Source organism: Toxotes jaculatrix, chromosome 7 (genome assembly GCF_017976425.1).
Source record: "Toxotes jaculatrix isolate fToxJac2 chromosome 7, fToxJac2.pri, whole genome shotgun sequence".
In the NCBI taxonomy this organism is placed as follows: domain Eukaryota; kingdom Metazoa; phylum Chordata; class Actinopteri; family Toxotidae; genus Toxotes; species Toxotes jaculatrix.
Genome location: NC_054400.1, coordinates 9,207,567 through 9,351,399, shown reverse-complemented (window position 1 = coordinate 9,351,399; position 143,833 = coordinate 9,207,567). Strand labels below are relative to the sequence as shown.

Here is a 143,833-nt window from a genome sequence, read left to right as displayed (position 1 = left end):
TATTGCATGCATGTAAAGAGGTGGCCATGCACGTGAAGAAGATAATCATGAGGTTAAAAAAAGGAAAAATCTATCAGAGAGATATCAAAGGTAGCTGGTTTGCCAAAATCAACAGCTGGGGACATTCTAAAAAAGCAGGTGAGCACAGGAAAAATAGAAAATGGCAAACAACCTGGTAGAGCCGAGGAACAGAAGTGTTGTGGATGAGCAGAAAATGATTTGCATGGTGAAAAAAAAAGTCACCTTTATGACTGACTGAGCAGCAAGTCAAGAATGCACTCCAGGATGTAGGCGGACATGTTTCCTTGTCAACGATTAAGAGAAGACTTCATAACCATAACCTCAGAGTATTCACCACAAGCCTCAAAAACAGAAAGGCCAGGATGCAGTTCACAAAAACATATAAAAATAAACCTGTAGAGATTTGGTAAAAAGTTCTATGGACTGACGAAATAAAAATTAACCTCTATCAAAATGATGGAAAGAGGAAAGCGTGGAGAAAAAAGAAGTAAAATCATCATGACCCAAAGCCACCACCTCATCTGTCAAACATGACAGTGGTTCTGTTATGGCTTGGTCATGTATGGCTGCCAAAAGGAAATGGCATAGAATGGTGACAGGATGAATGCAGAGGTGTACAGGAGCGTTCTGTGAAATCAGATTCAGCCACATGCACCAAAACTCAGAGGAGAACATTTCATCACCATCATTCAGCACAACAACGATCCTAAACATAAGGCCAAAGAAGCCAGAGGAGAGCTTTTCAGGGGAGGAGGAATATCCTTGTGGTGGATGGTTTTGTAATTATGAACCCACGAACAAAGCATGTCTTTCTGAGTTTTATTGTGACACTTGTAAGTGGGTTCAAACAGCCATCAAAAAACTTTCTGGCTGAGTGAGCAACTACTTCTTCTCTCAGTGTGTTTTTATAGATGCTCTAGTGAGACAAGAGTAACTGTGACTCGTCATCCTTGACACACAAAGGCATAAAGCATGCCGATACATTTTAAGACATCCTGCCATACGTGCTTAATAAGAATACTGTGGCTATTATTAGTTTACATCAGGCTGCACTTCATTAAGTACATTATCATTAACACTGTGTTTTGCTTTCGATCACAGTGTGAAGATGGTCTTGCGGGTGGTCTTGAGGTAAAACTCATAGTTCTTCTTTTATCCTTTGTACAACATCTCAAACATTCTCCTTAAACTTCTACAGACACATATCCTGTTGTCTGAACACATGTAGACAGGAGGGAGTTTTCAGCCCCCTCTCCAGGCTAGACTCCTTTATAACGAGTTTCTCTGTATTTAGTTTCCCAAACAATTTAATGGCCGAGTCAATCACACAATCTCAATCCGATTGATCACCATTCCACCTGTTGAAGACCAGGCTAAGAGCGGAGAGACCCCACATCAAGGAAACTGACACTTTTGTCCAAAGTGATGTTCAAATGAGGTACAGTCCAAACCACAGTAGATCAAGCAGATCAAGAAAAAGTTGTCATTATTCCAATGATACACTCCAGACTCCACAGTTTCACTGTCAGACTGTCGTAAAATAAATGAGCTCTACAGTCATGTGTATTGCTTTTGTATTTTTCCACAGACTTAAAAACACAGATTTAACCAACTTAACAGTTGTCCCTCTTCTGATAAGCTGCTAACTCTGTTTCACATGTGTCAGAAGATGACCTCCAGCCTGCCATTTCTGCTGCTATAGCATTTAGGAGATAACTGTCACTTTATTTTCTCAGGCTCTGTTTGTCCTCCAGCCCTCTGCAGTTAAGATAGTGCCTGTATGACCATTCCCAGTGTCACAGGGCTGCAGGAGATTTGAGAATTACTTTTAAATATTAGAAGTTTGACTGGGCACACTAAAAAGCCATGTTTCCTGTTGGCTAATGAACAACATTGTTAAGCTTTAAAAACTGCCTGTTGCTTTGGGATATGAACCCTAAGGAGATTTCACAGGTCCAGTCTGACAGTAAATGAAATGACTCACTGAATTTATTTGGGGAAAGACACTCTGGCAGCTTCACATCTCTGTTCCCAGTCCTTTTATTGTATAGCTAAAAACACCTGCAGCTTGCCCCTGCACCTTGTGGATCTCAAAATATCTCTCCGCCTAGCTGCTCTGTTATTGACTATAAACCCAATGCTGTTAAAGCAGATTGGGGTGTAGTCAAAGATATGATATTTTTGGTGTCTGTTTATGGCACCTTTGTGGTTTTGCACTCTTGTACATTCCAAGTACTTCTGTATACACCCCCACTTTGTGGCAATATTAGAAGAAGCAGAAAGGATCAGCAAACCTCACACTGATTTCAAGGCATTTCAGAAAACTTTATATAATTGCTTCATATAATTACAGGAGGACTCCTTACAGAGAAGAATCGAGACAGGCATAGATTTTTGCACCGTAATGTTAAAAATACCACAAACTTCCTGACACACAGGATTTAGCAAGAGCTTGTCTGAGTGGGATAATAGGAAACATGCTCCCAACAGAGAATGGCATTCATCACTCAGTATTCATCTGATGAATCACTTGGTCTATAAATGAATTCACAATCACACTCCTACCCGAGACTACCTTCAGCATGTTAATGGGGCCGAAGAAAAGTGACTCACTATGATTCATAGGCAAGTGCTTTAAAAGAAACAGGAAGGATCCGAGCTTTTCTGAAAGAGCTGACGGTCAATTTAGTGGTGAGCTCAGGCCAAACAAAACATCCAGGATTACAGAAATGTGCCTGACCTCATCACCACCACTTGGGTTTTTAGAAATCCAAAAATAAATACTGAGATGAGTTCTGGTTTTATGCTTAATGGATGCTTTTGTTAATACTTGATACTAATTAACTCAACATTTTTGCAAGGTTTTCTTCTCTCTAGGCAGTAACTACACTACAAAAATGTCACAAATATAAAAACTTACTCTAAATTGATGTCTGATTTAGGTTAGAGGTTTGCCTGAGAGATGAAACACAGGGATTCCCTGTATCTTAAATGACATCTGAGCAAATGCTATCTGCTGCAGAAGACGATCATGTGATACAACTGAAAGCTCCAGAACAGCTGCTGAATGGACCTTGAGGTGAGACTTTTTAGTCAGTTCCTTCCTTCCTTTATTCCTTTATTCCTTTACATCATCACCTTTTAAGTGGATATGGTGAACATGTTTAAAAATATTTATTTAAATATCTACACGTCCAGGAGATAGGGAGAAACATTAGAATTAATTTGGAGCCATGTCTATGGCCATCCAGTGAATATATATCTTATATTCATTCCCCTTCTAGCTCTGTTTTGGTCTCCACCTATTCCTGAGGATAATTATCAGGTTCTGTAGCTGCAAAATCCTACTTTATGATCACCAGCAAGTCTCCAAGTGTGTCTGTCTCCTGTTTGGTTTTAATTGTTATTATAAAATACTCATTATGGCCACATGAAATATATTAATAGTAAAAATAAAAAATAAAAACCCCAAAATACCCCAAAATGTTAGTTTTATATGTAGAACGAAATGATTGAAAGGCCCACAACAGCTCTAAACAGACCTTGTGCTAAGTTTTTTTTTTTCAGCTGGTGTTTTGAGGTCAAGAGTGAACTTTAAACCTCAGTGTTTTATGTTTTAACTGCAGCTAAAAGTTGATTAGATTGATGGCACTGTCAACTATTTCACTTGGTGCAGTTGCTAGGATTCAGTTATATCCAATTATAGAAACAGAATGAGCTGCACAGAAGGAAAATGTACAAAACTGAGCCAAAAGTGCCACATACTGAATACCAGCTACCACTGTTACCGAAAGGCATTTGTATTCTGATATTTCCATTTGTGTTTTGCTATGTTTTCCAGACAGCATGCTGTCTATGTATGTCTCCAGCCGACAGACGCGTCTTTTTTAATTGTTTGACATTTTGATATCACAGCTGATTTGGAGAGCAACTCAAAATCATATCGCATGCCAAAAATAGCTCATCACATCAGGAGATGTCAGGTAATTTACCAAATACAGATGCTTAATTATCCAGGAAGCTCAGATTAAAGAAAAACCAAACCCTACTGCAGGTGTTGATGTTTCCTGATGAGGTTTTGTACACCACAGACGTTCACGTGTGATGAGTTTGTGTACTCCCACTGTGTGCTATTCAGGCCGTGTTTATTCTGAGCACAGTGTCTCTGCAGTTTTCCTTGCTGCTGTCCTCACACATTGTGACAGGCTGCTTCCTGTTGCCTCATATCCCGTCCTTCAGACACAAACGTCCCCTCAACTCATCAGGGAGTTCACAGCCAGCAGCAGGAGAGGTCACCCTGTTCCTTTATTTTTTTCATACCTCCGTCCCTCCCTCACTGTGTTTCTGGTCTGCACACACAATCTCCCTACTGTGGAAGTTTATAAGGACAACAATGTCTGTTTGTCAGTCACTCCACCAGTCCAGTCCAGACTAAAATATCTCGACTCACTCACACTAAATGGTCACAGTAGCCAGATGCACCTTCATACTGGGAAGTGGATGAGCAAAGGCAACAGTTTCAGGCAGCTAGTTGGAGAATGAATCATGGTTTGACTTGAACTAACAAAGAAGAACCTTGCCTTCTTGATATTTGGGCAGATAGGACCTTCATCTTTACTATGTTTACTTTCTGGCTCCTGCTTTTCTTGTTTTTCTCTCCACATATTTCTTGCTTTTAATCACAAATTTCTGTTGCCCCTCACCTGATGAAGTAGCAGCAGAAGATGAGGCTCAAGATGAAGACAAATATGCCTGTTCCAAAGATGACCATGTAGATGTTCAGAGGCAGGTCCTGGAAGGTAATGGGTGGCATGGTGCACGACTTATTGGCGTAAACCAGTCCCAGACCACAGAAGCACCCTAAACAAAGACAGAGGAAACATTTAAAAACACATTTGCAGGAAGAACATAGTCAGGGGTGGAGACAAATGCAAAACACAAGTCAATGCAACTGTACATGGGCAGCTGAGGGTCAGACCTGCAGCTGTGTCCGCCTCCAATGCAAGCTTTGCTTGAAGCTTTAAACACAGACACAAAGGTTGAGGGAAAAGAGGTAGAGAAAGACAGGCACTGCACTTTCCTGTGATGGAAAATTAGTCTTTTCCAATGTTGTACTTAAACATGTTAAAACAGTTAATATGGTATCTAAGCAGCGTTTTATCTCTTAACATGACAGATCCACATGTCTTTGTCTGATTAGAGGTCAGTGTAGTTTAACAGCATTAAAGTAGACAGACGAGAAGGTAACAGTTAACCATAGTGGAGCCATGTCTATGGCCTCTTTAGTGAAATTAAAATGAAATATTTTCTGAGCACAGATGAAGTTTAGTTCCTCAGTGTTAAGACTTGCATAGCACTGACACTGAGGATCAGTGAGTGCAATTTGATTAAAATGGCAGCATTAAATCCCAACCACCAAACCAAAATCTTTTTAAATTAATCCATCTGTATCTTCTATGAGGAGGTGATTCATCCATGTACACTGCCAGTACATCACAGCTGCAGCAACCTAATGTTTTCATGTGCTGAAGTGAGTGTTTTTAGGAGAACTTTGCAGTGTGCTCCAATCCAAACAGATGGTTTTCCCATTAAAGGTGCCCTCCTTTGTCCCATCGCTTTTGCTTTGACACCACACTTCTGTGTGTGTTTGTTTTACCAAGAAAATAGCACTGCCCTCCGCTGAAGGTTTAAGAACAAATGTGGCATGACATCAGACAGAATGCAGTATGTGTGTGCGGTTTACAGTATTTAATGCGTTTGTGTTTATTATGTTATTTATCATGTATAAATACAGGAACAGAGAGAGGAACCACATATTTCCAGATCTCAAGAACCAAGGGAAAGACTGGTGCATAGAAACAGCTGTAGATTAGATGGACAGAGACAAAGAGATACAGAAAGCACACTTATGTTTTGTGTGTCTGTATGAGTAATGAGAGGTCAGTATCTGCATGTGAGAGGGCGCTTTGTGAGATCAGGGTCACGCTAACCCAGTGAGCGATAGTGAATCAGCGCTAACACAGGACCAATCGGCGTCTGTTGATACGAACCTCTCAGGAGGCCGTGTGCCACAGAGGGCCGAGAGAGTCTGCAGGTTTTCATTTTGATCAAACACTACGCCAGCCGATTTCACTTTTTAGCACACCTTCACCCAGAGACAAACTGCTAATCAGTGAAATCAGCTGGTGCATTGTTTAATCATAGTTAAGAGCTCCAAACTCTTGGCCTTCCAAACCACACAACAGCAACTTATCTTACTGCAGGAACTAACTCTACAGTATGAAACTGTACAGCTAGAATTTTAGAGGATAAATAGATGGACGAGTAGATGGATAGATAGAAAGACAGAGGAGAGGACAGATGGTTGGATAAAGGACAGATAGAAGGATGGATGATGATAAATGGATAAATGAACAGAAAGAAATGGACAAACAGGTGGATGGATGGATGGACAGGTGGAAGGAAGGATGAACAGATGAAAGGATGGATCGATGGATGACAGATAGACAGACTGGTGGATGAACAGATGGACGGACAGACTGGTGGATGGATGGATGGATGGAGAGGAGGATAGAAAGAAAGAAAGATGAATCGACACATGGACAGACAGATGAACAGACAAAGGGATGGACTGACAGACTGGTGGATGAATGGATGGATGGATGAACAGACAGATGAAAAGATGGGTAAATGGACAGACGGACAAAGAGATGTATAGATGACAAACAGCCAGATGGAAAAAACAGATGAATTGATGAACAGACAAACGATGGTGGAACACGTAGAAGGATGGATGGTTGAATGGACAAAAGGATGGATGAGGGGATGAATGCATGGATGGATGGAGACCTTTACCAATTTCATTTCCCTGTGATGGGTATTGTTTTCTTGGGGCACAGTTTTTGGATCGATCCTGGTATTTCTAGTCACTCCTGCAGCCAAAGTAACACGTTGACATTTCTATTTGACATTTCTCCCACCTCACGGTGGAAATTGCAGTATGAGACGATCAATACTTCCCACCTCTTAGTTCCACTCTCTCCGAATGACCAGTGATGCTCCATTAATCGAGGATCTTCATTGATAGCTGTACGTTCCACTGTTAAAAGAGACTGCACTCAGCACGAGGCGATCATTAACAAAGATGCTGACGTTTGCATGAGCCTCAATCAACACCGTCAACATGAGAGTGTGAATTAAATACAATAAAACTGATCGAAGAACGTGGAGAGCTGTAGCCAGGATTTTACATATATCCAGGTCATGGGTCAAAATTCCTACCCCCTTAAGAAATTTTTGGCTAGTCGCCAACCAAAAAAATTTCAGTGTCTTAAATAGAAACTTAATTTTGCATTAAAACAGTCTGAAGAGGTCAAAACTCCAGCAACACTTTTACTATAAAGACCTGTGGTAGAAAGTAACTAAGTGCATTCACTCAAGTACTGTACTTGAGTACAATTTTCAGGTACACATATTCACTTGAGTATTTCCATAAATTTTAGATTTATAGATATATATCACACAGATATATTTTACATAAAAATATATATAATAAGCTTATAAAACAGTTACAACAACAACAGTTACAAATTTAATAATATCACATAATGGTCTTTTACTTTCACAATTAAGTTGTTTTTTACACTACATATGTTGCTGGAGTTTTTGGGATCTCCAGACAGTTTCCCTTCCCCATACACAGTCAAATGTCATAAAATGGAAACTCCTTTTCATGAGATCAGATCTTCCATAATACTAGAAAATCAGTGTCCACAATGGTAGCTAGACACGTGAAGTTAGGTGTGTAGACATAATTTTCTCTATTATGTTTACATTTGTCAGACAATCGGCTTCACGACGATCATCAGCAGACAAAGAAACACACACAGTGAGGGGGGGGGGGGGGGGGAGTACATGTCTCTGTTCCTGTATTCATGTCACTGCACATGCACAAATCACCTGTGAAGCTGCTGCAGATTCACAGTCCAAATCTGGGTCATTTGTATTCAAGTCTTCATGTGTGCATTCATCATGTCACGACTCTCTGTACAGATGGGCACTCGTGTCTTCCTCCTCCACCTTTGTATGTATGGAGACCAGACAGCTATATAGGATATTTTGCTTTGGGTGGAGCCCCACATGGCCACTGACCTATATATTGGCACACTCAGGAAGCACCCCGTTGCCATGGCACCGAGAGTCGCAGATGCAGAAAAAGGATGAAGGCTAGCTAGCGAAAGTTCTGATTTTGAGGACAGAGAGAATCTGAGTCAGTCATATTGAGTTTCAGCTGTGACAGACTCTTGTGTTGTTGTTCAGAAAGGCAGGAAAGTCCCTCTGTGATTTGCTAGAGCTGTAAAATACCTCGAATATGGCAGCTTCCCTGACAGCTCCTATGAGATGCCTGGTGGGGTTTTGTCCTATATACGCTGCACACACACAAAGCTGCATCGTCTTCCTCAGCTGCTGCTGCTGCTTGCACTAAAGACAGAACTTCCCATCAAATATTCAGCAGTTCACATGGGGGGAAACACTCAAGCCTGCCTGCATGGCTGCTGCTGGTTTTCAGGAAGAAAGTAGGTTGGACCTAAAACTCCCCATCACATGCATGACATGCATGACATGTGTTACACATAAACACTGGAACAAATAGGCATGATTACAGATACACTGATACACAAAGCAGACACTGAGCTGTGGCTGCCTGATACTGCTTCATATTTCAGCAGAATGTCACTCTTTGATACTGTGTTACTGTGTGTGTGTGTGTGTGTTTGTACTATTTCCCCTATGAATAGCAGGGGAGTTGGGCAGTACAAAGGGAGTAATTGTTCTCGTCTGAACACCGCCAACAGTCCATCGAGGAGGAGGCTGTGGCTGCTGCACTTATACAGGCGAAGTCAGAGGAAAAAGACCACTAATCCATCATCCTCGCCAGGTCTCACCGTGACAATGAGAAGCACTGACGCACCATTTCCCTGCAATGAAAGGTCTCATTTCCTCTAAGCACAACTGATGCGCCTCTGCACCCAAAAAACAGCCGTTTCCAACAAGACAGAGAAGTTGTTCAGACTTTTGAAGATAATTGGTCGAGGCCAAGAAGAGTGTAAGTGAGAGACTGCCGATAGAGTCTGTCAATGTAAACAAGATTATCCAGACAGGTAAATGTTATACAGACAGAACAATAACTGGCCTTGTGTAGCTCTCAATTGGAATTAATTTAGATGGAAATAAAGGATTCTATTGATCAAGCAGTCTCTTATTCCTACCAATCAATTCGGAAATTAAACTTTCAGATAATCAGTGTTTTAAGATATTCTTCAAAGCAAAGGTATAGGTCCTTTGAAGAAAAATAATAGATATAATGTAGGTAAGTTAAAGTATAGTCAATAAGCATGTGACTTTAAGTACTATTTAGCATTCATAAGCAGTACACTAAACATTTAATGAATGGTTTACAACACATTATAATGTAAACCTGCCATTTATCTTCTCAGTTTCTCTATTGTTGTTATTATTTCCCTCAGCCCAAGAGATGTATTCAAATGCCTTAAGTCCAAAATAACAGTGATTCAGTTTACAACATTAAGATGATTCAAATCCTCTCATCTGAGAGGCTGGAACCAGGGACTGAGGTGATAAAAATACAGTGTTACAGGGCAATTCACTATTAAGCATCACACAAGTCTTAATAGGAGTGCTTTTGTTTTTCTTTAGTATAGACAAATGGTCTTTTCTCACACTGGAAATGTCTAAATTTAGATGACACTGGAGTGAACCACAGACTAAACAGTCTCTTTCTGTAATCTGCCCTGAGAGATTCACTCCCCTGAAATAACACTGTACTGCACTTTTTTTTTTTTAAATAGCACAGGCCTGGAACAAACACAGCTCTCACAATATAAAATGACTGCTCACCGTTACACCACTGAAACGGGTGCATCAATGCGCCAGAGGGAGTCCTTGCCGGCGGGATCCGAGTCGTGTTTACCAACAAGCTGCAGCCGCCTGTGCAGATGGATGACCGCAACAAAGTGCCCAAGCAGAGCCAGTGCCCGTGTGTGCCAGCAGTGTGAAAGGTGAGCGAGACAATATCACCTGTTCAAAAAAAAAAAGGTGGTAAAAGACGAATAAAAAGGATGGATAAAAAGCGAAAGTTGAAGCGTTTTTATGTCATATTATTTAGGCGCTGGTTCATCGCTACAGATTAAAAAATGAGAACTGTTGATGTGGATTTCCCCCCTCCCGCTTCTCCTCGCTGTGGCTGTTTTGACTCTGTTATTAATAGACGGCATATAACACTGACCCAGCAGCAGCAGCATCTGTGCGAGAGGGGAAAACTAGAGCACTGGCTCGATTTTCCTACTCCCGCCCCTCCGCACACGCGACTGACGCGCGGCGAGACCAATCCCCGGCCTACCTGGGTCTGCGTGTGTCGCGACGGCCCTGCTGGACTGACTGCGTGTGTTTTCTGCCAGTAATCATCATCATCGTCACCACCATCATCAGCATTTACTTATGCGTGAGTGTTTTACAAGAAAATTAATTAAGGGACAAAAAGCAGTGGCAAGACCTAAAAAACACTGAGGTTATGAGTCTACATCTTCTTTCTTACAGGGCTCGATTAACCCTCTAAGAGGTTCTGGGGCAAAATCAGCTGTGGGCCCCCAGTGGCCCACTTTATTTCTCCCACACTTTATATTCCATAATCTATCAATCCACCCAACGTAATCAGCAACTATGCTGATGATTGATAAAGTCATAAATGCCGAAGATGACCTGTTTTCTTTACTGTAAAACATCATACAGGAATTCAGTGGAATCAGCTGATGTTTCTCATTCACTTGACATAAATATATAATTTAATTCAATACCTAAAGTACAGATTTGTTTTTTTCTCAGTTCAGTGAACTTAGCTCAGTTGGTTTTACATTTTTAAAAGGCCTAAGATGACTTTGCACTAATTATTTAACCTATGTTAAGTTAACTCTCGTTTTAAAGGCAGCTGCTGAACCAGCTTTAAATGATTTACAGTGAGTTTCTTTAACAATTTACTGATTTTCTTCATCTTATATAACAGTAAACCAAATATTATAATCTAATATGATAATATAAATAATCATTAGTTGCAAACCCTTAATTATTAAATGATTGTGGGTCATTTGATTAAGCCCAAATGTATATGGCTGTATGCAACTAAACTGATAAAGGCTTGTAGTTTGACAAAAAGTTAACTCTCTACTTCTTCTGGAACTTTCGGCTGCATTGATACCACTGAAGACTTTGAGATGCAGTTGAAATGCCCTAAAAAAGTTTTTTTTTTCTCTGTTTACTGTTTCCAATGTCACATTATTAGGACATTTATGCTCAAACTGAAATCTAATTTTTCAAATTTTAACTCAAATTCAGCTTTGGGCCCAATGAATTAATGAAGCCTTTATTTGAGACTGACGGTTCAATCTTGACCTTGGAAATACTGAATGGACACTGTTCTCAGATTTTGAGACCACAATGTCCTTTCAGAAAAATCTATGATTCCACAACAACTAGAGAAACTCATTCTGCTGAGAAAAATTGTGTGATATAATCGTCCGTAATGTCTGTTAAATAAGCAGTGAGGTGAGACTGTTATGTCAGATTATTCATTTCTTTATTCAGATAAAGGTCATCAGATTTATATAAACTAAGTGTAAAAAGAAACACTGGAGCAGAAACGTCTCCTCAGTGTGATAGAAATGCACTCTGGAATCAACCTTCCCTTTTGAGGCCTATTTGTGATTAAAACCAGTAGATTTTGTGTTGCACAATAAACTATATATAAAGTGTTGTTTTGTGCATGCACGGATGGACGCACAAAATCACCCACTGGAGGATCTCAGAAGAAATAGACCTGCTCATAGCCTGTGAAGTTTCCAGCGTAGATAGGTGTGTAGCTGTAAATCAGTGATGAGATCTCTTCTTCAGGATCGCCAAACTGATGTAAACTTCTCCTTCCTAAACAAAGCAGAAGTGAGATGCATGTAAATAAAACAAAAAATAACAGATCTCCATGGGGAAATTTGGTAGAACAGGTTTTAGTGTTAAAATGAATTATAATGGAGTTTCCCCAACAACATCTTTTATTTGTTGGTCAGCTTTTCTTAACCCAATATTCTATTAAGGTGAATCTCTATACCTTGTGATGTTGTAGATATTCTGGAAAATTGACTGAGGAACTGTTTATACATCAGACAGCACCTATCAGAGTTCATTAACCATAAAATGTTTGCAGATTTCTTTTCAACACCAATGTGGATAAGATCTTCAGTTGTGTAAACTTTATTGCAATAAAATGTAGATTTTGTAAATGTAGTTAGTAAACTTTCTGGAAATTCTATTGAGAAATTGCTTACAAACAAAATAAATAGGTGTGAATGCCCATATGTGGCTCTTCTTGTGGAATAAATATTGGAAAAAAAAATCAAGGTACCTGCTCACATGCCTACAATGGATTAATACAACCAGATATAGAAGGGGGAAGCAGCTGTGGTAATAATAGTATGACAAAATCTCTGACAGCTGACAAATAGATATCGTCCCACAGTATATACAGATACAGATACAGATATCACAAAATCATAGTTAATGATAGTATGATACTGATTAATATCGATATTGTGTGTTTGTCATCTCACCTTCATTGACAAAAAACTCAGCCAGCAGAGACGATAACTGAACAGCGTGTGGGGAGTGAGGAAAGTTCAGTTTTCTGTCCCACTGAAAACGATTCACCTCTGGGTGCCACTGTACCCCATAGAAGGGATATTTCTTACCTGGCATGAAGGAAGAAACAAAATAATATGCATATTGCTGTTATTACAACTCTGTTACAGAGCAATAATAAAGTTTGTCGTATGAATGTAAAAATAATCTTGTAACCTTCTATGGTTGAGACAAAGTGGGCTCCGTTTTCGGCAACGTTTGTAGACAAGACGGAGAAGAAATTCTTTAGCTTCTCATTTTCCTGGAAGGTCTATAAGAAAATTTGTCTTATTACTTTTGGTAGTTATTATTCATGTATTCATGTATACTGTTTTTATGTTTCATATTGTATATAATATTCTATATTGTTAAGATTACTTATCTATAAAAAGCATGTGTTCTTATGATTTCTTTTGATGCTGTGACATTTTGTTTTCTTCTGCGTGGGATCTTATCCTTTTCATCTTAAGTACATGAACAGATTAGTGTGCTGGGAGCCCCGGGCCAAAAATTCTCATCCCGTTTCTCTATCTTTCTGTGTACAGTCTTCCTGTGCTGGAATATTGAATGGTCTCCGATTTGCTGTGTGGTAATTTGATTAAACACAAATTAATGTAGGAATAAGAATCACATAAGCTTAACATAAGCCGAAGTTTAAAGGACTTTTCTAATCAAATTACCACAAACCAATTGCCACACTATGAACCTGGGTTTCTAGGGCCCTGGGGAAGTAACTCAGTTTGTATTAACCATATAATTTGCAGTAATGTTGAATGAATACTGTATCTCTAGATTGTTCGTGGATACATTTATATCTGTACTGTGAATGGAGTCCTGTGTGGCAAAAACCCCAGATAATACTTTTCTGATGCGTAAATGACTTGACTGAGTGTCTCTGATTTCATTTCTCAGCACAATAACAAGGTGAAATCCCAATAGAGGTAGTGAAACACACTGTACAGTGACACCAGAGGGATTTACTGTACCTCTACTGTAAGTCCATAGTGGTGAAAATTGCCAGTCAGAGGCTCTTGGGTCAAAATCTTCATTAGCTCATCTGGGAAACCCTCAAACATCCTACTGGAGTGGGCCTCTGTAAGGGGAAAAGGGAGGGGTACTGAAGTAAGTCAGCAGATTTCACATATACATATACATATATATATAAACAAAATATAGATACAGGGTTTCATCATGCATGAATACATAGACATAAGTGACTTGGTGGGAGTAGCAGAGAGTCTGATTAGTAACTTGACTCTACTGACACTAAGTGGTATGATTTAGTACACACAGTTTATCAGAAAATGTTGCCAAACAATTAAACAATCCACCTTAAGTCTATTTAAAACATGTTCCCTTAGTTCAAAATGGAAATCAATGTTGTACTTAAAAAAAAAAAAAAAAAAAAGCAAAACAAAAAGAAAATACAGACATACATATAGACACCACAAACAATGCAGTAAGCTATGACCTGAAGTTAGGTTGAGGGGTAAGGCTATGTTCTCAGCTGTGGTGTTTGTCAGTAGATTTTCACCAGCCACCAGTACAGTCAGTAGCTGCATGCCCATACATGTGCCCCAGATGGGGAAGAAGTCCCCAGCATCGTTGGCCTGGAACACACAAAGAGTATGCGTTTGAAACAATTGCAACACCGAAACTTAACGATCTTAGGAAATAATCTTGTTGAGTTTATGGCAGAAAACCAATTCTCTGTTAACAGCAAACATTGTTAATACATTATATTACAGGCCCAGTTTTGCATAATAATTTTAGAGGAAATTTCCTATAAATTATGCACCTGTAAAATAAAGTGCTACCTAGTTGTCCTGCATTCAGGTTGAAGTACCATGATATTAACAATAAACTGCACTTTTATATGAAAAGTCCTCAGTGCAAATACTGATTTCTTCCAGAGTATTAAATTACTCATGAATTGATGATGGCAAAAAGTATGTGAAGTTAAAAAATTAAAACAAGATTGGTGCGGGAACATTTCTGTTGACTTAAATGACTCAAAGGACACATAATGATAACAAAATAATTTAAAAAGACATAGATATTTAAACAGGGCAGTACAAACCGTCAGAGCGAGTCTATAAAAAATCTTTGCCACCCTGGCAAAGTCTGATGTCTCCAAATCTACAGCTCCACCGATGAAAAGCAGGCTAAAGACACATGACACAGTCAGAGCAGAGAACCGAAGAACAAATGTGGTTTTTATTCAAGAATTAAATGTAATTTCCCTCTGAAACTGAAACTTCCAACACATTTATAATCACATACTGTGTCTCACCCGTTTATCTTCTTGAAGATATTTTCATATTCAGGAGTAGTGAGAGTCAATCTGCAGGGGTAAACAAAACAGACAATGGTCAATAATTGTAGTATTTCACATTGTTTTGATGGCACGAATGTACGGGTCACAGGAAACCAGGTGACAGAAAATCAGCTTCTTCTTTTTGCGCTAAAGCAGCCAACAGTGACAGAGACAATACACATGGGCTGACAACATCTAAGTAATGTGATTTTTGGCTGTGTGCAGACGTGCTGCATTAATGCTTTTTCTTAGAATAAGCCATCCTTAAATAAAATAATATAATAAATAAATAAGAAATATAATAATATTTGACTAATGTTACTTTCTAGCTTGCATAAATTTTTATTTTTTTATAATAAATTATAAAGCCACATTAATGGTAAGGTCCTCTATTTATTGCTGTAAACACCACAACAGGCAAAAACTGGAGGACTCAACCCACTTGATAGGCATCACTCTGCTGCCCCCAGACTCAATATATTTCACATAGGAGGCAGGTATGTAGGTCCTCCCGAATGGCTTCATGACATCATCTGAAACTATCTGAGTCAAAATACCTGTGGGACAAAAACACATCAGCTGTGAATATGCACTGGAAAAGATTCAACAGTGAAAAAGCTACAAAGAAAGTGTAACTGTGTCACATAAACTTCTTTATCTCTCTCTCTGCATTCAGTCCTTATTGTATGTTTCACTTACCAATCACAGGTCTGTCATTCACAGCCTCCTGGCTGATTGTTGTCGGCATAGCTCTGCTGCAACAGACGCAGCAGACAAAAAATAAACCCACGAATGATGAAAATCCAATGGTGGACATGCTTTAAGCTCAATTGCGTCTCACCAGTCAAGGTTTAAATCTGTCCTAAGAGGCTGTTAGAGAGCAGTGACTTAGTAAAAAAGCTGCAGACTTATATATGTTGTGGTAGAAGAGGATATAGTCAGTACAGGGAAGTAAGGAATGCCCAGAGTTTACATGTGACAGCTCCTGTAATGCACAAGCCGGTCAGGCAAGTTTGCTGCTGAGGCAAACATAAATATTCTGCTGACAGCACGGACTTTTTGGTAAAATTTTGAACATTTAGTGTGCAGGAAACAATGCAGCTTTTTGGATGAGAGTCAGGTTTTGCAATAAAGGCGAAATAAATGACATGAGAGCATTTGAGAGGGCAGCTCCTGGTTCACACGGCACACTGGGATTCAAAGCGCTGTTCAACAGGTTTCAGTGTAAAAATGAAAGTAGAGTTTCTATTTATAGTATTCTGAAGGGAGCTTACTAGAGAGCCTGCACAGATTGAGAGGAATCAGAGGACAATCAGAGGACTCCTGTCTGTTCTCCTGACTCATATAACATTATTATGACAGAAAGCCTTGGGTTATCACTCAACTGCATCTCAAAAACAAGTTTAACTGAATAAATGAGTAAAACAGTTAGACCTTTGCCCAATAATGCTGTGTAGACATGTTTGAAAATCTGCTTTTTTTGTTGGACAGCATCATGTGTGAATCCTTCAAGGGAAGCAACTCATATCTGACTGATGCAATACTTTATAAAAAAAAAAGAAATGCTGAAAGCAGTGGAATTACTGTAATAGTAAAATTTCTACATAGATTGGTTTCATAACAGCTGAGCAAAGTGAGATGACCTTGAGATGAGATGTTATATAAATCGAATTATTAAATACAATTATTTTTGTTAAATGTGTCTGACGGGGAGGGCACAATTATTCATTCATTGACTTAAATTATCCATCTGATCATCAAAGAAAGAAAGAAAGAAAGAAAGAAACCACTAAAACAGTGGTGTCCAAACTGTTCCACAAAGGGCCATGTGGCTGCAGGTTTTTGTTCCAACCAATGAAGAGCACACGGTTTGACCAATCAACTGTCTGAAGTCTGAGATCAGTTGATTAAATGAGTCAAGTCTGGTGTGCTGCTGCTTGGTTTGAACAAAAACCCGCAGCCACACGGCCCTTTGTGGAACAGTTTGGACACCTCTGCACTAAAACAATAAGTGCATGGAAGTGGATACACACAGGACCAAAATCCCGCACTAATGGCTTAATTCAAGATTATGCTGACAGCAAACAAGTCAAACATAAATTTGCTAAAATAGCCAAGACAAATAAAATATGATCTTTTGGAAACAATAACTTGACAATATGACTAACCTTTATAATTTTATTGAATGTATTTAACTTAGTGTAATTTAATTTAGTACATTTGATCTAATTTAACTGTGCAAATTTAACTCAATTAGAGGATACATGCTAGTCCAGTAGTTAGGGAGCAGACCATCAGGCATAAATTTTAGGCGATAGGATGAGGAATATGTAGAGTTTGCTGGATGTGGGGGATCAACTGGAGCTTTGTGGCATGACCACACTTGGCATGGTTTTTTGTTGTTGAATTTTCTTGAATTCTCAGGAACACACTCTTAGACTGGACACTCAAATTGTACACGTTTTAATTCGAATTAGTTTCATGACAATAAATGAAAAAAGACTGTTTCAATCTTAGTGTTAAAATGTGTAAGAGGGCACTTGCGTACTAAACAGTAAAGTTGGTCATTCATCTGTCTCCAGTCTATCAGATTCAGCCAGCAGGTGGAGACAGCTGACATCAATGATACCTAGATGTCAGTCAACAGTTCTCTGTTGATGTTGGCGACCAGCAGCTGCTTTAGTGGAAGTTTTTGACAAATCAAGTAAAACAAAAAACAAAAAATTGATAAAACTAAAAAATATGCATTAAAAAAGACAACAAAACATCATAAGATATCACATCGGTCCACTATATATCCCGTATTCAGCACCGATCTCATAAAGTCACAAAAAATACTTCATATACTTTTTTCCCCGAGTGTATCCTAACTTTATAATACTGATCATGAATGGCAATGACATCAAGTTCACTGTGATTCTCGCGGCTTCTGTCCAGTGTCCAGCTGGACGACTTCATGTGCCACAACATCAATTAATTCTCAGCCACTGTTTTCTTTTACTCTTTTCAGAAATATTAATTATTGCAGATATAACGCAGACACTAGCATATTCACACAAGACACATTTGGTTAGTTTCCTTTCAGTCACACATCAGTCCTAAAGAAGAACTTTCCTGACATTTATGGCAGCAGCAGTCTCAACTAGTTCACTCAAAGTCTGCAAGAAATACACAAAATGAAATTAGTCTTTTTTTTTGTCATTTTAAATAGTTCATATGAGACAGTATGTTAAGTCAACTTTGACTGTCTCAAAGAAAACCATAATTATCTATTCAAGCAACACAGCAGCTATATCTGATTTCAATACTACATTAATAATGGTAAGGTTTTAAGTATGTAGTATACTCACACTGCAAAGTCCCAGCTTTACTGCAACTTACCCCTGAGTCTTTCTATTTCCTGACAAACATCTTTACACACAGCATTCAGCAGCTCTTCTTTCGGCTTCAGTCCATCCAGAAATACTAAAAAAAAAAAAAAAGACAGATACTGAACATATAAATGTCATTTATTTTATTATTTAATAGTAGTACAACTGTTATACTGGTAATAGTTTTATTATTTACCATAATTTCCCATCAACACATTTGATAAGATTCTTTGATTGGACACTCACCGATTCCAGACACCATGCTCTCCATCTCCTGGCGGTTTTTTAGGTACATTGGCCACACGTGTCCATCAAAGTACCCAGGAGGATCAGGAGGCGTGTACACCCTTGAACTGTCAATCAAAGACATCAACAGAGGTAAAAACATGAAGAGGTCAATATGATCTCTTACCTTTTGTTTAATGCTGCTCAGTGGAAACAAAAGCCACTAAAAAGGTACATAAAAGACAGTATACAATGCCAGAAAAACCAAGAGTGGGAAATTAAACTTTTTTTTATTATAAAATGTGACACCTTCGTCTCCTTTTGCAGACATCATAAGGTATTTCCATGAAGTATCTTTTGTCAAATAACTCATTCAGAGGCCTGGAAAAGTAAAACACACACACACACACACACACAAAAAGCATAAAGCAAAAGCAAAATGTGTCAACAAACAAATAAATGAATGAGTAATAAATATTTACAGGGGGTTTAAAAATAAACTTTTTCTATTATTATTATTATTGTTAATTTTGGAATCAAACCATTAACATTGTCTATGCTGAGCTTAGATGTGAAATAAACTTTTACCAAATCCTCCATCATGTACCTGTAGTTGAAAATGAGGAATCCTTCCACTATCAGCACAAACACCTCCGTATCATCTGTCGCTGTTGCATGCTGTGGGTTCAGGCCTCGCTGCCGCAGGAACGACTGAGGATCTCTTCTCCAGGACTCAACCTCGCTCATCATGGTGTCCATGTGGAGAGCATCGAGCACTTAAACAGAATGTGGTGACAATACATGGATGAACACAAACTCACACTAACACGTTCTCAGAGACATTTATATGGACTCATTCATTAATGTGATGTTTCATCTTGAGAATAAAAGTAAAGTCTTATGAGAAAGAACATTGTTGCTACTTGTATTGGTTTCAAGAGATTTATGAAATAAAAAGCGCTGACTACAACTGATGTTTACTTAGGATTATATTTTTTTCGTAAGGATTACACATGCAGATTTAAATGGAAAAAAAAACTTTATATTTTTAACATTTTTTTTGTTCATTTTCAATGTTTATGTTTTGGACACTTTGGTATTTTGTTAAGGCCTCTTATTTCACATTGTGGCACTTTAATTGCGGGAATTACATCTTACAGTTAATTTACTGAACCGCTTCAGGAGATGTATGAAAAGTTATCTTGTGGTCAGAATTGCCATAATTTATAAAATGTGGTTACACAAGGTCACAGTGAAGACTGACATGAATGATTCAAGACTAACTTACTTCTAACTGACACATTTCTAAAAAGAGTTTTTTTCGTGATATAATCAGTTGAAATCCTGTCTAAACCTCTATGACTTCATGTTGATGAACAAATAATTAAATAAAGTGTTCTTACTGTCATATTGCTTAAACCCGTTGCTGTCCACTGGTACCACAGCATCATCCTGAGGGAGAAAGCATCCACTCTGATCACTCAAATTTCCAGCATGTGTAAAAGCAGTGATATGACTTAAAGAACAATCTACCTTAAAATATGAATCCTGTGCAATGATGCAGCTGTTGGGTATCTGCTGGTGTAGACCCTTGGAAAGAGTAGATTTTCCTCCATTGGTCATCCTGAAAGAAAAACAGGATGGTGATTGGTGGAGAGCATTCCCCGCCTCTCATGCCCAAATGTTTAGACTTTATTCTTAACTTTTGGTGGCTCTATCTTCAAAACTCTGTGAGATGTTTTTGAGCGGCCGATACCCTATTGTTTGTGGTCAGAGGTGAAGCCAAGGCAACGTTCAGCTTAACCCAACCACACCCATCCTTGACGCCTGGCATCAAGGATGGGTGTTAACACACTTTAAACGAGAAAAGCCAGTGAAATACCACTTTCAGCCTGGTAAGTTATTTTTTGAACTAGAGCTACAAACATTTAGAGCATTTACAAACTATGAATGCAAAGAAAACAATTATAATTTATGTATGCCCGTTTTCTTTGGAACATCCTAAGTAATGCTTTATTCTCACAACGCTTACCAACATGTCTGTACAGTGAATTAGTGTCAGAGAAAAAGTTGGACAAGACTCTTGTTACAGTGACCTTTTGACTAAAAAGTAACCAACTCTTATCAGTCTTTGCTGTCACATGGATGTCACATGCTCTATAGTGTCCCTGCTGCCACCACTGCATGTATGTTAATACAATATTAACATGTAATTTAATAACATTAGGTTAATACATTTTCTGGTGCCTTTCCACACAGGGAGACAAGACTACAGGTGTTTCCCCACTTACACAATAAACAACCAAGAAGCATTTCACAATCTCAAACTGACTACATCAACGTTAAATGTAATTATAAATAAAACAAAGCTACTTGTGTTGTATATAATAATATCTCTTGTGGTGTTAAAAGCCATGAGCATGCAAGTGGTATCTGAAGTCCAGGCTATCTGGAGGTAGAATGACCCGAGGAGAACAATAAAAGCATGTTTTGAATGGAGGTCAACATAGCAATGTTTACAATCCTTCCGACTTACTCACCCGCCTACCCCTACAAACAGTGTCTTCATCTCAGCTTGCTTTGCTGCTCACTGCCGAGTTTCTGATATAGGCTATAAAACTGGCAATAACAAATTAATAAACAGTTTGTGTGCAGACTTAACTAGTAGTAATGGTGGTGGTTTGTGCTGCAACTCCTCTGGTCCATCGTCCCCCTCTTTTTTCCGCTATGGAACACTCGTGATTTGCTAATGGAGCTTCTACGTCACTCAGGGCCTGCCCATTGAGAAAAAAAAAAAACTAAAACTAGTAAATGATATAGTTCCTTGTGGTTACAACAGAGTTCTATTTGATTTTTTTTAAAGTAAAATACTGAATGAACAAATGATAAATAAATAAAAGTTCAGGTATTACGACAACATTATTAAGACGTTTTAAAAAGTTTTGTAAAGTAAATCACGTAAAGAAAATTACAGCATCAATAATAAAGTAAAAGTAATAGGAATCAATGAATAAAAATAAAACAATGTAAAAAAAAAAAAATTAAATTTAAGAAAAACACGCTGCAGTCTACTTACATAAACATCACACGTGTATCTATAGGTATACAATCATGTATATGTAGGTGTGCGTGGTTTGTTTATGTAAACATAAAGATAGAACAGCCGTTAAAGGTAAGGTTTACGCATGCGCACCCTAACTTTTCCGCCGCCTATCTGAACTTCCTCATTGGGAGTGATAGCACAGTCCAGCGACATTTCTGTCTGAAGTAGTACATTGAGCGTTTCGTTTCATTTTACCTCCGATCCTCGCAAATGTCGAAGCCTCCTCCCAAGCCGGCCAAGCCAGGTAAGACTAACGTTATGAAGACTGTTCTTTAAATTTAGCCCATACTTGTTCTCTGTGCTCTACGAGGTCAACACACTTGCGATTTGAGCTTCGTGGGCGGGCGGTGAGCACTGCAGTCAGTGAAATGGGCTGATTTCTGTTATTTGCCTGTGAAACTTTCATCACCCAGTGCAAATAAAGCCCGCAAACTCTGATTAATAACAGTTTCAAATATTACTGAGTGGACCAGCACTGCAATGGAGCTGTTAAAAGTGCCTTCACTGCTGATTGACAGGGGGATTCAGCTCTCAGCAGCAGGCCTCTGTGACTTCCCTATTTCCATCACTCATGCACGGGGAGTGCTGTCAGCCAGTGGCCTTAGGTCCTGGGTCAATAGGTGATGATGAATCTGTGTGTTCGTTGACATCAGCCGTAACTTCCTGCAAGCTCAGCCTTGGCTGCTATTCTGGTAACCCATGCAGTCAAATTAGGAAACGTGCCTATTGCTCACAATGTAGCATTGTAGCTATAGTTTGTATTAAACTCATTTGAATTGGATAAAAAAAAGAAAAATAAGTAAAAAAGTGAAAAAAAGACAACAATGTTCCACAAGTAAAGTATAGCAGTGAAAGATACAAAGGAACTGAACTCAGTCTGAAGATGAAATTAATTTTGCACAGGGGAAAAAAAATGAAACAAATGCTAAACCCAGCGTTGATAAAGTAAATGTCTTTTTCCACCTCCCACCCAAAGGTAATGTCTTCAAATGCCACCTTGGTGTGTGGGAAATTTTAACATGCCTTAAAAAGATGCAGCTGTTTTAATTTTCCTGCTATAAGGACTGAGTCGTTGTTAATTCTTAGAATGTGTTATCACTCACAGTCCATTCATCTCAGAGATGCTCGAAAGAAACGGGAGGCGCCTGAGCTACATTTCAAATGTGAAAGCAAACTCATAACATCCTCTTGTCAGTCTTTCCATTACACACATTTCATAATATATTTAGCCATTCTTCAATTTTTGGTACAGTACCTCTAGGTGCTTGCTATCAGTAAGACATCATCAGATATTTATCTCAAGTTACTGTAAGATTATGTATTATAAAATCTAAAATATAAAAAGCAATGATGGTTTTAAATGTTGTCTCCAAGCATTTTAGGATTTCATGTCATCTTTGTGCATGGTTTTTCAAATGTCAATGAATAACTCATAAATAAATATCCTCATATGAAATGTGTCAGTGCAACAGGTGTTGTCACAAGTAATAATAGGTGTTAAAAAAAAAAAAATCATACATGGGAAGCAACAAAAACGTGGGAACCATCTTCATGTTGATAGTAAAGGCTACTTGCCAGTTGCCAGTTTGTTAGCTGCTTACTTGTGTGTGAAATACACGTGGCTCCAGAGGACTTGTAACTATGGCTGCAACTAACAATTATTTGCATTATTTTTGTTTTTAATTAATCGGTGAATCATTTATTCTACAAAACAAAACCAAAGAAAAGTGCGTTTCACAATTTCACACAGCCAAAGTTGACGTCTTGAAATGTCTGACCACGTTTCCAAAACATGTTTTTTTTTTATATTCAGTTTACTATGATAAATGACAAAGAGAAGCAGCAAATCATCTCGTTTGAGAAGCTGGAAGTGTTTCTGTCACTGACTGCTTAAAAAATGATTAATCCTTTATGAGAATAGTTGTTAATTATTTTTCTGTTGACTAGTTGATTAATCAGATAATTGTTTCAGCTCTGCTTGCAACACTGTGGAACGCTTGCTTAAACGACCTGCATGACTGTTTTAATGTTTAACTTTGTTGAGGATGTAGTTTGTGGTGCTGCTACATTGCTGCATTGTATTGGAGGCATTTCAAATATTTAGTCTACCATCATTGATAAACACTCCATGAGATGGACAAAATATTAGAAACACCTTTCGGGATAATGCCAAAGCCTCTATAAAACAGTTTCAACAAAGACGGAACACTTACATAACCTTTATGAGGGTAGGGTTTATTGCAGGGATGTTGTATTAAGCTGTATTATTCTTAGCTAGGTGTAGCTAATGAAGTGACAGCTGAGTGTTTTTTTTTCCCCAATGACACCTGTAATGGCAGATGGAAAAAAGGCAAAAAAGAAAACTGTGAATCATCTTCACATCTAACGTAAAAGCTGTTAGCACATGATGTCAAAGCTTACAGTACAGATATGTCTTTTAAAAGGTGTTTTTCAGCTGACGTCTGTAAGCTATGTTTCACCTGCTTGCTGTGGCCCTGTGACGACACTGAACACAAAGATGGAGAGGTGGATGTGCTATTATGATTCGTATTCCTCATGGTTAACCATGAGACGACTGCATGACACCTCACCTGGTTGAGACAGCAGGTGAGATCGTATGTCTTGACAGATGGCTGGTTGACGTGTTGTGGTAGAGCTGTCAGTCTCATGTGGCATACGTCGGCGTCTCACGTGGTCACGGCTCATACAGCTTTATCTATGTGGTAATTCATTTGGAGACACAATACTATGAGAATGTAAGACTTACCTCTGAAGAGCACAAAACATCCCAGGTGTAGGTTTCCTGAATGGCTGAGCGTTCACTATCTACATGACTCTGACTGCATCAGCTCACAGTAGAGACATTCATGCTGCACATGGTGGTTCAGAGACATAAATGCAGTTCCTGGCTCAATTCTCCACGTTAGGTGGTTTTGGTGCTTCTGAATTAATTGTGACTGCGATTATTTCACTATTTTTTGAGTTTGTAGACCAAAATGAAAAAAATAATCAGCAGATTAATCAATAAGGAAAATGAAAGTAGCAGCTCTGATCTATTTAAAACATTTTTTAATTTTTCCAGTGGGTGCTTGAAGAGATCTTTGGTAGTACACGTGTGCTGTGATAACTTTTTTTTAAGTGGCTCGTGGCCACAGACACCCTGAGCAATGTACTCAGCTTCGACAGGACTGGACTTGTGAACTGGACTGGTGAAATTTTTTTGTGCTCCCTTCTTCGTTCTTAAAATCAGTACTTTACAAGAGGAACAGGTCTCAGTTGTTGTGTTAACCAGTAATTCAGAGAACAGCTCTAGAGAGCTGGGTGTATACTCTGGTCTGAAACATCATAATTTCTAGACTAATGACTCTTTAGGCAGCCTCAGATGGTTAGGTTTTTGGTTTGGCCTTCAAACAGGAATGGAGACTCCAGATCAGACATGTTTTTTGGGGGGTTGGGGGGGGGCAAGACTAGAACTGCTGGAATGTCTTGCAATAAAATAATACAGATGGGAATCATCGAAAAAAAAAAAATCAAGTGGAATATGCTGACAATGTTTTGCTCACACAGGGTTGATTTATCTTCTCTTTTTATTTTATTTTTTTAGCTAGAGTAAATCCTAGAATGTGCCTGGGGCTTTAAAATGCAGAGGGAACATTAGACTAGTCAGCACAGGCTTTTGTGTGTTTTAAACGACATGAGGAGACATGCTTGCTGTGGTGAACAGAGCTGGGCTTGTGCAGCAGCTCAGGCCCTCTCTCTCTCTCTCTCAGACACTGAACCAGTGTGTTAGCTAAATAGGAACTCTGAGTAACGGCAGAGAGGAATTACAACAGTCCAACATTCAGGCCTGTTAGCTAAAACAATCAGCAGACAGAAGACGCTTGCCCACCTTTATGCATTTGGGATCAAACACGTTAAACGTACTACAGTAAATGCATCAGTGTCAGTCTTGAGAGGAGCTCTTTGTGATACATTGAAAAGTAAAAAGTATAAATTAAGCGCAAGTGAAAAACTTTAGATAACACATGCACCAATAAAAACACAATGCATAAGATAAGAGAAATAAAAAACTCTAAGGCACATAAAAAAAATATCACCTAATAAAGCTTTTTTACTGCATAAAAATTGTGTTACGTATAACTGAAGCAGCCTTCACAGCCCCCACCCGTGATCAAACTTTTTTTTTATATAATTATATAAATATCAATATAAAATATTGACAAATCCAATAAGGGCATGTACAACAAGACACATCTTTGACTGGTAAGTCAGCTGAGGGAAGCATTGCATGATGTGTATTTGTAAATCAGATGCAAATCAGTAGAATTTCATTACTTTGCACTAGTGCTGAATGAGTTTTGCTCTTTTTAACTAAAAGCTCATTATTCTGCGTGGTAAACATTGTATGTATGTTGTAAACATACAGAACAGCATGCTGTTCACAAGTTTTTCACAGTTTTTCTTTAGCCCCAGAAATAAATAGCTAGTAGGATTATTTAATAATAGGTTTGCGCATGTAAACTAGTTCGGCTGTCAGCTAAGGAGACAACCACTCTGGTAGCATTCCAGCAGCCGAGCCAAAGCCAGGCTTGACTGTGAACCATCACGGGCCCCAAGGGCAGCTACCTCATGGCTGCACACACAAAAAGGTTGTTGAAGCGATGGATGTTGTCTCACACTAATAAGCTGGTAAGCTTCTTGAGAAGAATGCACCACATTAAAGCTACGTTCTGCTCTCTAACCTGCTAACCTGGTTATTCAACAGGGCTGCGAAGTGGCAGCATGTGTGGTTTCACCTGTGTCTATTCTCAAGTGCAGTGTGCCCTGTTAACCACACTAATGCGTGAAGTTAACTTGACACAAATGGTCTTAAGATGTTTCACCTAACAAGCAATCTGTGTGTTTTTGTCTTTACTAGGCCAAGTCAAGGTGTTCAGAGCATTATTCACCTTTGACCCCAGAACGGTAAGAGCTGTTTGTTTAAGGTGGATTGTTTTTCTAATATTTGATAAGTGTTTAAGGCCATTTGTTGAGTCCTTTTAAATTAATTTCATTATCAATTAATCTGTGAATAGATTAATTCAGCACAGAATACCTCTTCCATGAATTTCAATACATTAAATAGCTGTAGATTCCAATATGGGAGCAAGCTTAGTTTTATGTAATTTTGAATAGTTTATCTACCATGGTTTGTCATTAATATTTAATAAAACCTTCATAAAAAATTCAATTGGCATACAGAACACTAGCCACAAAGCAGCTGCTAAATCCACAGTCTCCAACACGCAGATTTTGTAATGATGACGTAAAATAACAAAATCACACACGCCCTGCTGCCCTCCAGTGATGTTGTTCCAAACCAAACTTTAAATATTGCTAAAAGAATGTCATGAAAAGGTAGAATTGGACATGCAGATTTAAAATGTGTAAACCCAGTGGTAGTGAGCATGATCATCCTACTTGGAAAAATATTAATTTCAACACGAACTTGGAGAATAACTTAACAAATTAAATGAGTTACAGTCAAAATATAACTGTACAGTTCAAATAGTAATGGTAAAAAAACATGACAAGTATAAAACAGTCGCTGCCAGATATGAAGAACTGAGATTAGCAGAGAGGGGTGGTGATAAATGGATGAGATATGCAGTTTACTGTCATATATGAAAAGCAGACAAATTGTGACATCTGAGGAGCTAGAGCCAGTGACTTTGTTAAACCACATTAAAATCGTGCTTGTTAGCAGTCACGATCGTTTCAGTGGGTGGAGGAAAAGGAGAAAATATGGGGGAGGAGAAGGCAGGAGAAATGTAACACAAAAGTCAGTTTTGAAGTCAGAATGCTGTGAATGCACTGAACTTCCTGAGCAGCTGAGGATGATTAGCTTACAGTCACATTGTCTTATTTATTTATTTATTTATTTATTTTCCAGCCAGACGAGCTGTACTTTGAAGAAGGAGACATTTTGTATATCTCTGACACAGTAAGTAAAACCTCAGAGATTTAGCTGCCGTCTTCCTCCTCAAGTCCTTATGTTCAGTTTGAATCTGAATTTGCACTTTTTCTTCCTCTTTCAGTTGCACTCTTTGCATTCTGTCTCCTTTTTGCTGTAGTTCTTTTGGGTTTGTTTGTTTTATGTTGTTCACCTTTAGTTCATCTTCTCTCCCTTTCATTTGCACATCTCTCTTCCGCTTCAGTTCACTATTTTCTTTGCATTCATTTTTCAACTCGCTTTCTTCTGTTTTTTTTTTTTTTTGATTGTAAAAACAAAGACATTTGCATTACTATCGTTCCCAGAGTGACACTAATTGGTGGAAGGGGACATGCAGAGGAAGGACAGGACTAATTCCAAGTAACTATGGTGAGTAGAAAACGCAGAGACCAAATTTGAATTTCATTACATGTATGTGGTGACTGAAATATTAATTAATGCTGACCTTTGTCTCCTGTAGTCCCCCTTTATCAGTGAATTTTAGATAATGCACTAATGTTCTTGTTTTGTGTTTTTAGTGGCTGAGCAGGCAGAGTCTATTGACAATCCAATGCACGAAGCAGCCAAACGAGGTCCAGCACCTATCTACATATTCAAATATTTCCTATGTTCTTTTATTTATTTACTTATTTATGAAGTGTCTTTTGTGGTGTCTGTTTTTCTATGCAGCACTTCCTTTAATCAGAAACAATTCTGTCATTCTTGAGAGAGTGATAGCAATCTTGATAACATCTTTTCTCATTCTGCTCAAGAGCTTTCTCACCTTTTGCATTATTAGTAACCTTTGCCATTTGACTCTGTGTGTTCCTTGAGTGTGTATGTTAATATATGTACATTTAAACAGGCAATTTGAGCTGGCTGAGGGAATGTGTGGAAAACAAGGTTGGAATTAATGGCTTGGATAAAGCTGGAAACACTGCCCTCTACTGGGGATGCCATGGAGGACATAAAGGTAATAATCATTGGGGGTATAAAAACATTTAACTTCTACTTTTTGGTAGTGGATGGAATAGCCTTCTTCTTTGAACAAACACACTGTATTTTCAGACTTGCACCAGTGGTGTTTGGATTTATCTAATTGGGGGGGGGGGGGGGGGGGGGGGCAGACGTTGGAATCTGTTGCAACAGCAACTTGAATCTTAAATTGCGGCACACAAACAGATTTGTTTTGCAATACAGGTGAAGTACACAAAAACAGGAACTTGGTCTATAGAAATGTTCCAGTTCGTCTGTGCCTTTTGATTGTTCCTGCATGATTGTTATGTGATACATTATACGTTGTTAGGTCTTAAAGGCGTCACTTAAACTTCTCCTTTATTTCTGTATCAGATGTGGTGGAGCTGTTGCTCAACCAGCCCAATGTGGAGCTCAACCAGCAGGTGAGATTTAAAAGCTTATTCAGACATGAAGGGACAACATCATTAAACAAGTAGACCTTTGTGTTTGACATTTGGTCCATCCAGAATCGATACACCGATAGATGTTTTCCAACGTAAAACAGGCTAAGGACAGTAAAACAAAATACCTGAATAAATCAGTGAAATATATATATTTTTTTTGGGGTGTGATCGCACATCTCACTTTAATAATATCAAAATTTATGCTTGTCAGATTGTTTGTCAGTGATGATGATGTTTTGCGTTTCAGAATAAACTTGGGGACACTGCTCTGCATGCTGCTGCCTGGAAGGGTTATTCTGACATTGTGGAAATGTTGCTGAACAAGGGTGGGTATCTAACCACTTCTCGTTTTTGGTTTTATAAAAAGCAGTTGGCCTGCAGGTCATCCTCTTTAGATTTGGATGAATATCAAAATAGAAGACACATAGAGAAAGCTCCGGATAGATTTTTTATCAAACCTTAATATGGGAAATCCCAGAAGGAGGAAACAAATCATATTTTGTGTCCTCATGTGCACAGTTTTATCTTTGTGTCAGGGTTTGTCTTTTTTTTGTCTTCCTGTATGTAGTTTCGAGTTTGTTTTTTTAGCGTGAGAATGTTTGTTTCAGATGCGAGGACAGACATCAGAAACAATGAGAATAAGCTGGCTCTGGAGATGGCCACCAACGCCCAGTGTGCTTCACTTCTCAAAAGGAAGCAGGGAAGCAGTAAGTACAGCTGCCACCAGGGGGCAACCTCGCAGCACTCAGCACACTCATACAGTGAACAGAGTAAAATGCTTTTTTTTTTTTTTCTTAACTCTCAACTATCACTGGAAGGAGATTTTCATATCAGCACCAGAGTCTGAATAGAAACTGTTCAAATTGATGAACAGTTTGACATGTTCTAGTCTTGTGTCTTGTGCACACATCATGAAACAGATCAGAGATACTGCTCGTAATCAACTGTGTTTTTGGGGCTTAGCCCCTTGTACTGTGCCACACATCTGCTGTGTTGAGCCTGTAGTTTTAGCTGCAATGTGGTCATTACATCCACAGTGTTAAGGTTCATTCATGTCATGGACAAGACTCTTGTACTGGGTATTTATTTATTTATTATAAGCAGTAAAATATTTCCTGTCAAATTTATTCCTGTGATTGACTATTCATTTCTCTTGTTATAGCTGTCACCCGCACACACAGCAATGCTGAAGAGTATTTGGATGATGAGGACTCAGACTGAGCTGACCCTGTTGAAACGTGTCACTGTCTTCCATTGGGTTTGAGGTGGGGGGGGGGGGGTTGTGGAGCTTGGAGAGTTTTCTCACTGACCTGAAATGGATTTGCTGCTTTGTTTTCAACTGTAACTCCATTTTAGTTCCATTCATTTTTACAAACACCTCAGTTCACGACCCTCTGCATCACATCAGTGTGAATTTCAAAGCATTGAATTAATGCGTTTTTACAGTTTGCCTGCTTTGCCAAGTGCATTTCCACATGTCAGGAATTTGTCTTGGAGCATCCGTTGCACACTGTGGGCTGAGGGACATTATAAATGTAGTAGTGGAAATGGGACCAAAGCTCTAAGAAGCACATTCCAAGAGTACAGATTATGTTTAACCCATTTAAACTGGGAATTAAAGTGCCAGTGCAGATTAAAAGATTGATCAGGTCTGTTTTCGGGCTCCACTCAAATTACTGAACTGCAGAATCACTGAAATGGAATCAGAAACAGGTAATCTCTTACAGCTTGGCGCTCTGTCACAACTACGCAAATTTCTATCTATTTATGTACATTAGGGAGGCAAAAGAATGTATTTAGCCTTAATATTTCCCCTCAAAATGGGATGTGTTGAGTGACCCAAAGACACATTTTCCTGTGTTATCTGCTTAGTCAAATTAAGGGATCACTAATGTGCATAAATGGTTAATAGGGGTAAAGCATCTGTGAACTGCTGCATATGGCCGTTATCTTCACCTCCCCCTCATAATGTCCTAAAAGTCACCTGTTATTTTTGCTGCATGTATTTTGATCTGTTATAACATTTCCACTGCCAACATCTTCAATCAATTCAGTGTAACAAAAAAAAATCTGCCCTGTGTAAAACAGACTTTCCATTATTCTTTCATCTTTCAAGCTTTTGATGGTTTGATTTCCATCCTGGGAGCAATTTTCTGGTTATTTTGCTGCTTTCCAACAAATTATATTAAAAAAAAGTGCCTTAAATGTGTGTAACAAAGTGTGTCCTTGGTTGTCTATCAGTATGAACATGTATTATGAATTTCTTAAGATGATTTTGTTCCAGATTTCTATCTGCTTCTTCGATCCCCAATTAAAAATTTTTAACTTAAAATGTCACATTGAGTACAGACTTTTTTTTTTTACAGTGGACAATAAATATCATAAATATGGCCTAGAGGAAATCAAAACTGGTCTGTCAACTGAGACTAAATTCTGTCAGGATTTAGATTTTTCCCAAATCACAGAAGCTATATTAGAGATTTTAATTACTCAAAGCTTATCTCAACAAGCCAAATTCCTCTCATTGCTAAGTGCAAGTGTACAAACAAACCTATCTTTTACATGTAGGGTAATACCAATGTGGATTGTACATTAATCCAAGAGAGAATGCACAGTAATAAACTCAACAACCAACAACACTATAAACCAAATAATATCTTCAAAAGTCAAAGAATTCCTTTATTACAAAGTCAGCATGTTGATGACATTCCAAAGAAGGCAGGAAGGGCAAAAAATAGATGTGTTGACAGAAAATACAGCGAATCCTTCATGAGGAATTTGGATACATGCTACATAACTGCCAGACCAGAGGAAAAAGAAACAGACTGGTAAAGCAGAGAAGAGGCTCTGTGGGCTCCATACCGGTACTTTGAAATGATTTCCTTTCCTCAACATTTCTCCCTGACTTATCAACATAAACAGGAATGGCTACTTCAAGTGAAATAGATTTCTTCCTCTTTACATCTCTGTTTGATGCCAGACCCCAAGAAGCAAACATTTCTTTAAACTCAAAAAAAAAAAAAAAAAGTGTGAGTATATATAAAGAAACCCACCTCTCTGTGCTTTATGAGTGAATATACAGCAGACCAAATGGAAGCAACTGGTATTTATCAAGAGTAGAAGTGCTGACTACACCATTTCTGACTTTCAGGTCATTTTTCATGAGCTGGTATTTAAAAAAACAAAAAAACAGTTATTTCTCCTCAGTCAGCATCCATGTTGGGAGAACTTGAATAAAGCAAGAAAGCTTGCCTCTTTTACTGTATAAAATCAGAAATCTTATCTCTCTTTCTAGGAAGTGACTAGTGGAAAAAAAAAAAATATTTGGATAAGTATGACTAAAGCTGGGCTAACTTGAATGTGAATCTGAGGGCATCCTGCAGCAGAAATTACTCAACAATAGGATGCATGGGAGGGAGGTAGCATCTTCAAAACCAACTGCCCTCTGGGATTTTCAATAACACTGAGCCAGACTGGGCAGCAAACAGCAGGTAAATGGAGTCTGAGCAGGACTGCATGTTTCCCTTGGGGTTTTCATTGATAGGAGTATCAATATCACGATACGTGATTTTACAATACAACAATGTTAATAAATAAACTGTCCTTCAACAATAATGCTCCCTTGGGCAGCAGAGGATATAAATTCTGTCATTTATGGGTTGGGAAGAGATTATAGGAAGCAGCTCTGATTCATTGATAGGCCTCCAGAAATACAAAGAAAGTTCAGCACAGTGAACCAGACACACACACGCAAACATAAATTAATTGCATAACTGTCACACATTCAAACAGACATGGTCAAAGTGACACAAAACAGCAGCATTTTATTCCCACTTTTAGTGAGAAGCTATGCTGATTCTGAAATACTGTACACTTGATGTGTTGCATTCAAGTGAATGATCGAACATTTGGTAAATTAAAGAACAAACACGACTTCTGCACATTAAAGCGAATAGGGCTACGACTAACACTTCTTTTTATTATCTAATTAATCCCTGTTTCTCGTGATCCAAAGTATTGAAGCGTACAGATATCTTGATTTGTTTCACCAACAGTCAGTCAAAACAGTCACATCTGAAAAGCTGTAACTCAAAACAATTGACCAATTACCAAAACAGTTGATTAATTAGATTAATTTTCTGTAGAACGACTAATCGATTAATCAGCTGAGTGTTGCAGCTCTAAAAGGTAGCATTAGGAAGCAGTTATGTTTAATGAATTTGCTTTGTGGTGGAAATAAGAAGACTGATGATAATCCACCATTTTACAGGGACTATGCACTGGACTATTTCTTGGACGAGGCCTGTTGCCAAGCAACCAGTGGAGACAACGGTACAACGGTGAATTGTGGTTTCTTCATCTAACTCTGGGCCAGACATAAGAAAAATTTTCCAAAATGTTGAACTATTTCTTTCTTTAATGTCTTTGTTGGGAAATAAAGGGTTATCTCATGACATAAACCAATTCATTAATCTCTTTCTTATGGGGATTTTTTTTCTTTTTGGCCAAATATGATGCTAGATGAATTTCAACATAGGTTTGCAAATCAAATACCGTCATTTCTTCACATGAAAACAAGCAAATCACAGCCAGAAGGATAAATTACTATTTTCAGTGATTCTGTTTCTGTTCAGCTCTGTTTCAGTTTTTCCTTCATCCTGTGATTTTTTTTTTCTACTGATGAGAGCAGTAAAGGATGAAGATGCCGCCTCATCAACAAGGCACATTTGAGCGTAAAATATAGCCGTGTAAGAATAAGGCCTTTTCAAACACAAGCTGTGTCTGGGTTTGTAATGACAGCCTTTGCTCAAATTTAAGTTTTTAAGCCAAACAAGAGATAGAGACATACAAAGGAAGGCTTGCACTTTGTTTTCATGTCAGTTACACATATATTGTCACTGTCCGTTAATTTTTCATAAGCCAAGAAAAGCAGCCCTGTTTGTTTTTTTGGGGGGGTTTTTTTGCTATAAGACAATGCATTTTTCCAGATATTCCAATGGTTTATTTAGCTTAATAAGTAGGAAATTCTTTTAAATCCACAAAGAAAAACGTACTTCTTCGGTTCATCTCCTAATTTAAAAATTACTAGAATTGGAGATGAGTGGCTCACACCAGAAAGCAATGATAATTTCTCAGAATAAACATATTTTTTCATTAAGATGAAGAAGATCAAGAATTTCTTGACAAATTTTGGAGAATTTTTGAAATAAACAAAACATATGTCTTAGAAATAATCTGAATTGCCTCATTCAAATACCTAAACATGAGTCCCTTCTCTTAAGAAATAATATCAGATATGACTAGAGCACTAGAGTAAAACAGTGCAGTGAAGATTTCACTCTGACTAATCAATGATATGATATTAATTACAACTAAAGGGTGAGGACTGGCGAAGGAAGGTGGCATTTGCTGGTATTCAGACCATTTAAATGAAGCAGGGAAGGTCTGTGTTGTAGACAGCAATACTGACAAACTAATACATACTACCTCACTGCCATGTACAGGCATGTTTTATACATGATAAATTATTGCCCTACTGCAAATTCAGTAGCACAGCAGTTTTATGACACTGAAAATCCTAACAAGACCTGTTCAAGGATGCTGAAACCTCCCATTGATCTTTTCTGGCATTTATACACCAAAAATGTGCAGGTTTTTTGAATGCTCAGGCAGCAAGCGGTCTTGGACTTAAAGATTAACTGACCCTGGTCTGGATTCCAGTAGATACAACTTAACGTCAGAACAGCTAAGATCCTGTCAATTTCACAGATCAACAACTTTAAACGACGACTGAACTTAAGATCTTTCGGATCACGGATTCACATCATATATATCCAGACATACAAAAAGCCGTTGAAAATATTTGAAAGAATTTGAAGAATCATTTTACTTGCCACACAAACTTCAGAAGTTGACAAACAGTATCATCACTTCATGCTTAAGAGCTGAACTGAGAGATTGTGAAACCTACATCAATCTAGAAAAGTCAGTCTTGACCTTGAAAACAGCCAATAAGGTCTTAAATCAAGGTCCACTTTCCATCTCTTTTTTTTTTAGAGCTTTCAACCCCATCTCTGGGTCTGAAAAAAATCTATCTTCTAAAGAAGAGATTAAGATGGCTAAAATCTCAGAAAAAAAATAGTAAGTGGACCCTAAGTTAAGATTTGTCCGTCAAAAACACACTGATCTAAATGAGAACCAGCCATAGTGTTTATGCCTGTACAGTCTGCTTAGATCTATTTCGTGCCATCTCTTACCAGCCTTAAGAGAGAAATTGTGACAAAATGAAAGGATTCAAGGCTGCATTTTTCTGTTTCATGACACTTATCTCCACTGAGATTCAGAAAGGGCGTGGAAGAACGAAGTCACATTTGTAGACAGCTTCTCTCAACTTTAGAGCCCGCTGCCAGGCTACAAGTAAGTATAAAATAATGGAACTTTTTGTTTAAATAAATAAAATTCTTAGGATGGTTAAAAGAAAATAAAATAGAATAAAATGAAATAACTAGGATAAAACACATGACATCTTGGACAAGCAGCTAATAAAAATTCCCTCCCAGAAAATAATTTCTTTCACTGATTTTTCTCTTCTTTTATCTTTTTTTGCAAAAATGAAAATATAGGTTTTTTCCATGTTCTTCGCAAGTGTCCATTTAAAAAAAACATTGTTGTACCAATGAGTCCTTTTTGAAATATATCTACAGCTGTACAATAGGTCTTGCAAGTGAATTCATGAAAAAACAAAAAAATTAGCAATTAGCAATCATTTTACATAAAAAGCGTCTTTACAGATATGGGTTAAAAAGGGTAATAAACAATATAAAAAGAAGATAGAAAAACAGCGTTTGCTAATGAGATTCTTGGAGATTCGTCTTTTCTTCAATGGCCTGTTTCACTATTTCAGCCAACTTCAAGCGGTCAACTTTATCTGAGAAGGCTCGTCCTGCAATGTAGAAGCTGGTGGTTAAGGACCTGGTAACAATAACTAGATGACTAGACATTAACATAAATGAATTAACGTTTAGTGCCTTTAACTGGAGATGATATCAAGGCTGTGTTGCTTAACTAATTTATAACAGTCATCTGTTTCTACCTCTTGCTCCATTTCCTATTAGGCTTTAACTGCAATAACTTAGAAAACAAAATATACTGAACATTTTTTTCTTTCAATGTTTGGTGGACAGTGGAGCAATTTTGGTTCTAATAATTACAGCTGTATAGTTATTTACATTAATTTATTGATTAATGTGATAATTATTTCATCTATTAATTGTTTCGTTTATGAAAGGAAATAAAATAAGGCCTTCTCAGCTTACAAGATTGATCAACCAACTGTTTCAGCTCTATTGATACCCATCAGCCCTGGGCCGTTCAAGATCCCTTCCGGTTTGAGCTGCAGTGAAATGTTTGGTCTTGACTATTTATTTGTTGATATGGACAGAGTTATAACTAGTTTGCAATTGCAACAAATTCTTTTTTGTTGGGAAAATGAAGCAAAAGACCAGATATTGTGAAGAGTCATTACAGATAAATAAATATGAGGGAAAAAAAAAATACTAGTTATGCTGATGATGTCAGATGACCAACAGAAGGAAGGAAACTGTTTTTCTAGATGTTAAAGTGTAAAAAAAAAAGCTGCTTTGATTTTAGTTGTTTAATACTAAAGGGAAAAAGAGAAGTTAAGAAGGTATTTGCCAGATATAGACAAGATGAAATGGTACTAACCGTCCCAGCTGAGCCCCTGCAGGCCTTCTCTCAGCAGTTTACAGTCCCTGTTGAACCTCCAGGCCTCATACATCACCTCATTCAGCTTCTCATCCTCGTTCTCTCCTGGACAAACAAAAATATACACCTCAGAGGCTCCTCTCTCTTTCTATTGCAGCATCAAAAAGCTAAATAAAACCAACAACATAAAGCCCATAGGACCATGGTCCATGGTCAGGCCTATTTCCAGTTTCACAATTAATTTATTTCATAATTAATTTGTCACTGTGTGTGTTTCCTATATTCACTGAAGCCCATAATTGTTGTTTTGTGGCTGGAATAAAGGAGAGACCTGCTTCACAAAAGGTGTGTGATCTGGAAGGGCAGTAAAGTCTTCATTGCATGCTGATACAATGCTCAGCTTTAATGCACGACAGAAATGATGAGAGAGAGAAAGGCTGCTGAAGTGAATGTGCTGGTGGGAGCTGTGCTCCAGTAACCAGTTGCTGAGAATCACTGAGAATCACTGAGAATCGCTGAGAATCGCTGATCTGACACCAAATCCACGCACAAAAATTACATATAGGCATATATGCACAAAAAAAAAGCAGCCCATGAGCACTGATAAGTAAGAGATACCCTGCATGTGTCCTGATCAATTGCATTACTGGCAGTACTGATTAAGATGAAGTCAGGCGTACAGACTGGGGCAGAGCTGCACACATACATTTAAAACTGTCGATGACAGGACAATATATTTTGATTTGATTTCATGTATTTCTTTTATCATTCATTACAGCTTTAAAAATGCAAATTGTTATTGATCAGCTTTTAACCCCCCACAAACATTTTATTAGTTTTTAGTGTACTTAGTTAAAATGCCTTTAACACCAGGGTTCACTGACCAGCCTGTGGTAGTATACACTGTGCAATGACATCTCGTAATTTTTCCAGTGCTACGTTGGAGTCTTCCCCGCCGTTCTCTGGGTCATTAATGAAGAAACTGTCACTGGGCTTGGGGCTGCATAGACAACAAAACACATTTCACACTCACACTTTTTATATTTTATTAAGCACAGGGACCCCTAAGACTATAGATTACATGGTAGACCAGAGGCACAGTTAGGAGAAGAGTAACCAATGAGAATGAGATGTTTTAGTTTAGCTTTAGTGGTGCAATAATAATTTTAAGTGCAATGTATCCATACTACAGAATTATAAACAAAAAAACTATTTCATGTTTCTAAACCTTTTAAAACAAGATGATAAAAGCTAATGAAAAAAAGTTGACACAAGAGCAATCATACCCTAGTAGTTTCCGCTTCCTGAGGATTGGGTTGTTGACAGAGTTCAGGGGCTTTAGACTGACATTCAGATCCTGAATTCTCATGTTGGCCAACTGCTCTGCATGGGCCTGCTGGATACCTGCTACTACCGCCTGGGAGGTAAAAGGGCAGATAGTAAGAAAGAGGAAGAAGAGGACAATGTGCTGCATGTAATAAGTAAGCTGAATACAGTGGCCTCTGGTGGTCAGTTCCTTCAGGAACAGCAGCATGACCATACAACACTGATGCAATGCAAGACTGTGCACCTTTAAGTTCCCACTCACCTTGTCCATCATCATCTGGGCGGAGGGCAGCACGTTATCGAGGGCCTCAGTGCAGTTGAGCCAAGGGTGAGCCAGGACTCCCTCAATAGTCAGCCTCTCCTCTGGCTTCACCTTCAGCAGCCTGTGGGGAGAAGATGAGGAGAGGAGGGAGAACAAATTATTGGACAGAGAAATGATAAATGAGTGAGAGTGACAGAAGGATGGGATGAATGAAAATAGAGAAGCAGGAGACAAGGAGGGAGACATGGGAAGAGGAAAGACAAGTAGGGACAAGAGGAACAATAACATACAGGAATAAAATATAAGATGCAAGCAGTACTCTGACATGCTTCTGCATATTAAAAACAAAACACAACTGTTTCAGTTGAGAGACATAGCAAGGCAAAAAGGAAAAAAACACTTACTTGCGCACAATATCCTTAGCCATCTCAGAGATCTGGCTCCACTCATCTTCAGGGAAGTCAAAGCTGCCTGTCATAATCTTCTTCCTCATGTCCTTTGGGATGGTGCGACTGTGGTGCTTGGAGTAGAACGGAGGATAGCCACACAACATTACGTAGATAATCACGCCAAGAGACCACAAGTCACAACTCTGGAGAAAGAAAAGAGACATTTTTTTTAATAAACACTGAATCAAAGTTGAGGAACAAGATTTGAAGCACTTAGTGTAAGGATGAATGCCAAGTTCAGCAGATATGGCTTTTACCTTGTTATAGGTATAAGGAGTAGGTGAGGTAGGTATGATTCCAGACTTTTCTTTCTGGTGTCTTCTTTGAGCCTCAAGTACCTGATCAGAAACAGTGGCAGAAGGAATACATTGAGCCAACATACACTCAACTATTATTGATGTGTTTATGATGCCCCAAAGCCATCAAGACACAAGCATGTTTTATGTGTTCTGTTTACTTTTTACCTGAGGTGCTACGTAGTAAGGAGTGAACTGAGGGGTCATCAGGTCTCCTTGATCAATTTTGGCAAAGCCAAAGTCACACAGCTTCACAGGTGCATCCTGTGGAACAGACAGAATGAATGTGGAGCGAGGAGATAAACATATATTAGTAGCCTCCAGTAAAACACTTCAGTTTGCTTATATGTCAGTGGTTTCACTGAGTTTCACTTGATAGGGTTTCTTATATGCATTACGTTTGGGATATCATTGAAGGTGCTGCCAGAGGACGGATGGATTTCAAAGTTTATCACAGCACCTGCAGATTGGATATTTCCAAATCTTCTACAGTATCTTGGCCACAGTCCAATACCCTCCCTACAGTGTCTCAAAGTACAGCGCTGGCTGCAGAATTAAAGTTCTTTGTAGCATATACTGTAAGCAGTAGCATAAGTCGGTACTGATATAGACTTAAAATTACAGCATTTATGCATTTATGTCAATATTTATTCCCTGTGCAGTGCAACTCCAGCTACTTACCAGAGAGTTATCCTTGAAGAGCAGGTTCTCTGGCTTCAGGTCACGATGTGCAATATTTAGGGAGTGACAGTGTTCCAAGGCTTGACTGATCTATAGGCAGAAGAGACATCAGACTGAGACACCACTCTATATGTGCGCGTCGAAGCAATTTTTAAACAGTCTTGATTTGAGCCAGCATGTTTTGCTTCTTTTGACCATGTCTCGCTGCTAAACCGCTGTATGAGCTGCTTGATCTCAGCAGGGGGATGTTAATGACATGGAGAGTGCATGAGACATGCTGTTACCCACAGGAAGGAAATGTTTCACACAGAGAAGCCCGCAGACAGATGAATCTTGACAGAACGATATGGATAGGAAACCACTGACGGACAAAGACTGACTGGCCAGAATGAAATATTTACTGTACAAAATGACATTCAGGGAACTGTGTTGGCTCTTCATATGGTGCAGAGTGTGTTTACATATGTGCACATATGTGTCTTCACCTACCTGTTTAGTGACCTGGCTGGCCATTTTTTCAGTAAAGTGCCTGTGTTGACTGATTCTGTGGAACAACTCGCCACCCTCCATCATCTCCATAACTATCAGAAGTCGCGCTCTGTTAAAAACAAGAGAGGAGGTGTGGACGTCAGAAGACACAGTGAAAGACGAGATGGATTGTTAAAAAAATGTACATGATTTGAATCAAATTCACACACACACAGAGCTCGTTACCTGGGGCTAGACTCATGAGGGAACTGGACACTATTGGCGTAAACCTCCAGGATTTGAACTATGTTTGGATGGTTGGCACACATCATATGGAGACGCACCTGCATGGAACAGAATTGAACAATGTGTATAGAGTACTTCACTTAAATATGTTATATTTTCATTTTAAAATCATGCAAAATAACTGCAACATAACATCATCTTTCCCATCCCATCCTTGATACAATCATTCTGGGTGCCATTATAAAACCCTGGTGTTGAGTGTCAGCACATCTCTACCCACAGAAAGTCATAAATGGGCAATTGAAAATGAATTCCATAAATTCCTACGTTTAAACTACAGCCAAGGTGACAGAGAACCTAGTATTTGTTAAGCCATTTCACCTCAGTGCTATATGTCAGTATGTGTGCCTTGATTTACCAAGCAGAAAAGCCAACTTGTACATATTTTTACAACAGAAAGAAAGGTGAAATTGAGGGCATTAATAGGCCTTTTTCCACAAAAGGAATTTCAACATGTCACAACATGAAACGCTTAGGTGTAAAACATAAAATTCATGATGGCTGAATTCAATTTAGCTGCTTCAGTTCCAGGGTCCTGGTGCTGCACATTGTGGCACACTGTTATACTGTCATGGCTTACTGGGGCATTTGAATAGAACAGAGCCATCTCTAATGTTATTAGCAACGCCTGTGCTATTCCTGCTGCGATAAGTCAAAACATCTGCTGTGAAAAAGGACTATTCTACCATGACATGACTGGTATTTTCGTATCTTGATATCAGTATATGTTGGCATAGTAAATTCTGGTCCACTATTGCCATAGAAAATATCCAAGCTATGTACATTGATGCTTTTAACATTTTATTGGTTCTTGTACTTGTTTCTGTCATCACAGAAGTGTTATATAATAACAACAACAACAACAACAACAATAATAATAACAATAATAATAATAATAATAAGACTAAGGAGGCTTCTTCCACCTAACTCATTGCAATGATGCAAAATTGTGCAGTGTCAGACAAAGCAAAGACAGTGTTACCTTTAGAAACCAAACATGCAAACTGAACTCATCATTATATTGCACCCTTCACCCTCATTTGAAAAGATGATACAAGCGTGTGAAAAATATTTAGTGGTAATGATCAGTGTATTCACTTGTCAGTGACAGCTTTCCCAGTTCAGCAGCAAGAGCCTGTGTGAAGCAAGTCTGTGCGGCTTGTTATGACTACATGTCTCACTTCTTAACTGCTGTAGAAGCCGTTTGATCAAAACAGAAGGCTGCTAATGACATGGAGAGGCTGCTAGACAAACTGTTCGCCACAGGAAGACAATATTACGGACAAAGAAGCTCATAGAAACAGACAGAAGAAACGCAGGAGACAGACTGATGAGGAAAGAAAAACAGGAATTAATAAAGACAGATAACAGGCAGGCAGACAGAGCAAAGCATATTGATATGGCCAAAGACAACAAACAACGGGCATTAATCACAACCGCGACAGGATTTCCTCTAACCTCATTTCTGGCCTTGGGGCGATCAATGAGGATCTTCAGGGCCAGGCGTTCCTGAGTTGACTTCTTCACACAAACTCTGAACAGGAAGTAAAGAAGAGTCAACAAATATGTCACTAAACATGATAACCCAATGTTTGTCACCAACGTGATCATGTAAAGGATCAATAAGGTTGTTTCTGTGGTGAGGTAAGTAACCAACAGTGACCGTGTCATGTGTTTTAAATACAATTCTTTAAAAGGTAATCACTGTGTCTGTAAATAAAACAAACAGCCAGGCATTTTGCCAACATTCTTATCTGTATGATAAAGAAACATGATCAACATCAAGTCAAGTCAGTTTTATTTATATAGCCCAAAGCCACAGATTATCTCAGAAGACATCAAGTGTTCAATAAAAGGCCAGACAGTCTCACAGTCAGACAATGTGTAGTCTCATAAAATTTGGGAGCTGTAATCCTGTGTGTGGATACTCGGGTTTTATCTCAACAAATGTGTGGCCGCCTTTGCTGTCAGTAACATAAACATGCAGTTTTTTGCCTTTAAAAGTAGCTTTAAGGTTGATAAAATCGTCTTGTTCCACAGGGTCAAACAGTTTTGTGTACACATAAAGTATGCAGTATTCAGTATTGGTTTGTTCCATCTCTTTATTTAAGCCATATGGTGTTTGCACTGAGTGAACTATTCAAAGCCAAGACCTGATGTTTTTTTCCATCAAATGGAAATGATCTGGTTGTGTTGTGCATCATTTCATAAATATTTCTTCAAAATTTGGGTATTTTTTTCTAATCTATATGATAAACTAAATATTTCAGCTCCAGTGGGCGTGACCGCTGTTGAGCTGTGCAGCATGAGTTTGTAATACTTGTGTAGGGGTCCATTTATAGTTTTATTTGAATGTCTTTGAATTTTAATCTTATTTTCTGTGTGCTTGAATGAGGTTTTACAGCAGATAAACATTTGCACCCTTCTTAAATTCTGGTTAATTTGTGTTGTGAAATTAAATTTATCCTAATATAAACACAGTCGAGACAGTAGCTGACTATCTGGAGATCAGAACTGTATTTTGTCAACATCACAGTTTGTTATGGGAAATATGAATCATATCTGTAACAAGAATAAAACCAAAGAAAATCCTCTAGGGGTGTTGTATTTTTTCATTGTCACAATGGTGAAATAAATTGAAAATCCCTGGCAATGGTTTCCTTAAAACTGCACTTTAGGGTTGTGACAGTACACAGTTGAACTGCAGACTGTGGATATACATTTCATTTTCTGAAAAGCCCATTAACTCTCTTCTGCCTCCTCTAAGCAGCAAGGACTCAAATATTCACTTTAAACAGCAACCTCTGGCCCTTAAACTCAGATTACACTATTAAAGCATTACTGTGAAAAACATTCTGCTTCGGCCAAAGTTCACCTCACTGGAAAGCAATACCTACCTAATGAATCACAGTTATACAGAGGGGGGCTGGGACAGTAAAGAGACATGAATGTGTTATGAGACAGAGAGAGGTGAATGCAAAAAAAAGAGACTCAAAAAAAAAGATTCATGTTAGACAACAGTCCCCATGAATCTGAATGAAATACAGTCAGAAAAAATAAAGAGACAGGGCGAGCAAGAGTTGTCTGAAAAGAAACAACAGTACAGCCTGAATCATACAGTTTAAAAGCATGTTTACATGGATGACTGATGAGTCAGTTTCTCAGTATTGTTGTCACTTGAGGCCAAAACTATACGTGTTAAGAAATAACGAGTTGCTCTCTGCTGATCCAGGCCTGTGATTGCTTCAAAGTGCAGAATGGGCAGGAGTAATCAGTAACAGACATTGATATATTACAACTGGAATTAGCAAGGCAGTCAGACCTGCACAGAAAAAACTGCACATAGCATTAACAGACTTAGAAAGTTGTTGAAGCAGCCACTGCCACTCGGTAACATTTTTCAGTGATAAATCTCAAGACAAAGAGAAGTTATTTATATGAAGAGATTATACCAGTTATAGCTGAGGCAAAGGAGGAGAATGCCAAAACACATAGGCAGTTTTAAAAAGGAGAAAACAGATGTACTCCTCATTGGCTGGTGTCTGTATGGCAGAGGTATTGCAAACAACACTGGTACTAACAGGTGTTTATTTAGCTTGCAGCAAAATGCAGAGTTTTCAAGCCTGATGACTACTTCAGTCTGTCTTCCAGAATCACCACATAACTTCCTGTAAAAGGGTGCAAAAGGGTTTAAATGTATAAAGGCTCTAGTCATTGCTGCTTATTTTGAGTATTTCAGAAATGTCTGCTTTCCTGTGATATATTCCTTCCCATGTCTTAAAGTGGAAATGATTAGAGAGGAAAATGCAGCGGGAAGAGCACAGATAAAGGAAATTGCTGAAGTTTATCTTTGATAACTCGTGCATTCACAAACATCCACTATTCGATCTGAGTGCAGCTTCTCAAAAAGGTTAGTTGCACAAAGTTTCATCTATAGCATGTGGACTAAAACCTGCAAATGCCAAGGAATTAGACATAAAAAGACACAAATAGACTTTCAAAAACAAGAGACAAGAGACATCTACTCAAGGGTGTGATGGACAAAAGTTTTGTGTTGGATTCAAGCCTTACATACTGTAGTTGCTGAGCCAACTCAGTCACCACCACCAACAAAAATGGTCAGAAAAACAACTCCATACTAAGCCTTGTGTTGTTGTTCACACAAGTAGCTGGTCCAGTCTGTTAAAGCCCGACCAAGTGACAACCATCTAGCCCTTTCATATTCTCAGTATGTGTTAATGTGTCAAGCATAAGGTGAAACTGTGCTAGTGAACTGGTGCCATGGTGAACATGACGCAAGAAAACCACAGGAGAAGTTAGAAGTGACAAACATCAGAAACACACAGGACATTTGTTTTTTGGCAGCAGACAGAAAGTTTGTCTATTTGCCAGCTCAGTTAGCAAATAATCTACACCTGATCTGACATCATACTTGAATCCCGCAGTTGGTGTGCCCAAAGTGTGGCTGGAACCACATCTTGTGCACTCCACAGTTAATTCACAACATGCACTGCAAGAACTGGGCAATATATTAATATCTATCCTTCTCTTTAATCCTTTCATGTGATTTTAGAACATGCTGAGTCATGATGCGCTACTTTAACATCTAAACAAACCTAGCAATCTGAGTGATACTGGCTCTCCTCTCACAGCTCAGCTTAAGCATGGCAGATTTCTCTCACTATGATTTTTCATTCCTAAACAATGCCAGTCCAAAAACTTCTCTGATAAGATTACCTATTTCCCAACAACTGATTTCTCAGTCACAAACAGATATCAACATGATGTCTCCTGGTTATGCAATACTACTTGTCCTAGTCCTAGTTTAATAAATACAATTTGTTCCAAGTTCTGTCCATGGAGTATTGGTCTGGCAGCAACAGTTTGACATCAATCTTCAGCATAACCATAGTTAAATCAGTAGAAAAAAAAATATTTAGAGAGTGGAGAAAGACAAACTCTCTCACACACTCACCTGACAGGTCCACTGATGCCAGCTCCCAACTTCTGTGTCCAGTTTATGTTGTACTCATCCAGAATGGATATTTCCTGTTGGGAACAGAAAACAGAAACAGAACTGGAGTGTAAAAGGGTTATAGACATTTCCCCCCTTATGTTAGCTCTGGGTTGTATATTAGCTATCTTGTCCATTATCACCTGCCTAGATTCATGATAGTGCTAAGCCTTCACACAGATTATTCTTGAAAAAAAAAAGAGACAGCTTATAAACCATGTTTGTGTAGATAAGCTTAGTCACTTCTGCCTATAAAAGGATTTTAAAAGAATAATGGGATGCTATCCTGGAAGAGTTGAAAATTACAGTAATGGAGTTCCCACAGTTAGACTTGATTGTGCTGGATTTAAATACATTTTTGCTTTGTCAATATTTCTAGCTTTATGATGTATTTATGTAAAGACTGTTAAATGACCCATCCTCTGTTCATACTTTTAAGTTACAAGTCTTAGATAATGGGTCAAACAAAGTTGATCACCATTTGTCTCTATTAATTCTAGGTTTGCTTACCCTGCTACAGGCAAGTTTATAAGGAAGAGCCTGTGATAAGCTGACAGATAGCTACCTAAACCTTTGATCTTTTTTCATAATAACAGCCCCAGTGGACACCAAGTGTGTGTTCAAATTCCCTACAAATACTACTTCTCTCCCAACAGTGAAAGCAGGGGCCAGGGCCACTTGAGATCACATTTTACTGCTGACATAGATGCCGGGGCAGTGACACATTGAGAGGAGCAGGCCAGGAACAAATCCCAGAGCCTGGGTGCATAGAAATGTAGCCAGTTAATGACCATGACCCTGTTAGATCCAAGATCGACAGCAACGTTTATTATGGGCAAAACTTTCCATGACACACTTTTCATTACCACTATTTGTAAGCTACACAACTCAAGGAATGCAACTCAAGTGTACTTTTAGTAAGGAATTTATTGGAATCCTTATTAGAGCAAAATCAGCCTCCACAATAATCTCCAATTCCAACAATTTAGAGATACTAACATTTCCACCAATAATGTAAATGATTGCTCCTTCACTTGTTGAATTTGAACTTTATTACATTCAGACCAAAACTGACTTCTGCTACAGAAGTGAAAACGACTTCAATGTCTACTTGCTTGAAAATTAAGGTTTGATTATGTTTACCTTGATGAACTTGTCTGCGTTGTTATCCTCCGACATGGTGTCCTGCTCCGGACAGATGAAGTCTGCCTCCCCAATCTCAAGACAGCTGACAGTCGGAACAAAGCGTTTTTCTCGGACCTCTACAAAGTTTTGGTCTTGCAACCTTGGGTTGGACCAAGGCCTGTTATATTACTACAGGTAACAGGACAAGGCCATTAGGACAAAATGATGTTCGGCCACCGATCACCCAAAGACTTGAAGCCCCCCAGCCGGTACGACGTAACGTTAGACCAGGCCAGCTCGGCTCACAACCTCGGGGTCCAACTCGCTCTTCCAGTCGTCTTAAATTCGCTGTAGTGACCATGTAGAGCGCCAAACTCCAAGCAATGTGACCAGAAAAGCCGAAGACAAGTTCAACGTGGACTAGCCCACCACTTTTGGAGGGGCACTGAGCATAGGACAAGAAGTGTATTTTTAGCCAGCGCAATCAGAGCAGTGCTTTGCTAAAGCTGCGAACGCACCGGGGACCGGCTAAGTTGCTAGCAAGTAAGCTGGTGCCACGTTCAGGGCAGAAGAATACACAACAAAGGCAATCTTGATAGATAAGCTAGAGCAGAGATACTATCTGAAAATAGTAATAGTAAAAAATACTACCCCCAGCGAAAGCTGGGTTGATCTGACACAATGAGCACGCCGTGTTCCCAAAAGCAGAACAGCAGCCTATTATGTCGTCGAGCGGAGCCTGGTTATCCGCTAGCGAGCTAGCTCAACTGGCAAGTTAGTTTCCCAGCTCTGCTCTATGCCACAATTATTGACATTCTTCCACAAGAAGGTACAGCAACTATCAGCGCTCGTAAGGAACAGTAGCACTATCTCCGTAACGGAAAGGGTTAATGAAGAATGTTTTCAAAGGTGGCCAAGGAGAGACATGCATCTGTAGACTATTTTGCTAATCCCATAGCTTCTTGTCAGAGGGGATACACAACCCGAGTCGGCACTACGCTATAGCAGTTCGTGCAGAGCGCCTGATGAAAATCGTTCACACGTTTAGTAAATTCAGACAAAAAGCTGACGCACATTATTTTATTTTATTTTATTCTATCAATAAATACACATTCCTAACATCCACTAAGTGCAGCGTCGTCGACTGCGCATTTAAAAACTAAACTGTTATCTAATTTTGATCATATAACTTTGGGATGGACAGATTGTAAAGGGTCCTTATCAGGTCCCAGCTTTCAGATCCAACGCTTAAAATAAACCCCAAGACAAAATATACAGGACGCAAATTGCTCAGAGTAAAAATCGAGCGTCCTTCGAAGTTGTCACCAGTTGTTTTGTTTTGTTTTTTAACCTCGACCTGTTCTGCCAGAGAACACTTCAGCAACGTATCGTAACAGCCCTGTTATAAACAATGATGGAAAGTAACTAACTCAACTGCACTACTTGTACTTCTGCGTTATACTTGTATACCTCTACAATTTAGGGGTAAATATAATATTTCTCTTCTAGATTTAATATTTTACTTTTTCAATATCGGTTAAATTGCAGTGTTGTAAGCAGCCACTTATCATAAATCACAAAAACAATGTGTTTTAAGGACAAATTATATACAATAACTAAAATCTTTTTAAAAAGTAGTTTTAAACTATTTAAATTGCTTGTTTTATCATATCAGGCTTTTTGATTTCAATTTGTACTATTTATTCTCTTACTGTTTACTTTTTCGATCTGAATGACTATAATCTCAATAAAGTTAATTTTGATTTAATTTTGATTTATGGGTAATTTTAATCATTTTATATTTTTAATTTCTATGCTTTCTCTATCCTTTTGTAGATACTGTACATGGCCTATTTCTTCTTGTGCTGCTATAACACCCAATTTCCCCCTGAAGATCAATAAAATGTTATCTAATTTAATAATTTATAAGTTATAATTATTATAAGGATTGATGGAACAAATAAATTATGAAAAGGGCAATGACGATTAATGTCATTTTAAAATTAACGTATGTTTGAGGCAGGGGTTGTATTTACTTCTTTTCACTTCAACAAAAATACAAAATATGTAATTTGGCCAGGGATGCCAAAACTTTTGCATATACCTGTATTCTCTGAAGGTAATTTATTTACGCCATAACTCCCTTTATCTATATTTCTAATGTAGCCCTTGTCTGTATCGGGATTATCGAGGTCAGATCAGTTATTTCCAAGATGTTAATACTCCAAAGTGTCATCTTTATCTGTTAATTATTAGTAGGCATATTATAATGTGTCAATTTAGTTGCTATCAATATGAACACAGTGTATAAATAGTGTGTGCGGTTGTGTGTGCGGTTGTGTGTAGTTTGTCCGCCGGCTCACGTGGATGCCACAAAACAGCCATTGAGGTTTCACGGACTTCCTGAAAATAGTGCCATGTTGTAAGTGTACTTTTTTTTTTTTTTTTAACAAAGGAGTATCTATGTGTTTCTATTGGCGGTCTAGATCAAATATGACCACATTTGTGTTTTGTATCAGACTGATGGTTGACAAAGAACAGAGTGTAAGAATTTTGGTTAGGTGTTATGGGCCGTTACGTCTGGCATATATCCCTCCGCTGGTTTTTGTCCCCTTTCAGACTGTTTTGGTCTTTTCGCAGTTAGCAACGGAAAGAACCCGAGATAGCTGTAAACCCTATTTTGAGATAATCAGTTCTTTTGTTAGGATTACATAACAAATTGACAAGAGGTGTAACACCCATGCTTATTTTGAAAGAGTGATTGGCACGTGTTGTCTTTTTTAAATATTATTATTTTTCTGTTTTAATAGGAATTGTACAGATTGCTAATTTAGCTAGCAACTGTGAGCCAGCTAGCTTCTTAGCATAGCATCTTCCTTAAGAGGCACGCTGACATTAGCCTGCCAGCTAGTCAGATCTTAGGATCGCTAACGTTAGCGAGCTGTCACACAACCACACGCCGTCTCGTCGCCAAGAAATTGCGGTGTGAAGCTGGTCATTTTAAGACGCCGTCTTTTATGGGATCACCATGTCAATGAAGGCCGGTGGAAATCGCAGCAAGCCCGGTGGTGGCAACACCGCTGGTGCCCCTGCCTCCGGTGCCGGAGGAAGCGGCGGGGGAAGACAGAATCTGGGCAGGTCTGTCAAATTAAAACGTTAACGTAGCGAAATAAAAACACAGCAGCCGAAAGGTTATGTGGTCAGTTTTCAGTACTTGGATACAGTCGCTTCCAACAGTGGCAGTTTTGAGAGATGACATTACCGTTAAACGGTCCAAATCTACTACGTGTTTGGGAACGTTATGTGGGCCTTGCGACGTGTTGGTCACCCAGCGTAACGTTATGCAGTTTAGCTAGCGAGGCCTGTCTGCTTGCTCCAATAATGTTGCAACTTCGACGTAGCGTTACCTCCTCTTGCACGTTAAATAAAACATATCACCTGGTCTCCGAAGATGTATTTAGACATGTTTGGGTGGACAAACATATTTTCCCATCATGTATGTAGTAGTGAAGCTGCTTGCCAAGTTGCTGATGCCAGTTTACTATCAGCTTTGAGTCAATCTAGCTAGCGTTAATTAGCCGTTTGACAGCCCATGCTTGTTATTCAGTGCACTTGCCTCACTCAGTATTATAACAGCCAGCTAACGGGACGCCGCCTGTCCACTTTTCAGCCTAATAAAACCACTGTGTGTGTTTCCATTTGACTGTCATGTAGCTTGGTGCGTTACCGCAACATTGCTGCAACGGGTTTGCCAAGAAATTGACAAAAAGCGTGTGGGCGCAGGAAAGAAAGGGGCGGGTGTGGAGACTGGGGTGAGGAGGAGGAGAAGGGGGAATTATAGACCGACGGGCTTTCAACCTTGACGTTGCCGTGGCTGCTCGTGTGAAATAGTGTCCTTGAAGCATGACATTTCTGTACATGTCGTCCTGAGATAAAGCTTACACATACTGTCAGTGAAAGAGCTGCATGCGTATTGTGAATTTTGTTGATTTACATTTGGTCAGGCTTCTATTCACCGGTCACTAGGACAGAACGTCCATTCATTGCGTAGGTTTCATCCATTAGGGCCGTGCGAAGATTTTGTAAAAATAAGACATGAAAACTTGGACATACAAAACCAGCCTATTACAGTTCGAAATAACGTGGATTGGTTTTGTGTTAATGTTGGGGATTTGAGTGTGTTCATGTTAGTCTATTACTTATTTACTACAACGGATAAAATGTAGGGAAAGTGGCCATTGCTTACATTGAATCAAGTGTGAAAGCCTGGCAATGTGCCAGATGCTGAAGGAGGTGCATTTTAGGACATTCTTGGAAAAAATGTAGGCTACTGAGTGTTTGGCTGGCAGCCCCTTGCACATTATTCTAACCAACAAAATACTGTGTATCTGTGGAAAATTTTAGAATCCACATTGCATTCAAATATCTAAAGAATTTACATTAGCAAGATCTTTCAGTATATATTACATTGAGTAGTTCTTGTTGATGATTCTTGGGCTTCCCCTTTAATGTGTGCAGCAGCAGTTCTGTATTGTCTAAGAGATTTATACCATCACCTCCTGAGATTTCTGTCATTCAGTCATAGTTGCCCCCATTAGAGAGCGCTTTGTTTCAGTATGCAAGCATTAAATTCAGCTTTAATGATGATGGAAAGTTTGACAATGCAATTTTTTTCTTTCAGGGGAAGACACAGTGGTAAAGGTCCTGCAGCAGTAAGTAACCCATTAACGCTCATAACTCAATAGCTTTTGTGACACACAGCCATGTATCATCAGAAGTTTGGTATACCTTAGTCCTGTATTTTATCAAAGAAGGGAAGTTGCTTTTTGGAAACCCACATATGGGATTAATGCTTTTTTTGTTCATTTTGTGCAGAGTCATTTGAATACAGTGTCATGTTTTTGTAAGGTGTGCAATTTGGTTTAAATGTTGAAGAGAATGGACCTCAGAGAAAACATAAATCCAGTGGCTGGATGCCTGTCTCCTATTGTCAAGCATTATGAATGGCATAAATGTCCAATAGGTGTCATGCGGCTGTGAGAACATTAGAAGTTAACTGTTTTTTTTGTTTTGTTTTTTTAGGTAATTTTCAATGGTGTATATGCAAATATGAGGATGGTCCATGTCCTGACTTCAGTGGTGGTATGTTTACTTTGTGTCTTGAATTCTGTCTTCTGTGTACCTACAATAATTAACAGAGAAATGAGCACAGTTACAAAAAACACCTTGTCTGCAACAGCTATGTGAATCATGCTTACTGTAAATGCTTTGGTAACAGCAGTATGTACTGCAGTCTGTCTTTCACTACACGCTGTTTCTTCAAAATGTCTATGCAGCAATAAACAAAGCCTGTGTGATTTGTAGAGACAGCTGGTTGCATAAACAAAGCAGAAATTGATCAGTCATTTGTCTGTTTTGTAGCAGATGGGTTTCTGAACCTGTTTTTGAATGTGTAAATTGACATTGACACTCTATTGAATGAGTGAGTGTTGCCTACAGTGAATAATGATAAGCCTATTTATTTGCAGGGGACCAAGTGTGAGCTGAAAGTGAAAAATGGAGCAGTCTATGAAGGAGTATTTAAGACATACGGTCCAGAGGTAAGGATCACACATAGTGCGATGTTCTTTATAGGTGCTAATATAGAGCTAGATTTGTAATTACCTCAATAAGAGTACCAATGATCAAGGTTAACTGTGCTAGGAAGATAGTTCCCTGCCAGGGCTCAGTTCACCCCTGCTTCACCCCTGAGGTGGCTTAGACAAAGATCACCCTTTCCAGCTTTCCTTTTATGGAGGGGAGGTATGTGGCCCTTCATCTTCCCTTTTAGGTTGAAGTATTCCCCAATCTTTCTCCTTTGGGGAAAATTGAATTTTGCACAAATTAAAAGCTTAACCTAAGGGAAGGTAGAAGTTTCTGTCCAGTTCGTTTGCTTGAGCTTGGCTTTACCTTCAGTTCTTGATGGGTTGCCAGTAACCTGCATTATCCCCTGTTTTTATACCAAACAGCAGCGACATTAATGTATCTTTTATCTCCTACCACTTTATAAGGTTGTAAGGCTGGCATGATACTCTAGAAGAAATTGAATTTGGTGTGCTTGCACGGGCAAACACACTACTTTGTTCTGAGACCAAAACAAAGCATCACATTTGGCTTCTATTACCACAGTGTGTGCAAGCTGAGCAGTCAAACATGCTGAAATATTCACACAGCTGTTTTCACCAGCCCTTTGTACGCTGTCTCTTAGTCAACAATGTAATGTTTGTTTGCAGCACTTGTGTTTTCAATTTTCTTCCATAGTATTATACTAGTTGGGTATGTTGTAGCTTTTTGTTTTGAGGAAATAGGAGGTCTTATCTGCACCTCCTGTAACTGAGAAGCTCCTCCATCTGGCATGGATGCCATTACATAAGCAGAACTCAATTAATTGATGTCAGTCAAACTTAAGTTTTTATTTGCTGTCAACCAAAGAACCTAGGAAAGATTTCATGTAGTCCAGCTATAGGCAAACATATTGATGTTCCATGCTGGGCCAGGTTTTCATTTCAGTCAAACACACCAAGCAAATTCATTTATTAGGTAATCTTGTACTTGACCAGGTTAAGTTTGCTACTGATTAATCCTCATTTTGATGAACTGATTTACTGTTTCAGTGTATAAAATATCAGAGGACAGTGAAAGAAGTCCATCACAATTTTTCAGAGCCCAAGGTGACCTCTTCAAATTGCTTGGTTTGCCTCACCAACAGATAATTAATTGAGGAACAGAGGAGAAGAGAAAATTCTCCTTGAGAAGCTGGAACCAGACAATGTTTGGAATTTTTGCTTAATAGATTTTCTTTAACGCAACTTTCTTCCTCAGTGTGACCTGGTGTTGGATGCAGCCCACAGAAAGAGCCCAGAGCCAAGCATAGGCCCCCGGAAAGAGGATATTGTGGAGAGCATCATTTTCAAGGCCTCAGATGTGGTAGTGGTGACCTTCAAAGATGTGGACCTGAATTTCGCAAGGAAAGGTACTGAGGGAATTTGTTTTGACAGATTTTATGTAGTTACACAAACAGCAGTCTTTATATACCTAGTCATGTACATACTAAAACTCATATACAGTGTAACTAGGTGAGTTTGCCACGTTGTGTTCATTGCACACACAGACAAATAAACACACACCAGAGTGAATGCCCATCAGTGCATGCACACATTGTATTGATCTTTTGCAGTCTACATTCACTACCTTGATGTCACAGAGGCTTTGCCATGAGTTAAATCTTGTGTGATGGCTCTGATTGGTCACTTGTTGAAGACTAATGTGATCTGTTGATTGGTCCGAAGGTTGCTCTGCAAGGGCACTCAGTAAAGGCTGAACGAGTCTTCTTTATCTAATTCTTCTTGACCCATACAATTCTCCTTTGAAGGATAATAGACTGTGTGGGAGGGTTTTTATTTTGTTAATCCAAATTGTAGTCCTGTTAAATTGAACAATTGTGGATTGACTGGAAATTTCACAGTGTTTTGCAAAAAAGTAAAACGTCTAAGGTACCATTGCCAGTGTTAGTGAGCTTATGTTACTAAGTCAGTGCCCTTTTTTAGGTACATGTGTTTTTCATCAACTTAATAACTGAAATAATGGGACATGGGGAGTCTGCTAATGGCTTGACTAAAACTATGAAAATCAAGTTGTAAAAAAAAAAAAGGAAACAGAATTCTCCTTTAAAACTTCCACCTAGTTGATCCACATCCAACAATTGTTGAGTAAGAGGTCAGCTGCTGGCGTGATCGCTAGTTATTCATTCTGTTTGTCAGCCAATCTTCTGACTCTCTGTCATCTGTCTGTCTCTCTTCTCCAATGGTCTAGTCTCCTCTGATACAGGTAATATATGGCTGTTTTTTCCTCTCACACATCTCTGTATGCACTCAGACATACACATTTTAATAAACTTACTGACAGTCTAAAATCAAACTCAAAAAAACAATGAATCTCCTAGGCTTGGTCTGATCTGTTGCCACCTATTGTTGCATTTAAATACAATTTGGTGAGAGAACTTGAGGATCACTGCTTTGATATAATCTAAAAGAATGAATCCAATTTCTGATGCAGGTCAGTCTTGCTCCATCCTCTCACCAGATCCTTTCTTATCTTTGGATGGGATGTTGCTTTCGGTGGAAGAATTGCCACTTGGCCCAACACTGTTTAGTTTAGTTCAGCTTTTAATCAGAGGCTCAAATTGAAACATACCCTGGCCATGATCTTGGACTTTATATGTGCTGTATGGCCTTTTGCTTAGTTATGAGGAATCTGTGGATCTGTGAGAGATAGACAGCTAAGAGTGCTAAATGTTTAAGATAAGATAAGATAAACCTTTAATAGTCCCACAATGGGGAAATTACACGGTTACAGCAGCAAAGAGCAGATGCAATAGGGTACAGGCACTCAGAATTTACAGATAATACAAATAGGAATATAAAGACTCCAAGAATGTTATGTTTAATGTAATAAACTAATATTAATACTTGTTTTATTTGTTTTGAAATTACACTAAGATTGATTTAAGCTATTATTTATGCTATATTGAAAATTAAAATATATTTTTTAACTAATTTTGTTATAGTTTAGGTTCAAGCACAATTGAAGCCAGTACATTGTCACCCAAAAAAGGCACCCTTGCAGCAGTGACTCTAAGAAGAGAAAGGATATTGTTATTACTCGTGTTTTAGCTTATCTTTCAGAGCATTGTTTTATTTTCTCATACATGTTCTGCCACAGCTCTTGATTTCAAATCTTATTGGACCAGAGCTCAGGTCAAACCAGAACTGGATAGAAAAGGGGAAATGATGAGCATTATCAATGTGATTCCATTGAAAGCAACAGTTTGAAAACACTCTGTCAAGCACTAGCAACTTATTTTGCTTTCTGATTATTAAGAAATCATGTCCGGATTTTTAATTTGGTTTGGCCTTGAAGTGCTTTGAGGTCATGTAATTAACTGCAGTCTAAATGCATGTTTGCTTACCCTTCACTATGCTCACATTTGATTTGTAAATGTTCCTTATTTTTGTATGTACGATTCCCTTGATGGACAGTGTGTACAAAGCATACCAATCACCTCTGCTAATATAATTCAGGCCTGTTAGCCCAACTGTTTGTATTGCACCAATGTAGTATTTCTGAACTTGTTTCAATCTAGAAATGCTAAAATGCAATTTGAATTGTGGGATGAGTTGGGTTGGCTGATTTATATAGCGCCAGGTGGCTGATCTACTTTATGCACACAGTCCATTGGTGCCAGCCAAGAGAATGTGAAAGCAGACTTGGGCTGACATGAGATTAGATTTCCTTTCAAATATAATTGGGGGTTTTCTTTGAGCATGCCTGTCCCTGGTTCTAGATGAACCAACCGCATTATTCTGTTAGTTTACTTAAATATAGTGAATGGTCCTAAAAATATGGACTATCCTCAGCCCCAAGCAGACTTTTATACATGTGAATGTTGTCTTTCAAGATGATGCCATGGTGATGAATAATAAATGAAGTGGGAGAAAAGTTGGGCATTGTGGACATTCTGTGATACTAATATTTAATTTGTGATCAGCCAGCTGAAAATATTGTAGCACCTTAATTTAATATACATGAGAATTTGATTGGGAGCTACTTTTTTCTTTCTTTCTTTTTTTTTAAACTAGGCTGTTTTCATACGCTTGCTCACACTGTCAGAAACCTTTATCCTTGTTAGCTTTACGAAGGCCAGCTCAAGCAATAGCTCAAATTTTTTTGAAAGGAGTTTTTCCCAATCCAGTTGGACCCATGTCTGGTTGTGAGTGGGTGTGCCTGGCGAACCACCACTACCTCCATAAAGACCTTTGCTGTGAGAGCTTGTGGTAGAAGCTCTTGAGGCATGAGCGCTTCCCTGCATAAACAGTGAAAGTGCAGCCATGTGACTGTATACCATCATGAGCTTCTATGTGTGTATTCTTGTGTGGCGGTCTGCTGTACATAAATATGTATTCTTTGTGTGTGTCACAGATAACTTCACAGATGCAGCAGTGAGTGGTAGGATCAATGGCGAACATAAAGAGAAAGATTTAGAGCCATGGGATGGAGGAGAGACCCACAACTCTGACAGCCTGGAGTCTCTGGATACAGATGTGGTACGAAAACACATTTGATGCTTCTCTTTTCAGTCACATAGAATGGAATCCACACAGGCCTTCCTGTGAATACTTGTAAATTTAACGGGGAGAGAAGTAAACAGAGGTTGTGTCATCTGATCCACTGCATTGATAATTTGTTTATATGCCTTTTCTAAAACTCTGTCTCTCTTGTCACATCAGTCTAACGGGTGGGACCCCAACGACATGTTCAAGTACAATGAGGAAAAGTATGGAGTCTTGTCTACATATGACAGCAGCCTGTCCACATATACGTAAGTTTCTCTGTTCATGTGTGTCTCTCTCTGCACTTTTCAATCTCTCATTGACCTGTACTGTATTACTCTTTTTAGTGTGACCTCACATGACACAAGCAAAAAGCTGAAATCAGGCCTTCCCTCGCTCCGTTACCCTGCTGCCCTTGTCTGACCTGAGCTTGCTTTTCAGGGTCCCCCTGGAGCGGGACAACTCAGAGGAGTTCCTCAAGAGGGAAGCGCGTGCTGCCCAGCTGGCAGAGGAGATTGAGGCCAGTGCCACATACAAGGCCCGTGTGGCCTTGGAGAATGATGAACGCTCTGAGGAGGAGAAATATACTGCTGTGGTGCGAGGGGAAAGGGAGACTCACACACTCAGCAGGTGAGAACAGGAGACATATAAACTTGGGGCTAACACATCCCTCTTACACTTACCAGTATGCCATACACCACGTATCAGAATTATTATTTTCGGATTTTGAGTGCTTACCACGAAAGTGCAAGGTTGAGAGCACAATTACATATACTCACTATACTATATATATATATATATATAATGCTCGGATATAGTGTGGGTCTGCAGCACTTAGGCTTGAGAAGCATATTCGAGCCTTAAAAGGAGCCTTAAGCAAATTCACTAAGTAGATACCAGCTGTTCCCAGAACAAATACTTCCTTAGTAATTAAACAAAACATGCTCATTTTGGCTGATGAAAACCACTTAGTTGAATGTAACAGAGTGTAGAATTAAGTCCTCCCCTTTGTTATCTTGACTATTGTCTTCTATATATTTAACTGAACCATCTGCCTCTATTTTGTGTGTGTATGTGTGTCTACACCCGTGTGTGTGTTTGCAGAGAGAACAAGTACATTCCTCCAGGTCAGAGGAACAGGGAGGCAATGTCATGGGGGCCAGGACGCCAGAATTCTCCTCGTCTGTCTCAGAGTTCAGCTGGACCCTCAGCTCCTCGACCAGGACCTCATGACTACAGTCCCAGCTCTGGGGCTGACCAGAGGGTGGTGAACGGAGGTATGTTTAAATACGTCACACACATATGATTGGGGTTACTTTCCTCTAAAACAAACACTGGCATATTGGTGGGTGGGTGAGTGAGTTGGTCATTATAGTGACCCAACTGTGACTGGAGAAGATTTCACCCGTTGTCTCTCCCGTTTAACTGATCTTATACAGGTGGTGACACTGGTTTAAGCTCTGGGATGTCCATATTTGTTGTTGTTGTTAATTCTTTTCATTCATTTATCGTACTTTACTTATGTCAATTAAGGGATTTTATTCTGCCTTGCCATGCTTTCTCATATTTATTAATCTTCGCCTTCTTTCTATTCCTGCTGTACCTTTGTTTTCCTTTCTTTAGCTGGTTATCATCTGCTCTTTGTCATCCTTGATCATTTGTCCTTCCCTCTCCTAGGTTCATCCCATTGGCCCTCACCCTGTCCGTCTCCTTCCTCCCGCCCCCCCTCTCGTTACCAGTCTGGCCCCTCCTCCCTGCCTCCTCGGGCAACCACGCCCACCAGGCCACCCTCCAGACCCCCCTCTCGACCTTCCAGGCCTTCCTCTCATTCATCCCACCCCTCTTATCCCTCCTCCTCATCCTCCTTTTCCCACCATGGGCCCACGTCACCAGCCTCCACTCTGCCCAAACGCATGTCTTCAGAAGGTACCCACATCAGTGTGAAGTAGACCTGGGCAAAGGCACGAGTTGAAGGCGGATAGATTAAGCTCAATATGGAAATGATATTCCCCAATCATTTTGAAATCTGTTCCAAGTGTCTAAAAACTTAAATATAATAATGCATTGCTTTCAACAATACATTTGCCCAGGTCTAGTGTAGAACAACACAAATAGGTGAAGTTGCTTCTTCAGACTGATTTGTGGTCAGATTTTTCAATTTCCACACAAGTGGAAATTGTGAAGATTTAGTATTCCACAAAGCTGATCCTTTGTCAGTGCATCAGGCAGTTTCACCTTGGCATGTGGGTGCATCACGGTGTGTGCTGTGTTCTCTGTCTAGCAAGAGTTATGCCACCAAAACAACTAGTCATGTCATCATCTGCCGCTTGTCTGGGTCCAGGCCCAGGTTGCAGGGGTGACTGCCAAAATGATAATAGTCTGAAATCTTTCAAAGGCCTTGGTCGTTTTTAAGAATACAAAGCTTAGAAAAGAAGCGAATGAACCATGGTAAAGATCCACTCAGAAGTTTGAATCAGCCGTTCTAAAAGAGGATATGTTATTTCAAAATAACTTTATCAGTTTGCCCTTTCGCACAGTGCTTAACTGATATTTTCTTTTGTTTTGGCTCTGTTCTGCAACGTATTAGCTTTGAAATCTATCAGTGAATACAGGGGTAAAATACCAAATTTGAGCTTTAATTTGAGGGTATTTACATCTGTAAAAATTTGAGGTTTCATTTCAAATGAAACCCAGCATCACTGCTGCTCAGAACTGTGATCTGTACCTTTAATGACAACCTAACATATTGCAGCAAACTCTTAGTTTTTCTTTTGTGTTAAATTCAGTGATCAACGAGCTGGAGCACTGTTCTGAAATAATGAAGTGCCACTGTCCAAGTACTTATGGATCATAGTTATAATTTTTATACAGCAAAATGGGAAAATATTCAGCTAGTGTTTAGCTTAAGCTTTTGCACTAGGTGCTCACCTGAAAGACGGACACTCCTCATGTAACTGCACCAACTTTTCAAAAATATTTATTCAGTCCTTTAAATGTGGGTTTCCACTTCACCTTCTCTCCTCTATTTCCCCATTTTCTCACTTCACTTGGCTGTGGCTTGAAAAGTGTGGTGTGTTGTTTGATCACTTTATAGGATCATCTGCAGTTTCTCCACTAACACGCATGTCACCAAATAACTTTACTGTATGATGTGATATTTAAACATTAGATTAAGATGCAATCTTGTGGATGTTTGGGTTTTTAAAAGCCTTTGAGAAACACAGGCGAGCTTCACAGCAGGATGGTTGGGAACACAAGCTATTCAGTGTGTTCCCCTCACCTCCACTGTCTTTTTATGAAATTATGTCTGTCTTCATTTGTCTGTCTTCATCTACAGGTCCACCCAGGATGTCTCCAAAATCCCAGCGGACGCCTCGTGCTCACAGAGTGCCACCCTGCCGGACCACTGGGGTCCCTCCAGGAGTGGACTTAATTTCCCACAGTGCCCCTGGAGAGGTTCCAGTGACTCCACCAACCAGGAGCAGCTCTTCTGGAGGGACATGGTCCTCCGTGGTTAGCGGAGGTAGAAAAGTTCTTTTTCTTTCTTTACTCTTGGTGTGTTTTTATTGCAATAAATTTACAACCATATACCAACAACAAATACAAGAAGAACATGGATAATAATGGAAAATATCTGCAAAGGAGATAGGACATTAAGGTTCAGCATTACTGGATGAGCTGTTTTGAAGTGCCTTATATTGTTCAGGCACTTCACTTACTTCATCAACATTTTCCTTGTCACAGTATTATTAAAAAAGCACCTTATACCATAGTAATCCTTTGAGTACTTATCCTCTAAGGTCGGCCAGTAAATCAAGATGGGTAACTTAAAATGAGATAACATTTTGTCATCACTGAAATCTTATGTTATTCCCCTCCTCAGCTCACAGACCTCGCTCACCCCGACAGAATAGTATGGGTGGAGCCTCCCCTGGCTCCTCCTCCCTCCCGTCACCCCAGACAGGAACAGCTCCTGTGGAAACTGTTGCTACACCATCAGCTTCCTCACCTACTGCTGCTAGCCCCGCTCCCAACATGGTCGCCTCTCCATCAGGAGATGGTAAGTTTAAAGTTAAAGTTAACCCACACTTTCACTGGGAATGATTGAAGGAATAAGGAATACCAAGAATGATATCAAATAGCTGATTTGCGTGTATGTAGATTTGATATATTCATTTAGGTTCAGTCACAGTCAGAAACAGTGTTCACAAATGCTTGCTCTGCTTTTATGCCACGAGTAAATGGATCGTTTTCTATTCTGTACAGCGAAAGAGTGTCGTGTTCAGGAGACAAGACAAACATCTCCCACGGCAAACAAAGAGAATATCAAGCCCTTGGATAGCTCACCTAGTATCACCAGACCAGTCTGTAAAGGTACAGCATACACCGAACAGCAGCATTCACTTCAGAAAACTCTGCTTCAAACAGAGTACAGATCAAAAGACCATTTGCTGAGATACCTGTTTTATGTATTTAGCTGATATAATAATATAACTTGGGCTATTGTGTTGTCTTAAAAAAATTGATATTTCCATAATCTGAACCATCTCTCAATCGTGCCTTTCTCTCTCTTCTCACCTTATAGGACCTCCTTCTATGGCACCAGACCACAGAAAACAAATAGATAATTTAAAGAAATTTAGTGTAGATTTTAGGGTGAGTATCTCTTTTATTCATGTTATATAGAAATGCTCTGTCATAACTTTTCTCATGTTTATGAGGCTGCATTAGAGCCTGTGTCTGCCTTGTCTAAATCTTCTTTCCATTTTCCCTCTTCCAGTTGCAGTCTAGTTCAAATCCAGACCCTGCCTTTGACCAGATGATGACCAAGCCGCCTAGAGATCCAGCAGACAAACCTAAAGACCTTCCCCTTGACAAAGCCTCCACGGCAGGGCGGGAGGGCACTGAAGAGGGTGTAGTGATTGCTGCTGGCACCCCTGGTGGTGCCCCTGCTCCATCCACCACCACCACAAACACCAGTAAGCCTGGCAGCCCTGCTGCACTGTCCCCGTCTCCCTCAGCCCCAGACCAAAAGAGGGCGGGACTGGATGTGACATCGCAGGGAGTTCAGACGACAGCCACGTCCACATTCAGTGGACCCAAGCATGAAGAGAAGGAGGAGAAAAAGGAGGCCGTACAAGAGTGAGTGGAAGAGACAGTATGGTTGAGAGGGGAGACTGTACATATTAAGTCATATTATAAGTCTGTGATGTTATCTTATTATTAACAAATCCAAGGAAAAGAGCAAAACGTACACTGATTTGATCCTAACAAGCATTTTCCATTTTGTCAAATCCTGATATTCTTTGGTGCCATAGAGCTCTATTGTGGTCCAACACTATTAAAAACACATCAGTGTGCTCCACCAAGTTTTTCTTCAATACCATGAACAAGGGCATTGTATCTGATTCAATCCCACATACACATTCTTCTGCCAGAAATACTACTCTGCTACTCACGAGAGCATCAAATATGCATTAAGCCACCTCAGAAAATAGTCTGTTTCAAGTACACAATTTACTCCTGTTGACAATACAAAATATAATGCTGATAATAATCACATTCTGATCCCTTAATTGTTAACTTCAGTACTGTTGGTTCTTCTCCTGCAGTCAAGTGAGAAAATCAACCCTGAACCCAAATGCCAATGAGTTCAAACCCAGGTTCAATACACAGGTCAGTATGCTCTGCTGCTGCCAGACTGTACAGTTTAAAGACCACTCACTGAGATTGTTAGCACACTCATATTTTATGTCTCTGGCTGTGTCTTGTCTTTTTATATGCTTCATCAGCCCAAACCAGCCAACACCCCAACACCCCCCCGGCCTCAGGGCCAGCCCAGCCCCTCCATCATGGTCCAGCAGCCCCCGACTGTCTACGGCCAGACAGTTTGCTTCCCCCAGATGTATCCCCTCACACCAGTCAGCCCCGGAGTGCAGGTGAGACACACAGCTGCATCTTGAAATGTGCAGTTTGGAGACATATGTACTTTTTTCTATTCAGTGCAGATCACCCTGAGCATCACATTAGATTAGTATGAAATTCAAACTTCATTAAAACACATCCCTGACTAACCACAATCACCTTGAGATCTGCTAACATGTCTGTTTTTATTTGTCCTCATTTGTTGTTTTTCTTTTCTGTGATTAATATCTAATGCATGTCGTCATTATTTTTTTCCCGTATTTATTTCTTTCTAATTTTTAGGAGGACCCATCTCACATTTCTTTTGCTTTTTATTTTGTTTACTTTATACACCAGTGTACAGAACATGCGCATCCTTCATCATTGCTTTTCCTTCCTCTGTCATCTTCCAGCCACTGATAATTGTCTTAATTATTTTTGCAGAATTATTTGAAAAATGTTTAGATAAAACAAGCCTAGAAATGTTTAAAGAAAAGATGAAATATATGATATTTATAGACATTTTGAAGTCAAACTGATATTTTTAATCACTCTCATAACACTTATTGAAAGTTTTTAACACATTTTTGATGTGTTTTTGCCTGTGTTGCTTTAAGAAAAACTTGGTGATCCAACATCAGACACGTGTAAAAGATAAAATACCTTGGTGAACAACTAAAGAGTGGTTCTTTTTTCCTTTTCTCCCCCTCCTCCTCTCTCTCTCGCTCCATTAGAAAAGCATAATATGGAAGGTTTGTGAATTTTTCTAAGATTTCTATTTTTTTAAATCGTTTAGTTTTTTGTTTTGTTTTGTTTTTTTAAAGCCCAATCAGTACTGATATGTTTTGCTTGCTTGTTGAATTAATGCCATCAGATGTTGGTTTGCCAACTTCTTAATGCAATTCATTTTAAACTGTCATCACAGATGGACTTACAACTTCATCTTATTTCTACTGCCTTCATCTGTTTACCAAACAAATGGCTGTCAGCTAATAGGAGTTTAAGCCTGTTTATTTTTGCTGCTGTACTGTTTGTAATAGAAATGCATGGCGTATGAAATTAAGGAGTTAAGGGGCAGAAGATGACAAGCAGTGTTTGGGTTATACTCGTAGTTGTAAAGCAACCAAATGATAGACAGTCATAGAAAATGCATGTGACCCAAGGTAAGAGATAATACCCACAATCTCACATGCACATATGTGTTTTTAAAATATGTTTATCTGTTAGCTACTAAGGCAACAGTTTAAAGCTGAATAGTTGGTGCCCAGCCCCACAGACAGGTAGTAAAATAGTCCCACACAAATAAGAACAAATTCACATGTTTTTAGTAGAGGGCTGGTCTTCATTCTTGTAGAAATGCTGCTGAAATCCCCTGAGAAGATTGAGTATAAACTTGTTTTCTTCATCTGCCATCCTCATTCCCCTTCACCCTCCAGTCTCCTGCTATGTACCAGGTTCAGATGCCTCATATGACAGTCAGCCAGTCTAAACCCTACAGACCAGGTAAAGGTGAGAATGACCACTGCTTTCTCTCATTTCTTTGTTTCTCTTTCTCTCTTTCTCTTACTCTTTTTTACTAAATAAATTTGGTTGGGAAAATCACCATATTGGCCCCACTATTTTTTTCTGGATATTGTATTTGGAGTCTTTTTATATTTGAGGACCTTAATGTATTCACAACCTCATTCTTTATACATACAACAGCCAGTTTTCTCTTTGAATGGTGCAAGTACTGGTCCTTAAGTTATATTACCTTAAAGAACTGCATTATGGGTTTTTTGTAGCTGTACTGTTGCTAGGCTAAGGGGTTTCTTCTGTGATTAAAATGTCTTATTTCAATAATGAAAATAAATTCCCAGAAACTATCATCAGTTCACTTTTACAAGAGAAAAGGCTTCAGAAAAGACTTTCCCATCTGGACTGATCTGATCAAGAGTTTCTTGGAAAAGGGGGTCAGTTTATATTCGGGCCAATGCAGTTTATATTCGGGCCAATGCAGTAAATTCAGCTTCTTTCAAACCTAGCAGCAGTGTTTCTTACTCATCCATTATTGTTTACTTCAGATATACATGATGTTAACGTAATCTCTCAACATGAATCTCCAGTACCCAACATGCCCCAGCAGAGGTCAGACCAGCACCACCCGCCAGGCACACCCACTATGATGCACCCAGCGACAGCAGCTGGACCACCTATTGTAGCACAGAGCCCCGCCTACTCTGCCCAGTATTTCACCTGCAGCCCGCAGCAGTTCACCAGTCAGCCGCTGGTCCAGCAGATGACTCACTATCAATCACAGGTAAGATTTACTCTGTTACTACCAGTATCTGAACGTCAGCAATGCTCAACCCAGGAGGTTCCTCTATTAAGAACCATATGTGAGCATTACAGTTACTGTGGTACTATCTGTAGTGCTGGCAGACTATTTCTCCCAGCTGTTCACTAGTCAGCCACAGATGCTTGTGGTCCGGTAGCTTGACAGGGAGCCAGCATGATGCCAGTGTTTCATCACTTCTGATTTGCGGAACTGGCTGCAGGCTCCTGCCTCTTAACACCTGAAATGTTGCTACCCGTTTGCAAACAGGCTGTGATACAAAAACTGCAGGAAAACGGAGGCAGTTAGGAGGTTGGCTTTAGGATGTTGAAGGGCACATTGATAAGAGATGGGAATTTTGTTCAGTTTTATTAGCGTTAATGAAACAGACAACACAATTTAGTCTTAAAAAAGGGATGAGAGAATGAGAGAGGAAAGGAGAAAGAAACTCAAGAACAACTTTATTCTGTATTAATTTCATGGCAGGGTAACACAGACACACAGGCTCTTATGCCAACGTTGTCATTCTTTGGTCTGTTGCTTGTGTGTCCTCCAGGCGCAGCATGTGTTCAGTCCGGTAATGCAGGGGAGTGCTAGGATGATGGCGCCTCCCACGCACGGTCAGCCTAGCCTCGTCTCTTCCTCAACTACACAGTACCCAGAGCAGACACACACCATGTATGGTACGTCAACCCAAAACCTTTCGATGTTCACATGAATCTGGAGTGAGCTAGAATGTGCAGGCAGTGTTCTGTGAACTGATTTAATACTAGTTTATTGATTCCTGTCTTATAGTGTCTACAGGGCCAATGCCTCAGCAGTACCCCCACCCTAGCGCCACCTTGCACCCTCACCCACAGCACCCCCAGCCTTCTGCTACACCTACAGGCCAAGCCCAGCAGGGTGGTCCCCCACAACATGGAGGCCCTCCTAGCCATCCAGCTGCCAGCCCAGTCCAGCACCCACAGCACCCGCAGGCAGCGGCAGGTGAGTACATTAAGGTCAAAAGCGGTGATTTTCCTGCTTAGTTCCTGTTTCGATCCCCGTACACATCATTTTTGGAGCTGGGTATTTTCAAACGAAGCACAACAGTCACATATTTGCGTTTCTGTTTGTGTGTTGTAGCAGCAGCAGCAGCAGCCCAGGCCCTCCACCTGGCCAACCAGCCCCCACAACAGCAGATGTACTCAGCCTTGGCCCCCACGCCCCCCTCCATGACTCCAGGGCCCAACCCTCAGTCTCCCCAGGCATCGTTCCCCTCTGCCCAGCAGACTGTCTATATCCACCCACAGCAGGTGCAGCACGGCTACAACCCCAACCACATGGCACACGTGCAGCAGGTAGGTCACAACCTGATATCAGCCCGCTGGACAACAACCACAGTAGCTCCAGCCAAGTAATCAGATTGGCGGTGTTTCCTGTAGGGGGTTTTAAATGTGGGAGTGAGGAAACCTGGGATCAGTTCCAGTAGGTGTTTGAGTTTATGAGTGGATCATATTTGGGTGTTGATAAAGCTGCAAGTGCAGAAAATATTTTTTTGGCAGTCTGACCAAGTTTAAATTAGAATGTGTATCTCACTTTCCTAGTTGTGGATTTAAGTGGTTTTAGTTGCAAATTGTAAGTGTATGACAGTACATTAAAGCATAGAAAGGAAAATCTGATAAAAAGGCAGTCCAGCCATGAGAATTCCAGGTCCAGTGATTTCATTTTTTGGCGACCCAGGAGGTTTGCACCCTTGTCTGTCTTCATAGGAGTAGGTCACCATTCTGGGAATCACACTTATTTGCTTTGGCTAGAGCAGTGGTGTCCAAACTGTTCCACAAAGGGCCGTGTGGCTGCAGGTTTTTGTTCCAACCAATGAAGAGCACACAGTTTGACCAATCAACTGTCTGAAGACTGAGATCAGTTGATTAAATGAGTCAAGTCTGGTGTGCTGCTGCTTGGTTGGAACAAAGACCTGCAGCCACACAGGCCCTTTGTGGAACAGTTTGGACCCCCCTGGGCTAGAGAGTTAAGAAAGTTAATGCAGCCCATGCTGTAGCCAGAGACGCTGCACAAACATGCACTTAACTCCCTCTAAAACCTTAAATTGTATTTTTTTTATATTACTGTTTGTGTATGGATTAAACAAATTAGATAGAACGTGCTAATTAGTGAGCTTTAGAGAGAGGCTGGCTCGCTGTTCGTCCGTGCTTCCATCTAATTTCCCTCTGGCTCCAGTTCCATGTCATGCACAAACATGAGGCCAATATTGATCTTAACTTTCTCTAAAAAAGAAAGCAAACAAAGGCTCTCTCTCTCTCTCTGAAAATGTTCCTTTAACAAAGGTCCACTTGTCAGTAGAAAACATTTCAGACAGTATATTTTTATCATTACCTGTTGTATAAAAGTCCTTAGACAACTTCATTTACTATACATTGTTCTTTCTGTGGTTATAAATTAGCAGAATGCCTGAAAAGGTGATTTTATTCTATTTAAGAGCTTGATGGGACGTCAGAGTTTGAGCTGCAGTTAATGTATTTGCCAGAGGGATGCAGTACTTGCTTTATTCCATCCTCCACATCCAAAGACCCTCCCCTTGGTCATAAGCACAGAGTATCTATTCCTGCTGCTCATGTCAGTGACACGCAGGCAGGAGCTGTGGATGTTGTGGCACTGATGTCCATGTGTTTTGTCAGTCTCTTTAATTAACTTGTCTCTTGTCCATCTGTTTGTCTGTCACTGTCATTCTCACTTTCTATCACACTTTTACTCTCGCTGTCTCTCACACACACACACACACACACATATTCATTCACACCTAGGCCCATATGCAGTCTGGTATAGTACCGTCTCACCACCCGGCACCCACCCACCCCCCGATGATGCTGATGGCTACCCAGGGTCCTCCAGGGGGTCCACAGCCACCCATGCCCCAGACTGCCCTCAACCCCATCCCCGTTTCCTCCACCACACATTTCTCCTACCTGGCACATCCACAAGGTATGTTTGTTTTATTAACTAGCACACTCCTGCGGGCTGGAGTCAGGAACATACATACATTGTTATTTATTTATTTATATATTTATTTATATTTATTTATTTATATTTATATTTATTTATTTTTTCTGTCCACATAATTAGCATGTCATTGTACCTTACTAGCTATTGTTTATAATTGTGTGCACACTGAAGTATCCAAATGAGTAACCCTTTAGGGGACTAGTTGATTGTACTGAATTAATTTGGTAAATTGTTGTTGCACATTGTGACACCTGCCAGAAGAACAGGCTGTTTTAGGCTTTTTGCATTTTTGCCAAAAAAAGGAAATCGAATAAGGGACAGTTTCATATTTTCTCAAGTCTCTAAAAACAATGATTACAGACTCAAAGTGTGAATTTTCCTCTGAGTTTCTGCAGACTGGTAACAAGATGGGAGAATCTTGTACTAAAAACACAGAAACTTTGGTTTGGCTAACTCAGTTTGCTAAAGTCATGTATTATCTTTTGCACAGACAAATAACAGGATATTGTCCATCAGGTTTTACATTGCAGGCACATTAGGAAGAGCATGTAGATTGAGAATTTATAATGATACAGCCTATCTTCAGAAAATTATCCTGAGCTTGACAAAAAAAAGAAAAAAGATATGTTATCTTTTGGCCACATCACCCAGACCAAACCTTTTACTGTGTAACTGAGGAAAATCCACAAACTTTACATTTCCCCCATTTTGTCTCATCTCTGCAGTGCAGCCTCATCATCAGCAGCAGCTGTAGATAGAGGGCGCCAGTGAGCTGAGGGACCCGCTCTGCGTCGCGCTTCTCAACCAGAGCCTTCATAACCAGGCGATGAAGAGAATGAGAGCCCTCCCTCTCCTCTCTTTCCTCATCCTCACCAGACATGCTTCACATCAGCTTTTCTCTTCCTCCCCTCCCTCCCCTCCCTACCAGACTAGGCAATAAGAGAATGTTAACAGGTTGATGCAGTGACATGTTTTAACGAGCTAGAGAGTTTTGACGGACAAGACTGCTCCTTTTCAGCCCCTGTTCACTTGCAGATATCTGCCCACACACAGATAAACACACAGACAAAAACACACACACACACACACATACACACTTTCAGGGGTCCCAAATCATAACTTGAGTCAGCTTGCCAAGTAAGACATAAAAGAGAGAATGAGAGTAACTAATCAGTGAGAGTGGAGAAGAAAATTCAACTGGAACTTGTATTTTGTCTGCACCTTGTTATGGAAAAAAAAATCTTCCAACTTTTAGACAGTATTAATCTTACTGTTTATGCTGCTGCTTTGTGCTGCGTTTGTTTCCAGAGTACATGACAGGTTTCTAACCAAACTAAAAACAAAACATGACAAGAAGCTTCCTGTGAAATAAACACGTTTTGGCAGCCAAGAGGACAGGAGAAACGTTATTTATGAAATTATAATGGCTGAGGTGATCAGATCCCACTTCTCACCTGACCCTTATGTAACTTTTAAGTTAAAACTTTTACTTTGTAGATAATATAAATAATTTAAAAAACGAGCAAAAAAATTTAAAAAACAATAAAAAAAGTTTTAAAAACTGAACGGCTTACTGTGGTTGCATTGTGGGTCTCATCTTTTCCTTTATTACCATGGATGTGGGCATTGTAGTTTTTTAGTCACAAATACTTAATGGGTGCCCCAACTTTGTATTGGTACACTTTTGAAAAATAGGTATTTAAATCTTATTTTTTCAGAGTTTTACTATCTTCTTTACAAGAGAAGAAGCAGAATAAATAATAAAGAGCTGTCATCACACATTTCACACAATTCAGGGGGATGAATTGGCTTTACAGTTCATTCTTGTTTGAGTAACATTTGCTAAAAACTGCAGTGTCCAAGGTTTTAGAGAATCATTTTGCCTTTTTTTTAATCAAATCCAAATCAGAATATATATCTGTGGCCTGTTTTTTTTTATTTTTATATTTTTTAAAGATTTACTTCAGTAAGAATCAGTGAGTTTGCGGCTGAAAGCCAAACACCGAGTAGGGAAGTCGGAAAGTATTGAGAGATGGACATGGTGTGTTTTGGTCTTTTCTCTGCAGCTTTTTTGACAGTACATTAATTGTTAAATACTTTATCAACCAGAAACGCTTATGTTTGCTTATTTTAGCTTATTCACAGTGAAGATTGTCTTTTCTTTTTCTTATATGATAATTGAAAATCTGTTGGTTAGGGACTGGTCGCCTTAAATAAGCAATTTGAAGACATCAGTTCGAGCTGTGGGAAATTGTGATGGACATTTTTACTGTTTTCTGAGATCTTGCCAGACCAAACAGTAAACTGGGAAAATAATCAGTAGATAAACTGACGATTAAAATTAGACAATTCCCCTGCAGGAAATTGCAAGAGTGATGCGGTGTGCTATTTGTGTGTGTGTGTCTGTGTGAGTCTGAGTGTCTGTGTATCTATGTGCGCATGGCACAGTATTGATCATTAAAGGGTCACCGTTCAAAAATACACCTCCAATACACAGGACTTGTGTCTACATTTTAAAGTTTGAATAGTGTTTCTAGGTGAAAGTATGCCAGAGCAGTAGATGTTTGTGTGAGTGTGTGCATCTGTGTCAATAGCAGCTCGACTGTCAGGTGTGTGTTTTATATTTTCGCTGGTTTCCCAGCCTCCATTCTGTCTGACCACATGTTCACAGGTTTGTCTTTAATGCTGAAGAGTTAAATTCACGTTCTGTTGTACAGATGTCAGCGAAGATGTTTGGGGGTGAAAAATGAACTCGGCTACAATCATTGACAGAAAATGGCAGCCTGTTGAAACCACAAATGAAAATATCCTTTTCCATATCATCACACACATCACTGGTCTGTCATGCTCTCATTTTATTGCAGTTTGATGCACAGTCCCGACAACACCGCGCTGTGTTCTGATTTACAGTCAGACTCAGGACGCTGAGTTCAACACGTGGTGTTGAACTCAGGTGTATTCCTGGTTTGAGTCCAAAGAGAACAAAACGCTGTTTCTGGATTCACAACAACAGGTCTCTCACAGTCAAGTTCAACTCAGACCAACTCAAAATATTTAAATAAAATTCAGTAAAATATGAACAAATTACTTTGGGTTTCTAATTACATCACATTCAGTTATATCATGAACATACTTATCACAGTTCAAGACAGACTTACCAGAGGCTGGAAGTGACACAGAGCATCAGCTAACAATCAGGAGAAAGCACAATAACAGCTAATACCGACCTCACAGTACAAACTGAGAATGGTAACCTTGGAAACAACAGAATATCCCATATCATAAGAACCTAAAATTAGAACAATAATTTGCTATGGTTTCTTCTGTCAGCAACAGTCAATGAACAATAACTACTTACAACAGCACTATGACATATTAGTATCACATCTTATGTCATATGAATTGACTCAGTTTGGCCTTATTTACTATATAATGGAGAAGTTGAAATTGAATCCTGTTAATGACACCAAATTACTGCTAAAATGTGAGCGCTAAATAAAAGACAATACAAAGAATTTTTCAAAGAGGTTTTCTTCATCCAAGTGGCAAAATAAAATGAGAAACATGAGAAAAGAGACAAAGAAATCCTTTGACAGCAACCTATATTTTTTAAGACACCATTTCCTTTAAAAAACACAGATACCAGCATGTGTTCAGTTTCTCCAAGGTTTGGATTCAGGTGTTCAGCTTCAAGTATGTCAATAGCACGTAGCTCAGTAGGAGCAAATTAATCATTATTGTTCAACCTGGTAAACTTCACACATCTGTTAGGTTTTCACAGTGGTCACTGCGTTCATCATCACCAGTAGATAAAAAAAAATCCCATTCACAGTGAACAGCCCTTTCAAAATCTCCACTCCAGACAAGTTCAGGTGAAAGAGCGTTGCAATTTTTGATGCCAGTGAATCAACCTCAATATCTTCCCTAAATGGGTAGCACATAAATGTAGCGACTGGCTCAAGTAAAGCAAAGTCTTGAAAGCGTTTTTCAAACTCTGACAGACAGCTGTCAATCTGCTCTGAGTAGCGCGCACTGTCAAGTTGCGCACACGCCTTCCGTTGCGTCTCCAGCTCTGACGCCAGGTTTTGGAAGTTCCCCAAATCATGGCGCTGCAGCTTTGAGGACAGATGTCGCATTTTTCGTTTGAAAACATTAACAGAGCTGATCATATTGACCACGGTTCTGTCTTTTCCTTGCAGCTCTAAATTAAGGTCATTCAACATGTTGGTTAGATCGGTCAAAATTTCTAAGTCTAGCAGCCACTGACCGTCATTTAGTTGGCTGTATTCTGCATGTTCAAAGATAAGGAGAAACTCCTTTATCTCCGGACAGAGCTCTGTGCTAATGCTACATCCATTATCTCTTTCATGTTTAGCATTTTTGCGCATAATGCTTGTTGGTGTATTATGCAGTGGTAATTAAGGAAGTCGGGGAAAGCATCGTCCTCCCTGCACTTGGCAATAAATCCATTTGAGCGGCCAACCATTGCGGGCGCACCGTCTGTGGTAATTGACACCAATTTGCACACTGGGAGCTGGGTTTTCTCAATAAAGTTTTTGAAAGACTGAAAAATGTCCTCTCCTTCTTCTTTCATCGGCAGTATTGTCAACAGCTCCTCTTTTGCAGTCATATCTGTAAACACCATCCGAATAAAAGTGATTTTAGTTCCTTTACCTTTCTCTTTCTCAGCTCGCTTTTCGAAGGGAAGTCAGTGTCATAGTTTTTATGAACAGTCCGAAAGTGCCGCTCCACATTTCCCTTCTCCGGAATAGCGATGGTAGATTGGCAGATCAGACAAACACACTTCGAATATGACATTGTGAAAAACAAATCCTCCCATTCCGTATGGAAGTGGTAAGTTTTTGATTTCTTACTTGGTCCAGCTCCCCCACTCATGTTTATACCGTTTCTTTAGTAGAAATAAACTGCAAGGCTAACTATTAGTTCGCTGAAGTTTGGCAATAGAGCGCGCAGTTGACCGCGCATGCGTGGTGACCCGTGTGCTAGAAAAGAGATCTCAGGCTGGCTACCCTGTAAAGTCAGTCAAGTAGCAAATGCCAGAGGGAGATGGATGATAGGCTAACATCTTTTTTTTTTTTTTTTTTTTTTTTTGGCATGCGATCGACGTATTGGGAACCCCTGCAATTTACACGACGTGCAAACTAGGTCCGATATTTGGACGTCAATATGCAGTTCAACATTTGAAGTCGGACTAGGTAACTTTTTTGGACGTCACGTGGACGTCTAAGACAGGTGCAGGAAATTGACTATTAATTAATGTAATTTTTTAAATGACAAATATCAACATGATTAATAAATACGATTATAGATTATTTGTAATTAAACATTATTTGTTAGTAATTATTTATTTGTTTATGTTTTTATTCATATATTTTTATCTGGAAGTGCAACTTGTTGGAAATTAAGCTTCAGAAAATAATTTCATGGTACATAGGAGCCTTGATTTTATAAGTCTTATGATTTCAACCAGTTAACGCCACTCTGATTGGCTGAGGCAGCACGTCGTCATAAGCCAACAAGTAAACGGCACCCTGATTGGCCGAGGCAGCACGCCAAGCTTTTGGCGCGATTTTTCAAATTTCATCAACCGTCTCTCCGTCTCTGATTTCATCTCTGTGGAATTAAGTGGCTGCTCGGCTCTGTTCAGCGTACATCAAGCATCACCGTTTTCCTCTAAGTTGAAAGTAAGTTGGTCATGTTTGTTCATTTTATGTTCATTTATGTATTTGTAGTGTTAGCTGTTCTAGCTTTGTTGTTTTAAACTACCTAAAACTGCTGTGGCTACAGTTGGCATTGTATGTCATCCTATCAGCTAACGTTAGCTAAACATTGGCCATAGTTTAAATGGAATTGGAATTGCTTTTGAAAACGACTGTGCCTAAAATATTCACGTTAGCTGAAGTATTAACGTGAACAAGCATTGTTAAGTCGCTAAGTCACTGCTCACTAACCAGAGCTAGGCTGGTAGCTAGCCTAAGCTAAATTCGCTAAGCTAGCGAAAAGAACAAGCTGTGAACTTTATATTTAGCGGCTCCCTCACGGCGGGGATTGCTTTTTACATGCTAGCGAGCCACGAAGATACAGGCAGGTGGTGATGTAGATGTATTAATCCAGTACTGGCAGTGGGTGCACAGGCAACATATTTTTGCTTACAAATATGGGGACTTGGTGTACGTGTGCTGTCTTTAAAGGTTAAAAGTAACATTTAAAGTTCATAAGTTAAAAGTGTTAAAAGGTATAAAAATGTAAAATGTGTATTTTCCTTTGGCTCATGGAAATTGTATCAGAGTGAGTGTTCTGTACTTTTCTTAGTTTTTGTAAACGGCGACAGAGTGAGTGCTCTTGGCCTCGCATCTTGGCCGCTCCGTTCCGTTTCTTCAGTAAATAAGTTTGGTCAGTAACACAGAGATGGGCTCGTAAAGTTGAATGTGGTTGCACACGTTTCAGCCAGGTAACGTACAGTCTGTAAGTATTGTGTGCGTGTAGTTTTCAAAGTGGTATGTTTATTGTATTGTGTTGTTAGTATTGTTTAGTGGAGTTTGTTTGCTAGCCGCATTACATTTTGCTTAATGTCCTGTTGTTTAATGTATTTGTGTATTTATGTAGTCACCGTATTTTTGCGTAAGGGTACGCGTGGTGAGAGCAGTACAGTATGACTGCAGATTCCCTTTACATATTTCTAATAATTTTTCTTTTTCTGCTCGTGCAGTTGGATTTATGAAATTTGATGACAGAGGATGAAGCAAAGGACCGCAAAGAAGTGGAGGTGGAGGATACACAACAGTGACTCAGGACTGATTATCCATTGTGGAGAATGTTGTCACAACCTTTGTACATTGTCTTCTTTTCTTTATTCAGTATAATTGGTTCTGGTTGGATTTTACCTCAAAACACATTGTTTAGCACTTTAATTTTTATTGTTTTAAATTTCTGTTGTTGTATATGTATGTTTATTTGTTGTGATACAGACCCAAACAAGGTGGGTGCTGTAATTTATTTTATTTTTGTATTTATTTATTTGAATTTTTCTGTTACTGGTAGTTATTGGCTATCACTTTCATTTAGTTTTGGCAGACAATCAAAAGTAAAGCATGTTTGCTTCAACTGATGAACACTGAAGCAATGTCCACATGCAAGCCATGAAATTCATGTTCCTTGTTTTTACTGGTAGTTGGCAGGAAATTCAACAGAAGTCAAAAGCTTTATTAGTGACATGTTTGTGCCAGTGATTGACAAAAATAAAAATGGAAATAAATAAGTGGGGGTTGAATTGTGATTTATTGTAAACCTCTGTGTATAACTGTAGTCCCATGTGTTTCCAAAAGGTGGAGGACCCGTTTCCTGTACCAGTTAATTTCCCTGTAGCTTCGTTGGCTCGGCAGCAGGTTTAAACTGGAAATGCATCACACCTTTGTATGCGTTTCCAGTTGTCACCTGCTGCTGAGACAATCAAATGAAGCTATAGGAAAATGAATTGGAACAGTGTGCCACCTTCTGAAATGGGACTACAGTTGTGCAGTTGTGAGTCTAGAAGCAGTATAAAAACGATGTCTAAAATGAGTTTAAATTTGACGTAGAAAAGACGTCCACAACGACCATATTTGGACTACAATTAGCCCTTATTCAGAGGTCCTGTGGAGGTCAATACTGGACGTTCGGTAGACGTCGGAAAAAAGACGTCTTCTGGCGTCACAGTCTGCACCTTCAGGGGACCAAATTGGACGTGCAAAAACAACGTCGAAAAGACGTCGTTTGAACGTGTCTTTACGCAGTGGGATAGCACCACTGCAACTCTAGACTTTTATTTGTGAAGAAAACAAATTGGGTGTTAACACCAGCCCCTTTCCTTTAATAGCTGTTGTGTGGCAAAATAAACGTAAGGAATTACAGAGCTCACGGAAGGGACAGATACAGTGTCATGCTGGAGGAAGATTTTCCACAATCTGGCAACCCAGACGTTGCTAATATTAATAGCTTATAACTGATGTGTAAAGCAGTGGTAAATGATTTATTAACCATTAATACAGACATTAATTGCAACTTAGTAAGACTTTATAAATGTGCCTGATCAGAGAGTTTTACTGTTCTTAGACTAGATATTAATTTTGGTTACATCTGGATTCTGACTTTGAGTGAATCCACTGGCATTTTCTAGGACCAGATGGCCTAAAACATCATGTGAGAACAGTTCCATTTATCTGCGCCCTGTCTCAACTTGTGCTAGTTCATCACATACTCATTATTGTACAGCATGTACCAGAAGAACAAGATGATACAGTGAACACACGTACACACACACAAATAACAAAACTGATCATGTGAGTGTTTTTTCTTTTTCTTTTTTTGGTTAGGTTTATTTTACAAAAAGTCAAATATACAGTTGATATATATTTAATATAATTTAGATGCTTAGAACTGAAAGGGATGCAAACACAATGACAATGGTTTTAAAAGCTGTTGTGATTTTCATTGGCTGTTGAGAGGATGTTGGGTGGAACTGGAATGTTTACAGTGCTAAGTTAACAGAACAGAACAGAATGAACAGTATTGAGAACACATTACATTCATCAACTGGACATTTTAAAATAAACAAACGTGGGGGGAAATTAAAGGTGTTGCTGGAGCGGGTGTTGAGGATTAAAGACACCTGAGGTACATGGGGGATCTTGTCTAGTATTAACTCGATTGTGGTGACAAACTGGAGTGAACCAAGAAACAAAATAAGAAGCCATGAAGCCTTAGAAAAATATGGTAGCCCTGGTTTTAAACACAGCATGTTTTCTGGGAACTTTGGCATTTGTCAAATGTTTTCTTCAGTCTATGAGTAGGTGCAAACATTAATTTCTTACACAATTAGTTCATCCATCTAGAAGCCTCTGATTGCTCCCTACATATATATTTAAAAAAAAAAAAAAAAAGGTGTGAAGCACTGGGCATCTCTCAGATATTGCACTACACAAGTTCTGCACCACATCACACCCTGAGCTTTCAAAAAGGGGAAAAACAACAGCAGCTTTCTGGCAAAGGCACAGTCATTCTCTCTAAAAAAAAAAAAATCAGCATAGAGAGTGGACTGATAGTCAACATAGTTATGGTTACCGTTGCTCTCCTTTAGCAGAAATGAAACAGAAAGGTGACAAGGGATATGTTTAGACTCAAGTGCATAAAGGCAGGAGGACCAACCGTACTTTTGCCAAAAACATCCTTGTTTTTGTTCCCCTTATAAACACTTCAAAGATGTCAGTCTTGATCATGATAATACATTAAAGAGAACTACACAACCATTGTAAAAATGTTCCTTTGGTAGACAAAGCAGACTTATTGCGTAACAAGAGGAGTAATCACAGCGGACTTACTCTGGTCATGTTCATGAGGAAATTAAGTTGCATTTATGTTTTTCTCTTAAAAAAAAAAAAAGGAAACAGGTAACTACAATGATAAAGAGGGCAGAGAGACAGAGTTTACTGAAGGTAAATCTAAAATCAACTGCTGAAGTTAGTGTTAAAGCAAGGCTAGAAGACAAACAGGCAAGTCCTAGCACACTATTTCCCAAAGGCATCCTGCTGCTAATGGAAGTGAAGCTTCAGTTATTGAAACAAAGTTACAGAAAATTTTAAATTTCATCTTTGGGAAAATTAGATTACTACGGCTTTTATGTGAACAAGTGATCACTGTTAATGAACTACTCTGAATCTGTTTTCCTAAAATAACAAAAGGTTTTTGAGGGTTTCCATGTCAAGGGGAGAGACAAGGTTCACAAGACAACAAGAGACAAGACAAATATGACGTTGCCACAAGTTGATCTTTTCATTTCTGGCTCAAGACCAAATCACCATAAGGTCTGGGTCAGTTTGGATTACAAATCAGGTCTTCAGATGCTTTTGAGGATGAGATGGACACAGCAAACAGACTGGATACCAGATGAGAGTTGGCTTTCTTTGATAAAGGCTTGTTTGTTTTGGTGTTTTTCTGTAGAAAAGCCTCCAACAAAATGTAGTAAATCAGCTCCTGCCAATAAAATTCACACCTGAGTTGAGTGATGTTCTATCTATCATCTATCTGCTAGAGTCAGAGCAGCTTTAAAGTGGTGGTTTAAACTTTTAAAAGAATGATGACAAACTCTGAAGGCACCTCAAATTATTGACTGATCATCAATCTAGCTGAAGAGCACAGAAACATGAAGGTTGAGAACAAAGACCAAACTGCACAGAGGAACAATATGAAATCATCAGTTTGTAACACTTGGGCACTTTCAAAGATTTGCTGACCAAAACCAAACCTTCCTAACAAAACCTCTAATTAAAAATATGGATGTTCTTTTAAAAAACTATAGTGTAAAAATTATTTTCAAAGTCCCTCCTTGTTTTTATTGGCTGCTGTGGTGTTGTTGTGGTGTTGTACAGAAAATAGCAAGAAAAAAAGGAGAATTAATGCTCTGAGTGTAGTAATTAGAGCTGGAGACACGATGTTTCCAGAATCAAGATTTGCCTGAAGCTTTAAGAAAATAAATGTTAATATCTTCAAAGGCACCTGTGTGATTTCAGTGCCACTCTGTTTTTCAGCAGGTGCATCGTTATCACCGTCCACTTTTAAAAGCCCCTTTAAGGGTTTAATGCTAGATTATCAAACCACCACAAAACACCTCACTTGTGTCGACAATCCACACAAATTTAAAGGACAAGATTAAGCAAATCATTTACTTACTAATTTAATTCCTACTTTGATTGGACGGGAAAAAGGCTGGGCTAAAATTTACTTTTAATAATCGTGGCAAGTGTATTGTGCCAGAAACTACATTTTGTCGTCATTGTGTTTCAAAAGATAAACTGGCGTCCTGCATAGAGAAGCTTAACTCATCTTTTGTCCTGATGGGGGTTCTTCTGTCACAAACAAAAAAAATATCTTTGAAATAAGGATTACTACATCATTCCATTTTCTTTGATTTTGTGGCAGAAATGATTTCTGTGAGACGATAATTTTCTGCACGTAAAGGCTTTGGTGTTCAAATGTAATGTGACACTACTTGATGCTGATTTTGGAAAACCCAGTAGAGACTTCTGCAACACAAATTCACACTCTTTGAGGTGAACGCTGTACCACACTGACATCAGCACAAACGTGCTGATAAACTACACTTCCACTCATCACACATACGTAACAATGGACAGACACATACATACCACAAACAGCGAAGAGTTCCCGCTGCTTTACACAAAAAACAGTGCTGATGAAAGCTGATCCGGAATAATTTCCATGGTTCTCTGTTACTGCTTGAGCGAAAGTTTGAAGGAGCGGAAGTGGTGCTCGATAAGTTTGTAGAAAAAAGATTTCCCAACTGAGTTTAACCAAGTTTTCCCCTTTTTAACTTTATTTTTATTTTTTTATTTTTCTACAAAAGAATCTGTGTATAGAAAAGATACACATTGTTTCCAAAGTGCACTGAAAGTGCGCAAGAGGAGGAAAATCTAACAGAATGTAATAACACTCGAAAATAGAGTGCTTTTTGTTTGTGTTTGTAAAAAATGGTTTGAGTTTGCTCCACTGGGAGGAGTAAATGTCTTTTAAATATTTTAAAGGAGCACTTGATTTAACTTATTCTGCTGGCAGTGCTCTCCCATCAGTTCAGGTTAAGTGCCAAAGTTAGTTAGATCAAACGCACCTCCAATTCACCAGGATAGAAATATTTAAAAATATTTTTTCGGGCTTGAGGACAGCTACACATGTGGCTCTCCCTGTCTCTCACACAGACTCGCAACCTCAATAAAACAAGAATAATCATCACTGTCAACACTAATAAAACTCCCAAATATACATTCACTGTGGACACTCGGGGTGGAGGCTGTGAGGGTCGGACACTGGTAAACACACACTCCGCTCAGACACAGTGAGTGTGTGTGTGTGTGTGTGTTTTTGACATACACAGTGCTATGCATTAATCAGACATAGACTTGTTTGCTCAAGTTCATGAGTCTGCTGTAATCACATCTCACACCCACATGAAGCAGAGTGGGCGTGGTGACAAAATGTGTTGGTATAATGTGTACACGATGGTGTGTGTGTGTGTGTGTGCGTGAGCGTGTTGACTTCACAGGTGACTCCTGTCTTTCAGAGGTGATGGGGCGGGAGCGGCTCAGAGCATTGTGTACTGGTTGTCTATCGCCCGCTTGTGGCTCCGCTCAGGCTCCAGCTCATAGTCTGAGTCCCGTTGGGGGATGATGGGAGTGTGGGGGCTGGGGTGGCGAAGCAGAGGCCTCCTCCCCACTGATTCGCTCCGACGCAGGAGAGCGGGGGCCAGTGTAGGAGGGTCAGGGATGGGGTTGTTGCGTATGGGGGGGTGGTTCCCCAACTGGAAAACAGAGCTGGGACTGGCAGTGGTGCTGGTGGTGGAGCAGGAGGAAGGGGGCTGACTGGAGCTGCGAGCCAAGCTGCAGTGAGCCAAGCTAGGCTCAGAGCTCCACCGATGGAGGGAGAAAGGCACCAGGAGAGCGCCTGAGAGCTGACCTGAGGAAAAAAAAAAAGGAAAGGAATAAGAGCTTTGGTGACGAAATCAAGCAAAAACTTCCTTGGCATTTTGCAGCACACCTGCTTACCATTACACATCAACTCATGAATGAATGAATGTAATTAAAAGACCATTCTGAGTTTATTTTTGAACATTTGATCAACAATACTTTAGGAAATATTAATACTGCGATTGCCAAGTTAAGTGCTGAGACCTTTTTTGCCTTAAAACAAAACAAAAAATGTTTACCTGCGACCCCTCGTGACAGGCTATATATGGCAATGAGTGGTGAACAGTTCCAACAAAGATTGACTTCAAATTGATGAATTTTTTTTCAAAATTACAAACTTTAGTATTTCACAAGATAAAAGAACTGTGTTTTTAGTTCTCTTATACTATTCATCTTTTTAAAACCCCTCAGATTTATATGGTGGATTCGAGGAAACCAACCCCCAGGTTGGAAACCATTTGTTTATGTATTCTGGCTAAACTGTAAAAAGCTTTTTCACAATATCAACTTTTTGATATACGAATGAGAGCTGAATGCCTCTGAGGTCTCACCCTGTGACGGAGGGCTGGACCCTGCCACTACAAAGCTGGACAGCGTGACGGCACCGGCGGCTCCACACTCCAGAGGGATGGGGAAGAGGCGGAAGTGACTGAGCATGTCCATAACAGAGGGGAAGCGCAGGTGCTGCACCCTGCACTGACCCCATTCTGTTAGAGAGAGGCGCAGGTGCTGCAGAGACAGAGAGACAGAGGCGTGAGGAGGGAAACAAATCACGATGAGACACTGAGATTTTCACAGTCTGAGTCCGAGCGAGAGCTGAATTGTGCCCCCTCCTTTTCTTCTCCCCGGTGGTCAGCATTCACACTTGTTTATGCTCTGTCTCATCAGCGTTATGTTTGCATAATGCTTCCTCATTTAAGCGTTTACCACCGTTGCCAGGAAATGAGGTTGGCACGAGTTTGATGTACGTGGACAAAAAGAATGTGTGTTCGGAAACACCGTTCATTCATATTACCAAATGTTCTGGTGAGATACTTTAGGATGTGGACTGAACTGAGACTGTGACCGAGCCCTCTGTTAGTTAATTTGGTTCTATCAGACATTGTGAGGCGTACCTTTGCTTTTCCCTGGTAGTTAAATGTGAGGACGTAGTCTCCTCTGCGTGTCTCACTCTGTCGGACCAGAAACACTCCATGTCCCTCCTGTCCAGAGCTTTGAACCAAATGGGCTGCCTTGACGCGGGAGATGGGCCCGTGGAACCAGGGGTAGGAGAAGAGGAAGTGATCTGTCTTCTGAATAGCCTGCTCTGGCAGGGTGAAAGTGATGGGGCCTGGAGGGATGAAAAGAGACCAATAGTTCTTATGATTTATAAATCAGGACTAATAAAGACTTTTATAAAAAATAATGAATCCGTTGACTGGGTGTAATGTGAGAGGTGTTGTCTACTGGATGTGTAAATAGGCATCTGTTTGCTGACACTTTCACTATATTGTTGCCTTATAAAAAGCTGGTAACTGTTGTGTTTAGAACTTATTCTGCTGCCCCCAAGTGGCCAAAATAAGAATAAACTATTATTTCCTAATAATTCCTACTACCACACTGAGGAAAAAAAAAATTCAGAGATTCTTTTTTTCTGTCAATGTGACCTCTAGTACTCAAAGTAGATTTCAGTTTTCTAATTTTCCTTTCAGTTCAGTTTGGTCATTGATTCTTTTGGTTATGGTAACACTGTATTCATCATGTTAATTGCAGAGATCTGGGAGAGCAGCAACATCCCTACAACAACATTCAACAGGGAACTAAAGGAGAGAGTTCAGGTGGAGTTAAAAACAAAAGGGAAAGCACTAAAATGTCTGTGATAATCCCTCACTGCACAGGGAAGCAATACAGTGATGACAGTTTAGGTAATAATTTACGATTTGCCTAAGTTTTCGCTTCATAAACAGTTTAGCAAACCCGTGACTTTGTTTAAAAACCTGTCTGATTGAGTTTCTTGCCCCGCTGGAATTCGTTTTAGCTGTGCTGCCGGTTTCCTACTGTAGAGCTTAGCAATCAGCTTTTGTTCTATGTTCTATCACAACACAATGAAAATAAGAGTCAGGATTAAGCAGAGAAGCTGAACTATATTTTATTTATTTGATCACTCACACTGACTTGCTGACGCTGCGCTTCCTCTGCGATTGACTGGAACAGAGCTGTCAGCTGGAGAGGGGAGGGGCTCCAGGTCCACACTGCCCGACCTGAGGGACAAGAACAGATTCGGATTACACACATACTGTATCATCTGCAACACGTGCACTGTATGCTATTCTCATTGTGGACCACCTGAGGGAGAGAAATAGGTCAATTTCATTATTAATTCACTTCATTTTAAGTCATTTTTTCCCATTTGGGTTCCACCATCTGTCTTTATAATAAAACTTCGGCTGTGCTTTTGCTGGGAGATCAATATCCTCTTTCTGTTTTGGAGCTGAAACACTATTTAAGTTAGGGTTAGGGTTAGGGTGTAAAATGCAGTAGTAGAGGTTTCAGAATTCACATTTAGTAACTGTAATTACACCAATGTCTCAAAAATAAACATGTTGATGATTTACTGATGCTAAATGTTGCACTTTTGTCATGAGCAGGAGGGAGAACAACAGAGATGGTAGAGAGAAAAAGAGAAGGAGTAGGGGAGGATGTATTCGGGCCCCTTATTTAAATAAAAGTACTAATACCACACTTTAAAAATACTCCATGATAAGTAAAAGTCCAGCAATGAAAATGTTACTTAAAAGTAAAATGATGTATTATATTTTTATATTTTCCTTATTATTATGTATAATAAGAAAAATATTTTAAATATATATATAAAATTTACGTTAAGTATTAAAAGTACAAGAACGCAGGAAAATGAATCCTGTGACTGTTTTACTATATATACTATTTTATATTATTAAGTTATTATTATTCATGCATTTAATGTGTAAGTAGCATTTTACTATTGCAGCTGGTTGAAGCGAAGATTTTTAACTATTTAGTACAAGACTGCAACTAATCATTATCCTCATGGGTGATGAATCTACTGATTCATTTTAAATTAATTAACTGATTGCATTTTTTGTAAAAAAAAAACAAAAAACAAAAAACACGCTATTAAAAACATTTGTCCAACCAACAGTCCAAACTTCTATTTATTAAAAATAAATAAGTAATATTAAAATAATAGGAAAAACAGCAGAAACTCATATTTGAGCAGCTGGAACCATTAAATACTTTGTTTTTGTTTGTTTTTTTGCATGAAAATGGCTTAGATGATAATTAAATTAGCTGTCAGTTAATTTCCTATTAAACATTGATTAATCAACTAATCGTTGCAACTGGACTTGTACAGACTGTTGGGTGGTTTAATTTATAACAAGCCATCATGTGCTATGAATTCTTCATGCATTTTGTGGGTAAGAAATCTTAATTTATAAAGTAACTGTAGCTTTTGCATAACTGTAATGCAGTAAAAAGTACAATGGAAAGTACAAGTACCTCAAACTTGTACTGAGGCACAGTACTTGAGTAAATGTACTTAGTTACTTTCCACCACTGAAGAGAGGTGTGTGTGGGCCTGTATTACTCATATTGTGGGGACATAAATCAGTTTACACACTCACATTGTGGGGACTCAACTTCCTGTTGGGGACAAAAAGTAAATCATTAAATTCTAGTGTGAAGGTTTAAGGTTCGGTTTACGTTAAGGTTATCATTAGGTTAAGTCTCCAGGAAATGAATGTAAGTCAATGTAATGTCCTGTGAAGTGATGGAAACATGGCTGTGTGTGTGTGTGCGTGTATGTGTTGGTGGGTGAGTCTTGCAAACATGGAGGAAACAGCAGGCTGAAGTAACACAAAGACACTGAGCACAGACAGGAAGTGAGTCCAGTTCACCAGTTCAGATGTGAACCAAGACGTGCTGTTTTTCTGTTTCGCTGCTCACACACACACATGCGCACACACACACACGCACACATGCACACACACACACACACACAAACACACACACAAAACCACAAATGCATGTGTGCACCAAACACAGATGTGCAGACAGTATGTGTGTGTGTACATACACAGAAAGGGAAGGTTAAAGAGGCAAGCCGGAGCAAATCCTGCTAAAATGCTGACTTGAGTTTGCAGCGCTCTGAATAACAGGAAGACAAGACTCCTTTCTCCTATCTCTGTGTATGTTTCTGTTCTTCTATCTTTGTGTGAATCATTTTATGTTTTATTCCTGCAAAGTGACGATATTTCAGCCAGTCAGCAATGTTTCAAGGACCACTACTAAAGGGAAAAGTATTAGACCAGTTCCAAATGGCCCAAAGCCTGCCATCACAGAATCCTCCCAGCTGCTTCATACCGCCTCCCTCATCTCTCTCTCTCTCGTGGGTTTTAGTACTTTCAGCATGATAAATCATACAAACGGGGATAATGGTGCGCACTTTCAGACAACAGCCCTTTTTCCAGGCAGACATTTCGACTTGTCATAGCAGGAAAAGCACAGGTGTTGCTAATAACGTCAGCGATGGCTCTGCTCTATCCAAGTGTCTCAGCCGCGGTGTGACAGTGAGCCAAAATAAACAACACCAGGACCCTGAAACTGAAGCAGCTAAATGCAATTCAGCCATCATTCATTTCTTTTTGCACCTGTGCTTTTCCTGCCATGACATGTCACAGTATTTTTTGTGAAAATGTTTTTCCTAACTGTGTTCACTCAGTTGCACAAATGTTATGAAATTAGTTGTGACAAAAAAAAGGAAGCCTGAGAGAGGACCCTGCTGAATGCCCGGCAGATCGCAGCGTAAAGTGGTCATGACTGTGGGACTGCTGTCTCCATGAAACCTATCACTTCGATGTCGAAGTAGGGGGGACTACTCCGATCCCCTGAGGGGTTTCAGATTCTGTCAGAGGGGATTAAGACCAATAATGGCTACGTTAAAACAGTGCAGATTTAAATTTTTAATTTTTAATAGATTTGCAAAATTTTCTAAAACACGTTTTTACTTTCTCATTATGGATTATTGAGAACGCACAGCCTACTAAAAATAGCACATGTACTTTAATGAATGTCTGCACGTTCTGACAAAAATGAAAAGAAGAAAAAAGAAATACTGTATAATGATGATGTGGACACATGTAGAGCAGTCTGTGGAGGTATCTGAAAAAACACTGAACTGAAGAGTGAACTCTGACCTCCCTGAGTGTTCATTGTACTGCTATTGTGTGTGTGTGTGTGTGTGTGTGTGTGTGTGTGTGTGTGTGTGTGTGTGTGTGTGTGTGTGTGTGTGTGTGTGTGTGTGTGTGTGTGTGTGTGTGAGCATTCCAGACATCTGCAGAAATGAGAAAGGTCCTGAGATTCTCCTGAGTCTCAGACCTCCCACACACTTCCTTCCACGGAGCATCACACACTTGCACTAACACACACACACACACACACACAGGCTGTGTGTCACAAAAAGAGAGAAAACTGATGTATTACGCTTATCTGTATTACAGTATTGATTATTGCTATGAGTATTACTTACATTACATCGAGTCTTGTGAAGCAAACCAAAAGCATTTTCTAAATACTAACATGACATCTTCTCTGCTTGTTGTCTGAATTCTTTGAACTTTCCTGTTCTTAAAGAATAAATGTAAAAGCTGTCAACAACCTCAGCAAACTGTTAAGCTGATAATGATATTTTATTAATTTTATTGACTTTTTTTTTTTAAATCATTAGATTACTGTTGATAATGATATTTTATTAATTATTTTGGTGACTATTTTTTTTTTTTAAATCATGAGATCACTGTGATGTAGTTTTTATCAGTCTCATCTACCAAAAATGGCTTGAAGAAGCGAGCAATGTCATCGCTTTCTTGGAAATGATAATTCTATTAATAACACTTTTTTTCCGTTTAAGTCTAAAGCCTGCAGGTCTGCAGAGCCCTAAAGCAAACTAATGCATGGACAAACTCGCACAAGAGCAAATGCATACTGTAAAGCTCAGGAACAGACAAACAAGCATGGGCACACACACACAACAAATGTTTGTTGGCATATACAAAATATTCTCACTTGCATCTGCAAACACATACCCCAGTAAAAGTAAACATCCAGCACAGCCGCAAACACTAAAAACAGCCAAAGCCCAAGTGTTAAATATTTCCACTGAGAATCTCATGGAAAAAAGCTGTGTAAGGATGGATGAGGATGACGGAGGCTACTGTTACATACTCTGTGTGTATGCATGTGTGTGTCTTGGACCCAGCTGGCCTGGTCAGGTTGCACTAAGCAGTAGTGGAACAAGCGATCAAATCCCTAACTTGAGTAAAAGTACCAATACTAGAGTTTCAAATTTCTCCATCACAAGTGAAAGTTCTGTATTTCAAATCCTACTCAAGCAAAACGTTTATCAGAAAAATAATGTACCTCAAGAAAAAGTACCTGTTCTGCAGCAAAGTAGCTCATTTAAATGAAACCATGCCACAAATTTTGAGGAGCAGGTTCAAATTTGAAAATGAAAAAAATAGTGTTAGAAAAATATCTGCCTTTGTGTTTCCTACCTGTTGCTGATGCATTCTTTTAGCTCTGTGGTCCAGGAGCTGACCTGCTGCTCGTTGTCGGTCTCAAATATCAGACTACCTCGATTAACCTGCAGAGACAAAGATGAATTCAAATACACTGTCGACATTAAACAGACACTGAGCTGTTGTCTGACATCTGAAATTCTCTCAAATTCTAATGAACTAAGGCCATATCAAGTGATACACTAGTCAAAGGCTTTTGACTTCACTTTAATGGCATTACAATCGAAGCTATAATGTTGCTGGTGTTATTAGTCTTTGCACTCTTGTTTTTCTCGTGGTCTTGTGATTTCCTTGTTCATTTTTTGTGTTGGTTTATTCATACTGTTGACCTTGATATTTAGATCAGAAGGGAGGGTTAGATATAAATACGTGCCATTTTCTGAAAGTGTTCTTGGCGGGAAGAAGATAAATATCAAAAAAATGTGAGAAAAAAGGAGGATTTTTTTATCTCTGTGAAATTGATCTTTATATTTTTAAAGCCCTCACAATAAAAATATATTGCTGAGTAAATAAAATGAAATAACGAATTTGCTTTGGTGAGCACATAGTGGAACACGAAAGGCTGGACGATGTACAATAAAGAATACTAATAAAACCTTCATATAAATTAGACATTTAAAATTCTCTAAATAAGTGCAGAGAAGGAAAGCAAAGCTCAACACAACAACAGGAAATAGAAATGATGACACATTCTCACAGAGGAAAAAGTATAATTCATAAAAAAAGTCCATAAAAAGTTTCCAAACCGCTCTCCAATATAATTTACTTCTCTGATGTCCATCCATGTGCTCAGCATTAAAAGAAAGCAGAGGCTGGTACTGGTGACACATGAAATACATTCCACTAAGTCTAGTTTGAGTAACAGGTCTGCGATTTTGACGGAGTATCAGACGCCAAAACGCTGCGCAGCTGTTTATGATACTATGACACAGGATTTTACAACTCTGGAAAAACCCCAAAGGCAATTATTTCGTCGTTTGTCATGATGATTGCGAGGTACACAGTAGAAATATGGCAATCAAGTTAAAAGTATAATCCACCAGGAATGCGACTTTACAGTACTGTGCAAAAGTCTTAGGGACTTGAAATGTTTAGATTCTCATCCATCACAGAGCACCATCAGTTCCCAAATTCAATCGGCAGCATGACAAAGACCCCAAACATACAGCCAGAGTCATAAAGAACTATCTTCAGAGACAAGAACAAGGAGGACTGGACAATTATGTTTTCAGAACATCCAAAAATGTTTTTCACTGGAGAGGGTACAAATGTAATTGCGGTATTATATGGAGACCGTTGAATTACGGGTTGTTTGTCGCTTTAGCTGGCAAGTGCTTTCAAGTTCATTTATATTAAGTCTTCCAGGGTTAATCTGCCCTCAAAGTGTTTGGTTGGCCCAGTTTAACCTGCAGGAGTTTCTGAAGGCTGGCATAACGTCTTTTGCTGCCACAGAGGAAATAAAGTCATGAAGAGTGAAAACAAGGTCATAGTATCTCTCGGTGTCTTTGCTGCAGAAAAGAACCAGGGAGAAAATCTGTCAAACTGCCAAGAAATATTGCTGTCATAGATGACGACCTCAAAAAAGACAGTCTGTCACAGAAAATGAGTGTGAGAGAGGAATCGACTCACTACAGTAACTCTGGCTAATGGCTACACCCACTGAGAGAGTGACCTGCCTACAGACGTCTGACTGAACAGTGGCTATGGAAAGATGAGAAAATCGCAGTTCAGATCCATTCACAATGAGCCTTGTTTTACCAGTGTTATTTTGTATGGTCCATGGTGTGATCACTCAATGTGAAGGATTATTTCAGGACACAGTGTTTACTTCATCAGTGAGCATATTTGTTTTGCTTTTCCTCTTGCTAATGTCTGAGTACAACAAACTGTGGCAACCTGTGTTATCTTTCATAAATGTGGTAATGATAATGGTCCAAGATGATGTGGAAATGCATCGTTTTTAGTCGCATAACATAAAATATTCTTGGGGGAGCTTCTGACAAAGCTTCAAAGACAGCAACCCAACTCAGACGCAGTGCATTGAGCCGTAGTTTGGTGATTATGTGACACACACTGATCATACAGATGAACAGCTGAAAAGTGAAAAGTGTTTTGATATGTTTTTCCTGTGTTTGATACTTGTGAGGCCAGGTTTGGGTGGAGTGTCCTTTACGTTTGCTCAACCAGGCCTAAATTAAGGCTTTTCGGTGAGCTGTGTTATGAAATGATATGACACAATGATTGTCTTGTTTCCTCTTCATCTTGGATTGAGGGTTGAACATCCAAACATTGTGGATATAAACAGCCCAGACTGCAACTGTGATATTTCCGAACAAGGACGAGTTCAGATATTCGCTGGGGAGGTAATTCTATTCCCATTTAGTGTTCATCGCACAGTGTGAAAACCTTTACATACCTTTAAAACAAATGTGTTAAAGTTGTCGGGCATCTCCAGTCGATTGCAACGACGGACTTCTTGGATATCAGAGCACTGAGTCGTCAGCTTGGGACTGGAGGCCTGAAAACAACACAGACACGATGACAGTCAGACAAATCAGATGTTATTCTCAGGAAATGTTACACAAAAAGGCACAGAAAAGTAGAACGTAAAAAACTGAAACAAAGACAGGAGGAGTGTGTCACGACTCTAGTGTGGTGTGTCTAACAAGGAGCAGCACCATTGCTGATTAGGATTATACTCTCTTTGAAAGAAAGAAAGAAAATTACATCCATCTACCCCAGTGTTAGTAATTTGTAGTAAACTGCCTCATTTGGGCTTTAAATGTGGGCTTTCTGGCACACAAGCCCCAGCCAAACTCACACAGTATTTACATAATAGTGCAGCAAGGTTTGTACATTTCTAACTACATGACAATATTTCTGCACACCAACATCTAGTTCATCAACAGAGGCTGGTACGAACAAACAGTTGCAACAAATAAGCTTTATTGCAACTGAGATATATTACATATATTATATTTCAAGGTTGACCAGCAGTTGAGTTACATATTTAACACCACAGGACAGATTATATCCACATAGACATGGACATGTGTGCAATGTGGATGCAGCCTGTTTTACTGTTTTCTGTGTCTTCACACCTAACGAATGGGAACCAGATGGCCCACAACAAGCCTGGAAGGCAGTGTCAGTCTCTGTCAGTGTGTGACACATTTGTGTCTGTGGGGTTATGTTGTTGTGTTTATTTTATGTGTGCGAATGACATGTCTCTTGCTCAATTATTTTCATTAATGATTAATCGATTAATCATTCCTCCTATAAAATCCCAGCAGTTTAAAACCCAAAGATATAAAACAAAATAGAAAAATACAATGATATGAGATCTCTATATATATGTTTGTACGTGTGAGTGTGAATCCTCTGTGCTGCTGAAACTGAAGTCTGCCTTAGTGAAAGAAAATGCACTGAATTGTCGGAAGGAGAGCGTGATGGGAGCTCCCATGGCAGAGCTCCAAGGCCGACCCCACCAGGACAAACTGTATTTGAAGAATGTTAAATGAGATATGTGGGGCTTCCTGGTGGCTCTTTGACCCAAGGAACGCAGCGCAAACTCCTGATGGCTCTGAGAGAGGGTTGTGACCTTTTGTGCATGTAAACCACCGACAAAACCATCAGTGACTTTTCTGCACTAATACATCACACACACTGAGAAAAAGAATGCACGTGGAGATACTATCTACAGGTGTGAGGCCACTCTTTAAAGTCCCTGCCCCATGCAGGTAAACCTGAAACCCGGCTGGACAGAACGACGATGGCGTGTGCACACCCATGGGTGCACATCGACAGACACATTCACTCAAACTAATCATACGTCACTAATATAGCGATGCAGTGCCTCCAAGCCCCCAGATACAAACGAGCGCTAACAGAGCCACCGGCATAAGCACAAACACAGACCCACACACACGGACGGATGAGTCAGTCAGCCATGTGTACAGGCCTGTGGTATGTTGGGTCAGAAGTCACAGTTGAAATGAAACCTGGGTGACAGCTGATAGAAACATGCGGAGACAAAAGAGTCAGCAACTCTGATTGAGAGTTTAAAAACTAGTGTGAGTCATACAGTGCCTTCAGAAAGACCCATTCGGTTTTTTCACATTTTATGTTGCAGCTTTATGTTAAAATCATTTAAATGATTTTTTGCCTTTTCCATCTACCTGCAATACTTTGCAAATTTATTAAAAAGGAAAACCTGACATATTACACTGACATAAATATTCAGACCATTTGCTGTGGCACCTGAAATGTAGCTCAGGTGCCTTCCATTTCTCTTGATTGTTTCCACACCTTGACTGGATTATGATGTGGTTAAAACAATTGACTGGACCTGATTTTGGAAAGCAGGGGGAAAAAAAGTAGAGGGTAGCGTGAGAGAGCAGAAGCAGGAAAAGGAAACTGAGGAGACAGTGAAAGACACGGTGCTGGGCTGGATGGGAGAGAGAGGAGGGATGAGGACCAGAAGAAAGAGCAGGGAGGACAGATTCCAGGGCTTTGTGCACCGGATGAGTTTGAGTCCATGTGACAGTGAGTGAGCCTGAGGAATGTCTATGTTAATCCTACACACACATAGAAACAGACACAAACACACACACATCAAAAGAATAGATTAACCCCCTCCCCCCAACCAGCCAAACTCCCTGAGCTTGTCAGCGTTGTGAATGAACCCCATAACTCGAAACAGTCTCTGCTTTAACCACAGCGTCTAATATTATCAATAAAAAAGCACTGTGACGCACAGATGAGAGGGATATGACTCATTTAGTGAGATCTGAGTCAGTGAATGAGGAACTGACTCAAACTGAGCTGGTGCCAAATTGCTGTCACAGCTGAATTTTAGTCCAGGATGTTCACAGAAATTTGTTTCTGCTTCTTCAGATTCGTGTTAAAACTTTCAGGTTTTCTTATAACTGACCTGTGAGGAGAGATAAGAGTGAGTGAGATAAAATCAATATATTCTATGAGAAGAGATGTTCACACAGGAAAAACACACGCAGAGATAAAAAACAGCTGTTTTTGCCTTCTTGATTAGTAATGGACTCATATCAATTCACACTACAGAGACTGCAAAGTGTTTCAAAAGTAAACAAATAATGTTGTAAAACACCTGGTTAATGGTTCGGTCTTGGACTTGGAAATAACAGCTGACAAAACTAATGCACTTGATTGACTGAGCAGCTATTCTGGACCTTTCCATCACATGGTCTTCATCAGGAGATTGTTTGTGTGGTGGTTTTGTTGAGCACTGTTTCCAAAATCAAGAATGAAGTCTGAACCTCAAATTATAAGCCAAGTTGGCGAGAAGTCTTTAACCGCTCAGAAAAAAAAAAAACTTAACACCTGCAACTCCATAAATGACCAAAAAATCCACAACAACTACACAGTAAATGGACATTAAACCTGCAATAACTGATGTTATTTGGCCACTAGGGGACAGCGGCCACAAGCTGTGACACTAACGCTGACATATCATCACCTTTTAAATTAACATGGCAAAGGTGTTAGTAAACTGTAGTTTATTCACACACCCAGCAGTTACAGAGCAGCGTTACCAATCGTTTGGACTCATGTTTCTGTTTCACCTGATGAACCTGAGTTTAATATTCACTCTCTTTTAGCTTGTTTTGGGTCTCAACCAACTGGCTCTTTAGCTGTTAAATGGCCCTGTATGTTCACGAGCTTGCCACTAAATTACTGTTTGGTGCTGAGCAGTATTTATGTTGAAAACAGCTGACCTTTATTTGTATTATTACTAGTGTTGTCGTTTGATATGTGACGCTGGTTTTCAGTATTTACACCTGAAATGTTCTGTATTGTGACCCCCAGTTTGATTTCCTCACATCGTTCCTGATTTTACCTCCCGGTGTAAAAGAAACCAGACTGCGACAGTTACTAAGCCTGGAAGTCATGAGCCTAAGAAGTCATTATCCAAAACTAGTGGTGCATGATATATCAGAGGTCAATATATTATCATGCCATAAAAGAGAAAATAAAAGTAATTGTGTAGCATTACCCATTCCCTTGTGTCCACTTCTGTTTTATGTTATGTTGTATAATATGTTGAGCTGATTATCTTTAGGTTTTTGGACAGAACTAAACATTTAAAGACGTCATGTTGCACTTTAGGAAATAGTTTTTCAGTGTTTATCTGACATTTCTAAAACATCTGACAACTGCTAACTTTGAGTGCAAACCAGATTTCTTCTATTTTGACACTGCTCATTAATGGATATTTATGTATCTATTCCATGCCAAAACCTAGAACAGAGAGACGAAGATAAAGGATGTGCGTTAAAGGTTCACCATCAGCTACACAGGATGTGCAACAGCTAATTACATGTGGTACTGTGCGTGTGTGTGTTGGTGCACACGAGTCGAGAATGACTCATTGAGAGGAATTTATTGTGAGAATGTGAATGAGTTTCTGACTAAGAACACCTTTGAGGAACCATGCGTGTCTGTGGAGGGAAAAAGAGAAGAAAAAAGAAAAAAAACATAAAGCAGATGTCTTACTGGTTGAGCAACAACATAGCAGGCCTGATTTCTGTGAATCAACTTCATCAGGGGAGCAAGTTCAAGCTCACAGCACATTTCCTATTACTGCAAACTGCAGTCTGTAATGCTCCCTAGAGAAGAAACACACACGCGTGCACACACACACACACAGACACACACACACACACACACACAGAACAGGCCTTTGCCCCTTTTCTTCCTTTATTTTGTAATCTGCAAGTAACTCCTTCAAGAGTATTTCCTTAAACAACATCAGCAAGCAATGTGGGAAAGTTGTGTGAGCATTTGTGAACTCTGTGAGTGTGTCCGTGTTCAGAAGCTCCTCAAACACAGGTAGGGCAGTGTCAGAGGGTACACTGGCCTCAGAGAGTATTCAGACCCTTCACTTTTGGCACATTTCACTGTGTTGTAGATTTTGCTTTTCTTTGTGGCCATTTTGCAAAATTTGGGTCTTTGAGGTATACACTTTGTGGTTGCTTTGCATCTCTTTAGTCACTGAATTTTGTTATAATTTTTAAATCTACAGCACAACACAAGTGTGCAAAAAGTGAGGGGTTCTGCATACTTTCTGAATGGAAGAAAAAGACATGCTAAATGACTAAAAAGAGATGCAAAGTGACTCAAAACAACCACAAAGTGACATGAAACAACAAAAAACACCCAAAACAAGACCTAAAATAAGATGCAAAATGACCACAAAAAAGCAAAACATGATGCTAAACAAAAATTAAACAATGCAAAGCGACTAAAAAGACTTCGAAACAACCGCAGAAAGATGCAAAATGAGCACAAGGAGACACGTCTTGCTTCTGTATAGTAGGTGTGGTGGTGTGCAGGCGTGTGAGTGTCAAGTGTCAAATTTTTGGACACGCCTTAACCCTTTGCTACAGAGACTGCCAAAACAAAAGTTAATTTCATATGTCCTTAACAACTATTACCTGGCATCAACCTACTCTACGTACAAACATGATCTGCAGGAGAAAACAGACCCAGACGAAACCATAGACAATCAGAATAATGAGTCTGTAAATAAACAGTAAAACCCTCAGGGAAGCTTTTTATTAATGTCTGAAATTACTGCTCCTCCTTGTCTCAACAGCTCACTGTACTGTTACTGGTTAAAATCATCTCGAGCTTTGGGAAATCATGTTAATTTTTCACAATTTTCTGACATTTTATGGTCTAAACAATTGCCCATTAATTCAAAAGGAAAACAACAGATTGACTCCTAACACAAATAAGTTTGGCCCTATAATGGATATTTTGAAAAACTGCCACATTAATAACCTTCAGTCTCCTCTTTAGTTGCCAATTTAAATATAAGTGTGTCAATAACTGTATTTAAAATATCAATCTGATGGCCATCTGTTCCAGTGATACGATGACCCGATTTCCAGTTTTCACTCCTTGTTCTTTTCAGATTGAGTCAACTTTCAGTCTTATGTTTCAACTTCACACATCATACACACAGATATCATGAATATGATACAGATATGCAACAGTGATAATGAGGTCTACATATCTCTATAGCTTTTCAAATGACAGTTTGCTGTGTATGATTTGAAAATCTGTCTTGTAGGTCTTAATCATGTGTTTTACTGTCTGTATGGTGGATCACTGGTGGATGTGCACTACATTTTTCTACACTACACTACACTTTTCCCCAAACTTTAGCTTGTCGTCCTTAGAAACTATAAATCACTATAAATTGATGATCTTCTTCTGGATGGACATTTTTCACATTATTTTCAACCTAGCTTTTGCTCTTTTCTTAGAAACTAAAAAGTTTAAGTTCTAACTTCAATGAACGAGCAATGTCCTTTTCAAATAAAGTAACAGAAAAAAAAAAAAAAGAAATCACATGACAAAAAGTGACAGAAACATTTTATGCAGTGATGCTGACTGTTAACAACTGCTTCACACAGGTTTACACACAGCAGGCAGCAGGCATAAACAGTACAGAAAGTAGATCACTAACAAACAAGAGACACGGTGACAGATGCAACCATACAACCTCTCACCCACACAGTCACAAACACATCTACAGTTTGAGTGCACACACCCACACACACGGGTGACACACAGGATGTTTGGAGTCCAAAACTATCTTCCCAGGGTCCCTTTCTCAAGGCCGTCGCTACAGCAACTGACTTGACACTCAACATTCCTCTGTCCCTCCGGGGGTCACCGCAGCCAACGCTGTCCGGGGTGTATGCATGTGTGTGTATGTGTGTGGTGCTGCACTGACCTTAGACTCTGCAGGGTTACCAAACTACTCTGTAGAGAGATTCTGGAAAGCACACACAAACTCACACACACACACACACTTTTAAAATATACCGTGACACCCCTGGGATCCTTTGGCCTTGTCAGTGCTACTTTAGGTGTGTTATGGTCTGGACCAGACTCAATATTCATACAACCTTTCACAAATTATATATTATTTAGAAGCTTTCAGTCTCCTGATTCTATCTGTGCAAAGCATCTTATGATCCCCATATCAGTGCAACAGCTGTTGACACCGAAAGGGTTCAGACTTGGTCTTTTTGTGGTCGACACAAAAAGAACAGCACCAGGCCTCATACTCCCTTACTTATGATAAACGAGGTGAACATTTCTATTGTATTTGTGACTGTAACTTTGGTAGCTTTGATAGTTTTATTATAACAATGTGAAAATGTGACAATGTGAATGAGGTCGCTTGTAGAGCTGAACCTTTAATTTTGTCTTTACATATTTCCATTGCAGTTGGTTGCATTTTGCTGGAAATTTATTTATTTATTTATTTGCGTCTTTGGTAGAGACAAATGGGCTTGGTGTTGAGGGACACAAACAGGCTGGAGAAGTTGGAAAATATTAACGGACTAACACTAACACACTGCTGATTTTTGTCTTTTCACGAAATCTATTGACAGTAACTGCACAAAAAGTTAATGTGTTTATACAATAGCTACAGCTGCAGCTAACACTATGGTGATCTGTAGCAGCTGGCATTGTTTTCACCCTTCTTCTCTAGTGCCAGACTCCACCACCTGTTGCTTGTGTCACACACATGAACACTCCTGAGGTCTTCAGAAATAGATCCTCTGATCCCAGCTCACTTCTGGTTTCCTCTATGAGACAGTGGCTAGACTTTTCTTCCCGTATGCAGTGACTAATGTGATCGGAAGCCTAGTTAGTGGCAATAATTAGCTCTAAACATCTTCCAAAATCGGAAATGCAACATGAAGCTGCTCGGCGTTAACAAAATCTGCATTGAATCATCATTCACAGAAAACTATGCAATTTGGGTTTGGAAAAATGCTCCTTATAAACTTTACAACTTACAAGGTTTCCGGCATATGTATTGCTACATTTACTTCTAAATTATCAGCAGTTTATTTACACATCAGAAACTGCACTGTAGGTACAAAGAAATAAATAAGATATCAACAGTAGTAACGCGGTAATATTTTGCATGACTCTTGCAGTTTGTCTCAGCAGGTTGGGTTAGATCAGTGGTTTACTCAGGGTCTCTTTTGATTTCGAAAGTAAAATTTGACTTTGAAAGCAGATCCAAAACGTGATAACATTAAAAAAAATGTTAAATATTTTACAGACTCTCTCTAGCCTTCAAATTATTCATATTATTGCTAGCTAATAGTTACGTCCATGGAGAACTGCGACACAACACTGCAATACAACACTGGTACCATCTATGAAATCAACTGTTATACATTTTAAGCCCAAAAAAAAGATCTTGCATTTGCATTTACAGCAGGTTAGTAAAAATTACTTACTATGAAAGGTTTTTAGGTCTACTATATGGATTTTACTGCTCATGAACTGTTGTTCTCTCAGACCATCTCTTTCACAGTCAAAAAGAAATATTTTTACAATATGCCTCCACTCTGACAGCCACCTCTGTACACATTAATCTCTACATAAGTGAAGTATAGGCAGCCAGGAGATCACTAGAACTGATTACATTCACAACCAGCTCTATCTGTGGCATCATGGAGGATGTGGGAAAACACACACACACATACACCGAGCACTAGTCGTTGGGTTACCAAAACTGATAGAGATGAGCGTATTCTTGGAAACCTGTCAGATGCTGTCAGAGACATAGCCGTCAGTAATGAATAAATGTGTCAGTTCACTGCGCTGCCGTCCTTGCATACTTCTCAGAAATACTGATACACAAGCCAAATATGAAGAAGTTAAGAGAGCACACTTGAGATTCACAGAACTGAGTACAGTTCCTTGTACATGAATTAGCTGTGGTTTTGCACACAAGAAAAGACCAATTAGCAAGGCTGACAGTGAAGCAAAGAGAAGAAGGGAAAGTGGCAGCATGTGTCTGAGTTTGTTAAAAATAAAACATTCAACCTCTTTTCTATGATAGCAACAACCAAGATGTGGCAGTAAACTCTTAATTACAAAGACTTAAAATATAATGTATTAGTATAAAGTAATGTATAAAGTTCTGCATTATAGAAAACACACTAATTCTGACAAACGTTTTTCTAGTAGGAAATGTCAAGGTCACAAGGTTGAAGCCATAAACAGATCTTCTGATACTTACAAACACCAATAAAAGTCAGGTCAGTGCATGACAGGAAGCAGAAGGACTAGTTCAGAGAACTACGCATCAGTTGCACAGTTACATTTCAATTTGTCAGTCATATAAACAACTCTACAGTCCTTCCAATAAGTGGTACACTGGGGAATTATTCAGGCAGTGAATGCTATGCATGGTTATATAATGATGCATAATACCGTGCATTAGTTATGTGAGTATACTGATCAGATCAGATCAGATCATGTAAGTCACAAAGAAATATATCCACCCCTCCCAACCCTCTTGACGTATCTCCTCATGCAAATCTTTTTGGATATTGCTGCCCAGAATTCGAGATATTCACCACTGAGACTTGTGTCATCAATGAAATTCAGCAGAGGGGAGTGGTATTTCGTTTGTTGTGTATTTGGGTTTAAAAAATGACAGCTGTAAAATTCAGCAGAAACAGCTCTTTCCAGAAAATATGTATCAGTTACTGAAGATAATCCACAGACCTGACTGTGAACAGTTTTCTTTGGATCTATTTTGCCCTGAAAATGTGAACTGTTTTTACTCTGACTGCTTTCTCGCAAAGAATTAGTTCCAATGAAAACTGACGGCAAGCTCTGTTAATTATCTTTAGTAACCAGTACATTAGTTTTGGAAAGATATGTTTAGGGAATTTTTTTTTCATGTTTTAACCACCACATACAACACTGTATTCACCCCCACTGTACTGGAGTGGTAACACAAATGAAGGCAGCTTTGTGTGCCTTAATCGAACTATGTGGAAACATCCCTGCGTGATCATAATTTTCGAGGCCTCCTGGTAGCCTGTGGGGGAGGGATGTCGACCATGTGGTCACAATGTCCCTGATCTGAGTCCAGCTGGGGGCTTCCTCTCTCCCCTCTCATTTCCTGTCACCTCTCTACTGTCACTATCACATGAAAAGACAAAACGCCTTAAAGAAAATAAAAAGACACAGTTGTCCAAACTCTCTTAGATGGAGTACATTTCTGTGGAGAAACATCTGCGGACATGAAAGACAAGATGTTATCAGGTCAATTAGATTTTTGGTCCTGGCTACTGTCCAATGGGACTGTTTTGCAATTTATTTATATCTTGATCTTTATTTTTATACATTTTTAACTCATCCATCTAAGACAAATTATCCCAAATATGACAAAACTTTGTGATGACTAAAACTCTGTCTATTGATTGAGCATAGTGGTGAGCACATCACGAATGTGCACACATGGGTACTATTTGCATAAGTGCAATTGAGTTTCCAACGCTTGCATGAGAAGGTTTTTCCTGTAAAGAAGTTGGTGATAAATCACTTTGGAAATATACTTTTTGAATAGTAGAGTAGTGTAGTAAGCTTTCTGCCCCTTGTAAACTTTGCATTTTGTTGCACCATCATTACAGCATGCATTTAAAAAGTGTGCAGTCTGGAGGCATGTAATACAGATCAGCAGAGTGCTTTGAAGAACAAAATTTCAAAAGTTTGCACAAAATTCACTCAACAGTGGATGGAAAATTGCTTGCATGTGTGTGTCTGTGTTTGTGCATATAAAAGGATCTCACACGTGTTGCTCATCCCCATGTGTCAGACTTGGCATGTGTCGGTTATGGGTGTGTGTGTATGTGCGATGGTCAGTTAAGGGTGTGTTGTGTGTCCGGTAACTGTGCACAAAGAGAGAAAAGAGTAGTAACCGTACTCTTCCTCAGAATGTAATGTTTGCAATGTTTTTTTCCCCCATACTAAGTCGAGACTGCGCTCCCTTCCTGCTCTGCCTCCATGCCTATACTGAGAATTCTTTTTTCTAGCAGCTGTGCGCAAGTCCTGAACTAACTCCTCAAACACAGCTTTAACTTCAACCCTGACATTAATCACTGCGGAAATCTGGCAAAATCCTTGGCAATGTGTTTCTTTTTTTTGAGGTAGACACAGTATGAACTAACAAAGATGACAGTAACATTTGAATAGCACATTTCTCAGCATATTAAATCCTTCTGCATAATCTCTAGAAAATCAAAGGAGCCAAAAAAGAATAAGGAAACAGCCTAAAAGCATTTATGTACTGCAAATTTCTATTTGTCAACATACTGTATCTCCCAGTAGTGGCCGATGATATGTGATAATGATGGCCTGCTGATATGTTGGTTTGCTCTTGATCTTAGAGATGCCTCCCTCCAACACCAGGAAGTCAAAAAAAATCTAAATTTCCTGAGGAGCTGCAACAAGTAGTTGATTAATCGATTAGTGCACTAAAAAAAACCTGTGTCCTCCAGGTTCTAAATGTGACTGGGACTCTTGCTTGGACAAAACAAGACAGTTATGGAGGTATTTTATCATTATCTGATGTTTAATAGACCAAACGAGTAATTGACTGTGACTGATTTCGTAAAACTTCACAGGGACAAAGGGACTTGACCATAAATTGGGAAAGAAAAACTTTCTCTTGCCCTTCCTTTCCCTTCTGCCCTGTGCCACACCATTGTGTCTGAATAAACCTTTCTGTGCAATTCCTGGTACCACTGAGCCAGAACCAGGTTTATTGAGGGAAGGAGATATCACTATGATAACATTTTCCACACAAGACTTGAAGCCAAGTGGGACTTGCCAGGGCCAGAGCAAACTCTAAATGTTTATAACACAGGATCAAAAGGCACAGTTTGCTTAGTGAGAAGCTGCAGCCCAATTGACAAATCATCTCCTCTGGCAACAGGATTAAAAAAAAAAAATGAGTCACTGATTTTTTTTCAGGGGAAACTGAGAGGCACAGATAATGAATAAATGCTTGCTGTGTTTGGCCCTGTAATGGAAACCAGGCAAAAGACTTGCCCAGAGAGAATCGGGGGAGGGGGGCTCAGCAGTGTTGAAGATGTGACACAGAATACAGCTGAGTTCAGGAGAGTGGAGACAGACGATATACAGAAATGCAGGGTTCAATAAATTTAAGAGACTTTTAATACCACACAGAATGCAATTTAATGCCTTTTCCTCTGTTATACTAGTCAAAGTATGATGGAAAAACCATTAGAGACAAAAAGGACAACAAAGAGAAACAGCAAATTATGAAGCTGAAACTTGGAACTGGCAAATATTTCATATTTTTGCTTGAAAAATGGCTGAATTGATCATTCACTAATCATTGCTGCTCTGAAGTGCACAAATTTATCAACACTGATATCACATTTTTGTCAGCAGTTCCTAGTTGCATCTAAAAATAACTACTAGCAACATAACTAATCAATCAATGTGATCTGGACCAGGATGTTGTTCAGAAGAAAATGGATAAATAGATTGACCGATGAAAACTATGTTTTTGCTAAAATTGCCACTTGCCCATTATGAGTCAATGAGTTTCCTAACTTCTGTAGCTAGCAGCAGTGACAGTAAGTGTTTGATCAAGGTGCTGAAACTACATAACACAGAGCTGAGCAGCAGCACAACCCACTGAAACAACAATCACACTTTCAGTTTATAGCTGTATAACGACAGCCCACGATCACACATTATAAAAAATATTACTGCCTAAAGCAGGAAAAAGGCAATTTAAGACCATTATAAATCACATTTAAGCCTTTTAAAAAACTTTTAAGGCCTTTTTTGTTTTGATGTAACTGAATTCAGTGCTTAACAGTTTTCATGCACATAGTAATGCAGTTATTGACAATAATCAAAAGACCATAATCCAATAACAATGCTTACTGTGTATAACCATTCCATTAAGATTCCTGTTTGTGGCTAATGGCTGAAGACACCCTGTCCATCACGTTAGTTTCCCCTCAGTATTAAACCTCGAACATGATTTTTACGGTGCTACTGTGGCAAGCAAATGGAGCGAACCACCACAGATCAACCAGAGGGGCAAAATAAACTTCTTTGTTCTGCACAATTTTAATATTTATAATTTCTGATAAGGGCCCCAGAAAATCTGAGAAAGAGCAAAGCATAGATATAAAACACACTCAGTTGCCAGTGTATTAGGTACACCTAGCTAAAACTGATACAGTCCTGCAATAAATGTGAAAAATCCTCCTCCTTCATGAAGGTTATGATGATCAGCTTTCACAGAAATTGTTTTAGAGAGTTGCTGATTCAACTTTATGGTCATTTTGGAGGCTGTGAACAATAAAAAGGAGCACTTACACATACTTTATCTAACTGCAATTACGCTTACTCAATCCATGACATAGTGGTGCTTGGTAATATAATAGTGTTTGCAGGTGTGTATGTGTGTGTGTGTGTGTGTGTGTGTATATGTGCACAGGCACTGATGAATAAGAAGAACAGAGGCCAAGAGAACTCTTGGGTGAGGGTGTTGCACAGCTTTACTTTGGGGGCTTTCCACATGCAACTCAGCAAGGTCATGTGCACTGGCATTGTGGTTGCAGGTTACACACACACACACACACACACACACACACACACACACACACACACACACACATACATATGCACACACAGGTTAGAGTCAACAAAGAGATTATGACAGGGTAAAAAAGGACACATCTGACATGCATGAACAATTAAATATTATTAGTCACCGACAAGAGACCATGAATTGATCTATAAGTGTTCATTAATGCAGGCATACACACACACACACATACGCACAAAGACAGTATGACAACTCCTTCTGCAGAAAAAGACCCAGAACTAGAAAGAGGCAAAGCAAGAGATCTGACAAACATCTTGACCACATGACTCTAACCACTCTACTTCCTTTAGATGTTTCTCTTGATTTTTGTCACACTGAAACACACACACACACACACACACACACAAGCACACGCATAAGCAAAAAAAAAAAAGAAAAAAAAGAAACACAAACACACACACACACACACACCACTCCTCCCACATTCAGGCATTTTCGACACTGTGAGAGAAGTTTTCCACTCTCGGTGAGAAGAAAGTTTTTCTGTCTTCTTTAGACTTAACCCAAACAAATATAAACAAATGCTGCCTGCTGTAGTAATCTGCTGTGAGCTTTGTTGTTCACTACATCTAAGCTTTATTCCTTCTACATTTTGTTTTTCACAGTAGCAAGTATATAAGTATTTAGCCCCTACTGGAGCCCCAATCCATCCATCCTATTGTGCCTAGTAGCCCTGACTCCTTCCCACTCACATGCTCCTGCTCTTCCTGGGGGACCCTGAGGCATTCCCAGACCAGGTGGGATGTGTTTCCCCTTCAGCATGTTCTGGATCTGCCTCGGGGTCTCCTCCAAGTTGGACTGCATTATCCCCACAGGGGTCATCCAGGAGTGGTCATCCAAATCAAATGCCTAAACCATGTCAACTGGCTCCTTCCAATGCAAATGGTAAATAACTGAAAGCTGGTCCTGTGATGACCGTTTTAAGTGAATGAACTGTCGTGTTATGATTTTGGGTATATGTTATTTTATCTCTGTTGCAAAAGAGATCTTGATCTGAAAGAGATTTGCTTGATAAATAAAGCTTAACTAAGTCTAAAAGCACTGCTCTCAAAACCCACACAAAACTGACGAGGCCTGTCAACAACGTGAGCTCAACAGTATCTAGATGTTTTGGTCCGTGTGCAAAACTTCCCCACTGAGTCTTCTGACTGCCTAATCCACTGAGACAGTCCGATACAGTTCAGCTCCTCAAAGTACATGTCGAATCAAGGCCAGCAGTTCTAGCACCATGGGAAGGCCCCTGGTTCATGTAAACATATCCACCAAGATGGATCTGGTCTATAAACCTGCGGATTCTGCCCACAGCATGTGCTTTCCAAAGCACAAACATGTACATGAATCATATCATGCATTACATCACTGGACATAACCAGCAACATAAAAGAAAAACGGGTCAGAATGGTCTTATGTCATACTAAAGAGAAAATGAAGAAAAAGAATATCATCTAGTTATAGATGATCATATCATCTGTATGAAGGTCTACAGCATCTGAGAGGTTGTATTTCTTTGAAGCGTTTAGTTATATTTACACCAAGTGCTTTCCTTGGAAATTTGTGGGTAAGCTCTCTCTGTGACTCACTGTATTCCTGACAAGAGTCATTACTGCTGACTATGACTAAACACTGGTTTTCTACTCAGTCTTAATCCCTCAAGCCCACTTTCACGCAAGTGTGGCGTATGAGGGCTTTTAATTAATAAGCAAAATGCAAAACTCTATACGAAAAGACTGAATGGACAGTGGCCAGGGTAAAATCCACCGACAAAAAGCTTCAAATAAATCTTCCATTTTATTGTGGTTACAGAAACAAACATGAATACTAACCACATCGTGCTATGGCATGAGCCAGGTTTCTGATCACTAGGACCATCATTTAGGTTTTAATGGTCCTGATTCTGCTTGATTCATGTTACTGTCACATTATTTCGCGCTCGCATAGTGTTTTTCATTTAATTTACAGATAATCCCTTTTTACAGAATTGCATATGCCATTTTGCAGCTGCTTTTTTCCAAGCACTTCACTATGATTTCCCAAGACTGCATGTGTTTTTAACATGGGCGAACTCGGCTGTACGTGAACACCTCACCTTGGCAGCTTAAGTTCTACATCCAGTAACAAAGGCACCACAAGAGCCACATTTTTAAAAGCCCAACACAGAGCTTTCAGGTGATGTCATGCAATAACTGATCCATGTTTTAATTTTAGACTGTCCGCTGAGATAGCAGTGTTTTTTCCCATATTTCAACACATTTTGTGAACACCTGCTAGCCTTATCTAGTAAGGGGAGTATTTTTTTTTATTTTCTGAAATAGCTGATGCCCTTAGTCTGTGCACAACCAACCCACCCCCCGGTGACTGCGATGGTGGTGCCATCCGAACATAGTAACTGGGAAATCAAGAATCTCTTGCGGTGATGCAGACCTATGTTCCTCGAGCTCAGAGGTCGTGACAAATTTAAGCAAACGACAGAGTAACAGTGGGTTGTTATCACATTTCATACCAACGACATTATGCCAAGCAACAAGAGATAGTTTCCAAGGGGATTTTCAAACACAGAGCCAAATGGATGGCTGCTTGAGGATTTACAGATGTTTCAATACCCCGATTTTCCTACAAAAATCCCTGTGGGCCGTACGAGACAGAAATCTGGTGGTGCAAAAACAGAAAGAGTAGAAGACAAGTCAGCAGAGAGAAACTAAAAAGCAGAAGCACTGTGGCAAAAAAGCCACAAAAGTTTAAGTAATCCTGTTTAATTAACCACAGAAGACAAACAGGAGAACATCTCCTCTCACGCTTTACCCATTTATCACAATTTTACAATCTGTCTGGTTTAAAAAAAAAATGGATTTGTACGTGATTCACATTCATGTTATGAATACACCAGCATGCATGTGCACCCACGCACACATCTATATCCATTACATGACTCAGTCAGTCACTTCAAGGCATGATTTCTAGTTTTTATGAAACTCAATCCCTGGAAAGAGGAAAAGATTTGACTTTGTGGGTGAGATATAAAGACTGTTATGACGTGAAATGAAACTAAAGTCTTCTCTCTCTCTGAAGAGATAGTCTCTGCTCTAAATACTGGTGTCAGCAGATGCCGACAGGCCATCTGGAAGTTCTGCAGAATTCTACAATTAGTTGGTACAAAGAGGACATACACGGGCCGTCCACCTGGCCTGCATGGCCAAGTACATTGTTAGAGACCCAAATATTATATTTGATTGAAACTAGAACATAGCAGGAGTAGTAGATGACACTTTGATTTTATCAGGGCTGCACATTATGATATTTTTATTATCGACTGATCTGCCCTTTAATGTCAGAGTGTCAGATGATCGTGTAAAATCAAGAACTGGGACATTGTTTGATGCTTCAAATAGTATGGATCAAATTCAATTCACCTTGATCATGCAGAACTCACAAAGGCAGATATTTCAAAATCTGCATGGCTTGGTGTGAGAAAATATGTATTCTGATTGATCTGATTTGGGCCATCTGAGCCTAAAATTTCAGTCCAACTTTATACTAAATAACAAACTGAAGAGCTAAAACAGTTTTGAGTGTGCAACCTGGAAACCTTCAAGGAAAAATGACTCTCATATTTTGTAAGAATTCCGCAGACCTTGAGTTAAAACAAAAATACTTTAAAAAAAACCTGTCACGGCCATGATCTCACTCTGTCTGTCCTCTTCTCTGCTGGCTTGTCTACCTAACTGTCAGTCTGTCGTTCTCATGCCTCCTGCTGCTGAGTTTCCTGTGTGTCTCTTGGTTGCTTTCATTTTGTTTCTGGTTCAGCTGACTGGGGCCCATGTGTTCGGAGCTTTAGTAGTGGTATGCGACGAGAGCCAAATTAACGCTGCATGTTGCCATATGAGAAACTGAAGTACAACAAGTAACACAGAACAGATGGACACCAGAGTCTGGTTGTTGGAAAAGTATTTTCCACTGATGTTGCAAACTCCTCTCTTACTGTCAGTGAGACGGAGAGAGAGAGAGAGAGAGAGAGAGAGAGAGAGAGAGAGAGAGAGAGAGAGAGAGAAGCAGAGAATGTAAACCAAAAGAAAAACAGCGTAGATGCAGAGAGAAAAATGACTGAAGGCTAAAGATAAGGTATCACATGATCCTGATTAGGCAGAAAGGCGAAGACAAAACTTTTACCATATATGCAAACATACATAAAAATGTGTGAGAATGTACAGAGTGAGCACAAACACATACAGACATAGAAGGAAAAACTCCAGGAGCAACATGATACATAGTGTAGGCACATGCACACACCAGCATGAAATGAAGCCATGTGGGAAAGATTAGGGCTAGAAGAGCTGGAACAAACACATGCAAAAGCACAAACACACACACACACATATGCACAGATGAGATGAGATGAGAGGGGTGTGATTAAGATGAAGTCTACAGGAGGTCTGAGGAAACATATCCGCCATCAGTCTGTGGGAACTGACTCTGGAAGACAGAATACCACGATTTTCCTGGCAAGACGCTAACCTTGTCTGTAACCTTGACTACTGTACATCAGATGAAAAGAAAAGTAGGGCTCGCTGTTGAAGAAACAACTACCTCAGCTGACGGAAAGTCAAAGCTGAGGAGGGCTACAAGACAAGAAAAAAACTGCACATTAAGATACCAAAAAATAAACTACATATCAAAACCAGTGTCAGGATTGTAAATTGTTTATGGGTCGTGGTGTCAGCTTGTCCTCGTCGAGGTACTCAAGGCCAAAATTAAAGACTGAAACGAGAAGGAAAATTTAAGGTTAAAGTCTCAGACAACACTGTGGATAATATGGAGACTTCTGCTCATTTCAGCTGACATGACAGGATTCACTTCTGCAATAAAACGTGTTACATCTCATCGCATTTGTTATTTTGACAGCAGCAAAACAACATACTGGCCTAAAACCTGCTTATATGGCTGATGAACAATAGCTTGTAATTAATTGTCCCAGCAAAAAAATAAATTGTGAAGTACAGTAAGTGGAGAGTTACAGTGATGAATTAAGGCATCGCTGTTCATTCAATTTGCAATGAAAGCAATTTGGATGACTTTAATACATTAAATTAACCTTTTTTGGGGGGTGCAGAACATATTTTTATGTAATTGAAAAAAAAAAAAACACTATCCAATCTCACAATGACATCCCAAAGTTTACTATTTAATAACTTTAGGCTTGGGCCATTGTAAACACTGTAAAGTGTTAAACCACCACAGGTAGTTTAATATTTCCTGCTAATATAGAAGCAGCAAAGTGTCAGTGGCCTTAAAGATGGAAGCTCTGGCTTCTTTCAAGGTTTCCTTTTAGTATTACAGTCTGTTTTCAGATCAAACCATGCAGCACACCTCGACTACAAAGATGGAAAAAAATACATACAAGCAGTTTGACGGTCACATCCATTTGCTGGTGACTTTCCTGTGTTTTCCCTTAATGTATTTTGACCTCTGACCCCCTGTAAAGTAGGGAGTGGTGGTTTAGTGCATTCTTCAGGTCAGTGACATACTTTCACTTCTGTACACTACCTGAAATAAGCAAGTCAAAGCTGGCTTTAGACAGGTATTAGCACTGCATCAAAAATCAGGCTCTACTTTTGCCCTGACAGCATGCAAAGTCATCTGGCAATGCACTGTTGGTCAATCAAATATGTGCACATTTCTGACTATTTTAGTGTAGATTAGTTTGAGTTATTTTGTAATATTGTAATTCTGCTGTTTACCCTGCAATGAAACATGACACAATAACCTTACAGAGTTGTAAAATTCTGTCAATCTATATTAAAAACTGTGTGTTGACATCTGATAAATGGTGGATCACTCCCTTAAAGGGAAGTACTTATTTCATTTTTACACACCTACTTATAGAATATATACAGCCTCTGGTACTTTTTAAATGCTGTGCTATTTTCAGTCTGAACGTGGCCTAACACTTAAGATTATATAGAAGTGAAACTGCCTTTAGGTTTAATTACATTACAGGACAAAGCAGACATTTGTTAGAGTTTTCACACAGGTGGCCTGCATCTTTCACAAGGGGAAAAATAGCCTCTGATAATATAATGTGTTGTATGAAATCTGACAGGAGATTAGGTTTATTGCATTTTCCGGCTAATTCTAAGGAACTGGCGATTGTGCCTTGACTGGAGCTTTCTCACACGAATAAATTATCAGTTTCCACGCAGCTTCCGCTCTGGTGCTAAATGAGCTCACTGATATTACTGCTGTTTCTCACGCATAAAGACACACACACACACACACACACACACACACACACAAAGATCTAAATAAAAATACACGAGTACTGTCCATAGCTCGTTATTTTCTGTGCAGCCAAGACGTGTGCAACGTGCAGCCATGTGTCGGTGTGCGCAGGCATGCATGCTGCACACACCGACACACACAGGGTTAAAGAAAGAGCCCACAGACATATGAAACCCCCATTTACATCCACAAAAACAGAAACTGCTCCAACACAATATATAACACAGCAACCCCAACATATTCCAAGTTTTTGGAATATGTATAAAGTTTTTAATTACTTATTTTGAATGCACAGGCTTTTTCTTGTCTGGGTTAAAATGTGTGCATGCTAGTCCACAGATCTCCTTCCTTTTAAGGCCATTCTCAGGGCTTTAACTCTACCCAGCCAAGATTACACACGTGAGAGAGAGAGAGAGAAAGAAAGAGAGTGAGAGAGAGAGAGAGAGAGAGAGAGAGAGAGAGAGAGAGAGAGAGAGAGAGAAAGAGGGACAGAGAGAGAGAGAGAGAGAGAGAGAGAGAGAGAGAGAGCACTCAGAGCAGTACTGCAGTTGGCTAACTTGAACAGCACTGCAATCAGCCAGGCAGATCCTGCCAATGCCTTCCCATTCTGAATAAACATGCATGTATGTGTACATATGCAAACGCACACACAAGTAGGCACGCACGCACGCACGCACGCACACACACACAGCTCTGGCTCTACCATCAACTGAATTACCTCACGCACATGGTCAGGACTGCAGCTGGCTGAAAAGTTGAGGGCTGCTAAATATAAAACACTACAAGCACACATGCACACTCAGACACACACATGCATGCAACATCTTTTTCATTGACCTCTGTTTGTGCCAGAATACACATTTGCACACACCCTGAAGAGACTGAACTCTGCTTCCAGTGACCTTATAGATGGCGACTGCTCGTCAGCTAGTTGGCTAGACAGCAGTCAACTGAGCCACACTGATTACTGGTTTGGGGATCTTGGGGGACTGGGTGTGCAAGCACATGCAGCCTTGCAGCTGGCCCCATCTGGAAATACTGCAGGGTTTTATGCCATGAGGTCTCATGTGGGGAACCAAGCATGCATATTAGAGAAAAAAACAAAAAAGACATCCTGCTGTGCTGTGATGAGCTGTCAAGCAAAGTCAGGGGAAAACAAACTGATCTTTCTTATTCCTAAATTAAAACTGCAAGTTACTCAAATAAACAAATCTATTTTAAATGTGACAGTTTAATATTTTGTGATATTTTGTGTTGAGTTGTTGTATTAACTATGAAGTGATAAGTAGAAAAGTTAAGACTGGCTGAAGAAAACCCCAAACAAACAGGAAATAGTGTAGGAGGCATATCTACTCACCAAAGAATAAAAGAAGACATGAATGTTCCAGATTCTGAGGTTATTCAGCACAGAAACGCTACACTAATACAAACAGTAACTCAATTTCCTCAAGCTTCTTTAACTAGGTTAAAGGGCAAACTATCTCTTACGCGATCTTCAGAGGTTATCAGTGTGAACCAAATTATGGAGTTTTAACAGTGACACTGATACTCTGCATGCAAGGCAAGAACGGACGTGATGCTCTGATTAGTTTTCATTAGTATAAGCTGTGACTAGATTAGTAATATCACTCTCTTTTGCAGCTTTGTTACCACCACAGCCTGCTCAATATCACAGTGCAAACTGGAGCTGCAGCTGAAAATCGAATAAACCACTGGAGGCAAAGATGTGATGAAAACCACCAGTACAATGCACAGTTTTCTGAGGCAAAGCTAAATGCCATCGCAGCTTTTGTCGTGTTTTGTCATGTGGCAAACTGTACACCAAAAGGAGGCTCTTAGATGCGGCAAAATATCATTTATGTAAAAAAACAAAAAACAAAAAAACAAACACAGGCAGAGAAAAGAGACGATGTGAAAAGCAGGGGGGGGGGGGGGAAACCCCTGTGACTTAAACAGCTGGAAACATGAAATGACTCTGTGCTTGTGAGTTTGTGTTTTCTGTGTGTGCATTATCACCAAAACGTCTTAAAATAATTGTATTATTTTTAAGTTTAAGTATTTTTAAGTTTAAGGAATCTGATCTTATGTATAATTCAAAACAGGTGGAACAGACTACACTGAAAATAAAGGAAGGAAATCCCTGAACAAGTAAGAAACCAGATTGTGAGACTTCACAAAGATGGGCGAGGGTACAAGAGCATCAGTAGGCTATTGAATATAAGCATGAAGTCAACCTCTATAGACCAAGACCAAGAAGAACACCATTGCTCACGAAAAGGCTGAAAACTGTAAGATTAAACCTTGCCAAAGAACATGAAAAGAAGCTTGATGAATGTTGGCAGCACATTCTTTGGTCAGATGAAACCAAAATAAATTTGCCAGGATCAGATGAGGTCAAGCATGGTTGGTGTGGACCTGGGCACACCTACCATAGTAACTGCTTAGCACCAACCAATAAACATGGAGGTGGGAGGGTACTGATATGGGGCTGCATGAGTGCAAAATGTGTTAGAAAAATTATATTTATAGGTAGCACTGTGAATGAAGGTTTGTATAACCGAATACTGAATGAAAAGTTGACTCCTGGTCTCAAGAAGCTTGGCAGGAGAGGAATTTTCCAACATGACAATGATCCCACACACACTGCAAAAATCAGACAAGAGTTTGTAAAGGAGAAAAAAAGTGAAAACTATGATCTGACCAAGAATGTCCCCTGACTTGAATCCAATAGGAAACCTTTAGAGTATTTTATAATGGAAGGCAGAGCAACAAAACCCCTCCAGCAGAGAGCCTGAAAAGAATCATGTGTGAAGAATGGCAGAACATCTCCCCACAAATTTGTGGACTGGTATCATTCTTGCCCAGGAGGATCGAATCTGTCATCAAAAGTAAAAAGCGGCATACAAAACATTTAAAAAAATAAGGGTGTACTGATTTTTGTTGCAACTGGTTCTTAAAAATGGACCTTTCATTGCAGTTTAATTAGTCAAACAATCCTATTTTCCACATTCATTCTTCTTGGGCTTTATCAAATTGACAGGGTTTGCAATTATTTAATATTTCAGTGATATCGAGCAGGGGGAGTACCCAGTTTTGTTTAATACTTGTTTACGATATATAGCCTAGCAAACTGAAATTAACCATCTCTTTAAAGGGTTGTGTGGGTTTCCATCTTATTGATGAACATAAATAGATCAACAGAATCTTGCACAGATATGAAACACAAGCTGAGGAACTTGCCAGCTGTTACATGCTTCAGTGCTGAGCACAGTTCTGAGAAAAAGCTCAAAAAACATTTGCAAGAATTGCAGACACAGTCCTGTGAAACATAGTCATATGAAAGCAGGCATATGCTCTACTGAGAACAACAGCAACAGAGAAAACTGTCAGACAATGATTATGCAACCTAAGTGCAGTGTCGTGGAATATCTGTTTGTTGCAGCTAAAATAAATGACAACAATCATTAATAATAATCAATAATTAAAGCGTGATTATGTGGCTCTAAATTGAAAATAGCTTTAACCTTGTACTTAATTTCAGCACTGAATAATTTGAACAAGCCCTGCAGCCACATCTGGAGCTAAATAAGTAAGTGACGCAGTACTGTGCTAAAGCCTGAAAGTCAAACTCAGTGGCACCTACACACACACACGCACACACCTCAAAAGGAACAGTTCAACATTTTTGGAAACACACTTACTCGCTGTCTTTCTGAGAGTTAGATGAGCACATTCTCATGACCTTGCATCTAGTATAGAGAACGAATCACGGCTTGTTTAGACAAACTAAGCATAAAGACAGGAAGGGGGGCAGGGGGAAAACAGCTAGCCTGTTTTTGTCCACAGTTATAAAAAACACTCCTGCATCTCTAAAGCTCACTAACTGACACTATATCCCACTTGTCTGATCCATACATAATAAGATACATAATAATATTTGGTTTTAGGGTACGTTACATCCTGGAACTATTTCAAGCATGGATGTGATAATAGGATTGAAGACGGTGACATGAGTGGATGTAAGTATGAACCGTCTCATGTCATTTTCAGGAAAAATGCAAATAATTTCTGAAAATGTCTGACTACTCCTTTAATTTGTGATGCAAAGGCATGTGTTTTGCACAGTTTGGGCTGACACCCCTTCCACTCTCTCCTCGTCATACAATTTTGCATATTTTGTTCTGAGCAGCATGTTTCCTATGAAACGTGAAAGAATGTGTATATGAGCCATGTGTTTCTACCTTTGGAGGATCATAGAGCTCCAACTGGTACCTCTCCCCTCCTCCTCGTCCACCTCCTCCTCCTTGAGCATCCCTGATCCTCCTGACCAGCAGGCGGCAGCGTTGCCAACGGGGCTGAGAGTCTGAGATAGTGTCATCCACCAGTAAGTACCTCAGTTGGCCCTCTTTACAGCAGCCGCTCATCTCCGGTCTCCTCTGCCTCATGCTTCTGCTGGGGAACGAACGTAAACGACCCAGGATCTGAGAGGCTACTCCAGCCACAGACCAGTGTGAAGCACCTGCGGTGGTGGCTTCAGAGTTCAGACAAGAGGAAGAGTGGGAGGAGGAAGAGGAAGATGATATGTCCTCGTTTGTGGAGGAAATCCCGCCCACTCTGTCACCATTATTAGGGGGACGGTTGTTATTGGTGGGGCTGGGGTTGCTAGGAGACAGGTCCTGAGATGAGGGGGGGCTGGGGAGGGGCTGTTTCTTGAAAAGCTTTTTCACTGTCTGTTGGATATGACTGACAGAGAAGTGTGTGACGTCAGTGTGTCCAGGGTTGGAGGCTGAGGAGTCAGATGAGTACCGTTCAGATACCTGACGACGATCAGCGCCAGAGATCTCCACGTTGCTATGGCTATGAATCAGAGGTGACCCACTGCCAACACTGCGAGTCGACCCTCTGAGCACCACCGGGTTTCCCGACAAGGAGTTTCCCGCAGCACATCGTAGCGGCTGCTCCTGTTCCCGGCTTATCACCACCGGCTCCACTTTTGACGCTCCGTTTCCCAAAGTAAACAGAGTAGCCCCTCCACTTGGCCGACCCGCCTCCCGATAGTCCTGCACTCCAGATGAAGATGTAATCCGCGATCGACCAGTCACAGCCTGTGATTGAAAGGGACGGGCCACTGGAGATGTAGAGGAAGCACTACCGGTAGCAGTAGAGCACGTGCTCTGGCCAAGTGGACTGCCATCATTGTCGACCTCGCAGCAGAAGTGCTTCTGGAAGAGGTCGGTGAACTGCTTGGAAAAGGTCTCTGGTGGAAGCACGTCATGTTGTGGCCACTCTCTGGCAAAGCTGCGGTAGTGTCCGGCCAGGTGCCGGGCTGCGGCGATGGCGTGCAGCTCGCAGAACTCCCTCCAGCCTCTCGGGGGCGCTGCCACGCCAGGGCTTCCTCCTGCTGTTGTGGTGGTGTTGGCTGGATGGATAGTGTTACCATTCATTGCAGTAACCAGACCGGCTGAGAATCACTGCTGCGAGACAAAGAAGGTTGAAAAAAGGCAGGAAAAAAGAGAGGAAAAGAGAAATGGATGGTAGAGGAGGAGGTGGGGGTGAAGGAATTGATTTGAAAAGTAGAGGGATGGACAGTTTAGAGCAGAGAAAAAAAGATGATTGAGGGACAAACAAAGAAGACATATGGAAATGTAATTAGAGGCAAATCAAGATAACGTGGAGTGTTGTCCAAGAACTGGAGAACTAAAGATGGAACTGGCAAAACAGTCACAGCATTTCTTTGAACTACTTGAAAGTTTGAAACGCTTCAAACACTGAGAGAGAACAGCCAAAAGTCTGATTTTATCTGCACTCAATCTTAAACAGCCCAAATTGGATTACATGGGCCTGCAAAGAATCTCTGGCAATCAACCAGTAATAGAGTATCTAAATAGATAAGGACGACCACAGTTCATTCAAAGGACAGTGGGTAACCATTCAGTTTGAGAGAAAAAAAAAAGTCAACCAAATCAAGGGCAAAAACACTGTAAGTGAATAAAAATAAATAAAAAATAAATAGAAATAAAAATGTACACATAATGATATACATATAATTATAAATTACAGATAATTATGAATATAAACAGAAATATATACTGAGGTGAATAATAATATTTTAATTAATTAATAATAAGTGAGGTGGTGAAGAACTAAACTGAATCAGTTCCAAACTGCCCTGATACGGACTGAATTATTTGAAATGAATGAAAACAGTAATAAGTCATTCGGACAGACACTGAATGAGGCCCTGATTGAGGAAGGACGATTATAAAATTTCTCAATCAACCACACTGCCTGCTTGGCCATCTGTGTGTTTGTGTGTTTACATGTGACCTGTTTTGATGTTCCTTCTGCTTTTTACCGCACCCCCTCCCCCAAGGTGAAGCCGTCATCATGTAAGGACCATTACATTATATACACCATACTCCATTTTACTCAATCAGTGTCTCCATCAGCAGATGATGACAGAACAGTACAACTGCCCTACCTTCTGTTTTTGTGGAGTATTTGAAGGAGATTTTCCTTGCATACAAAGAAGTGGTAGTGCTCGAGTACCCGTGGGCAGCTTGGCCTCAAACAAGTTTGTCTCTGCTGTTTGTTAGTCTCTGTTCTGGCCTTTGTTTCACTTCCCTGCTTCTGTTGCTACACACCGACACACTGTTTTCTGGTCAGTGTCATCTCAATAGGTTTTTATTTCTTTGTAAACTAGGTCAAAACATAGTACATTTTCTGGTTCTGTTGTCAGACAACAAAACAAGTATGAAACATTGACAGAAATGATGCCCATTAAAACAACACATTAACCAGCAGTCACTTCCCAGCCATTTCCAAGCTGCTGCTCCGCATGTAAGCATGACGTCCTCTGATAAAATCACCATACACATAAGTTAAAGACAACAGATGTGCTGTGATTTTGGCTATATTTACCTGTAAAATCACTCAGAGAGAAAGTTAGAAATTAATTGATGTCTATGTCAGCTGTTGTCTGGTAACTAAATAAGACCATAGAGAGGTGAGGCAGCGGAGAGAAAGCCCAACCTCACGCTCAGGGAGCAAAACTGGCAATTCTTCTATGAAAAGTAGCTAAGGCTTGTCCAAGAAGTTGCTATATTTGTCACTAGGTGCTCTTGTGGAAAGAAGTTGTTTGAGTCAATAAATCTAACAACAAGGGCACTAAGTTGGCGACACTGCCTGTAAACGCTACAGTGCACACGCTCCTACCTATCCACCTTGGTTAGCTACTTGCTAATTTTGTAACTAGACAGAAATGAGTGAGTGGTTTAAGTGTCAACCACGTAGTTCCACAGAAAAGAGGAAACAGGATGCATTCCTAAGTACTCACAATAAGAACCAAACCCTGTGCTTCATCTTTTCAAACACCATTCTGCTGTTGCCTGACATGTATGTACACTGCTGACCTATGACTATGACCCATAGTTACAGAAAATTGCTAGGAGGAAGGACGAATTTTCAAAGAACCACAACAGGTCTTAGCTGATGCAAGAGTGGAGCTTCTGTGTTTATGCATACAGCCCATGGATGATACCGTGTTGTATAATCAGCCACAGTGTTGCTAGACTTTCACACTACTGCAAAGCAGAGCAATGACCTTTACATGTGCCAATCAAGAGATTCAGGGATAAACAATAAGTATAAACTACAGCATGATAGGATATTGAAGCTACATTTATTGCATAGGCTGGTAACAGTTGACTATTTCAAGAAAAGCAGTGAACACAGGTAGAATATCTCACCGTGAAACATACAACTTACTGGCAGGAAAACACTGATGTCTAAAGAACCTCAAGATGTTTTCAAAGATATCCACATGTATTGTGCAGTAACAGCTGCTGCTCATTTCTATATACTGCTGTATATGTGCTTCCCATAAATGAGCAGCTGAACAACAGTTGAACAGACTCTAGTCACTAGTATTAACAAGGGTTTATCATTCTCAAACTACAACAAGTGCCCTCAATACATACCATCTTCCTTCAGTGCAGCAGAGAAGGGTCTATTCTAAATACAGGAAGTATGTGTGTATGCGTGTGTGTGTGCATATGGGTGCGTGTGGGTTGGTGTGGGGGGAGTCACAGACTGTGGTCCAACAGATCACAGAAAACCACAAGAAATAAGGGGTGGGGGGGTGGGGGGTGTTGCTGTGGTTGGGCCAAACATGGAGCAACATGTCTCGTTATCTCTCGGCTAACATCTCTCTCCCTCTCCGTGTCCTAAACGGCGACGTTCTGAGAAGAAAAGCTGTGAATTCTTGAGATTGAGTCATGCAAGAAGCCTGCAATTTTTAAAATTAGTATCGTCAAACATACCCGGGGACGCGTACGTCAATGAGGGAGTGAAAACTTGGCATCGTGAAATATTGCGTCACTAAAGTTCCTGGATGTGTCCTGTCACAACAACTAATTCCCTTCCTGTACTTTGCAGAGCATGCTCAGTGCATGCCCCCTTGTGCCCCTGCAGCTGGCCCCCCCAGAAGCCTGTTTCTATCTGCCTGGCCAGCCCAGCGATGACTCAGCATTGACAGACTACAGGACACACACACACGCACACACACACACATACACATTTACACACATATACAGACACACACTTCCTCTCTATGTATCCCTCTGGGGGCTTCACCGTCTCTGTTCCCATGGTTTTCCCTTTCTTTTCATCCTCTCTGTCCTCTGGTATGAGGATCTCCAGATGTGTTTGGACTCATACTTCCTTTACTTCTACCTTGACTAAGGGCCTAACAGAGGCAGATTCATGCTGCAAGGAAAAATAAAAAGGCTACAACCATTTGGTGTCTCCCTTCTTTGTTCTTATCCAGAATCTCTCACCTCAACTTGGTGCTTTGTTATCATATTATTGTTTTGCTAGACAGCATTCAGCAGGGGATGACAGAAAAAAGAGGCCAATTCAAACACACTATGCTGCAAATGGAAAACATTCCTGCACGACAGAGTCAAAGTTCCTGCACCCCCTCCCATTCTTTCTTTCTTTCTTCTTCACCTTACTCATCACTCCCTCCTCCTCCTCGTCTTCCTCTACAATGAGTACATTCTTCACTGACACACACACACACACACAGAGGCACACTGATTGCTTTCTTCTTCTCTCTCATGTGCTTTACAGAAATCTGGCACAGTTTTTTCCTGCAGCGTCGACACCACAAGCAGCCTGAAAAACTCCTGTCTTGACCAACTGTGGCCGAGACGCTGGTGTCGACATCGGTTGCAGGTTTTTTGGCGAGAAAACCAAGAACACTTTAATCAAACAAATGCTGCTGTTTGTATGTCTCACCTATGGCTGTAATGCTACTAATGCTCAACTGTTGATGCTTAAAATAGCAGTCAGTAACAAAGAGTGACATCCACAACACTTGTAGTAATGTGCCTTTATTTGGCAGATGCACGTCAGACTCAGGTGCTAGAAAAACACTTGTCTGCCACAAAAGCAGCGTGTGACTGACACCGAGAGAAATACAGCAGTCTCTTTATCCGAACCACTGACATGCTTTATGAGGTCTCGAAAATGGCAATATGCAACATTTAGTCACACTATTTTAAGAATCTATTGAATTTATTGCTGAGGGCATTTTTCAAGTAAAAATTCCCAAAATTCTGTGCCCCCAGCTTCTCAAATGTGAAGATTTGCTGGTTTTCTACTAGTACATTAGAATATATTTGCGTAGGTCAGGCAAAAAAAAAAAATGGGAATGTGTGATAGGAATTTTACACAATCTTCTAATGATTATTGGAGAAACTGCTCTGCAAATTAATATAATGAAAGTAATATAATGAAAGATAATGAAAGTAACTGCCCTGATGCACTCTCACTGTAGCTGTTAGGGAGGTTGTCTCCTCTGTAGCTCAGTCGCTTAAAAATGCTTAAAAAAGTTTAATTTATGAAGTGAGTTGTTTAAAGAATCAGTTTTAAGACCTAAAACAATCTGAAATGTGAAAAAGGATATTAGCCCAAACTAAATCAGGGTAACAGAACAAAAATGGATAGCACAACTCTTACCTTCCCCTCATAACTTTGTTGCTCTGAACACCAGAATTGGAACTAAACTCCCTTTTTACTGGGGACAGCCTACATAAGTTTTTAATCAAGCAGGAAGGAAACAGGATGCGTGAAAGGGCACACGTGAATTGATCTGGTGAGCATGAGCAACCTCATGACTTGTGTCAGCTCACGGACTTGATTTTTAACACAACGTATCCTTGAAAGAGATGAAGGTGTGATGCTGCGGTATGTCATTCCCGCTAAATGCCCAGACGCCAAAATAGAAGAGCTAGCATTACGCCTATGGTGGCCTGTAAACAGTATCCTGTCTGTGGCCTATCAGGAGCAAAGCCAAACACACAGTCTTGAAACCAGTGTTGCCTTCAGTGCACAAGCTACCAAGCTAAAGCCTAAGACCATAATGCCAACACAAACATTACCAACTTTTTTTTTTAAAAGAGGGCTGACATTCACTTTTGTGCACAAGAAATTAAAATCTACAAAGAGACACAAAGACTGAGGCTTATACAACACGTGGAAAATTATCAGCTCTGCTGGTGGAAGCCCTGGTGCAGAGAGGTCCTATTTATATCTCGAGAGCTTGGTATCAGCTCTCACACACCACAGTGTGCTCCCTGTTGTCCCCGGTTTGGGAACAGCTCTTGTTTGATGAAATGGACACACACGCACACAAAATAAGTCCCTGAGATTCTGGTGATGTATTCATAGCAGGCAGCTACCACCATCGCTGCTACAGTCATTGCAAAAGTGGCTTCAGATGCAGTACTTCTAATGACCACTAGATGGCTGGTTGTTAAAAAAAAAGGACCGATTAAGGGATTAAGGAAGGAAATCATTTTCAGATTAACCCTGGAAATAATCGCAACGCTACCCTTTAGTTCCACCAATGCACTGTGTTCAAATTTGGATTTTCTGACTGTAACATCTACAATGATGCCAGTGAGCTGTAAACCTAACCTCAAGACCTAAAAGTGTCCCCTGCAGGAAACTATCCATGACATGACAGATACTGCCTCCATGTTTTTACAGTCATACCTACTCATCTCAGTGTTAGGTTAAGCTCTTTTCTTGTTCTAACACACACAAAGAGACAGATGTATGTGAGCAACTTGTCGGAGAACGTGTGTACACACACACCTCCACGTGCTGTTTGGTTGTTCATTACTATACAAATAGGATGTGCTCCTAATTGTCATACTCATTATATAAAATGCAATTTACAGAAACCCACATCCTTCTGACCTTTATATAGCCCTAGCCTTGTTACCGAGATCAGCCGGATCCAATCTGCTGCTTACGACTCAATTAGTCTGCATGGAATCAAGGCTCTCTGAGACATCAAACACAGTTTTTCCCGTAAAAACTGTGAGTGGAAAAAATAAATAAATTTGAAAAAAAAATGTGGCAACATGTGCATCACAAGGTCTGGGATGAAAAACAGATTTTGTTACCACCTTTGAATTTTAATTCTATGAATCACAGAATGAATCACAGAGCTAGGGATAAATTTACAAAGCCGGGAGAGAGTAAGTGATTGTGTGAGTGCCGGAGATAGGGGGGTTATTAAAAAGAGAGAGGGGGGGAGAGGAGGGAGGAGGCAGAAAGGAGTGAGGGAGTCAAACAAGAAAAGGAAGAGGAGGAGACGGAGAAACAAGAGTCACAAGGACAGAAAGAAAGAAAGAAAGAGAGATGAGGGGATAATGACAGGGCAGGCAGGAAGCGAGAGAAACAGAGCGGGAGAAAGGCGAGAGGAGAGGAGACGGCGCCAGGTTTGTGGGTGAAGGTCCAGGTGGCAGAGGAACAGAGACCAGGACCTCTGCTCTGCCTGGGCAGCAATCACAGCAACAGGAAGCCCTGCCCTGGCAAGCAGCGACGAGCACACACATGCAAAGATATTGTATATACACACACACATATGGAGAAAATGCCAAAATGCACCGATTCTCCCATATTCCCTTTCCTCCCCTTTCAGCAGCTGTGTGAATGTAACAAAGGTTTATTTAAGCTCAAAGCTACAAGCTAATAAAAAGGATAATAATGTTATTTAGTCTATCATACAATTGCTCTTCTCCTTTGCTGAAAATACATACATGGAGCTGACAGGCGACACTGAAGACTGACAATTAGAAGGTGTTACACTGAGATATTCACACGACTGAATTCTTATTGGATACATTTGCGGCTACAGTCTTTTTAGCTTCTCTTCTCTTGAATGGCAAAACCATACTCTTGACTGTATGGTATATATGTAGCCACAGACAGCAGCCTGTTTGCTTAGCTTAACATAATGGCTAGAAATGGGGGGAAAAAAACAAGCCTGGCTCTGGCTGAAGAAAACAAAATCTGCCTACCAGCCCATTAAAGCTCACTAATTAACACATTCTATCTCATTTGGCTATAAAGGTGGGGCATTAAAAACCTGCCTTCAGTGTAAGCATCTTTAAAACTGGTAAATATGGCATCAGAGTGTGACTGACATTGGACACCAACATCACTTTGGGCTGTGGTGACTGGTCCAGCCCCATCTTTACCTTACATGAACCCAAATTAAATTTCAGCAAAATACAAAAGGGACACATATGAAGAAAAACCCACAAGCAACTATTATGCAAGTCTGTTTTCAGAAGAATAAGGCCAGGAATTCCCACCAATACAATCACCATTCAGTATTGTTATGACAGGCAAAACAGCTTGCGCCACTGTTAGCCAACACACCAGTTAAAATGAACTGACAGTGCCTGACCTTTTTTCATCCCTCGCATTTCAGGTTGTACAGTATACTTGAGTGTGACAAGCTGCTGTGTATCACAGAAAACTGGCATAACCTGACAACAGCTACAGCTGCAGCTGCAGTTGCAGGGATGGGATTCACTGAGTCTCAGTGTTCCTGTTTGTGTGAAGTGAGATGTGAAAGAGCTTTGATAATAAACAGAGCAGAAAGCGAGACGCACACAGCTTACATAATTGAAGAACATATTGTAAAGGAGGAAGTAGGGCTGAAACATGAGATAACCCTGGGCTTGACTTCCTATAGCCTGAGGAAAGCATCAGCTGATTCAGGGTAAAACAAGAGAGGTAGAGCCCGCAGCTACACTGGAACTAAACACAGCTAGAGTCTTTTTCAAACATAAACCATCAGAACAGGATGAAATGTTTGTTCTCGATGCACGAGTATCACGAAGACATGGAAATTTTTATTTGTGTAAAGCCTTCTCTAAAAGCTAAAACACTTATCTTCACATTATTGTTTCATGTGAAGAACCAGCAAGGAATATTTTGTCCAACACATTATGTAAAAAGTAAAAGATAATGATATACCCACACTACATAAACAAAGCTATGGGGCGAGAACAACCTTTAATCCTCCATGTCTGGCATTTAGTGTAGCTGAAGTACTTATTCGGAGCAGCTTTACGAAACATATACATAAACATTGTGTTTTCAACGCTTTTTTGTTTTATGTGTAGGAAAATACTTTTGGGTTTGGTTTAGAAACACTACAGATGAAAGGTTTTAGAACACCTTCATTTTCCCAGCTGTTACTTAAATTTACATAATTCAATGTCTCAGTGTTTCTGAAATTAGAGTACAGGGCAAATAAACAACTGGAGACTTTAAAAAGAGGAATCATCGAGTCTTCATGTTGAACAAAACTGAATCTAAATTTTTGACTCATCCAGCAGCCGAACACACTCGTGATATTCTTTCAACAATGGAAACCAAATATTGCTCAGAAAGTTTTTCCCAACACTGTTGCAGAAGTTCCCAAGAATGTGTTGCACTTGCAAGTTGTTTTGCTTTCAAATTCTGTCCGGCTCATCCCAAACCAACTCGATGGGGTTTAAGTCCAGAGACTGTGCTGGTCTTCCATCATTTGAAGCCACCGTCTTGTTTTTTTCTTTGAATGTTTGGTTTCATCATCTTGCAGTAGGATGAACCCCTGACCAATAAGTATTCATTTACTTCCATTGCTGCAGCAAAGCAGTAAGTTAACCAGTTTCTTAATCCCTGAAAAAGGCCTGTTTTCTATGATATATGTTTTTTTTTTACATGTAAATATCATATTTACATGTTTTGCCACTCACCTTTATACCTATACCTAAAGGCTATTCACTGGACTTGAACTGCTCAAATTTCAATAAAAACTGGAAAAATGAGGGGTGTTCTAAAACTCTTGAAGGATAGTGTAGAGTTTTTGTTTTGGTTAGAGTATTCTCTAGCTCGGCCCTACATTCCCACAACAATGCAGGCTCCAACACAACACAATGCTGCTATTCTTAAGACACACAGAAATAAAGCCCTGCCGCTTTCTGGCCATTTCCTGTGGTCTGGGAACGCCGAGAGGGAGGCAGGTTGGATAAGTAGCAAAACTAAGAGGCTGGATATAGGATGATAAGAAGGAAATTGCACAGCTATAGCAAGTATTATAAGTATCAAAAGTAAGAAACAAAGTCCTATAGAAACCATCCAATGTATCCAGTAAGTCTCAATAACATAGTAAAATTCTCACAAGCATCCTTCCAGCTGTCCAGTTTTCTACCAGCGACTAATACAAAGCGTCTTTGCGCAGTCTATCATCTATCATTATCCTACAAAGACAGACCCTAGCATGTCAAGGAAATAGTAAAATATAGGGCTCGAAGAGACATAATGACAGGCAAAAAATGAAAAGAGAAGCTGAGTCTTGGCTTTGGCTGCATGGATGTGATGTGTGAGGAGGGGAGACTAAAAGGGAATGAGGTCAGTAGTGACTGTGAGGCATTATAAACACTGCAGGCCTCACACTGCAGCTGACAAACTACAATGCACAATGAGATCTATATTAGAGATTCAGCAAGCAAACATGACATTTCAATCAGGACCGGGAAAGTCTATGAAGACTATAAAAGCTAAAAAATGTCCAAAGAATTGTGAAAATATCCCTCACGATTTTCCAGAGACATCTTCCGAGGACTTGTTTTGTTTGACCAGAATTTCAAGACCCAAATACATTACATTTACAATGATGCGAAAGAGAAAAGTAGCAAATTCTCACATTGTAGAAAGCTGCAAACTGACTTACTCTTTCAGCCATACACACAAAAACTCAATGTTTTTGTTTCCTGCCTTTCAGTGTAAAAAAAAAAAAGATTGAGTCATACAATTCTGACTTTCACTAAAGTTAAAATGCATATGCTGATTTTTAATCTGATTTCTAAAACAAATCGGTTTATCTGTTAGCACTTCTGTTATGCAGTGACACAAACCTGAATCTGAATATTGCTCGATCATGCAAGGGATTGCACTGCACAAATTTATCAATGCACTGTTCACACAGTTAAAAAATCTCAATACATGGGCAGACACTTTTTCCTGCACACACGCTGGCTGACAGTGCATGTTACACAACATTAAATATGCATACACTGAATAACTAAACAGCTTAAGTAAGTTCCTCAGCTACAAAGCCACTAAAAGCTGAACTCAACTTACTACTGGGACACTTAAACACAGGCTTAGTCTCTGAAAAGCTGAAAACAACAATCCATCATTCACAGCTCGGTCAAGTCAAATCAACACAATTCAGCCAATTCAACCATTCAAGACTCAAACGTTCCAGCCCGGGAGAGTACGACAGACATCTCTGTCTGAACTTTGCAAGCACTTTATGAATGAGTCATGCCTACTCGTGATGTGTTTCTGATTCATTGTGAATTGTAGGACACATGATAGTATTTAAGATGTGTGATACTGTATATTATATATATGTGTGTGTGCGTCTGTAACTGTGTGTGGGGTTGTTCGGGTGGGGGCGGCGAAAGATAATTGACTCCTTCAGAAACTCTGATCGGCTGTGAATCATCTGCAGGCATCTGACTTCCTGGAAGGCTAATTCAGGAGTTATAAACTTTTCCACATTGGGACTCATGGGAAGCCAACTGAGTTTCAGTGTTAGCACTTACAAAATACCACTTTCTGACACTCTAACACCACTCAAGAATCCTCTTTTGGGGATTTTTTTTTTTTTGCAGTGATAGCAAACTTTGTGTTTCTGCTGGGAATAAACTTGTGATATGAAGCAAATCTTGTATTTTGCGTGAGAACGTTCCTACTTTCACTTCAACTTAGACATGATTCCTTTTTCTGCTGAACAAACACAAAAAAGCTAATTCCTATGTGTGTGTATGTACTCTATGTATGCAACTAATAAGTTATTTTCATTATCAACTGATCTGTTGATTGTTTTCTCAGTTCGCGGATTAACTGTTCGATGTATGAAGTATTTTTTAAAAATGAAATCAGAGACCAATGACTGAAACGTTGAATCTATCATCATAATAGATGACAAGTAATTTTTTGACTAGCCATTGCATGTGTATGTCTATATGCATGTGCTCATGAAACATGGAGACACTCATGACTAAAAAGCAAACATTCAGGGTGTGTTTCTTTTCTTAAGTCTGACTAGACAACTTTCAGCACCTCTTGAGCCCATCCTATATCCTCTCTGTGCACACAAACAGACACACAAATCCATTAATGTACTGCAACTACTAAACCTACAAGCACACACATGTTTCAAGCAACATCCTCTTTCTGCTGCAGCTAAATCGGGCCTATAATCAACATTCTTCCAACAACAAGAACAGGGGCGCATTGGGGTAAACACATGCAAATACACACACAGTCTCTAATTATTGCTGTTTTGGAAAAAAAAACACACACACACACACACACACAGGCACACATATGTACCCCCTACCAAACACTTCCACAAACTCGTGCATGCACACGTAAGAACGTTCATATGCCTTGTTTGTGTGTTTGTGGTGAGAATCCACGGCTAAGTTTGAGATTTTAGGCTTAGCTGTTTGGGTGGCCAAGTGGCGTGCAAGTCACATCACACATACACACACCAACTGCTTGATAACATGTGTTATGTTGTAGAACGTCCCTATTGTCACCAGAAACAGGCTTTCTTTTTCTCCCACTTTCTGCCCTAATTTGTGTCTTCCGTTTCTCCGCATCAGTCTCCTTTTGCAGATTCCTAGTCCTGCCTGCCCGCCAACTTATCTCCCATGGCTCCTCTCTTCCTCTTCTTTCCTCTATTTCTCCTTTTTGACCCCCCCCCCCCCCCCCCCCCCCCCCAAAAAGGCTGCTGTGGGTCAGACCTCTCTCGTGGTTTCATCAGTGGATTTCTTAGAACCCCTGAGGGAAGCGGAAGAGCTGGTACCCGATAACATCTCAGTTAAAGACGTGGAACCATGACATTGTCTGATCCATGTCTGATAGCTGAGGCTGCTGAGTCCACTACATTTTTCACCTCTAATTTGTCTGAAACAACACATATGCATACATGTATATGCAAATATGCATAAAGCTTCAGAAATATTGGAAAAATGAGTACTCTAGTGTCCAAATTCCAAGAAGTTGAAGACTTTTTCTTCAAGGAAAGATGCCTCAGCTAACAAGACAATGCTGTGTTGTGAGAGATAAAATCCCCAACCAAGTAATCATATCATGTTGGAAAAAGAAAATCACATTATAATTATGCTGAACAAGTGTCAACCCCCTACCTCTAGGGAGAGTCCAAGATCTTTTGGGGCTGAAAATGTAAAGCAGCATTACTGTTACAAGCCAAAGTATTCAGATGCTCGTAGCGTTTTGGATAAGCAGATGATTTCAGTCAACAGTAGTCATTATATTTTTTCGGTTTTACTGTAGTTATGTTAGGCTGTGTATGGGGCCAAGTACACATCTGTGCAAGCAGAACAAAACTTCTTGTCCATACCACACTGAGCAAAAGAGAAGTGAAGACAACACCAAAATATCCAACTGTCAGAAACCAAGGAAGCCTATCGTGGGGAAGTAAAAACATTTCTGAAATTCATCAGAAACACTTGTGGACTATACAGGCCAATTAGGCATGTGGACCTGCATTGAACCTTCAAATTATAGTCAGCCTTTTGTCCGGGGTTAAACCTGACTGCCATGAAAAACATTAAGTAAAGTTTAGCTGGCGTTACTTCCCCACCCTAGAGGCATGTTTTCTGTCTTTTGTGCTTTAATGACTCAAGGTGTGACAACTGTCACATCTAAATGAGGGAACCAACATAGACTACCAACCTCGGCCAGTTTCTGAGATTACTGCAGAAGGTAAATATGTACATCCTGAATGTGTTTTCACACGTCTTAGATGATACACCTGGTGGTAACCTGTTATTAATTAGTAAGTATGGGCAAAATGATGATATAAGCAATACAATGTTATGAGACAATTTGTCAGCCATCGCAGATGTTGCCATCCTGTTTGCACTGTGGCCCCTGAGTGCTCAAAATCTCCTTTAATCTCCAATTTAAAAAAATTGACTTGACTGATAATCATTAGCTGCAGCTGTAGAGTCTATTATTTGATCTATAGAAATATAATCTGCAGCTATTTTAAGAGCTGTGTGATCATTTAATTTTTCAAGCAAAAATGTAACAATCCCATACTTAAGTAAAGGCAGAGATGCCAAAGTGTAAATACACATGAGTTAACCACAAAGCTCAACGTACGGAGGTGTTATAAGTAAAATGAATCAAAAGTCCAAGTACTCATAGTGCTAAATAGCCCAAATCATCAAGTTATAATATTAAATACATCACATAATTGGATCATTAATGATACATTAAGGTGTAAGCAGTATTTCAAAGTAGCTGGCAGTGATGTATAATATTTCCCTCTGAAATGTACTGGACTCCAAGTGTAAAGTAGCATAAACTGGAATTACTTAAGTACAGTATTTGAATAATATATTTAGTTTATTTCCAACACTGTGTGAAAGGATTTTTTTTTTCATATCCGCCATCTCTGCAAAAAAAAACAAAAAAAAAAAACAAAAAAAAAAACAAAAAAACAAAACTGGGAACCACCACAACTACATATCTGTTGCCTCAGAGTCTCTAAGCAAACAGAGAGAGGGCACCTCCTGTGCACCAACCTGTATTTATACACACACACAGGAGATATGAATAGAAGTGCATCCCCTCCAAAACACACACACGCCAAAATTACTGTTTTTGATTTACTGCTACACAACACTGGATTGTGAAGTGCGCTGCTCCCCACTTGTTCCTGTTCTCCATCCAGCAGTTGTTAGGGGAGACCGCTGGAGTGAGCGCGCGCGCACTCACGCTCCAGCAACACACAATAATGTATGCCGCAAACAACAACAATAACGTTGAAATATTAATATGTTGGTTATTTACGTGGAGAATGGCGGGCAGTTAAATGGCTTTTCTAGCGCCTGGCTCCATGTTTGGCCTATTGACATGTATATTATTCATACTCGAACATCACCATGGTGACCACCACTTACAGATCTGTACCACATAATGTTGAAAATGTCACAGAAATTCACATACACCTAAGCTACCACTAAGCTACAAAAAGCACATGTTGTATACATCTTTCAGGGGCAAACATTTGTTGTTGGAGTCCTGTTGACCCCTACTATACATGGCAGTTTCATTATTTCCCCTGGGACCCACAATGTCAACCAGTATTCAAGAGCAGCAAGTAACAATGTTGATAGTATATTAGTAATTATTATTATTATTTTTATTTTTTTTTTAGCAAAAATGACTAATAATTTTTTTTTAAAATCACTAGTAGCTGCTTCTCAAGTGCGAGCATTTGCTAGTTTCATCGTTTTCTATGACAGTAAATGCAACAGTTAAAGGACATCTGAATGTGTAAACTGGGCTTCAGGGAATAATTAAGGCTATATTAAGCTATTTTCTGACATTTAATAACACCTGAATAACACCTTGCTTGAGGTTTTCTGTGTGTCAATTACTTAACACGCCGAAAAAACAATAAAGCGTTGTCATAAAGGACGAACTCACGACAAGGGATCTAATACAACTTAAAACAATTAAGGTCCTAAAAGTAGATTTTGATTCTGCTTCAGTGGTGCGCATTTCAAACGAATTTGCGATTAATGAAATTATAAACTTGGAAATAAAGTTGTATAAACCTATGGCTTTTGGGCCCCCTGGGCAGTTGTCCACTTTAGAAATCCAGCCTTGTAGGTGCTATGACAGGATTCTATTCTCTCTCTCTCTCTCTCTCTCTCTCTCTAAAGAAAACTTTACTTCTTGGCCAAAGCAGCACCGGCCCCGAGCCGGAGAGAGGCAGAAGCCCTTTAAATTTCACACGAGCACATTTTTCAACGATTATCAGTGAATAAAAGAAAATGTAGTTCTGCACGGACGCTTTGTCCACGTTACTGCTGTGGTCCGTCATTTTGGGATTATCCCCCCCATGTGGTAAAGAGTTTAGAGACGTTACAAGCACTTTGAGACAGGAAAGTAATAAAAGCTGACAGGAGCTCACAACATACTCACGTTCTCCGTTATCTCCGATGGGCACCCACCGCAGCTCGACAACTAACCAACAAGTTGGACTTCGCATAACGGAAATGTGTGGAGAAGCATCTAAAGTAACGCAAATCGAGGAGCAACGGACACTGGGTATCGGAGGAAAGGCTGCATGTTAAAAAGCCCGTCGCTTTCTCTTTCATTGTCGGGCGCATGACGGTTCCTCTGCACACAGAAAAAAAAGGAGGAAAGAAAACTTTCAGCCACGAACTTGACGCGGAAAAAGTGGCGACTCCTCATTTCCGCTGTCAAAAAAAAAAAAAAAAAAAAGTGCCGAGCCGCGGTCCAGCTTTGTCAAGTTGGAGGAAATTCAAAAGACATCACTTCCTAACCCATCTTTTCAAAATAAGAGACGCACACTAAGAGGAGGCTCCACTAACCACAGTAGGATTGACCCACTAGGGGGCCCCCGGGGACAAATGACCTCTGAGCCCTTATTGACCTTGGTGGAGGAAGTGTTCAAGTCTTGTATTTGCGTAGAAGTAGCAAAACAACACTGTGAAAATAAGCATTTGCAAGAAAAAGTTCTGCATTCAAAGATTTAGTCACATTATGACATATACTATTATTGATGCATAGGATTTAAGAAGCGTTGAAATTATGGTTGCAACGAAATGATTCTCATTATCGATTAATCTGCCTATTACTTTCTCAATCGATTTTATGTGTGGCCTGTAAAGCACTGGAAAACACAGAAAGATGATCAGTTAGTATGATCTAGTAGTTACCTGCTAAATAAATGTAGTGGGGTAAATTAAGTATGCTTCCCTCTGAAATGTAGTTGAGTGGAAGAATAAATTAGCATAAAACTGAAAAACCCCAGTGAAGTACATGTACTTCAGAGATATAAGTGAGTGCAATACTTCAATAAATGGACTTATTGCGTCACTTCCTCTTGATACTTTGTTTGTGGTCAGCTGTTTAAACATGAATTTATCTATAAAAATACACTATGACATTTTAACACAAGGCATTTCTCCAGATTTTTTAGAATTAATATTGTAAGTAAGCTTTCACTTGAGTGAGAGCTTTGCAGTTTCCCACCACCAAGAAGTGTTTATTTATTTATTTATTTTTATTTATTTATTTTTTAATTGCACCACTGTGACACATTGTAAATGATGCAGTTTATTTATGTGTGAACATTTGCCATTCATCAGGCATTAAAAAGTCTAATATCTGCAATGTCATAGTCTGGTTAAATGATTTCACAGACCATTTATAAATGTTGCAGTTCAATTATGGCAGTTTTGCTTTCTTGGAAGTAGCAAATCCTTTGCCCATATTTTTTTCTGGATTTCATAGAGAGGCACATATTTATTTTGGTAACCTAATGTGCGTCTCTAATCCAATAAGTTATCCTGGAAATATTTCACTGTTATGTGAACCCAACTATACAGAGGGCTGTAAATAGTTACAGAATTGCAACAAGTTTATTCAGCCTAATTTTCATGTCTTCTACCTTGCATAGAGTAAGGCACAAGTACAGGAACAGGTGTATTAGCTACACCTGTACAGTCTAATGTAATCCAATGCAACTGTTCTGGCATGAAATCTACTTTTATGGTGCATATAATAACACCACCTTTATAAATAATGAATATATAAATGAATATCGTGTAATTTACACATTTCTAACAATGTCACCAAAAACTGAACATTATAAATTTCACAGATATAGATATTTTGGTAGAGCTGTTATATTTTACTTCTTTATATCGTACAGGTGCACTTAATACACTTACACTGTTCATTCTCGCTTTTAGTAATGGGTCAGGTTTTAAACTGAATGTACTTTTATGTTGAAATTAATACAGGAACTTTCTCGCTGTCTGCAGCCGGTTGCCCCGTGGACAAGTTCGGTATGTGCAAGACGCAGAAACTGTCCAGACCCTATCGACAAGTCCTTTCAGACATAGCACATTTGATTCGGTGACTGTAATGTGTCGATGTCTGTTAATGCTTTCACAGTCACTTCTACGGTATCACATCCTGCATTATTCGTATCATGTATCATAAATGCAACCATTCCTTAAACTAATTGAGCATGACAGAACAAACACGGATTAAAAAGAGCATATCAATCAAATCATATGACAGATGATAATGTTTTACCATGTAAGAGTAATACGATACAACGTGCTATAACAGCATAAGGCAGGATATTATTTTGTATGAATGAGTAATGATATTAGTTAGTATTTGTTTGTATTCATAGACATATTACATAGTAAATACGACAACAGGGAAAATCAGAGCACACATTAATCTGTTCGTGTTGACATTAAGTGACGTATTTTATCTTCTCTGAAGACCCAAAACTGTGCTGGTGTCTCTCGCCAGACGATCAATCACATTTACCTGTCCCACCAGGTCTAAACCAGATTTCCCTGAAGTCGTTTAAGACTACTTCCTAAAATGGTTGCACAGCGGCACCTAGTGGGAGACACGGGGAACAGCACCAGGAATGTGTGTGGTTTCATAAGGCGAGGCCCTGGCTCCGCATGAATTCAGAAGACCTGCCATACTGCACTTATCTCTAAAAAGAACAAAAAGGAGAGAACATCTGATTGCCAACACCGCCCAATGATGACTGATGACTAAAAGCTAAAGAAAGCTAAACCTCATCTAAAATACTCAGAGCAACAGATAATGTGATCAAAGAAAAATAGACTGTTCACAACATAACATATTGACACAGTTTACTGAGAAGTTTACAGCAAATGTTTAATTAACAAGCATCTTTTCAGGGTACCATTTCAGAATGATGTGTTAATTATTACTGATTTTTCAATATAATATTCATATCGTTTACTATAACACTGAAAGTTGTTGGAATCATACAGGTTAATAAAAAAAACTAACAAAGTGGTTATTGTGCATTTAGAATGCATTGCTCATTTGGCACTCTTGAAAAAGACAGATAGTATTATCATTTATACAGTTAATTTGACACTTTCACAAACTGCTTTAAATATAATTGTAAACAACAGACTATTGGCATCTGTGATTACAGTAATAGACTTCTGGAATTAGTAAAATTGGCAATAATACAACCCTAATGACTTTAGATAATAGATGTCAAAAGGATAACACTACGATAGTGCTGTTTTAAAAAAAACACAGTCCACACTGTACCACTCCTTCCCACATCGTTGTCTCTGCACAAGCCAAGTGTATAACAGTAATGACAGCGCTGCGCATTGATGCAGACTGAACGCAACTGAGCCATTGTCAAAAAGTGATTGCACTGAGATGAGCCTTTGGCAAGAAAGGAAAAGAATAACAGCTGTACAGTCGAAAAAGAGGAAATGTCAAACCCTCTCATCACTGTACTCTTAAGATAATGGTTCCAAGTGCAATAACTGAGTCATAAAGATAACATAAGGCACCTATGAAACAAAAAATGTAAACAGCTATGTGATTGGATGCAGAAATACTAGACGAGCGATCATTTTAAAAGGCCCATTTTCAAGACTGCTGGTGTTTTCCAGCATGGAATAGTAAATATTTCTGTACAAACCAAGAGGTTAGATGTTCACATACAGTACAGGCCTTCTAGCAGTTACACTCATTCAGTAACATTCAGGTTAATAAGTTGTAACAAACAAACCAACAGCTTGATATAATTAAGATGATTTGATTGTATAATACAAAATTATCAGAGCATTATGAAGACAAGTGTTAAATCCTGTAGGTTCAAGGATAAACAAAAGAGAACTAAGTGACAAACACTCTTATGACACAGCATCATCTGGCCGCTGGCTAACACAGGCTAAAAATACCGGGGTGTGTTGCTCTGAGCAAAACATCCAGCTCCTACCACAGTCCCCGGTGGCTGTCGAGAGGATGCTCTGACATTAGCAACCAAAAGGCCTCTGGGATGAGACATTCCCCGTTGGGAATATGGAGAAGACTCTGGACTATTTTCCTCCCAACACCACTTTTTAACCAGAGAGTATCCTCTCATTTCTCCTCAAGTCGGTATATTAAAGTGATCTTAGTGTTAAGGTGGTTTAAAGTTATAGGAAACTCGAAATCATAAATTTCAATGCTAATTGTCCTGGTGGTCATGCCATCAGACTGTAAAAATATCACCAACTGTTCAACTGTTTCTTTAATTTTATCATCTTAAACTGATTCAAGCACTTAGCTCAGAACAGCTGTGCACTGTTTCATGTCCAACATGGGAATGCTTAAGGACTTCAATCATACAGCTGCAGTATTTTCTATTCCCCATGGTTAATGTATCACTATGGCAACCTGATTTATTTTGATTTGTTTTGTGCAGTGTCTTTAGACATTCATTTAAGTGTCCTTCGTTTTTTCAATATAATAGAAACCATCCTGGCCTTTCCTCTTCCATCGCAAAAAGACTTAACAGTGGTGATTTTGGCAATGATTTTATTTGTTTGTTTTTTTTTTTGGGGGGGGGGTGTATTTTTCAGATGATTAGCACTATGGTTTGTCTGTGTAACTATAAAAAAACATGATTTCTGATCAATGTTCATACACCTTTAAAGAAAAAGAACCCCAAAACAATTGCACAAGTACATTTGGAAGGTAGAAGCACAGAAGAAATCTTGAACACTGCTAATGTAATCACAGAACAGAATATTTTTCTGTTTTATCTCCTACAGGGCCACACTCTTTGCAACTTGTTAGAAAAACTGATGATTTTAAATACTGTATTCTCAACATTCTCAACTGTCCTTGACATTGATCATAACTGTAGAAAAGAGCATATTTTGTGTTTTAAAATTTCTTGGATTGTACAGTGGATAGTGTTATTCTTTAAGACTGATTGATTCTCCTGTGCCAGACAAGGTCTGGAATCAATCTCAAATTTTTTTGTCTTTTATTTTCCCCATTGGTGATAAGACTACAATTTGCAATTAAGTCAGTTTTCTGTTGGGTTCAGAGAAGTGTAACATTTTAGGATGTTCAGAAAGGAATGATGTAACTGTGGAAAAAGAAATGATCAATTTCCATTAGTTTACTGGCTCTGCAGCCACTGCATCCTCAGTTCCTCCACCTCTTTGCCGTACCATTCATGGAGCTTGAAGAAGCAGCCGGTGCCAGGGGACACAGGGCTTTCCAGAGATGCTCCTCTTCTCCTGGGTGGCACTGGTGGAGCCCTCACCCCATCAGTCCCATAACCAGTCACAATGCTATTCCCAGTGTCTGCACAACCTTCCCAGGCCACACAGGAGGACCCTCCGTCAACAAAACCATTAGCCAAGGCAACTGGTGGTTTACTCCATGCAACTCCATTCTCTTTGTAACACCCAGAGATGAGCTGCACCTCATCGTGGGTGCTCTTTTGAGCAGAAGAGGGAACTGCCATGGGAGGGGCACTTGATGATGATGATGATGATAAGGATGATGAGGATGATGAAGAAGAGGATGCGCCAGACCTGGACCGTGCCACCTGGTTTCGCCTGGAGGACTTAGGCCTGCCCTGCAAGCCTCCAACTCCAGCCCCGACACTGCCACCTCCTGCAGCCTCCTGGATCTCCTCCAGCTGCCTCTCCAGCTCCTTTACCACCAGCCTCATGTAGTCGAAGCTGGCCCTTGACAAGGCTTTCACCCATGACTCCATGGCTGCTTGGCTTTCAGCAGCCATCTTGTACACACGTGCTTTGGCGCAGTCAAACTTGATGGCGAAGGCAAACTCCTCAGCTGACTCGCACAGCTCCACAGTGCATCCCTCAAGGACGATGACACCGATAGGCTCTCGGCTGTCACGCTCCTCAAAGTAGAAAAGCATGTTACCCTTCAGGACGAACCAGCGCCGGTGATAAGCAGTGTTGCGTTCACCCTTTTTGAACAGGAATCCTGTCTTGTCTGGCGGTGAGTCACAGGTGGCGTAGTGCGCCACGCTCCGTTCGTTCAGCTTCATCTTCTCCCCTTCTCCTTGTCCTCAGAGGATTCTTTATTTATCTAAAGAACATTGTAAAGACAGAGGTCATCCCCAAGGTTAAATGGATTAGGCCATACTCAAGGAAGCAACAAGAGTCTTCAGCTTTACTTTACAGCTAGTCACTGCACCAGCACATAATGTATACTTAGTTTACTGACATGGTAACATAGCAATAATAATGATATGAGTTTCTTTTATGTTCAGGAATAAATACTGTATTTGACTGTTAAAAGGAGATCTGAGTAGAGTGTCAGCTTAAAAAAAAAAAAGTTTCATTAAAGGGGCAGATGCTTGCCAACCAGAAGTCAGTCTACATTCTCTGGTCTCCTCCCCACTGAGCCGTCCTGCCAGCCCTCTGGCAGTGCAAACTTTCATTTCGCTTTCTTTCATTTTACACGTCACAAAATAAGTGTGCAGACATAATCTAAGACATGAGGTTGCCAAAATAAAACTGCAGTATAATATAGAGATACTGGAAAGATTTGGCCCACTGCAAATGTAGGCCAACTTCAAAGGCTGACTTATCCAACAGGGACAAATTGTTGGGTTATAGGCTCAGTGATCACATGTTCAACTGTAAACTAGGGCTCAGACTCCATGTAAACAACAATTACTCCAATTTTAATCTGATAAGGAGGAGGCATTTAAGTTAAAGTAAGGCAAGTGACTGGTAAAACTGCATCTATCACCTTATTTATCATAAATTAATTTGTTTGAGTTTTACATTTGATGTTGTACAGTTTACAATTTGACTGGACGAAATGGTGTCAAACTACACCTTTAAAGTGTGTTTTTACTTACGTGTTTATCTCATGTCCAGCTGCCAGCCACCGCTGTCCTCCCATCACATCTGGAACACACAACTTAACATGTCTCCACCTTCTTTTGTCTTCCTCTGTCTGTCCACATGAAGTCTGGCGGAGACAAAGGTCGCAGGCGTATGAAACACTTATAATCACTCCGAAACTAACAGTTACACCCACGGGCTGACAACGATTGTGGTCTCGCTGGTTTTCACAAGCCCGAGTGGAAATGATGGTCAGCTAGTTTCAGACATGAGACGTGTTACAGATGAGCTGTTTTTTCCACTCCTGCGAGCCTATCGTGCTCTGGACGAAATGATTCCGTTTCCAGCGGGCTGGCTGGTCACAAGCTTTTGACACATCAGCACTTTGAGGGAATTTATCGCGGGCTGCTGTTATAACAGTTTCAGGTTAGCACTTCGCACAAAGCCACAAATGGAAGCTGCACTGTCTGAAAACACGTCTCTCCGTGCCAAGTAGCTTAAACGCATTTAGCCACTTTGGTGAATACCAATGTGCATCCAGCGTCAGCATTTTGAGTTCACTAGCTAATAGAGGCTGTACGCTGGCAGTTAGTTAAACCCACCAATCATGGTAACATTATGCTAAGTAGATCACTGTTACTACCTATTACCTTAAGGTGAAGCCGCCTCTTTCTGTCAGGCTGATATTCCCACCGTTGTTTATTTTTTTTTTCCCCTTAAGCTTTCTTCCTTCTGGTTTTCTTTTTTCTAGCGTTCTTCCCTATCACGTGACAGACAGGGGAGGGCACATGTTGTACTACACGCGGTGAGCTTGACTGGGCGGGATGTATACATTAGTACAGCCTTTCCCGCCGTCCTGGTGAGGCGTTCGTCATCCGGATGAGCAGTAACGCAAAACAAACGCACCGAGCCTTTGCCCTTGGAAATGTGAGCAGCTGCTACCGGCTCCTGCTGCTGCTACACCTGCATGGATGCACCATCTATGCTTAGGTTTTACAAATCTGAATCCGTGTTTTAAACAGACTTTAGCTTATGTGGTTAAATGTGTTCCAGATTTGACAAGTATAAGTGTTGTAGTTTTAGGTCTAGACCTGGTGGAATGTGGTCTGGTCGGTGAGAAGGGAGTGAAATGTTCCTTTTTTGTCTTCATAAATGGAATAAATGTGTCACAAACTGTGTTTTAAATGGTTTTTAGACTCACTTTGTGACTTTGAGTATTTATTCCAGATTTAACAGAAGTATAGTGGGTTTTGTTCTAGGCCTGCTCTGAGTAGGTAAGAAAGATTTGTGTTTTCACAAATAAAAGTTTAACAAAACTGACAGTCTTTTAAACAGACACTGGATTGTACTTATTAAGACAGACCTGGTCGATTTTTTTTAACAAATCAAATGAAAATCTGACAAAGCGAATGCTTAATAGGCTGACTAACTAAAACAAACATCTGTTCAACATTTATTATTAAACCCTTATTGTTTTTTTAAAATTCACCACTGCAGTGAGATTTTTATTTTACTAGAGTAATAGTTGAAGCCTGAAACAATTAATTGGCTAGTCGATTGACAGAAAATTAATCTGCAGCTATTTATGTATGTGGTTTTTTACGTAGAACATCTATGGATTGGAGTGTTGGTGTGGATCTGTTATGGCAGGTCTCTCTTCATGTCCAGCATGAACAAAATTGTGTCAACAAACAACAGAACTTTAGAGTTAAGATTAAATGCAAACAAACGATGTGTGCACATGGGAGTGCTCTGTTAGGAAGAAGCCTTTACGTGTCTGTGGTCCATTGACTTGTTTTCCATCCATGTGTTTAATTCATTATATAGCACATGAGTAAGACTTTCATTGTGTCCCTGTCTCTGTGTCAGTTTATTCTGCTTTGGCAGAATTGCACAGTGGCATAAATGCCATGAAGCGCTTGTGAATTGGAGGCAACAAAAGACTTGCTTCCCATTCACATATGCTACAAAGAGCTGCACAGTGCAACCACAGTCCTCTTTGGTGTTGGGTGTCCTTGTGCTGTCTTTAGATTAAAAATAATGTTGAAGTTCATCAGTGTCAAGTGTAAAAATGTAAAAGATATTTTTTCTTTAGTTCAGGTAATTTGTGTTGGAGTGAGTGTTCGGGTTCCTTTTTTTGGGTTTTGAAAATGGCATCAGAGTGAGCGCTCCTCTTGACAATGTGGTGGCTAGCTTCTTGGGCGCTCCGCTCAGCTACGCTACGCTGGAGCAGTTGGGGCAGGAGCCGGGTGTCGCGGTTTAAAAGTTTATGGATGTTTGCGCACTCTTCGGCCTGTGACCGCTACAGTCTGTAAGTGTTATTGTGTGTAGTTTTAAGTTGTACGCTTAGCGTGTTATGGTTGTAGCATTTTATTTTAGCGGCTAACTTGCATATTGTTTAGTTTAGCTTGCTAGCTCCATCTTACTTTGCGAAATGTGTGCTGTTTTTTGTTATATTTTGTGCGGATATTAATTTGCGTTATTTTTTCTGTTGTATTTCAGTTTTACAAAAAATAAATGACGGTGTGTGTCTTAAAACGAGAAAAGTCACATTCGTCGTTTGATGCTAGCTGGCTGTCTAGCCTCGCAAGATTACGCTTGGTGAGGGCAGCACAGTCCTGCTCAAGGGCACAGAGGCAGCGAGTTACACATGTACTTTAGTTGTGCAGATATTAAGCAGATTCTTACGGTTCATAGGTTTGAACTTGTGGTGTTCCAGTCTCAAGACTGCCTCTCTGTTTTCTAGAACACCACTGCCCTGTTCCTGTGACCACATCCTTCATCCTAAACTGCAGGCTATGGCCTGTGTTATAGTGTGTATGACCATGACAAGCCACTGTGAATTCATTAGAATATCTTCTCGAGACTGCCGATGGCCTTAACACCGCCAGCCTGCTATCTCATCACACTAATCTTCAATTAACTGGTGTGGCTGCTGATGGCAATTTAATGTATTTTTCTTTCTGAAAGGTTTGCTCCCACTGCTTTTTGGGAACTTCGATTAAGTGTGATGCGCTTGCAGTCAGTTTAATTTCCTCTATTTGACTCCCAGTTCACAGAGTCTTGACATTATGAAAGATTAATTTGCAAGAGCGCAGTTTATAATAGAAAATACTGACATAAAATCAACACTCTCTGTATTTGAAATTACACTTTAGTCCATAAAATATACACAGACACACTGACATTAAGTGCAAAGTGTTTACTTCTCACAAGTTTTTTTTTTTTCCCAACAGTTTGTGGACACACAACAAAATATCACTGACAGCTTTTTGAGACATTCCAATCATCTTTAAAACTGATTCTTGATTGATCCAGAGTTTGGTCATGAATTCAGTCTCTGCGTCCAGTGAGAACAAAGAGGTGGAGTTTATAACTGTGGTGCCTCCAGTCTGAATGTGGAGGCTGTGTGTATTAAATATATAAATATATATTTTTTTCAAAATTCTTCTTTTTTGTTCTCTGGTTCTTTATTTTTAATTTTGTCCTTGTAATGCAGTCTGTAATCTCTGGTTTTGATAAGTGCTGTATAAATAAACATTTAATAGTATTATTTAATTACCAATGTTTTACCTGCCTAAGTAGCAAGGTAATACCCAGGAAATTTATCAGGTTTATAATGACTGCAGAATTAACCTTATGGATATCATATGAGGAAATGAGAGGGAATAGTTTTTAACTCTGTATTATGGAGAGCAGAGCACCCTGCATGTTGGACACACCAACAGACAGCCTCTCCACAGAAATGCATAGAAAAACACAGTGATGGCAGGACAAAGTGAAGAGTCAGTCATGCATTCATTCAGTCCCCCAGCCGCCTGTCTGATAAAGCACAACTAGGTATTTGGTTTACGCCATTTATCACCTCCACCTTACATTTTCTTTCTCATAATACAGCCTATTCTGTTAAGTTTCTTGATGTGGTAATACTGAAGCACTTGTTTTTCATCCATACAAACACTATCCTGTTGCTATATATAAATAACTCATCCTGCTATGCTCTGCTGAAAAACACGTACCTCCAGGGAATGTCAGCTTTCGTCAAAATACCTCTCAGTCATCCAACACAATATCAAAAATATCATCTTTTTAAATGTTAAAGTCTCTGTAGAAAAATGCCTGAAATATATAGATATCAAACATGTACATGTATATTTGTATACAAAGAAAATTTGATGCAAATTATTACTTCTTCAAGGATCCTTTAAAGCTGTTACTATGCCACACTGTACTGTATTTCTGCATGTTATTGTGGACAAAAAAACATAGCTTGCATGGCACCAATTGAACACATAGACTTTGATGTAATGAACATAATGTCTGGACACAGATCAGTGACCATGTCATCATTCATTTCAAACCATTAGTCTTTCCAAAATACACCGTGACTGTGCATATGGCACGTAGTGTCATAATATTATTTTCTCCTTATCTGCAGTCCAGCAGAGCAGTGTTTTGCTCGCAGGCAGACCTGACAGCTTCTCCAGACACAAACAATTACAATTTTTAAAAGGCAAATTCCATCGGTCGAGTGGAGCTATTGATTTCCATCTGAGTATGAACAGAGAAAAAGTCTGTGTAGACATGAATCACGTACTGGCTGACATCATTTCACCCCATCTTGTACCTCTTCATCTAAACTCTTTACTTTTGATGATGGGGTTTCAGCAGCATTCTAATCTTTAATTCAGCTATTTCTAAGTAACAAAAATATCACCACCTTAACTATAAATTCACCCCATCTGTATGCACTTACATACAGTGACTGCCCTTGCAGTTTCTTCAGTTTCACAGTACCATGTGCCTGCAAGCTGTTTAGTGCTCAAAAGTCAAAGTATGAATTTGTCTAGAAGATCTTTGTCTCCTGTTGATTGAGAGCCATTAGCGCTTCATGTAAAAGAAGGTTGATGCTTGGCCTCAGCTCTGGCTTCTCCCTCCCTGATCAACCGGGGTCGATCAGTGTATGAAACAAGCATCCCTTCCACTCGTATCTCAAGTATCTCAAAGGGCCCTGCAGAGGAAAAAGGGGAAACACATTAGTGTGAAAATCTTACTGCACAGAGGAGAGCCACTTGACAGGGCAGTCACAGCACCAACAGTCGCTTTTCACAGAACAAAATGAAAATATACCAAGGTATCATTGCCCACACACAAGCACCCAGACACATACACAAGTCATCAAAGTTAATAGGACTGAACTGACTGGCACATTTTTCTCTATGGATTAAAAAGCCTATCATGCTGTGAAAAGACAAAAGGGGATGCTTCATGTCTCTCCTGAAATAGCCATCTCTTTTTTTCAGTTTTTCTTAGTCAAGTCTGGAGCGGTTCATTGAGCAGAGGACCCCATCTGGGTCACCGTGGCTCTTACAAATGTGATCCTGTTGTTGAGATATTGTTTACCTTCTCTGAGTAAGGTGCAGCTGATGCCTCAAACTTTTAACAACCTCCAAAGGAGCATGAAATCCTCAGATTAAGTTTGCTTCACCACCAAAGCTTTCCAAGTTTCATTGAGCCATCTCACGCCCTTTGACTTTTTGTCACACACGGCTGCATATACTCATGCATGCCTTTTTGCACTCTCGTGCACCTTTAAACACATGTATCCCTTGAACATTAAAATGTATACATATGAGTGTGCACAGACATTTTGACAAGGAGAAACACACACACACAAGTGCCCACTCACTTTCATCATAACTTTGTCTGAGTCACAGGAAAATAAGCAGCAAGACGAGCCAGTATCCATGCCTAATGTGCACCAGATTTACTTTTGAATGCTCTGATGTTTGGCAATGTAGGTCATGTCTGTTTTGTATTCTAATGAACTTTGCATACAGTATCTCCATTGCAACACTACAATTATTTGGTTTTCATTTTTTTTAATGCTCTCCTCATAACATTTTCATTTTCAATGATCATTATGAAATGTAGCTGATTGAAGGAAACAAAAATCTAAGTAAATGATGCATGCAGAATGGGGATGAGCAAACAGACAACTGTGTCTCCTGGCAGACTATCACAACTAACAATCAGACAGAGAAACAACAGCTAATTAATATTCACTGGCATAAATGTGTCTCACTCTGACACATTTATGGAGTCTTATTGCACACTGTGCACTTGCTAGGTTGGAAAATGGAATGAGGACAATATAGTCAGCAGCAGCACTATAAGCACACATATGACTATTGTGTTATAAAACAACAAATCAGAGTAACAAGTTAACATTTACAAATGTAGCTGTAACAATCTAAGCAATCACAATCAACACTATGAGATTTTGAATTAATTATGGAAATAGGTTTACTCATTTACTTGATTAAATGAGGTGTCGCACTGGTGACGTTAGTGGGATGTGAGGTTAAAATCAAAGGTGCACAACCTCAAAATGGAGAAGCAACTGCACACAGTAATTCATTAGTAAATGCAAAACGACCAGGAGTACATTTTTTCATCCCTAGAAGGTCATTTGTAATCCCAGGTAAGAAGTGAAGGATGCAGAGGCTGCTGCAGCTCTGGAAAGAAAAAGTCACTTAACTTTTTGATTAAACATACAAATGGAAATGTGGCCAAAGGTGTTTTCTGTACAAAGTGTCAGATATGTTTTAATAATAGTTACCCCACCCACATGTATATATGTGCATAGAAGAGATTGTTATGCATACAGCTGCTCAGCTGCTGCCGAGTGGGAGTGAAGCATCATCCAAGGGGAGAGGAAGAAAGAGATGAAAACAGAGTGAAAGAGAGAGAGAGAGAGAGAGAGAGGTGGGCTATGAACTAGAGCTGTGAGCTGTAGGGAGTAGGTCAGTGCAGTTGAGTCAGTCCTGACTCATGATGGAGGCGGTGAAGATCCACCTCCTCCTTGCCCATTACAACTTCATCCTCAAGCCTGGAGCACTGGAGCTCAGATAGCCATTACAAAAACAGTGAAAAACACCTACAACCATGGTTGGTCAGAGGAGCAGCGCCGCAGAAAGCCCTGCTCCTCTGACCAACAGTAAGAATCAGATGACAACTGATGGATGCATTAAATAATCAACTATGAATGTCAACACGAGGGGCTCCTTTTTGCAACTAGAGCTGGTCAACCAATGCAAGTGTCAAGACAGCTTCTCCCACTTCCCGCCATGGGTGCCATTAATGCACTCACATTAATCGCTTTCCATCAATCCGTCACTTCCACAAATATGAGGCTGTTTGTAAATATTTTAAAAGCATATTCATATTCATAGACATGGCTTGCTATCATATATTGTTAAAGTGCAATGATGCCCATTACGAACAGGGCTGAGTATCAAACCTCAATGCTTTTTGGGTTCTGACCAAAATGTGTCCATTGCACTGAGCGTCAAAATATGTCTGAGTACCAAAAACTGTCAGTGTCTGTTCTGTTTGTTCTGATCTGTAATGTTCCTAATTTAAATCAGCTTTCTTTTATTTAGGTTACCAGCCCTAGTGAACACTGCACCAATGTAAACCTCTGTCAATAGTCAAAGGTGACAAAGATCACAATTGTGAATTGGAAAAGAGAAACTTCGACAGCCACTGTAATAGCTCAGAAAGTACAC

General features: G+C 39.7%; 8 protein-coding genes across 29 annotated transcripts in view; 2 read left to right on the top strand and 6 right to left on the bottom strand.

Annotated features, from left to right (window-relative positions):
• The window catches only part of rnf122 (ring finger protein 122), a 16,189-nt gene extending 5,890 nt beyond the window's left edge, over window positions 1-10,299 (bottom strand). For 2 of the 3 annotated variants that reach the window (XM_041041359.1, XM_041041360.1), the window contains exons 1-2: window positions 9,940-10,299; window positions 4,725-4,881 (exon numbers count right to left, since the gene is read on the bottom strand). In XM_041041359.1, coding sequence (XP_040897293.1) covers window positions 4,725-4,881; window positions 9,940-9,964 — 182 coding nt within the window. In that variant the 5' untranslated portion in view covers window positions 9,965-10,299. Of the gene's footprint in view, window positions 1-4,724; window positions 4,882-7,044; window positions 7,094-9,939 lie in introns of those variants that run through there. The other variant, XM_041041361.1, reaches the window with a different exon arrangement.
• A 1,355-nt stretch (window positions 10,300-11,654) lies between these two features.
• On the bottom strand, window positions 11,655-17,763 carry LOC121184999 (gamma-glutamyl hydrolase). 3 transcript variants are annotated; one of them, XM_041042942.1, is made up of 10 exons: window positions 17,628-17,763; window positions 15,779-15,834; window positions 15,522-15,636; window positions 15,056-15,106; window positions 14,843-14,927; window positions 14,234-14,372; window positions 13,749-13,855; window positions 12,940-13,033; window positions 12,696-12,833; window positions 11,655-12,015 (listed from the first exon to the last, which is right to left on the bottom strand). In XM_041042942.1, exons 1-10 carry the CDS (start codon window positions 17,645-17,647, stop codon window positions 11,897-11,899), a joined length of 924 nt encoding a protein of 307 aa, XP_040898876.1. In that variant the 5' UTR covers window positions 17,648-17,763; the 3' UTR covers window positions 11,655-11,896. The 3 variants fall into 3 exon arrangements, with proteins under 3 accessions (XP_040898876.1, XP_040898877.1, XP_040898875.1); XM_041042943.1 differs by lacking the exon at window positions 17,628-17,763 and adding an exon at window positions 15,921-16,001; XM_041042941.1 differs by lacking the exon at window positions 17,628-17,763 and having other exon boundaries at window positions 15,779-16,044.
• A 336-nt stretch (window positions 17,764-18,099) lies between these two features.
• Window positions 18,100-21,881, bottom strand: nmrk1 (nicotinamide riboside kinase 1). 3 transcript variants are annotated; one of them, XM_041042946.1, is made up of 8 exons: window positions 21,216-21,346; window positions 20,209-20,299; window positions 20,079-20,127; window positions 19,283-19,451; window positions 18,985-19,056; window positions 18,697-18,803; window positions 18,461-18,544; window positions 18,100-18,237 (listed from the first exon to the last, which is right to left on the bottom strand). In XM_041042946.1, exons 1-8 carry the CDS (start codon window positions 21,242-21,244, stop codon window positions 18,227-18,229), a joined length of 612 nt encoding a protein of 203 aa, XP_040898880.1. In that variant the 5' UTR covers window positions 21,245-21,346; the 3' UTR covers window positions 18,100-18,226. The 3 variants fall into 3 exon arrangements, with proteins under 3 accessions (XP_040898880.1, XP_040898881.1, XP_040898879.1); XM_041042947.1 differs by lacking the exon at window positions 18,100-18,237 and adding an exon at window positions 21,869-21,881 and having other exon boundaries at window positions 18,405-18,544; window positions 21,338-21,449; XM_041042945.1 differs by lacking the exon at window positions 18,100-18,237 and having other exon boundaries at window positions 18,405-18,544.
• Window positions 21,880-31,356, top strand: ostf1 (osteoclast stimulating factor 1). The gene is made up of 10 exons (XM_041042944.1): window positions 21,880-22,022; window positions 26,697-26,743; window positions 27,711-27,761; window positions 28,076-28,139; window positions 28,289-28,342; window positions 28,615-28,722; window positions 29,100-29,149; window positions 29,418-29,496; window positions 29,779-29,877; window positions 30,333-31,356. Exons 1-10 carry the CDS (start codon window positions 21,989-21,991, stop codon window positions 30,389-30,391), a joined length of 645 nt encoding a protein of 214 aa, XP_040898878.1. The 5' UTR covers window positions 21,880-21,988; the 3' UTR covers window positions 30,392-31,356.
• Window positions 24,381-47,771, bottom strand: mapkapk5 (MAPK activated protein kinase 5). 2 transcript variants are annotated; one of them, XM_041042940.1, is made up of 14 exons: window positions 46,841-47,771; window positions 45,659-45,732; window positions 42,142-42,217; window positions 40,624-40,721; window positions 40,399-40,507; window positions 39,910-39,999; window positions 39,397-39,492; window positions 39,190-39,270; window positions 38,888-39,075; window positions 38,484-38,604; window positions 38,182-38,312; window positions 37,780-37,895; window positions 36,896-37,000; window positions 24,381-24,494 (listed from the first exon to the last, which is right to left on the bottom strand). In XM_041042940.1, exons 1-14 carry the CDS (start codon window positions 46,874-46,876, stop codon window positions 24,481-24,483), a joined length of 1,335 nt encoding a protein of 444 aa, XP_040898874.1. In that variant the 5' UTR covers window positions 46,877-47,771; the 3' UTR covers window positions 24,381-24,480. The 2 variants fall into 2 exon arrangements, with proteins under 2 accessions (XP_040898874.1, XP_040898873.1); XM_041042939.1 differs by lacking the exon at window positions 24,381-24,494 and adding an exon at window positions 31,831-36,113.
• A 1,691-nt stretch (window positions 47,772-49,462) lies between these two features.
• atxn2 (ataxin 2) lies at window positions 49,463-69,744 on the top strand. 12 transcript variants are annotated; one of them, XM_041042637.1, is made up of 26 exons: window positions 49,463-49,960; window positions 51,504-51,534; window positions 51,905-51,964; window positions 52,351-52,422; window positions 53,684-53,834; window positions 54,674-54,688; window positions 56,840-56,964; window positions 57,148-57,239; window positions 57,412-57,600; window positions 58,075-58,247; window positions 58,648-58,896; window positions 60,308-60,493; window positions 60,854-61,030; window positions 61,237-61,344; window positions 61,556-61,626; window positions 61,751-62,112; window positions 62,583-62,646; window positions 62,763-62,909; window positions 63,609-63,626; window positions 64,311-64,377; window positions 64,980-65,173; window positions 65,745-65,871; window positions 65,984-66,175; window positions 66,314-66,528; window positions 67,993-68,170; window positions 68,922-69,744. In XM_041042637.1, the coding sequence occupies exons 1-26, from the start codon at window positions 49,851-49,853 to the stop codon at window positions 68,960-68,962; spliced, it is 3,414 nt and encodes a 1,137-aa protein (XP_040898571.1). In that variant the 5' UTR covers window positions 49,463-49,850; the 3' UTR covers window positions 68,963-69,744. The 12 variants fall into 12 exon arrangements, with proteins under 12 accessions (XP_040898571.1, XP_040898570.1, XP_040898573.1 ...); XM_041042636.1 differs by having other exon boundaries at window positions 64,311-64,383; window positions 66,317-66,528; XM_041042639.1 differs by having other exon boundaries at window positions 64,311-64,383; window positions 66,317-66,528; window positions 68,917-69,744.
• An 8,272-nt stretch (window positions 69,745-78,016) lies between these two features.
• Window positions 78,017-129,781, bottom strand: sh2b3 (SH2B adaptor protein 3). 4 transcript variants are annotated; one of them, XM_041042212.1, is made up of 8 exons: window positions 129,516-129,781; window positions 113,364-114,596; window positions 89,737-89,838; window positions 87,297-87,385; window positions 82,873-82,964; window positions 81,840-82,054; window positions 81,276-81,453; window positions 78,017-80,713 (listed from the first exon to the last, which is right to left on the bottom strand). In XM_041042212.1, the coding sequence occupies exons 2-8, from the start codon at window positions 114,564-114,566 to the stop codon at window positions 80,343-80,345; spliced, it is 2,250 nt and encodes a 749-aa protein (XP_040898146.1). In that variant the 5' UTR covers window positions 114,567-114,596; window positions 129,516-129,781; the 3' UTR covers window positions 78,017-80,342. The 4 variants fall into 4 exon arrangements, with proteins under 4 accessions (XP_040898146.1, XP_040898145.1, XP_040898144.1 ...); XM_041042211.1 differs by having other exon boundaries at window positions 129,520-129,781; XM_041042210.1 differs by having other exon boundaries at window positions 113,364-114,593; window positions 129,520-129,781.
• Window positions 129,782-132,263: 2,482 nt separating this feature from the next.
• On the bottom strand, window positions 132,264-137,029 carry pheta1 (PH domain containing endocytic trafficking adaptor 1). The gene is made up of 3 exons (XM_041043169.1): window positions 136,913-137,029; window positions 136,277-136,389; window positions 132,264-135,495 (listed from the first exon to the last, which is right to left on the bottom strand). The coding sequence occupies exon 3, from the start codon at window positions 135,452-135,454 to the stop codon at window positions 134,549-134,551; it is 906 nt and encodes a 301-aa protein (XP_040899103.1). The 5' UTR covers window positions 135,455-135,495; window positions 136,277-136,389; window positions 136,913-137,029; the 3' UTR covers window positions 132,264-134,548.
• Between the last annotated feature and the right edge of the window lie 6,804 nt (window positions 137,030-143,833).

Bases quoted from the DNA above. Each gene is read 5' to 3' on its own strand.
- sh2b3 (XM_041042212.1), bottom strand. From the start codon at position 114,566: ATGAATGGTAACACTATCCATCCAGCCAACACCACCACAACAGCAGGA. The intron at 87,386-89,736 runs GTATGTAAAGGT...TTGTCTCTGCAG, and splicing joins TTAACACATTTGTTTTAAAG to GTTAATCGAGGTAGTCTGAT. The intron at 80,714-81,275 runs GTGAGACCTCAG...TTTTTTCCTCAG, and splicing joins GTCCAGCCCTCCGTCACAGG to GTCAGCTCTCAGGCGCTCTC.
- atxn2 (XM_041042635.1), top strand. From the start codon at position 49,851: ATGTCAATGAAGGCCGGTGGAAATCGCAGCAAGCCCGGTGGTGGCAAC. The intron at 57,240-57,411 runs GTAAGTTTCTCT...CTTGCTTTTCAG, and splicing joins AGCAGCCTGTCCACATATAC to GGTCCCCCTGGAGCGGGACA. The intron at 68,171-68,921 runs GTATGTTTGTTT...TCTGCAGTGCAG, and splicing joins CTACCTGGCACATCCACAAG to CCTCATCATCAGCAGCAGCT.
- LOC121184999 (XM_041042941.1), bottom strand. From the start codon at position 15,896: ATGTCCACCATTGGATTTTCATCATTCGTGGGTTTATTTTTTGTCTGC. The intron at 15,107-15,521 runs GTGGGTTGAGTC...TTACCCCTGCAG, and splicing joins AGCAGAGTGATGCCTATCAA to ATTGACTCTCACTACTCCTG. The intron at 13,856-14,233 runs GTCATAGCTTAC...TTCCCCTTACAG, and splicing joins ACCCCTCAACCTAACTTCAG to AGGCCCACTCCAGTAGGATG.
- pheta1 (XM_041043169.1), bottom strand. From the start codon at position 135,454: ATGAAGCTGAACGAACGGAGCGTGGCGCACTACGCCACCTGTGACTCA.
- mapkapk5 (XM_041042939.1), bottom strand. From the start codon at position 46,876: ATGTCGGAGGATAACAACGCAGACAAGTTCATCAAG. The intron at 45,733-46,840 runs GTAAACATAATC...TGTTCCCAACAG, and splicing joins ACGCAGACAAGTTCATCAAG to GAAATATCCATTCTGGATGA. The intron at 37,896-38,181 runs GTATGATTGCTC...TTGTCTATGCAG, and splicing joins AGGAAGCGGAAACTACTAGG to CCCCAAGCCCAGTGACAGTT.
- nmrk1 (XM_041042945.1), bottom strand. From the start codon at position 21,244: ATGAAGACACTGTTTGTAGGGGTAGGCGG. The intron at 20,128-20,208 runs GTAGATTGTTCT...TTTCTCCCTCAG, and splicing joins CACAGGATTCATATTTTAAG to GATGATGCTGTGGTACCAGT. The intron at 18,804-18,984 runs GTGTCACATTTT...TTTGATTGACAG, and splicing joins GTCTGCAAAAGGAGACGAAG to TTCAAGGGTGTACACGCCTC.
- ostf1 (XM_041042944.1), top strand. From the start codon at position 21,989: ATGTCGAAGCCTCCTCCCAAGCCGGCCAAGCCAG. The intron at 26,744-27,710 runs GTAAGAGCTGTT...TTTATTTTCCAG, and splicing joins TCACCTTTGACCCCAGAACG to CCAGACGAGCTGTACTTTGA. The intron at 29,497-29,778 runs GTGGGTATCTAA...TGTTTGTTTCAG, and splicing joins GGAAATGTTGCTGAACAAGG to ATGCGAGGACAGACATCAGA.